Source organism: Jatropha curcas, chromosome 2 (assembly GCF_041381405.1).
Source record: "Jatropha curcas cultivar XTBG-Jc1 chromosome 2, XTBG_Jcur_1.0, whole genome shotgun sequence".
Classification (NCBI taxonomy): Eukaryota; Viridiplantae; Streptophyta; class Magnoliopsida; order Malpighiales; family Euphorbiaceae; genus Jatropha; species Jatropha curcas.
Genome location: NC_143152.1, coordinates 28,063,363 through 28,203,033, shown reverse-complemented (window position 1 = coordinate 28,203,033; position 139,671 = coordinate 28,063,363). Strand labels below are relative to the sequence as shown.

The window sequence follows — 139,671 nt, the reverse complement described above, 5'->3', positions numbered from 1 at the left end:
AGAATTCTATACTTTTCATGTTACTTTAGTTGTGCCTAGGTAAGACAAGATCATGTAATAATGCAAAGGGAGTGTAATGTAAAATTAATGAAATGGAAAAATAAAATAAAAAATGTAAATATTTTATTATGAAATTGGAAGGAACGAGGCGTAAATTAAGTAGATTGAAATGCAATCGAGTCAGAAAGTCATTTTCAGAATCAATGGGAAGTCGTACGTTTTTTCAGCCAAAAAAAAATTTGCATCTGCAAACATCTCATGCCAATTTCGAGACTGTGTTTGCTTTTTCTTCGTTAATAGTAAAGTAGCTGGAAATATAAACTAATAAACATAGTATAAACGCCGTTATGCTTTATAGTCTGTATTAATACTAAAATTAATCAACTAATTATCGCCGTTAATAATTGCTCAGGCACCTGTCAACTTTGCAACTGTGAACTTCTTTATGACCTGCCCAACTGCTACTCCTGTGCGTGGCAGGTTCCTATTTAATTTATGTTAAGGGTATTTAATATTTATTTCAAAATATGTAAATTATCTAATATCCAAGAAGCTATTTTTGTAAATTCACTGAAAATGTCACTAAATAGTAGATAGAGTTTGAAGTATTAAAAATCAACTTGCCATTATATTAGTAGAAAAAATCACATATTTCTATATTATATTATTTCATTTTTTAAGTAAATGGGTTGGTTTGATTTTATGATTTGATTAAATAAAAATTAAATCAAAACACTTAAAAATATAAACCATGAAAATTGACGATTTGGTGGGTTTTAATTCAATAATAATTTGAAATTTTAAACTCTCAATCTTTTAGGTGAAATTTACTTAGGAATTCAGTCAGTTTTATTTGATCTAATTAAACTCGATTAATCGTGATATATTTATTTTCATAACTAAAAAAAAAAAAACCATTTAGCATAAAATGATGTGAATTATATTTAAATTTTGACTTAATAGGATGTTTTCAAAAGTGAATTAAAGTATTTAGCACGTTGAAGTAAGTTTGGTGCAGTAGATTAGCATAGAGTAATTAGGAGATTAAATAAATAGTTAGATTCGAAAGAAAAATAAAAACAGAAGAAGGAGTTGAGGTTGGAAAGGAGAAGACAGAAGAGAAGAGGGCGTTGATATTGTTGGGGTCGAGGAGGAGGTTCTTTTCAATTTCATACCTCACTTCCCAAAAACCGAACCCATAGCTTTTGACATGTTGCTTTCACTCTACCCACCTTTTTAACCTTCTTTTCCCATTTCTTTTTTCGTAATTAAACCCATTCTTGTACTTCCTTTCCACTTTTCTCCCTTTTTTTTAAAATATATATATATATTTTTGGCCTTGTTTGACTCTACACCCACTCCTCCGCCTTTGCTCTGTTCTTTGTAATTTTTTTTATTATTATTATTAACCCTCTGTGCTGCTCAAAATGAGATGAGATGGACAAGGGACTGTCCATAAGGAAAGAAAGAAAAGAGAGAGAAAAGACACATTTTACAAGGATGGCGAAAGCTCATTGTTACTATATTCTATACAGTAAGACACAGAGAGATCATGTTTTTAGTTAGTTTTATGAATTATTTCTGTACATGCATTCTATATTGAATTTGTCTTTTATATGATTTTTTCCTCTTCTTTTTTCAGAATTTTTTACAAATCTATATATATATATATATAGTGGCATGCCGACGTGGGAATCGGGTTGATGGGATTTTTTTTTTTTTTTTTTTTTTTTTTTTTGGGCGATGTAAAAAGTGAATTGTCTTTTAGAGAGAGCTTTACATTTTACTTCATAGGTCACAAAAGAAAGTCTTCCCTATAAACCAAAACACGTGAGAAGGCACATAGACCGAGGCATGGTTAATGCAAGTATTATCAAAGATGGAGTCTCTCATCCGTCGCTTTCGGTTTTCCATTTTGTAGAGAGAGAAAGAGATCTCTGGTGTCTCTTCTTGCCATGGCGGTCCCCACCCCCTCTCATTTTGTGTGTCCCACTATTCCTGCCTCTCTATTCCTTTTCAATCCTTCCCATCTAATAAATAAATCAAAAGCCTATTTTCTTTTATTTTTTTATTAGAAAATATTCACAGTGAAAAAAAAAAAACTTTTCTTTATTTAATTCATATTTTATCATTAATCATGTGGTTTTGAGCTAACCTATACAATTACCAAAAAGTTTTCTGTTATGATTGTGCTCATTTTATATTTTACCGGTGTTTTAATAGTAAATAGAGATTCAAATTTTATTTTGAGATGAATTATTATAAATTTGTGAGATTTATCATAATTTATATCTAATTTTTATTATTTTAAAATTAATATTTTCGTGCATTAAATTAATTTAATAAAAATAATAAGATTCTGTCAATCAGATGTAATCGGATTGAAGAAAATGTCTCCAATTCGAATCCTCTCACCACAAGAGTTTTCACTAATTTAATGAGTCAAAAGATGGACTACCTATTTTATAGTCTACTGTCTTTTTTTCGACCTATTGAATCTCGTAATGCAGTAAAAAAAAAAAGATTCTATTAAATTAAGTCTTCTGCAATACAATAACTAAAAAAAAAATATTAGACACCAAAGTGTTAGGTCATTTAAGGAGTAAAAATATCAATTTTGAAATAACGACTAATAATTTCTCAAGTGCGATAAATATTTAGTGTAAAAATAAGTTATCCATATGTATAAAAATTATCAAATATTAATATAAAGCACGTATGATTTTCTTATACTTTTATAAAATATGGAATTCATATTTGTTCAAAAAATACTTCGCATACAGTTTCCAATTAATAAAATTCTAGTTTAATTTAAAAAAAAAATACTTTGCAAAATAGAATGACTAATATGTAATAGGATTTTTTTGAAATATAATTCCTTAATAATAATATTAAGAATTACAAAACATTTATATAAACCGGACATAGAATTCTTCCATCAGTAGTGTTTGCTGATCTTTTAGCGAAATAAAATAATTCATATTTTTTTAAAACAATGAAACTAAGATTAAAAAATATAATATTAGATCTTTTCTACTTGGAGTTGATCTTCACAAAAGATATAAATCTTTATAGCAGCATATGACGAAGATGGATGAGTTTTTTTCAAGAATTTACAACATATGATGAAGACAGATAAGTTTACGCCAATATGCATTGATAGCATCAATATAGGAACGAGCCATACTACCAAACTCAATTGTCGAAGATTCACACCTGCAAAATAAGATTTAAAGTCTTTGTCACGCCCGACTTTAACCACCAGAGGAATTGTCTTATTCGGATCAAGTCAATTCTATCTCATATTGGATTGGTAAGACTTGCACGGTTTTGTCCCGCAGGTGAAATGAAAAACTTCCCACAAGGTCACCCATCCTAGGATTTCTCTTAAGCGAGCACGTTTAATCTTGAAGTGAAACCATTCCATTTAAAGCCGTCTCTGATGATTAGTTTTTTCTATTTTCGATTTATGATTTGACTCATTCTTGTGTCCTGCATTTCACTACCCACAGCTGGCCTGCTATCTTAAAAGCTAGCTAGGAGCTTTACTCTACCCGCCCTCATAGGATTGCTTTGCTGAGTCGAGATGTCACAGTTTTCACAAAAAAGTCAAATATCATATATTTATTTAGTAATTAACCCTCACGGAGAAGGGACCACCCTCGTATGGAGACAATATAACAATAACAATACCAAAAAAGAACAAATAAAAACAAATCTAAGTTTATTAGATTGAATAAAAAACTAAAAGCAAAAGGAGATGAAGCAAAAGAAAGAGTAGAAGGTAGAAGCTACCGCTGATAAACTGCAGTAACCCCAAAAGAAAACTACGATTAGGAGGCAAGATAGAAGAAAAGAGAGAAATAAGCTACTAGTTCGTTAATCGATTTGGACAATAAAATAATAACTCTTCTATATCTTCTATAATTGAATTGTTTTTCCAAGAATTTATAATATATGACGAATACAGATGAGTTTATGCTACTATGAGTCGATAGTATCAATGAAGGAATAGACCGCATTACTAGACACCATTGATCGAAAATCCACACCTACAAAACAAGATTTAAAGTCTTCAACCAAATAAAATTAAATATTATACTTTTATTTAGTAATTAATCCTCACATAGAAGAGTCACCCTCATAAAGAATTGACAAAAAAACTTCAAATATAGAGATAAAATAACAATAATAATAAAAAAAAAAACAGATGAAAACATACCTGAGTTTATTAAATTGAATAAATGGTTAAAAGCAAAAGAAAATGAAGCTAAAGAAAGAATACAAGGTAGAAGCTACCGCTAATAAACAACGGCAACTCCAAAATAAAACTACAATAAGGAAGCATGAGAGAAAGGAGCTATAGTTGTATTGCTGCTTAACAAAAAAAAGGCTTTTAATGTTGCTATAATTAGATTTTTATGGGGTTTTCAACATGAAAAAGAAGACTTTATTTTTTAAAGAAAATCTAGTATAGTTTTGGATTATGAGAAGTTCGTAAGACTTTCTTATTCTTATTTAGTAAGCACATAAAAATTAATAAAAGTATAGCTTACTCTTCACATAACTTATTAGCAATTGAGTAAATTTCATAAATATATATATATATATATATATATAGGAAGGAGAAAATCATTCATTGCGTGTAACTCGTGAAAAACAGAGAAAGGGACCAGCGCAGGAACCGTCCTCCCAACGGTATGTAATAAAATCTTGATTTCTGAGGGCCTAAAGCTCACTAAATTTCAAATCTTCAAATTAACAATTCGCTGACACATCATAAGTGTGAAAGGGAAACATGCCTGCCTACTCTTCAAGCCTCGCTTTGTCTAACAAGCCAGCTCTTTTACTATTTTACAATTTCAGACATTTTTACAATTTTTTTTTCAGCTTTAATTTTGACATTCACGTAAACCAAATATTATAAATAATTAAATATAAAAAGGTGTTCATGAATCGCCATAAATATCCAAATCGAATCGATTCGAAATAATAAATTTAAGTTTTTTATTTTAATATTTTATACTTATTGTTAAAATATCAAGGATGATCGGTTGTAGTCATTAGACTAATGAATATATGTATCTTCCTTCTTATTGAGTGTTTTAAATTCCAGAAAATGAAAATTCTGGATAAACCAAGTCATTTAAAAAACACAATGATTTGATTCTTTCTCTTTTTTTGCACAATAAGAGCCATTAGATTGGTTTCCTTATTGACGTGGCCTTGCCCTGCTGGCCTTATTTGTTCTTTATAAAAATCAATACAACCAAATTAATGAACTTTCTTGTGATTTGATTTCGAAATTTGAACTCTTCAAAGGCATTTCGCTTAAACAATTCATATAGCACATACTTAACAATTAGATATAGATGTATGAAAAAGATTTTAATTAGCTAAAAAGGTGTTGATGTTGTGAAACTTTTTGTGGTATGTGTTTAAGTTTATAGCTTTTGTGTTCTTCCATTTGGATGTTCATATAGTTGTTTTTATTCTTATTTCAAAAAGAAACACTATGATTTAGGTCTAACCTACAAAAAAATCTCGACCTTTGCGGCTTGTTACAATATTACCCTAAACTAACCTTCGTTCCCCGGGTACCCCAACTCAGTAAATTTGGAATCCTCATTTTGGCCAACCGACTGGGAAGCTTTTACTCGAGGGGACGCCCTGGCCCACGAGTTTCTTTGGGTTTTCCATAGCTATTAGCATAACCTTCTTCAAGAAGCCTATAAAGAACCGAGAATCCTCTCCAATTCTCTGCCACCTGATGGATGAGACCGAGGTATGAGTTCAAGTATTATAAGTGTTTCTTCATAAGAACGTCCACGAACCTGATCAATTATTCTTCGTGCTTTGTGAGCGGACATATGTTGTCTATTTCAAAAAAAAAAAAAATTTTGCATAAACATAAAATAGATATTTTTTATTTATTTTTTAAATCGAGTTCATATAATATGATTGCAATGAACGGAATGTGCTTTAGAAGAAGGCCATCTGTTATTGAGCCATATTATTAGAATTAACGAGAACATCTTTGAATACTCAAAGTTTCATATCTGAGGCCAGTTTTCAAGAAACTACTCGCGTTTTAGCAAAAGCCGCTCTAGATATATTGTCAACCTGAATGCAAACTTAGCCAGAGTTTTATAATATATTGTCAAAACGCAGTGTTTTGATAAATTAAGTTTAGGTATATTGGGAAGCCAATTGGCTTGGGTTAGTTGCTTGGATAAATTAAATTTTTCGTGACATATTAATAAAATAAATTGAATTCACTGATAAAAAAAAAAATTAGACATTCGAATCAGTTATTGATTAATTAGATTCATTTTTTCACTTTTTTTGGATGAGTTGATAGATAGTTCCTATTTATATTTTATTTGAATTTCATTTACCTTGTAAAAATGATTACCAATTTATATTTTTCAAATTAATATTTTGATTATTTTTATTTATAGTTATTTGAAAATAATAAAATATTATTAAATGTTATTTTAAAATTATTCAATTAATATTGTTCATTTAAATAAGATTAAAAATAAAAATAAAATCTTCACTTTAAAAAGTGTGTGTATATATATATATAATTATATTATCGGTGATGATTTTACATTTTAATAGTAACTGCTTTCCAAATTCTATCATACACAAATATTCATCAGTTAATCGATATTAGTTATCAATACCAGCAATTAGTAACCATTATTATATCTATCAACGAGTATGAATAGCTAAATCAAATGAATCATCGATCAATAATGTAAAAATTGAATAACAAAGTGATTTATCACTTAAGTGAACATTGGATTATTTTTTAGCAATGATTTTTACAACAATAATGAGAAGCAAAAAAAGAAGGATTTGTTGATTAAAAATTTTTATATCTTCAAATATAGAAGGAAAAAAAAAAAAAAAAAAAGGAAATCAAGCGTATCAAAAAAGGGTCCACAAAAGATGAACATTCAAGTGTAGAATGACAGGCCACTTTTTTTAGAATTGGAGAAGAGACTATTTGAAAGAGAGTTGGATTCTTTTCTAATAATATAAATAGAAACATAGTGCAAAATGCAATCAAACACTCACATACTTTTAACCATAAGTATCCAATAATGAGCAAATTATTGAAAACCTTCTCTTCCAAGTTTTTGGTTGTTTCTATCCTGTTCAGAGAACAAGAATGAGAGCCTCCGGTGGACATTTGTGTCTGTAGAGGGGGCAACCCAACAACATTGCCTAGACATGACATGCCCATCTCCATAACACTCTCTGATTTGAAATGTTATGGGTCATCTCATATCTCACTATTAATTATTAGCTCATCACATGAAAATGATTTTGCATATATACAACCACCAAAATCGGATATCCTTGACTAGAGTTTCTTGTCAGAAAAAAAAAAAACAATTAAATAACTAATTCTTTCATACACAGGCCAGCTCTAGAGTGTGCTTACAAAATTAGTTGTTTTGATAGTTTATTTTAACGGTGTTTAACTTTTAGTTGTTTGAATAGTTTTTCATAAAATGCCAAAAGTTAAATATTATATGGGTTTAACTTTTTATAGAAAACTATTTTAACCTCTAAAAGTTAGTTCAAACGCTATATTATTGAACGCTATCGATGATAGCGTTTAGCATTTTGACCAACTATTTAAAAAGCTATTGCCCTTATATTGAACAAAATTTTCAAAAAATAATAATCTTGAATACACTAGATTTACATTGAAAAATACATCCTTAAAATTATTTGAGATGAAAATTGTTTACAATGCATGTAAAAATGATTCAAGACATCTCTAATGCTACAAAAATAATCAAGCCTTAGACAGTGTTCGGCAATTACTTTTGTAAGTATCTTTTAGCGTTTTAACAAATATTATTTTTTATAGTATTCGATAACATAGCGTTTGAATTAATTAATTTTTAAAAGTTAAAGTAGTGTTTTATAAAATGTTAACTCATATAACGTCTAACTTTTAGTATTTTATAAAAAATTACTCAAACAGCTAACAATTACCCAAACAACTAATTCTGCCGAACAAGCTCTTAGTCCAAAAAAGACATACATATACCTCTAACGCCAAATACCCAAAAAGAAAAAAATATATATGAAAAGGAAAAATAGCATTTTATATACGTTAAAATAAAATATATTGATGCAGAAACGATAAACAAATATTGATAGGAAGGAGACACAAACTAGTCAGTACCAAACATTCGAAGTTTGGAATCAAACAAAGGCATAACTATCAAAATTAAAACAGAAAAGTGGAAACGGCTTATAGCTATAGGTCAAAATTCTCTCCAAGTTTCTAAGTTTTTGCTGCTGCCAATTCTATTTATTTATATATATATGTGTGTGTGTGTGTCTTTCTATAGCTATCTATGATTTAATAATAATTATATATATCATGCATGCATCCATCCGTCCGTTCGTGTCAAAATTTAGAAACAATGCATAGATTAGATCTATCTTGGAGGAATGGAAAATCATTCAAGGATGAGAAAATTTTAATTACTGTATGTTCTATTCTTTTTAATTAGTTTCTTTGATATGTGTAATTAAGTTGATTTCAATAATTAATTAATTATGTATTATCCTTATTAATATTTTCCTTTTCTTAATTTTCAGTAACTTATTATACTTCTTCTAAAAAAAATTTTATTTAATATGAGATATTCAATTCCACTACGTAATCACAAATATAACGTATAGTTTCTCTTTATTATATATAGGACTGTAAACGAGCCAAATTATTATGAGTTGATTGAGATTCGAGTCAAGAAAAGCTAGTTCAAGTTTATTGTTCGAGTTCATTCTACAGGGTTAAAGAGCTGAATTCGAATCTATTTATCGTGTTTGTTTAATAAACAAACTAAAATGCAACTTGAATTTAAATTTATAAATGGATAAAATGCATATTTACATGGGGGCTAGCTGATGTCGTGGCAAGGCCACACCCACAGTACTTCTTCTACATGAGTCTATCTAATTACTAAGGGATTCCATTCCACCACACAAAAATTCCAACCGGAAAATTACACTAAAAACTTGCCAAACAAAATCCTAAACCCTATTCAGTTTTTAAATTACACGGTCCCATTGTCAATTTGCCATGCATAAAAAAAATAATATATATATATATATATATAATTAATTATTTTATTCAATCTGTATCTTGCTATTGTCTATGTTGGCTAAGAATAACTGTAATAATTTTGTTTTTTACTACTAAAAATATCTTTTCTCTCCCTCGAACGGTTAAATAAAAGATTAATATCTTTCGAGTCGAAGAACGATTATATTGAAAACTCTTCTCAAGATATTAATTCCATGACTCAATTGTAATCACCATGGTCGAGTTTAATACACGCTTCAACCATTGGATCAAACAATTTTGGATAATTAACTGTAATATTTGATGTATAAGATATAATAAATATTAATTATAATGAAAAATTATTGAATCATTTTCTTCATAAAATGCGTTGGCAGATAATCGAGGTATGTATGTGTCACCTTGTGTACTGCAGGTTGCCCTAGATTTTAACTACAGTTGAAGATTTTAATAGTGCTGAGGAGACAATGGAGAATGATGTCTCCTTATGGTACAAGAAACAATGGGATGGCTGGACAGCCAATTAATTACCTATGTTAATTTTGTTTGTATCTAATTAAATTAATAAGTTTTGTTTATTAGATTTACTTAGTACAATTAGAAAATTTAATATGATATAAATTGAGAATATAATTGATTTTCATTAAAAAAAAAAAAAAGACCAAAGAGCAATAACCATCGAAAGTCAAAATTATAGACGAATGAAAATTGAAATTGAAGTAAAAAATTCGGTTTGATTTGATTGTCGATTTCTCTTTTGAGGTTTGCTCACTCTATTACTTATCATGAAAATCTTTTTATGACTATTTAATGGACTTTACTTGAAAATTTTTATCATTTAGAAAATGATTTTTTACCTTTACTCAAAAAAAAAAAAAAGAATTTTACCCTTTTAATTCATTCATAACAAACAAGAGGTACAAAAAAAAAAAAAAAAAAAAAAGGAAAAACGATTTTTTATTAAAAAAAAAAGGGGAAAGGGGGGGGGGGAAATGTATTTTAGTAAAGTGGGCTAGACTTGATTAAGGGCCTAAAGGCCCGTCTAACCCAACTATGATTGTGCCCTAGCTCGGTCCCTGGCCATTGAACACCATCTTCTACAAGAAATCAACAAACAAACAACAATGGTTCTGCATTTGATGCGGAAATGATAATCAAAAGGTCGAGTAGAAAGGTAATTAACTAATTATTTATTACATAGAAATTTCATGTGTCTGAGATTAGGTTTTTGTTGTTTATTTTTAATGAATTTTAAAAGGAGTGGGTGAGTTACATATTAGTATAAACAAAAAGCAATGATGAACTGAAATAGAAACTGATTACTATTCTAATGCAGGAAGAAGAATATGGGGCTAATGGCGATTATGAGGAGAATAGGACGAAGCATGGTAATGACACGGCAAATGAAAGAAATTATAGGAAGAGATTTTAGTACCCAAATTTTGAAGTCTCCTCAATCCCTGGTTTCTCTTGATCTACCTGAGATTTGGACGCCCGTCGCTGATGATTTTCACGATCCTCCGCTTATGAAGTGCGGTAAGTGCTAAACCTTTTTCTAGTTTCTTTCACTTTTTTTTGCTCTAACTATTGCATGCCATTTGTTTGTTTAAATGCCCTTTTTTGTTAGAAAATTTGTAATGAGAGATTTTGTTTAAACAAGGAGCTTAATTAGATTTTTTTAATCCAATTGGTGTCAAATTTGGTTGAATTCCCTATCTTTGTGTTGAAACCTGGATATTGAATTTTGGGTGTTACTCTGCAATGAAATTTGTTTTTTAGGTGTTGGAGATTAAAACTACTTTGACAACCACCATTGTAGATGGTGGGCGTTAAGCTATTTTAAAGCTCTTATGACCAGAACATGTGAAATTCACCTTAAAATGAAGTTTGATAACCTCTAATTAACATTTTTCATATAGTGGTTTGTCAGTAACTCAATCTGCAACGCCATTGTATGTCATACTTGGTTTCTTGTATTTTTCCAGTTCTGTTGTTTAGTAAAATCAATAATCTTCAAAGTTAATAAATGCCAAAATTGGGGATTTATCTTGTTTTCTTGATTATTTCCCATTTGAAGTTTCTTAGTTATTGACATTCTATGCACGTGTGGCACGCCGCATGGTATGGTTGGTTAACTTATTTTGATCTTCACCACAGCCAATGAACAGGATGTTACTGTAATAGATGGGAAGTTGATAGCAGAGGAAATTAGGTCTACAATAGCTACTGAAGTAAGGAGGATGAAGGAATCCATTGGAAAAGTCCCTGGCTTGGCTGTTATTCTTGTGGGCCAGAGAAGGGACTCCCAAACTTATGTTCGCAACAAGATAAAAGCCTGTGAAGAAGCTCGAATCAAGTCACTTTTAGCTGAACTGCCTGTGGATTGCCCAGAGGATGCAGTTATTAATGCTGTTGCAAGTTTTAATGAGGATCCATCTATTCACGGTATTCTTGTGCAGCTTCCCCTACCGAGAGTAATTTCCATAACCAAAATATAAATCTTAGTCTTTACAATTTGCTGATCGTAAAGTAAAATATATTAATGCCTTCATGTGTCGAGCCTTTCCAATTCCAGTATTTCTGATTTCCATAACTGGAATTAAATTCAAAACACTTTTGAAGTACTATTATTGACTTGTTTACAAATTTATAGTTCTATTCCTTATTTCCTTGCAAATGCAAGAAGATTTGCCCCTTGATGTGTTCCATGTGCAAAGACTATTTGAGAAGTTGATGTTGTATGGATGACTTTAAAAAAAATGTCTGGGACAGCATCTGAATGAGGAGAAGATTTTGAATGTGCTGAGTTTGGAAAAAGATGTAGATGGCTTCCATCCATTACATATGGGGAATCTTGCCATGAGAGGAAGAGAACCATTGTTTATCCCATGCACTCCAAAGGGTTGCATTGAGTTATTGATCAGGATCGGTGTAGAAATCATGGGGAAGAAAGCTGTGGTTATTGGGAGAAGCAACATTGTTGGTTTGCCGACATCCTTGTTATTGCAGGTGGCATTGAACTAGTTTTTAAATTATTCTTTTATTTAACAATTCCATTATTTGATTAACATCAGGTTGTTTAAACGCTCTGCAGCGGCACCACGCAACAGTTAGCGTAGTACATGAATTCACAAATAATCCAGAGGAGATAACAAGTGAAGCTGATATTGTGGTTGCTGCTGCTGGAGTGCCCAATCTGGTCCGCGGCAACTGGTTAAAACCTGGTGCAGTTGTTATTGATGTGGGAACTTGCCCAGTTGAGGTAAATTCTTTAATTCAAATTGCCATTCCGTGGAATACAGGAACTATGCTAGGCCTGAACAAGTAACCTATATCAACTGATTTTGTCAATTTTGTGGAATTGTGCTAGTAAATATTTGGTAACTTTTACTGATATAAATATAATTCCAGATTTTAAATTAAATATGGATGGCAGGATCCCGGCAATGAGTTTGGCTATCGTCTCATGGGAGATGTTTGCTATGAAGAAGCAGTGAAGGTGGCATCTGCCATCACCCCTGTGCCAGGAGGCGTTGGACCCATGACAATTGCCATGTTGCTGTCTAACACACTCGATTCTGCAAAGCGGGCATATGACTTTGTTTAAACAGTAAAGCCTGTTACATTATATAATGATGTATATAACAAGTACAAGTTGATATAACAAGGTGTTATATGCAATTTTTGTTGCAATTGATTTTCTACTTAGAAGCTTCAATTGATGCATAAATAAAAAATGTATTTCATCCTAAAGTTATAATTGTTATTCTTCATAAATCGAAGCAGTTTGGAGAGAAGGGGGCAGGGAGGGGGAAATTACTTAAATAGACAAATTGCATGCATCATGTGATATGGTTACAAATGGTGCTCTGGCATCCATTACAATTGTATGAAGAATGGATTATAATTGTCAGTTAACATACAAACAAGTTACAATTACTATACTTTTGGCCAACCATCAGTGCCAATCAACTTAAAAGTCTAACTTACAAGTCTGCCTCACAAGATGAAAATTACAAAAAAAAAAATGTAATGGTACAAATGAATATTGGGAAATGATTAAGCATAATTTGAAAACCAAGGAGGCTTATGTTCATCCTTCCACTTGATTTGTGGATTGCATTGGTTCCACAACTGGTGGTATGCAGTCCACCTTGTAGCGGATGACCTATTCCAATAGAAGACATGAAATGAAAAGATGCATGAAAATGCAACATAACAAGTACAAGTTGATATAACACCAACCCGATGCTAATCATCTGAAAGGTTTGTACTTCTACCTTTTTGAAAAATGATGAATATGAATTATCCCATATGAGCTTGTAATTTCCAGCCATAACTGTGCAGAAGTTTCCCTGTAAGAACCGTCAAAAGTGACTAGGCATATTGTTTTCTATTCTGAGACGTGGTAATAACACAAAAGCTCTATGGCAGTAACTCACTTGGTCGGACTCATAGCGCTGGTAAGGTAATATCAGCTGAGGAATAACGGATCATAGCAAGATGTACATACGAGTAAAAACGAATTAATCAGTAATGAAACAACAATATCAACTGGGAAAACCAGAAAACTATACAATCTTTTGCAGCATAGAGAATAAAACTTTTGTGCAATTGAAAATAATTTAGAACATCATATAGGGTATATTCTTTCAAGTTTAACTTACAGTTTTTTTACCAGAAGGATCCACATACTCCACACTAAATCCAATATCCTGACAAGCAATGGTGTAATGATTAATGATACAGAGACCAAAGAAAAAAAAATAATGCATTAAATTATGTATCAGTATGAAGCAACAATGACATCATTGTTAGAGCTGGCTTCACCTTAATTGAGCCTTTTGATACTTGACACATCTTTCTACAGTTTGATGCCAGGCCTAGTTTTATGTTGTTCTTAGCAATTATACCGGGCACGAAAATAATGTGCACCCAAAACAAGGTGCTGAACACTAGCAAGCTTCAAACTAATCCCGAGTTAACTTTATTGACATCAGAAGAATGAAATTCCTCTCCATAAAAATGAGGTAACCAATTGTTTTCACTGGTCATACAAGAATGCAACAACATTGTCAAATTTAACAATTTAAACTTAGTTGCCTGTCATCCATCTAACCATAACCCTCCCTTTCTGGGTCTCGTTTTATTTTGCATATTTTTTATGAGGATGAATTCAACGCAATAATATTTCACACTGAAAACATCTCTTTTAACCCAAAAAAAAAAAAAAAAAAAGGCCTGAATGATTAAAAAAAGAATCAAGACACTCATTAATAATATGTCAAAAAAAAAAAAAATCCAATGCCTACAGAATGATCAAATAATGCCTGTTTGATCAAATACAGAAAATAAATTTCCAGAAATCAGCATCCAACAAATCACTTGACAATAACTATTAAAAAATTGCAACAGTAGAAATCTAGTTGTCAGGACACCCCAACCTTCACCCTCCTCTCCCCCCCCCCAACCTGCCTTAGGGAAAAAAGGTTTCCAGAACTCAGCTGCTAAAAGAAGTTTCAGAAGAGAGAGAAATTAAATAATGTTCAAGAACTCAGCTCCAGAAAATAGCTTGAGAATAATACCATATTTATCTTGCCTTGTATTAGAGAGAAATCCCAAGCTATGTATGAGTTTATCGAGTCCACTGCCAATGAAACCTATAAAGGAAGTCCAATTAAGAATGTCAAATATTTGAAAAACGCGCACAACATATCCATACATCATTAGTAGCTGCAGATATCGAACTTCAACAATGGGAAAATCAGCGGCAAAAATTTATACATGTCTATGTAAAACATATAACTGAGCTGATCCCGGTCCAATCTGGAAGAATTTTATACAGATTTGAATATTCCCATTGGACTCTCTTACATATTCATGCATGCTCAGATTCTAAAAGGACCAAAATCCAACAGGTAATATTGAAGATATATACTTCCAACAAATAACAATAAGGCTGCAGAAACTGTCAATATGACCATAGAATATCTACCAAGCAGATTATTTTTCTGCACCAATTTCAGAATTAAAGGAGAATAATACTTCAGATTGCCAAGGAGTCCAACAAAACTCTAAACAGATTTCTTCCTCCATATATTCAACTTGTTTATGCTTTTAACCCACTTAAATATCATGAAAGATTTGTGAGATTGTCTTGTGTTATCAGTTTACAAAATGCTAAGCGCTTCCAATGTGTTCACCAACAACAAAGTTCATTGGATAAGATACTTCCTGTTGAATTGAAACGCAAATACAAAATACAAAATCAGATGGCTAAGGAGGAGGACCTAATCTAATGGAGCATGACATCCCATGTCACTTTTAGTGGACTAAACATGTATTAAAAAATTTCAAGAAGCACTTTTTCACGAACTCATATTTAACAAGTGAACAAATGCAGGTAGTTGCAACAACTGCCACATCCTGTGTGCATATAGAAGGTATGAAACATCTTCAATTATTAAAACATAAATCTATGCAAATAAACTTTTACACAAACCTCATGAGTTTTTCCGGCTGGAACACTTATTTCTTTGAATTCATCATTTGTTCTGCAGAGATAAAATAAAAAATTCAAACTTGAAATACTGGCACTGATTTTGCTATAAAATTCTGAAAACTTACCTTGCATCTAGTGTGCCAGCAACTTCTGCTGAAATAAAGAATGGAGAATTTGCAAATACCTCACTGGCAAAAAGAAATACAAATCAATAGAGGAAATGAGAGATAATTTCTCCTTGAACAGCAATCATCACGATTCTTGTATACACAGCAACAGAAAATGCAACATGAATGCCATGCACTGGTCAATTTCAAATTGATAATGTTTTATTTACTCCAAATGAAGCAATGTGTCACTTATATTATGCATCCAAGGAAAATGAACCATCTTCAAATAATTACTATGGCTTTTCTTTATAATGTGCAAGGTCCACATTAGATGTGTCAACAAGGCAGAATTTGATTGTTTAATTAGTCAAATCAAGATTCATATAGGAACTTCAGTGCCTTGTTTATTACTTCTACAAGCCAGTCACTGAGAGTTAGGTTAGAAGAAACTCTGTTGCTTTACACAATGATGCTTTTTTTTTTTTAATTAGTGAATTCTCCTCCTCATGCAATATTAAATTTAATACAATGAGAAATAGAATATTATATAGCTTCCCACGTGATCTTCTTATTTCTACGACCTTTGACTATGAAGAATGCACACTTATACTTCTTCCAAGAATTTGCTGTCTTCCTCTTGTGTTCTTCATATGCTGTTATCTTTGCTTTTTCAAGCAACTCGATGCAATATTAGTTTTTAACAAACAGAAATCAGTTCACTCTCTCTCTCTCTCTCTCTCTCTCTCTCTCTCTCTCTCAGTTTATTTCCAAATCTAATCAATCTTTAGTTCATCACTTCACCTAGGACTCGTTCTCAAACATTTATTTTTCCCTCCATCAAGCAGCAATTCCAATTCTGTTACTGTTCACAATAGCTAGCAGCCAAACATCCGTAAACAACGTAAATATTCAAAATGTCAAGTTTCTAAATACATTTCTAGCCTTGTTCTCCATCAATTAATCAAACTTGATCCTAAATCCGATAATCATCTCTTGTCGCACAAAACCTGCACCCTACTCTTGGTTCGCAGCTACTAACATGGCCCTAATAGATTTAAACCCCAGTTTTATCCACAAACCATTAAGGAGTTCTTAGCATTGCTCGCAAGGCCTAGATTCCCAATTCAGGAAGGCCTAACCCACTAAGAAACAGAGATAGATTTGTACAGGCATGTCCGGTTACTTATTCTTCCAATTTTTATCCAAAGATTGATAAACATGATATGTTATGCAAGGGGATAAACTCCCCTTCAAACTCCAATAACCTTATAAAAGTGTCATTTGATGTTTAGGAAAAAAATTTGTCCTGAGAAGACATGCTTCTGTAGGTTGATGAAATTTATCAACAGAATGTCAGAATAGTAAACTAACAATGTTAATCATAATCCAGGTTGTACAAGCAAACAACAATTATGACCACAACAATAATAGTTTTAAAAGAAGTCCTATGATATCAAAAAGAAATAAATAAATTACTGGAACTGTGAATGCAGGAAGCAGAAGCAATACCTGAGGAAGGTGATAAATCTTACAAACTCATGAGTATAGACATCAACAGCTTGTTTTAAGACAGCAACTTGATCCCTGTTTCTGCTTAGTTAAATATAGCAGGTGTGAAGGCAGAAAAGCAACCATAAGAGTACAATATTAGGGGTTTGAGACAGTATACTTGGTTCATCCATACATAATTTAAGACCAAAAGTTGGTAAACTCAAGAAAGTCTGGCAAGATATCTCACAATTTACTAGCCTCAAACCTCCCCCATGATAGTGAAAGAAACAGTCGAATTGAAAGGACCATCGCTGTGAGGCTGTATAAAGTCGGTCCGTAACGTTTTCTTTGCTCTTCCATGGGCCTATGATAGAAGATTAAACCTTTTTTTTAACATTATTGATTAGACAACTGCTGCAAGATCATTTCTATCTTGAAATTTAGATTAAAGTAACCATGACTATGTATTATATTTTGAAAGCAAAGAACTCCAGAAAACATGAAGGCATACCCATCATCATCATTTATTGTCCGAATAAAATCTAGTAAAACCTGCAATGGAGTGTGTGAGATAAAAAAAATATCAGTTACTATGTAATACTGATACTTGACATTTAAATTATTTTCAAAGGCCAAACAGGTATTCTGAATGTATCTTTAGATTTATGCAGACAGAATAACTGATTCACCATTAAATATTAACCCTCAGCTTCAAAACTGAAAGACTACACTAATAATTCTACAACCAAAACATGATACATGCAGACAAATAATGAATAATACAGGAGGAGACAACAAGTACACATGAATTCTGCTTGCGAGATGGGGGCCACTCGAGTAAAAAACATTAACCTTCGCCAAAACAAGATGATAATGGAGATTGAAAATGAAAAACAACAAAAAAAAAAATGCATACAAAACTGTGAACCATTGAACTCTGATGCTTAATTGCATGAGACGTAGTTAGATCATTAAGGATGAAATGACAATCAACTTATCCAGGCATGGAAACAAAGGTCAAATCCACAGGTAAAAGGACAGATCATACCTGTGGAACTCCTACTAAGTACTTCACAAGAGTTTTGTATACACCTGTTGCAGAACCAAGCTGTGCTAACTGTCTCCTCCTGAGGGGATAATCACAAGTACACTATCAAATCACCATAGTATCTGCTACAAATGCCACCATGAAAATCAAGGTGCCTTACCTATCCATTTGTTGTTTCCACAACAAAGCATAGCGATCACGTATACTTCTACCAGAGTTAACCAAAGCATCAACCTCTGCTTGTTTATTTCTCTCCGATCGCTCCCTTTGTTGTCTGATAAGTGTTCCACGAAAATCTTGAGGCATGTAGGTCATGACTGAAACCATGTTCACAGATAGCTTAGTCAACTGAAAATACAAACCCCAGCAATAGTCTATATTATTCATCTCCTCAAATAATGCTGAAGAAATATGACAGGTAGAGAAGCACATCCAATTGATATGCTATGCCTACCACTAAAAACATACAAATTAATAAAGGGTCTAAAATCTCCATCAACAATCTTATGTAGAGATAAACATGCACAGATTCAAGAACTGTAGGTCCAAATTGCTAACTAAAAACCAGGCCAGGTAAACCTAGCATATCCCAAACCCAATTTATGGAACTCTACATATAGCTCTTGAATATTAGATAAACAGCAAAATACCACTTACTATCCTTATATGCCAAGCCTGGTGTGGCAGTGCTTACAGTCAATCATAAAAGAAAAAATTATCCAATAAAACCCCAAATATAAACAAACAATGTTCTGATACTAATTGGAAGTGACTGGTTCATTATACTCCAGTTTAAGGTCGACGCATCCAGTTGAGGCCTGTTTCTCTCTCCAAATATCATTATGACATCATTATTCGCTTTATAACCTATCATGACCGTCGTATGACTTGCTGCTGCATGTGGAGTTCTTTCATTATCTTTATAGAAATAACTTCATTACTTGAGACCAAACACATCAAACAAAATCATACTTAAAGCCCTAGTTTGAAGTGCAATTCTTCTTTCCACCATTCTTCACCAGCATTTACTCAGTCACAAACAGCTTTTTTCTCCACCAAGCCCCTATTTGTCAATCGTATTCCACTCTGATACACTCCCAAAATCAACTTCGATGCCCTTGGATCTCCCCCAGATCCTAGGCCAATTTGACAATTTCCTTTTCCCCCCATCTTTCCTCTAGGCATTACAATAAGTTAAATTCACGAAAGCATACACTACCTGAATCACCTGTAATCAATGCATTTGCAGACTTGGGAAGTAAGAAAATGAGCCCCAACCAAAACCAACCGAGAAAGGAAAAAGGTAAAAAGAGAATACATGTACACTTAGTACTGAAAAACATGACCAATAGACAATACTACATGAAATGAAGCACAAATGGGTTATGCATATGAGATTGATAAAACAGAAAAATGCACTAACGAGTTTCAAAATTTAATTGCATAAATACAAAAGAATCTAGAAAATCAACAAACTAACGCAGATAAAACGATGTCAATTCTGTTCAGAGCGATACACGTAAAGAACAAACCTGTATTAAATACACGTTCAGAATTTTTAACCTGGAAAGACTCCAGTGTCTTCAAAGTGCTATGAAACAAGTCTCTAATGTTGCTAAAAACAGTAGCAAGCTCACTATCTTCAGGTGTAGATGGTTGTCGAATCTGTCATGACAAGACAAATGCATACCAAAATGCTCAAGTAATCATAAAATGCATTTAATGAAGTAAACAACTCAATGCTTCAAGAGCAAAATACTAAGTGAAAGCTTACTTGCTGCGGCCAGCGAGAACGATCAAGCAAAAACAAAATTTCTTCCATGTGTTCTCGATTCTTCCACATATTCTCATCGATTTTATGTATAGGATCACGGTCTGCTTCTTCCACCAATAATCTCTCCTCTACCATTGCAGTAATCCCAATAGTAATGAGCAAAAAAATAATAAAACAATAAAGAAGAAATGCAGAAAGGGAAAAAAAAAAAAAAAAAAAAAAAAAAAAAAACCTTGTGAGGGAGGGGAGTGGTTAATTAAATCAGAGGCCATAGAGCGAATCTCAGATGAAAGACGAGAAACGTCGTCGGAGAGAGGCGGAAAAGGATATCTATCATAGTAAGAAGCGAGGAATTGCCTGGTTATAGGCACAAGACCGTCCATTGATGCCATATTTTCAGTGTTTAATGTGTACGATTCGACGATTTGAGATTTCTCGACGGATCAAAAGTTCAAATTTCTCAAATCAAATTCTTAATGGCTTGTAGAAGACGAATTTCAATTCCAGTGGAATTCAAGTCCACGCTATGTTACGGCTGCGCAAATTTATGATCAACATTTTACGGTACCGTCATGCGTACGCGCACAGCATATTCCTTTTCTTTCGTTTCTACTTTCTATTATCCTTTTTTTTTCTTTTTTCTTCTTTCTTTTTTCGTTCTCTCTTTAATTATTTTTCTTTTTTTTTTTCTTTTCAATTCTCATTAACTAATATAACAAAAAAAAAAAAAAAAAAAAAACTAACCGAAATCTGATCTAAAAAGTGTATCAATGGAGAATTGGCTTAGCATCTGCGATTTATGTACCGTCTTCGTCCATGAAATTGCCACATACTGTTTTGTTGTTTCCTTAAATGAAATGTCATATTGGAGTTGTTTTCTTTTATAAATAAATGTAAAATATTAAAATAATAATTTATGTATAAATGATATAAATTAACTCAAAAATAAAACTCTAATAATTATCATCAAACTCATTAAATAAATAAATATAAGTAAACATAAACTCATAAGTATAACTATATATATATATATATATATATATATATATATATATAACTTTGCACATGAAATATAAAAAGCCTGTTAAATAAATTTATTTATTTACTTTTTGCTAATAAATTTATGCACTTCAAAAGAACGATCCGATAATACTGATCGATAAATATTCAAAATTTGTTTAAGTAACAAATCATATGTTTTTTTATAATTGTTGCTAAAAATATTATTTAATTAGTTTATTTAATTAGTGTTTGATGTGAGTGTTTAATATTTTTAAAAAATTATTTTTAATAATATTTATCTAGAAAAATTTAAAAGTCTCTATCAATTATAAATGTTAAATCAAAGTGTTACTTACAAGTAAAACATCTATATGTTGTACAAAAAACAAATTGAAGACGAATAGAAATATTGATTTTGTCACACCAACATAAACCAGTTAGGCTTTACATTTTCATGTCAAACTTTTAGGTTGGCCAAAATATTCAAGAATACTTCATTGACTAGTCTTAATCCACATTAAAAAAAAAAAAAAAAAGCCTAAAATGTTTAATAACTTACTGGTCATGACATGCATATTGACTATGCTCGTTATACATTTATTTTTTGTATTTTTTTAGTTTTTTATATACATAATATTAAAACATGATTTTTTATGTAGATTAAAATAAATATAAGTGGTTAATTTGTATTACATTTTACTATACAAGCTACTTGTAGTGATATTTCTTATATACTTAGTTCTATTTTTATATAATGAATTGGTTTCAAAACTGAATCGATAATGTAATCGAATTGATAATGTAATCATTTTGGCTACAGTATTACTTATCCAGTCTATTAAAGAAAAATTATATGCACATATATATAAATTCTTAAAACCCAAAAAAGTGATCCAAAACAGAAATGTATAGTTCTAGTTTTTTTTTCCAATTTCCTAAACATTATTTTCTTTCAAGTCAAAGATATAAGATATAAGAGAAAAAATATCAAGAAAATTAAAAATGCTTAATCATCAAATAACCATTTATTTATTGCAAATGAGATATAAATTTCTTACCAAATTAAAATGTAATAGTCACAAATTATTTAGTAACGAAAAAAAATTATTATTGAAAATAAAATTCTCTTCTGAACTCACATAATAAAAATATATATATATATATATATATATATGGATATATAAATATATCAATAAAATATAATTGTCCGTCAATCTCACGCACACATATGTTCATTTTATTTAAAATAAAATTTGAAAAGTAAAACTTTAAGAGTCTTGAAAGGTTGAATAATATGTATTTTATTGTTTAAAAAAATACCCAATCAAATCATACAAACATAAAGAAAAACATATTAATAAAAATAATATATTTTTTCTTTTTTTATCTCTCTTCTAAATAAATTTTTAAAAAATATATCCAATCAAATCATACAAATATAAAGAAAAAAAATATCAAATAAAAGATTTTTTTTATTTTTATACAAAATAAAATATTTTAAATTTTATATAACCAAATATTCAAAAAATAATATATAAAAAAATTCAAATGTCTCCTTATCATATATATATTTATTAAAAATAAATTTAAATGGGATAAAACTTAAAATTATGAAATGCTTAATTATCTATATGTATTTATTTACAAAATAATTTCTATAAATATATCAAATAAACTAATAAAATATAATTTTCTAAGATATTTATTTAAAAAATAATTTCTATAAATGTATCCAATCAAATAATAAAATGTAATTTTCTAATTGTAACTAATATTATTTTAGCATATTATAAATTTCATCAAGGGTAATATCAAAAATTTCGTTATTTTCTTATTCCCACATTTATATACTGTATAGAGTTTATAAAAATGTTTCACTAATTTATATACAAATAAATTATAATCTAAATAATTAAAACGTCTAGTAACTCCTCACAAAAAAAAAAAAAAATCCAGTAACATTAAATAAATAAATAAATGGAGCTCTAAACAACACATAAATCCTAAAAACAGTGAAAACACACACAACACCAAAAGGGCCATGTAACACACAACGACTCCACACAACCAATTTATGACTCTATCAAGTAGATCTATAAAATATAAACTCCAGAAAGAAATAAATTATTATTTTTTTTTATTATTTATTTGAACTGAGGGGAGGGCTCACCTACACTCGTGTTTGAGTTAATTACATATATATTTTTTTATTAAAATGAATGTTTTTTTTTAATTTAAGAGAAAAAAAATGATAGAATAGCAATAATTTAAAAAATCTCTTTATGAATTAGTTTTGTGCATGAATCAATCATTGATTAACTGTAGGCAAGTACTATCCTTAGATTGATTGGGTATGGTTTATTTATTTATTTTTTTTTTTGTAAATATATAGATATGTATAGATAATTAAACTTTATAAAATTTCTAAATTTTATTTTTAAAATTTATTTTGAAAATAAATATATAGGATGATGACGTATTTTAATTTGAAAATTTTTAAATTTATTTTGTAGATATTTAATTTTATTATTTAATTATAATTTAAAATGTATTATTTGGAAAGATAAGGAAAAATATATTCTTTTTATTTTAATCATATATATATTTATATTTTTATGATTTGATCGGATATATTTTTTAAAAAGAAAAATATTAAATCATTGAGATAGATTTAGTTAGAAAATCATAATATTTAAATAAATCCACAACATATAATGATAGGTTTATTTGATAAGCATTATTATTTAAAAAATAAATTTAAAATTATAAATTAATAATATTAGTAATAGATCATTTAATTTATTCTGCACTATCTTCCCTTTTTTCACATGGAAACAAATTGATATTCTAATTTGATGCTATATTACTTAATATTTTATAAATAAATGTAGACAATAAACGAATAATAATAACATGATTAAAGAAAATTTTACTTAATAAAACTATCAAAGGATAAAAATTCTTTAAGATTTGAGATAGACAAACAAACTATATTAGAATTAAGAATATAAATATAAATAATTAAATATTTATACTTTATTTATACTTAAGTTCCAAAAATGAAAATCTCAATCTATAAAGTATTCATAATAAAGTAAAAATAAATTTTGTATTTACTGTCAAATATTTTAGGGGGTATTGGATTAAGATTGTGTTATATTTTAAAAGAATAGTTTGAGATCGATGGAATTGAAGGATTTTTTAAGATTTCCATAAATTTCACTAAAATTCTATATAGAGTTTTATAAAATTGATAAGATTTTTTTATAGATTTTGATTGACTTTAATAGAATTACAATTATTTTTTTGTATCTAATCAAAATTAATTTCAAGACCTAAATGAATAAATTAAAAGATTTTTTAGCCAAATTGAAAAACCGAAAAACAATGAATAACCAAAAAACGCATCATCTTCTCTAAAATTATTTTATTCTTCTAAAAATCTTATCACCGTGAATAGTAAAAGCCTATAATTGCCAGCATCACCGCTAGCCATTCCACGACTCTAGAATGGTCGCGCATGAGCAAACGGTCGGTTTGGTTCAAACTGAACCAAATCGAGATAAAAACATATGATTGGTATTTTTTTATTAACAAATTGAATCGAACCGAATTTACCTTATGAACTGAATCAAACTGAACTAGTCAATTCGATCAATTTGCCATTTCAATTTGGTTTTAAGTCCAACCGATAGAATTCTATGAAATTGACTCAAACGTACTAATAAATTTGTTTCAAATCGAACAAACCAACAACCGAACCTTTATTGATTTAGCTGACCGAACCAAATCGAAATGAATTGATTCGATTTTTTATTCAGTTCGGTTGATAAGTTTGCACCCCCTCAGTGACCGTCTCGCCAGAAAATCGCATGTTTAAATATAATTTTTTTAATTTAAAACGAGAATAAAAAAATATACCTAACATTCTAAAATCCAATGAAATTTTTGGGTTTTAGGATAGATTTATGAATGATTTTTCTATTTATACCTATAACTCTAAAATCCAACGAAATCAATAATTTTATAAGATTAATTCAAATCAGTAATTTTTTTGACTATCATTAGATTTATATAGACTTTTAAAAGATCATAATTATTTTTATAAATTTTATAAAAGTCGAAATTGAATGCCACTGAATTTTAATACACTAAACAACCCTAAATTGAGTCTAATCATTTAAAATTTAATAGATTATTAATCCAATATACACTTCTTAAATTATACTATAAAATAATTTAACAAGTTTAAAAAACAATTCCAAATTCGAAAAATCAAATCTTCAGATACTGACATATGAAAGAGAGAGGGGATACGAGTTAGAATCACAAGTATTCGTGAAGGAAGCCCTAGACCGCCTCTCGAAAAGAAAAGAAACACAAAAAGGAAGGCTATAGAGGGCGACAGGTGTGGAGGGCAAGACAAATCTGTTGGGTTGAGTGTGAATTGTCCAAAAGAAGATGCAGTAGCCATTAGACAGAATATAAAGCCGCATTTGCAAATTCCAATTTTCATAGCAATTTAAAAATCTCCTACGCAATGGCTTCCGACGCTATCGGCGGACAATCGGAAAAGGCAAAGATGGCGACGTGGCTGGTGGTGGCGGTCGGAGTTTCTCTATTAGGTTTATATTTGAGAACCGGAGAATTGAATCCGTGGAGAAGGATGAGGAAGAAGAAGAAGAAGATACGCGTTTACATGGACGGTTGTTTTGACATGATGCACTACGGTCACTGTAACGCTCTTCGGCAGGCGCGTGCTTTGGGCGATGAGTTGGTGGTCGGCGTAGTAAGCGACGCTGAAATCATAGCGAATAAAGGCCCGCCTGTGACTCCTATACATGAGAGGATGATTATGGTTAACGCCATTAAGTGGGTGCATGAGGTTATTCCAGATGCGCCGTATGCAATAACGGAAGAGTTCATGAAGAAGCTATTCGAAGAATATAATATTGATTATATAATCCATGGAGATGATCCTTGTGTTCTTCCTGATGGAACTGATGCCTATGCGCTTGCTAAGAAGGCAGGTCGCTACAAGCAGATTAAGCGCACTGAAGGAGTTTCAAGCACCGACATCGTTGGTATTGTTGTTTTTATTGGTTGGTTTGGTTTCTTTTGAGAGGTTGTATGACTAATTTGAATGGTATAATTGAGGAATTATTGTATTAATTATATGAAATTAATAGGTCGTATGCTACTTTGTACGCGAGAGAGATCAATTAGTGAGAGTCACAATCATTCATCTTTGCAAAGACAGTTTAGTCATGGCCATGGTCAGAAAGTGGAAGATGGTGGATCTGCAACTGGAACTGGAACTCGGGTTTCTCATTTTCTTCCCACTTCCCGAAGAATTGTTCAATTCTCCAACGGCAAGGTAAGCTCTATTTGCAAAATTTTTTTCATAAAATTTTATTGCTATTTAGCGTGTTTATTTGATTATTATACTGTACTGGCTGTTGCTGCACTAAATTACACAACACAAAGTGATATCTAGTTGGACCTCACTGTGGGTTTTCACTTTTATAAATGAATCTGTTTTGGCAAACATTGTTTACCTTGTCAGTTCTCAATGGAGCTTTTACACCTGTGTTTGCAGGGCCCAGGTCCGGATGCTCGCATAATTTATATTGATGGTGCTTTTGATCTTTTCCATGCTGGACACGTTGAGGTATATTGTCTGGATTGGCTCCCTTTTTTTTTTCCTCTCATTCAAATGCAGTCCCCTGTTTTTGGTGCCAGCTAGGATTGACATTTGTTTTTTTTTAGTTTTGCTGCACACTAATGACTGTCCATGTGTCTGACAAGAACGATTTGCATTTTCTTTCTTCATCTATTGGAAGACTAAGCTTCTTTATGCTGTGAAAATATTCCATGATAGAAACTGTAGGAATTGGTGGCTAGATGCTTAAGTAACATGTTATTTTTATTTTATTTTTAGTTTTTTAAAGTTTAAAAATAAATTATTTCTGGTTACTCTCAATTCCCAAGTTTTTAGGTTGGTTCAACTTTGGTTTAGTATGTTGTAACTAAATTGTCATTACTCCTTGTTGTCTTTAGTCTATTTGGTGTATTTAGCTACCTCTGATTCCTATTACTGTTATTTATCCTTTTTGCACTTACATACACCCCAGCCCCCCTTCTATCTCTTCAACATCTTCTGTTTGTTATTCTCTCTAAATTTTGTGAAGTAAATGTGTCTTTTATCTATTTGTTTTTGCTGAAGATAGAGGTAATATGTGCATCTGTGCACCGTGATGATATTACTAGTATTAGAAACATGGGAGGAGAGAGATGATTGACTACCTAGTTGCACCAGACTAGCAATAGGGCCCTCCTGTTTTCCTTACCATCATTGCGGTGGACTGTTTGTAAATTGGTGAGACTTATTTTACGTGAGGTTCCATGTATTTCTGGCACCTGATCAGTCATAGGTTCTGCAATTGAAATAATACTAGGGGAGGATTTCTACTTAGACTTATGAAGGGATACTTTGGACCGAATTTATGGATTAGATAGAAGTAGAACTAAAACAAGTGTATGGATGCAAGGTAATCGCCATAGTGAAGGATGGAGTAGCAAAAAGGACCGTAACAGATACATCCAATGATCAGCATTTATATATAAGACTAGTAATTCAAAAAGAAGGGTGATGTTGATAACAATCTTGCATGAACAGTTAAAAAAGTTAAATGCAATGGGAATGTGCACCTGAATGTGATCTAGCAGTATCCATGGATTTAGGAGAAAAGCATTTAAGATTATGACAAGGCAAGTTCTTATCAGTGGAGTACATTGTTGAGTGATGGAGGAATGATATGTTCAATGGTGTTTTTAGCAAGGCCAGGATGTCTTGATAGCTGAATGACATATGAAAGCATGGAATCAAGTATGAATGAGAAGCGACACCCACTGAAGATGAAAAGTGGGAAGGTCAACTTCTAGGCTGTGGTTGGATCAAGTAAACTCAAAACATGCAAATAACATGAGTGACAGAAAATCTGAATACATTTCTAACTTCTAACAGGCTTATTAAAAACTGTATTTAATGAAAAGGAACCCTAGAAAGCAATAACAAAAGAGGAAGACTTGAAAAGACGTGGTTATAAACAGGGAGGAAAATTTTTTATTTCTGGTACCGGATATTGCAATTGATTTATAATTAAGGCTTTGTAGAGTTGAAGCAGTTTGTGTGGACCTCTGTGTGTTATAACCGTTTGTTTGTTGTTCAGATCCTGAGGGTTGCTCGAGGGCTTGGAGATTTCCTTCTTGTTGGAATACACAATGATCAGACTGTCAGGTATTCTATTCCTATCGTCTTATCTTTTTAACTCCAGTTTCCCTACTTGAGCAAGTGTGTGCTTTCTTGAAATCTACATTGTTCACTTTCATTGTAATTCACACACTAGAAGTTGACTATAAGTTGGTTTATTCTTTCATCTACTTGGTAGGTCAAGATTGGGATGTTGCATAAATAACTATAGTGTAGGCTTTGGGGAATCTTGTCACCATTATACAAGGAATGTCAATCATTGGGGTTGAGAAGATGGTGAAAAGTGTAAACAGTGTTATTCTAGGCATGAGTTTATATGCACTTCTTGGATAATTGAGCCTCTCAATTTGATTTTGTGTGCATGTCCCTCCCGCTGCATTATGCTTCAATTTTGCAAGGGACATGGTCATTGCCCCTGCCAACTTAACAATGTAGCAGGGTGCAGATTGGTTTAGGTTGTCCCTTTGTTCCCCATTTTTCTCTCAACCTAAAGAATTTGCTTTTATATTATAATTTTGACTTCTTTTCAAAAACTTTGTAATCTTTAAAATTATATTAATTATTACACAATGATATTATTTTCATTCTTAATATACACAAGAATCATTCAAAATTTGATACATCTGCATATATATTTCATAACAATATGTAAAAATGTGGCTTTTTAATAATATAAATTCATATAAAAAAAGTAACTTGGATTCTCATCTACATTGATTCTTAATGGGGCGAGGACGAGTTGCAAAACCTATCCAGCCCTGTCCCATTGCATTCTTATTTTGTAACCACTATTGTTTTATATTTCTTTTTAACTGCAAATATTACTAGTATGTTGCAATCAGATCCAATGGCAGTAAAAGATGTGATCATCTTTTTGGCAAGCTGACTTTTGTCCTCCAACTTACAAGTTTGATTTTTCTGCACAAGTTTTCTCTATCTTCACTGGATTCTTTGCTTCCTATCTCTAGTAAAGCTTTATTTGACTTTTTTTGAGATCAAGCCTCAAGGTGAAATCTCTCTTATGAATTAAGATTCGTTACATTTTGTTTGTGTTGAAGCCTGTTCCCTACTGTTGAGTTGGGGCTTTCTTGAGAAAACTTGATTTCGATATGCTTGCTGAGTTATGTGCAGTCGAACAGTAAGCCTCAAGGTTGTTAAAATTCTTTTGAGGATATAAACTCCTATTCCCATTAATAAATTCTCTACCAAAACCATATCGTTCCTTAGATCATAGGTGTAAACAGTGAGTCTATGATAAAAAAAGCTTTGGATGACCTCATGCTCAATGGATTGCATATTTTAAGTTCTGTCTCCTATTTTTATTTATTTTCATGTGAAGCATGAATAGTATTATTAATAATTTGATAGTAGACAATGTTGACATCTTTTGTGGAAACCCTCCAAAGCTAGTACACTAAGTAGAAGTTCAAGTAATTTCTAAATTTCTGTTGCTAAACTGGTTTTGCAGTGCTAAAAGAGGAGCTCATCGCCCTATTATGAATCTTCATGAAAGAAGTTTGAGTGTTTTGGCTTGTCGATATGTGGATGAGGTGATAATTGGTGCTCCATGGGAAGTTTCTAAAGACATGGTTAGTATGCTGCTAATTTATCATTGCCTCTAGTATTCTAGTGTTTTCTTTTTGTAGTGGTGTTCCATTCCCCATTTACACTTGGAAAAAAGACGTGTGAGCAGGATTTGGTCCTAGGTCATTGTACTAATTGATAAGAGATGTCAACAGCTAAACTAACTGGCTTACCATATTAGATTATTTCTTATATGGAATTTTATGGGTCTATTTAGTGCTGCTTTTTACTATGCTCTTTGGAAGAATCTTGCACCTTGTTACATGCTTTTGCAAAAAGCAGTTTGAAACTGTTTTGAGTTTTTTGGAATTTTATGGCCAAAACATCATAAAAAATGCACCTTAAAAGCAAAAAATTGATCTTAATCACACCATTGAAGAGGCTGGTGCTTTCTAACCAACAGTTGCAAGAACAGCATCAAATTATATTGTGATATGGGTATCATTAGAGAGATAGTCACATGATTGCGCTAAGTTTTCTTTTATGTGGAACATTTTTTTGCTGAATCCAAGGAAATGGATTTGGAACAGAAGGGTGGTGTGAGGACTGGAGTCCATTTGTTTGATATATTCAACCAGCAACCCTTCCCCAACTGCTGAAAAGGGATAATGATCCATATAAAGTACTGTCGCAAACATTATAGCTTGTTCTGGCCGCTATTAAGTCTGGATCGATGTTTTTGTATTTTCCAGCCTTAGGACTTCAACAATCGACCATATGATTTTTAAAGTGGAATCACACCGACATACTTTCTCTGTAATAACCTTATGTGGATGATTGCAAAACAACTCCTAGAAGTGCTTTGATTTGTTACATCTAGGTGAATAAGACAGAAGCAAATTTTTACTATGCTGTAATTAATTGTGTGAGATGCAAAACCCTGGTAACTTATACTTTGTTGTTTCATTTGTCGTGGTTATTGTATTCGATGGTTGTATTTACTCTATTTGAGAAAAGTCAACTTTACTCATTTTGCACTAAAGATTGGGTGGATATGCAGTATGCATAAATTTTCGGATAAAACTTTTACTTGGAAATTTTTTGTGGCTGCAGATAACAACCTTTAACATCTCTTTGGTAGTACATGGAACAGTAGCTGAAAACATCGACTACGCAGAGGTAAATTACAAATACTTGGCTATTCCTACTTTGTGGTGAATATACATGATCAACCAATTGTTGACTGACATGTCATTCAATCTTACAGGAAAAATGCAATCCATATGCTGTTCCAATCAGTATGGGTATCTTCAAAGTTTTGGAAAGCCCATTGGATATTACAACTACCACGATAATTAGGAGGATTGTAGCGAATCATGAAGCTTACCAGGTTTCCTCTAGACTCTGTCCTTGTGCAACATAGTGGTTAAACTAATATCACCTATAACAAATATAAAATGATTAATAGTAAAATAATTAATAGAAATTGAAGCACCTATGTTTACAGGAGGTTTGCATTTTCTTGGTTAATTTGATCTTTTAATTAATTAGGTTCGAGCTATGAGGATAAAGATGATCTTGTATTAAAATGGAAAATATTAGATAAATTCATCCTTGAACTTTCTTAATTTAACCTTATGACAATCTGAGTTTAACTGGATCCATCAGATACTTTTAAGTTATAAAATTATATCTATCAAACACTTACTTGCAAAGTCATTTTATTGAATAGTTAACTTGCAAAATTAAATTAATTAAACACTTATTAAGTAGTTGGAAAATATAAAAGTTATTGTTTCAAAAGTTATGCTAACTACACATCAAAACTATATTTTGCATGTAAAATCCAAAAACAAACTATCATTGTTAGTGTAGAAAGGTGTACAACATTACTAAAATTTAAAAGTTCAAATGTGCAATAGGCCATTCTTAACGTTCAGGGTGCCATAAGATTGAAGTTGTAAAATTCAACAGTAAACTTACGTATTCGGCTATTAAAATGCATGCTGTTTTTCTGGTTCAATCTAATAAGAAATTGTCTTCCCTGCACAGAAACGTAATGAGAAGAAGGCGGAAAGTGAGAGAAGGTACTACGAAGGCAAGACTTACATTTCTGGTGATTGAGCTGAGTCGGGCCCATACATGAAGAATAGGTGACTGCTTTATTATTTAGGAGTTGACGGAATAACTTGTACTAATTTTCCGTGCAACAGAACGGGATTATGGTTTGTAGTTTCAATCCGATCATTATGGGCACATGTGTTTGCTGAGTTAGTCTTGTTAGGCAATTTTATTTGTATTTCTACATTTTTTTTTCCGTAAGATCACGCTAGGAATTGAATCCAAGGTATTTGAATATCAAAATTAAGGAATCATATCATGGGGTTATTAGGAACCCATGTAGGCATTATTAGAAATAGAATCATCAGTTAAACGCATTTCTACATTGTATTATCTCTACAAGTATGATGTTATTTCTGTGGAACAAATAATGGAGAATTTAATAGTGAGATTTGAACTCAAGCTACAAAGCAAGGTGCTAAGTGCAGGCTTCTCCTTGTTTGAGATTGATGTTGGAGCCATTTTCCAAATTGCATTTGTTTTTTTTTTTTTTTTTTTTTTTTTGGTATTTTTTTTATTTTTTAAATTTATTATTGTTATTGGTTGGTAAAGCATGGTTACCTTTTATCAACACACGAAGTTTCTGCTTGATGAGTGTGAACATGACATGATCCTTCTTCCCGCTTATCCAAAAAGATGATTATAAAGGTATTAGTATGCTTTGCTTAATTGCTTTTACCAGTGGATCAGCGATCCAATGTTTACGCTTCATGACAAATTGACAATCGAGTCTCCAAGTTCAACTTGCTTGACATTTCAGACAGCTTTTTTTGGTGGCTGTGATTGGATTGGTTCAAAACAACTTGAGAGTGCTTTCTTATGCTGTGTGGTTATTTTGAGACTTTAGAACATGTAAACATTAAAATTTCAAAATAAAACGCTGTTTTTCTCGATGTATATTGTATTGGCCATGTGATGCAACTGTAAACAACTAAACATGAATACAAAAACAAATTGCAAGTTAACGACAAAAATGAGAAATTTGTTTTTGTCTATGTACCTCTGGGTAATATTTGTACAATGATCAATAAGAACAGAAAATAGGTGTAAAAGGCTTATTGCTAATACGATCTAATATAATTACAAAAGCCATAACAAGCTGAGTATCAAAATCAGGTTGTACGACGAGGCTAAAAACATCATCACTGAGCAAAATTGTAGTATGAACTCTTTTTCTAGCCATTTTTGCTACAACCTCTCCTTCTGTATTCTTGATTTTGCAATCTCGAGCTCTAAATGATCCCTCGATTCTAAAATCTGGAATCTGACCTTGTCTTGTAATCCCTCCCATGAAGATCTCTGCTACATCTTTCCCAGTTTGAAAAAGCAGCGATGTGCTTCTCATTGAGAATAGTTTCGTCTTTGGATTGTTTCTGTACCCATCTTCTCCTCTGTACGCATTCCACTGATATTGCATACTCAGAATCTGCCATACATGAACGTAGATACTCATGGTTAAGATTCATATATGCATAAAGATTAAGAAAGAATTATAAGTAATGAAATAAACATGTAACTACCTGAGGTTTCAAAGTAAGCAAAGCATTGCCAACTCCATCCATAAGAACAAGACCACCTCCTACACAACGATTCTTCCTTGAATAATTATCAACCCTAAAAGCCAATTTTCCATTTGTATCAAAAACAGTAAATCCATCAGTTCCTTGAAAACTCATGCTAGATCTCTTCCATACTGTAAGAGTACATGGACTATCAGTACTTCGGTATCGTTTTTGTTTGTTATCTTCTTTAAACTCTTTCACCACCACATGATGATCTTCACCTGGATAAATCTTCGACATGGTTGATTCAAAATGATCTATTGGAAGAAGAAAACAAAGAAAGAAATGAAAATGCAAGAAAATATATGTATCAAGAAAGTATTTTTCGTGAATGGCGATAATAACATCAGAGATTCAAGAAGAGGTAATATATATAAACGTAATGCAAGGTGGAAAGAATTAAAAAAACAGGGAAATGTTTGTCTTTGGTGGATGTCTAGGTCAGTGGCTAACATAAGCACTTATACAGTAGGTCCTTGTCTTTGATTTATGTGGTGCCACTAAAGCTGACCTTATTTCCTCTTCCTCTCCTTTTCTATTACAATTGTGGAATAAATTATATCCTATTCATATATAGATAAACACTGTTTCAATTAGGTTAATGTTAACCTTACATTTGTTTGTTAAAGCATTTAAGATTAGTGGGTTTTATCCTTTATGGTTGATTATTATATATAAGCTATATTAAAATATAATTCTAGTAATGGATATTCCTATTATATGCTTTGTATAAGAATGTTTACGATAGATACTTATTAATTTTTAGTATTACAAATTAATAAATAAAAATTATTATCAACGGAAATTGATATGAATGGAAATTTAAAAAAAAAAAAAAAAGAAAAGAAAAGTCTATTAGTTTGTTAATGGGGGAGGTGATAATCTCAGCCTCTTTGTAAAGTAGTTGTTGGCTCCTTCAATTTGAAATTAATTATTTTATTTTTGGGCCACCGTAAAGTTCATTGGTCTAGGTTTTTAGAAGAAGCATCATTTTCTTTTTTCCACCCACAGTTCGACATAATAATTATATGGTATTTAATTGGGGCCTAAGCTGCAATGTGTTTGATGTATCATGATTGTAGTAATTATTTTGTATAATGATGAAAATTTTCATTATGACTTTGTTTAAAAAATTAAAAAAAAAAAAAGAAAGTCATCGAGTCTTATTTTTATCAATCATAACCCTAATTACAAAGTTTTGATTCCATGTACAAGAATGTGAAACTCTAAAAATCAATGTCATATAATTAAATATAAAAATTTTTAATTCAAAATTTTTAATTATCAACCACACATATATATATATATATAATTAAATCAATGTCATGAATCACGATTCGTGTAATTAAATTAAGTAGGCAATCTTGAAGAATTTTGAAGCACTAATAAAATTTTGTACAAAGCTTGTATGTGATCAATAATTTTTTGTCTTGATAAGGAAAATTTGGGGTTTTTTCATTTGACAAAATTGAAATAGACCAACTTGTTGCTAAGAAAAGAATTTCAAATTAAGCTAATGAGGGCAGACCCTAGCTATAGCTGTGGCCTGTGGGTTTTAGTTGGAACCAATGTCTTTCTTGTTCTTATGTTTTCTGTCTTTATCTACAAAATTCTTTAGCTACAGGAGATGACAGTAGAGACTTGGTCATAATTCTTTAATTTTCATTTAAAAAACACAAAGAAAATGACATATAGTCAATGGAAGTACAGTCTATTCCAAGGAAAAAAAAATTGAATATAGTACTAATTAAGATTAGTGAAGGTAAAATAATGGTTTAAGCTGTTAATCAATTATTAATTAGCAAGTTGGGGTTAGTGCCCATTGTTTTGAGTCACCAAAGCACTAACAAAATGAGTTTTGGATTAAAGGCATATATCACATTCCTCATGAAAAAAATAACACCAAGCACCTTCTATTTCTATATATGTGTGTGTTTAGGTCATTTTCTTTATATATATATATATATATATATATATATATATATAATAAGAAATTTAGGTCATTTTCTTTGGAATGATCAAAAGTGAAAAAAAAAATTTGCACATGAGCATCCTAAGGGAGGAAAGTGTCATACATTCAGACATGTTTTGGAAAGGAAATAATTAAATAAATAGAAGAAGATAAAAAGGAGTAGGTGATAAGCATCCATCCAATCTCAACCCAAGATCAAGAGTTTGACTGTTTTTTCTCTTGCAACTTGCAATTTTCTTAGCTAGTTCCCTTCAAGAATGAGAACTTGAGCAACATGCCATTTTTTATAAGTTTCACTTACAACGTATAATTGAACGTGATTAAATTGTGAATCAAATGTATTCTTATTGGTCTTTGTATATTCTGTAAAAAGATGTAAGGAGTGAGTGGTTTCGAATTCGAGCTGTCTCCACTATGAAGATTTTCATCAATTTTATTCAAAGATGATGACTGTCATTGTTGTGTTGTTTATAATGTACTCACTTTGTTCTGTTACTTTAGAAAAAAATTTCATTTATCATGTTTGTTTTATGTAGAGAATTCTACTATAAATAGAAATTTTGGGAAGGATGTTAAAAGAGAAAGTCCAAAATGCCCTTGCATAACCTATGTTATATGCATTTTTTTGGCTTAGTTAATGAGTATAGTGGTAGATAAAAGAGGGATTAAGCAATAAATTATCTTCTATTTCCAAAGTATGAGCCAAGGTAATATTTATAAGCAGTTTGGTAGAAATATGCTCAACTTTACGGATCTGAGACAAACAAGAGTAAGTATATGGCGAAATTTCATAAGAAGGCCACACATTTCAATTGTTGCACCCTATATATATATATATATATATATATATATATGGTATTGCTTTTACTAAAGATTTTATCTTTTGAACTATTTGAGTATGCTTATCCGTCCAAGGACTAGCATTTTTTCGTAATCGATCATGTAACTACTCAACATGTAGCCCCTGACACTACTGAAGCCTCTAGAAATATAAACATTATAGAAGAAAACACCAACTCTGATGACAGCGAATCTGACTCAGAAGACGCTAAACAATTTGAATTAAATCCTATAAATCATCATAGAGAAATAGTAAATAGGGCACCAGACTTAAGCATTATTGATAAACCTAACACTATATCTCAATTTAAATATATATATATATATACACACACACACTCATACTACACTTTTAATTTGGACACAAATTTAATATTTATCAAACAAACTGAAATGAAATTCTTTTGTATACTATGTTTGTACGCGGTTTCTTAGAAGCGTGCTCACTTTATACATGTGAATATGAATATCATTATTTTTTTGGAAAAGAAGTTTCCATAATACAATCACACTCTAGTATTGCACTGTACTTTTTAAAAATTATCTTTAAGTCGAGAATACACCTTATTAATATGCGCACGAATTTTATTTTGACGAATAAACTGTACGATTTATATTAGGCTATATTTGTATGCGGTGCTTTAGAAGTTTGCTCTAACTTATGGTATGAGCATGAACAATATTTGTATTATGAGCTCAATTTTTTGTTTTAGCAAACAAATTAGGTGCCCTCCTTTTTGGACGGGGCAATGAAGAAGGTGAGTTCATGATCTCACAGACCATGTTTCTTTCTTACTAGTGTCAATGAAAGTTTCAATTTGTATTGAAATATACGTACCTATATTATAGAAATTGAAAAGACTCTTGTAATTCTTAAAATTTTACCTTCAAAATTTTATAAAAAATTCTTGCATATTATATAAAATGTCCACCATTTTAATTAACGGAGGCAAACTCAAATTTTCAAACAAAAACTTTATTTTGGAATACTTGAATTTTCAAATTCAAACGAATAGTCTCTCACCTATCTCCATTTTTTGCCGTAATTTTGACTAATAAATATTTTATAGGAAGACTCTGTTAGTGAGCTAGTTTCCTCACCATTAATCGTGTATTTAAGGCTAATAAGAACTATTAAAGGCAAAAATTGAATAAAAATTTTGATTTAACCATCTTTTTAATCTCTGTACTTTTTCTAATTTCTCTAAATTAACAAAACAGAGGGAGTAAATAATAAAGAAAGCAAATGTTATTGCCTTTTACTTTTCACTTCTGTCCGATAATATGATATCGAGTCAAATCCAGAATCCAATAAGAAAATTGCCATGTGATTTAACAAAGTCAAGTTCCTATTATACTAACTATTGATTAATACTCTTTCAAAAAAAAAAAAAAAAAAAACTATTGATTAATTAGACCAACAATAATTTTTTTTTAACAAAAAAAAAAAAAAAAAAAAAGTTGAATTTCCTATTTGAGTTGGTACAATAATTTCATCGATGGTCTTTCAAACACGAAGACAGACAAAATATAACATTAACGTTAGGTGAATTCGTTGACTTTTATGAAACTTTAAGGTTTAGATAATCAAAATTGAAATAATTTAGTTTCATTCTATATAATTATTATAATTTAATTTCATACTATATAATTCATTAATGTTAAACCATTTTTACACTTATTAATTAAAAGTTCAAACAAAATTGTAATACCCTTTTCCCCTAAAATATATATATATATATATATATATATATATATAATACCGTTTGTGAAAAATATTGGGATTTTACTTGTGATGAAATGCATCATGGTTCAACTTTGGCTATCGGAAATCATGTTTTTGATACTCCTTCTCAGGGCATTCTCAGTCTTTGCTTCATAATATTTGTGGAGTCTCCTACCTCAGAAATATTTTGATGTAATTTGTATTCCTTTTTCTTATTGTACAAAAAAAAAATACAACTTTTATCAAAATTATTACAATTAATGACTTGGAAGGTTGCCTCTTAACATTTATATGTGTTACATATATATATATATATTTTAACTCTGAACTCTTAACTTACGATGAGTGATTCAAATTTGTAAAGTAAATTTAGTTCAGTGCGTGATCTTACAAAGTTAGATAATTTATCTATGAAAAAATATTAATAAAAAGGAATAATTACACACTCTAAAATGAGAATAGTGTCACATTCAAAAGGCATAAAAATAATAATAATAAAATTCTAACACAAGCTAACGTTTGTAGAAATGAGCATATATTGATTAGAAACAAAAACACAAACCTAAATGATCTAATTTAATTTTTTATTTTAATTATTTGAGTTAATCGATTTAATTCCCTTATGATTTTATGAAAATTTAATTTTTAATTTTCAGTTTAATTGTAAAAAATAAGCTGAATTTATCTAAAAATTAAACCGAATTTATATAAAAATTAAACCGAATTGAATAAATCTTATTTTAATTTTTTTAGTAAAATATTATTAATTTCAATTTTATCGATTCGGTTGGGAGATTGCACACCCCTACAATTTACAAACATGAGTTCTTAGAAAACAACTATTTTATCATTATTTGTTATTACTTTATTTTCATTGAAACTATTCAAACCATTCAAGCTTCTATGTAAATTAATGTGGCTATGAAAATATCCCTCATCAAAATTTTTATCGTTTAACAATATATTTTGTGAAAACGATAGAAGATGAATTTATAAATTGAGCCATTATTCTTTTTATTTTAAAATATGACACATAAAATATAGATAAAATACATTATTTATCAAAATCTTCATAAATATTGAATCTCAGTATATCGTTATGTCAACCATCATGTTTAAATTCAAACAAATCCATCAATACATGCAATAATTAATTATGAGAAAATGAAAATTTGCATTTTATATAATTAATTGTTAATTTTTTTTTGAAAAGAAAAATTAATTATGAAATGAAAAATGAAAAGTATTCATTGTGATGCTGCGGATGTGACATACCGTTATAGAGGAGCGCCTTTGGCTTTTGGTGTCGTTTTCTGTTTTGGAATCAAAGCGCTGTACAAAACGAACGCTACCTAATTAGTAATTAATCCATGATGATGGCTCATACCAACAACGTTAATTACCACGTAATCGTGCATTTCGGTGGTGGTTGATTAATGTCAACTATAATTACACTATTACTATTTTCTGAAAGTTACATTATTACTATTTTAATTAAGTGCGTTCAATTAATTACAATTTAGTGTGTCAATTGGCAATATAATAATACGTTAATCTTTACTTTTTTGTATTTACAAAAATAATTTTCATATAGTTTGACATTTAAAAAAAAATAATGAATATAATTTTGTTTTCTTTAAAAAAAAAAATTATCATTTCCTAACAAAATAAAAAATGACTACCCTCTTCCAAATGAGAAAATTATTTTTCAAATTTTTGTTAAGTGAAAAAGAAAATATATAAACAAATAGGTATTTATGGATGACAATAATCATCATTATTATATAAATAAATATAATAATTTTTGTACCCACTTTCATTCTTCAACTAAAGTTTGTATTATATTTTTTAAAAGTTATGCATTATCATTTTGAATTTGAATTCTAAGTGAAAAAGTGAAAATTTAAAGAAAATTATCTGAAATTATATAATCGAATTGCTTTTAGGAAAAGAAATTAATTAAAACAAAAAAAGAGAATGATCTAAAAATAATTAGTTAAACAAACATTAATTATCTGATTTTTAGTGCCTAATTAAGAATTAAGAGATATGTGAACAATTGTATCATCACTGTAAACAAAAGCAATAGCAACCAGAATTCCAAGGTCCCCCTTTTGGGCTTCTTTTAAAGACAGGTGAGGTTATCTCCTGTTTATCATGATACCAAAATTTGGCAAGCGTGTGAATTTAGGATTGGAATAATATTATAAATAAATATTTTAATAAATAAATGGCAGCTAGTTATAATAATGGTGGTGGAAATCCTAGTGGACAGAAACCAGCTACTACTTAATTAATCTACTTCATAAACCTTACCTAATTTTATGCATGAGCATTTAAAAGCTTAATTAACGATAAGAAATGACAGTTAATGACTTTCTTTCTGTGGGGTAGATGACGAAGTTGATATACTACATCCGTTCTATAATACTTGTCACATTTGTGGTTTCAATAAGAGATAAATATTTAATTATTGTTTCGATTTAATTATTTTCTTAGAAAATTAATATTAAATTAAAGGTAATATAGTCAATTTACGCAATAAAATTATTTGAAGTTTAGACAATTTCTTCTTCTCCTTGGGGAAATGCAAGTTTTTATTTCTTACATGAATCGAAAAATTAAGAATTTGAGGAACCAAACTTGGCAAAATTCAGTGCTTGAGGAAATTTTTAGTGTTCATTTTATTAATCTTCTGTTTTTTGGAGACCACTTTTAAATGTAAATTATTTTTATTTTTCACATGTTAAAATTAGTTTATTTTTGGGCATATTAAAAATTTTCACTTATTCATTTATGGAATTTCTCATAAATTTATCAAGTAATTTTTTAAACTATATTAGATTAATTTAATTAAAAAAAGTGTGTACTGTATTTAATGCAAACATTTATTTTAAATAATAAAAAAAATTGTTGGGCCGGATACAAACTGAGTTCCCCAAACCTTGGATCCAATCTTAACCACCATTGAATAGGTATTCAGAACACCGTATAGGAAACTTCTACGTAACCTTTTTTTTTTTTTTTTTAAATTCTACTTAACCTAAACTTAAATTAGTTATTATTAGCTATTTGCTAAAATAATATAAACACTTATTATTTGCTCATTACTTTTTATGTGTGAAAGGGTTTTATCAATTTACAAATTCTTCTCGAATTAATTCTAAAAAAAAAAATGAAATTAACAAATCGTGCTAATAAAAAATAGTGAGAACAAGAAAACTTTTTTGGTCTAAACTCAATCTTAATGAATCATATGAAGGTTCTACTATATGTTCCTCAATGTTGAGGACATTTTTCTCGAGTTTGAAGTTTTAATTTTTTGATAGTGCCACTTTTCTTGACGTCCGCTTTACTGATGCTTAGTTAGATTTGTTAAAACTTACATTTAAATCTGATTTAAGCCATGAATTTACATATATTCATTTAAATAATATAAATATAATTATTAGTATTCTTTTTATTCCACTTTAATAGCAACAAATTAGTATTTTTAAGTGTTCGTCTAGAATTTTAAAAGTGTATTAATAATTTCTTTTACATTTTATCCATATTTATTTGTGTAATTTATTTTTAAATTTATATATATTTTTCGCTTTTTATCATTAATTTAATTGCAGTGAAATTAAAATTTTGACTACACATATAAGTACAAATTTTTCAATAAATCAAGACATGAAAAAATGAAATGGAAGTACTACTCTACGATGCTTTAATATGAGATAAAATTAGTATTGATTTTATAATAAAATTAAATATGAAGATTTTATTATTTATTTTTAAAAAATTGATGTTTTCTAATATTTTTTTAATTATCTTGAAATGACAAGATATTATTGATAAAGTAAAAGCGAGATGACATTCAAGATAATAACGATACCTTTCATTAGTGTGAGCTAAAGCCAAGAAATCTTCTTTAGTTGAAGTCCAATGGAAATGAAAAGAACAAGAAGAGTGGGACCATGAAATAGAGAAATCAAAATTTGATATGATTAAGTGCACGTGTGGCAAATTGAGGACCAACCAATTGTTGCATTGCACGTCTAAAAAAAAGTTTTTATATTATAATTTATTTGTGGAGTACATCACCTACAAAACTAACCCACTAACAGAGAATGGCAATCAATCCTTTATGAAGTAAGCAAATGAAAACTTTTGTTTTCATAAATCATGAATTGAACTAATTGTTTTATATTCTACACTCTCATTTGTCTTTAGAAAATAATCTATTTATAAATATTTTTTAAATTTTTTTGAAAAATCATTTGCAAAGATAAATTATTTTTTGAAACAAATATAGCTTATTGCATGTTTAATTACCAAAAATCGGGTTTATAAAATTCTCTCTAAATATGTTATTTCTTGCAAACATGCATAATTAGTGTGAGATACGATAAATTCTTTTGATTTTAAGCAAATTTAACCACCGGAGCTTTACCGAGTTTGAATTCTATTAATTAATCACACTCACAAGCTATGAGCTACTTAAACTCATTTAAAGCTCTAAGATATTCAACAACATGACATTCAAATTCATCAAATCAATTGAATCGAAACACAAAAGTTAATAACCACAAACCCTAAAAGATGGCATCAACTCACCCAAAACAGCAAAGAAAGATCCTCTAATTCACAAAATTTTGTAATATCTTCCTTAATTCTTAAAATAAAAGCACCACTTACAATCTTTTGTACATATATATATATATATATATATATATATATATATCGTGTAAAATGGGCAGAGGATCAAAGTAATTGAGTTACAAGCAGTTTTGAAATGAAAAATTAAGCACTAAGCAGCACAAGAGGTACAATTACAAGTTTTAGGTACAAAAGCACAAACCCCATATGGCTTATTAGGAAGCTGACAGTCGATACCAAAGCAGCAAGACATGGTGGCACAGGTGGTGGCGCCGGCACAGCACTTGCACACTAAACAAAGCTGGTAAGGTTCTGCTAACCTTCTTCTTAGCTCCGTCGTATTAATTAACCGGTACTCCGTCGGCTCCGCCGGCCGGAAATGGAATTCCCCTGCTCAAGATCATGCATATATCAAAAGAAGTAAAATAATGAATAGAAAAGTTTGGTGTTTCTGCTTAGAAATTTAAATTACCTGAAGCGGTATCGATTAGCTGAAGAATTAGTAGAAGTAGAAGTAATAGTACTTTCATGGTATGATTGATACTGAAACTGTACAGACACAATAGACACGGACAGGAAGACAAGACACAGAGAAAGAAAGAGTCGAGGAGGGAATAAAAAGTTGTGGTGCAGAGCAGAGGAGTGAATGTATAAATATGGATATTTTTTGCTGTTTCGGAATCATGCGAAGCCAGGCTAGCGATGGAGACAGAACGCTTAGGATGCTCCAATGATATGCAACCAAATGAATTTTGATAATAACCGGTATATTAGTTCTGAAAACCTATCTTTGATCGGTCGGAAATTTTATTTATATTGATCTTGAGCTAGTCGTGTGTATAGTGAATCTTGATGAGAAGTTCAAATAAAAAATAAAAAATAAAAAAAAAGAGAGAGAATAAAGGATTTGAGATTGCAAATTCAAGCCAGTAGAAATCAGGTTAAGAGACTGTAAATCGAACCTAATCGAAGCCTAATTAAGTAGATGAAAATTATGAGAATGCAAATTCGAATTGGTTAAGCTTAATTAAATAGAAGATAAAAAGTTAAGCAAAAAACAAAGAATCATTCAAAAGCTTGCTTCAAGAATGCAGAATTAGGCATAATCAGTAAAAAAATTACGTCCACCAATGTATAATATTCTTTAATGAGCACCAAGAAAGAATATTGCCACCTACATGCCTTTGTTTGTTTGTATTCACTATTGAGAATGAGAAGTAATAAGCAGATAGAATGTGTGACACCTCCTGGGAAAGGGAAAAAAATGTTTCTATTTCTCCTTTCTTTCAGTAACTTTCGTCCTTTTAACTTTTTGGACAAGAAAAGCTAGTTTCATATGGCAATTTTCATTGCTGGAAAAAACTTCACTAGAAAAGTAATACAAGCACAAAGTCAGACAGCAACAATTAACAACTGGTTGAGGGATCAAGATGACAGAATGTACAGGAAGTACCAAGAAGCAAAAGCACTCGAGGTTTAACAATCAGGATTTGTCATTCCATAGACATTTTGGAGGGTGAAAAAGCACACCAAATTACATAGTGGTGACATTGCTCATCTAACCCTGCATGCAGCAGGAGCACCTGGGGAGCAATTTGGATTAGGTGACCGGCAACTTGAACCAGGGCCGACATTGTTGGAAAATCTACGGCGCATGCGATAATCAGGAACCCCACCCATTGCAAATGCACCAGCACCTCCCATTAGGGTTGGTGCCAATGGTGATACTTCAGAAGAACCATCATTACTGCATTGTAGAGGTTCCAGAGTTTCAACTACATCACTCATCAAGGGCCTGGCCTTGGGGTTCTGGCTTAAACAATAGTATGCCAAGCTGCAGGCTTTCTGTGCAGCCCTTACAGAGTACTGGCTCTCCAATCTAGGGTCAAGAATTTGCAGCATCTTTCTCTTATCATTCAACTTTGGACGGGCCCAATCTACCAAGCTCTGCTCCTTGCTGGGCCTCGTCTTGTCAACAGATTTCCTTCCGGTTAGTAGCTCTAGAAGCACAACTCCAAAGCTGTACACATCACTTCTTGCAGTAAGGTGACCTGCAAATAATGCAAGATGCCGTTACAGTGAACTAACATGCACATATGCGTGCAGACACCATTGTTCACTCATGCAGTATCATAAACATGAAAACTAGGCCCTTAGCTAACAATGACATCATTATATCCTCATAAAATGAAGCCATAAACAAGATAAGAAGCAGATGGTTGGCTTTTTACTTCTAAACATTATTTAGTGCAGACATTCTAGTTCTCCCCTTCTCCCTCATGTAGATCCTCCCCCCCCCCCCCCCCCCCTCTCTTTTTTCATATTATCATTTTATACTCTATTATATGCATAAAATTTGCTATTATTTGCATCATTATCAGGGATTGTCAGTAAGCACCAAATGTTTTGCAGGGCCAAGCACCAAGATTTGTCAATAAACTAAGCCACAGTACATTGTTGCATGGTTGATAATGGATTATGTTCTTGGTTACTTTCTATTCAACCACAGGTTTCAGACAATGAAGGAAGAAACCACTAACTTTTCAACTGGACTGATATTAATGACACACAACACATGCACCCAATTCCTTATCACATTGTTATCCAGTAGCTCTCAGAACAAACGTCATTTCTCCATCTAAATGTAAAATATCCAATTAGTTAAGCCTTTGATGGAAATTTTACCTACCTACAAAGATAGTATGGATCAGACTGATAAACTAAGAATATCAGGAAGGCTGGGGTGCTTACCAGTCATCACATACTCAGGGGCCGCATAACCATAGGTGCCCATTACTCGAGTTGACACGTGAGTCTCATCACCTTGTGGTCCAGCTTTTGCAAGCCCAAAATCAGATAGCTTGGCTGTATAATCCTATGGATACAAGGGGAACTATGTCAATATCAGTAAAGGAAAGGACTATTGATTTACCAAGAAAACACAAGAGCAAATTCTCATTTAACAAAATCAAAAGAAATACCACTTACAGAATCCAATAATATATTAGAGGTTTTGAAGTCCCGATATATAACTGGTCTTTCAGCATTATGAAGGAAAGCAAGCCCTTTGGCAGCTCCAAGAGCAATCATCATTCTTGTGCCCCAAGATAATGGAACAGTTGCTTCTGAAAACCTCAGGAAAAACCATATCAGTTCAAGATAAAAAAAGACATTAAACATTAGAGATACTACATATGACATTACAAACATGGATAACTTTTTCCATTAGAAATAAAGAATAAACTTTGGTGGGCATCACTATTCCTGACAGATCATCAAAATTGGATAGACCATGTAAATTTGTCATTGGTAGCATCATTTCATCAGCAAGCACAATCCTTTAATCATTTTGTTGATGGTTTTCAAAGAATCATTCATCTTCCTATGCAATAGGCATGGGTACATGTATTATTGTTGCCACTAATGCTTCTCCTGCTAAATCCAAGTCAGAATATTTTGAGACAAGAATTAGGCCACATGCAACCCTTGATAACGTAATCATTAGGAGAGCATAGTAAACAAATAATCCACTTCAAGCATATAGAGCATAGTAAGAGTTCTTAAATTTTGTGAATAAATATGAAACAAAGATGCCCATAGAGTGCTCCTTATCCACATAAAGAACAAAAGGTTCAACCTATAATCATGCGTTAAATGTCCAAGTGAGCCTTTTGGCTCTGGTGATCTACCATGGCTTCCTTTTTATTAGTATAATTTGTTCATTACCCATTTTCAGATATTGATCTTATAATTTCTGGTTTTAAGAAAAATAATTGATATTAGCAGGCAGAAAATGACTACATTATCATGGGAAGGTCACCTCTCATATTAATTGCTATGACAAGTAGGACTCTTTTTTTATTCAACTTCATCGTAGAAGAGGCGAGATATTTTTGTAGGAATAGGAATAGAGTGTGATCAAGAAGATAAGAGTAAGATGACTTTGGCAAATCTAAATCTCTGATAGGTTGCTAAAAGAGAAGCTACAAAAAGAAGAAAGAAACATAATGCATGCAAGATGCCAAAAGAACTTGTACAAGGAAGAGAGATGGTCCAAGGTAAGAGCAAACACTAGCCAGTAGCCTATCTAGTGGCATAAAATGATTTATATTCTATTCTCCAAATAAATTTAAATCAATAAGAGTTCATAAACTACAAGGCTTTAGACAACCTTAACACATAGAGGCCAATTAGAATTGATCATAACATTTTACTCTAAGACAACATACAATTAATAAGCACTTGTGTGGCTATTTAGGTGACAGCTGCAATACATAGTAGTGCACAAAAGGTAACCAAGAACATCATTAGTGTGGCAGATATATAATATCATGAAAAAGAAAGTAATCATCTTTATGAGATTCAGAGATTGAAAGGCATCAATGGTGAGAGAATGAAGATAGCTTGTTCATTACAAAAGCAGATCAGAGACCTTAGTAAAGTTATTAATCATTGCCACAACAGATCAAAGAAATGAAACTAATGTAGAGACCAAATTTAAGCGGTAAGAAAAAATTCAATATTAACATTTTGTCATATTATATACCACCGATAAATGCACATATCGACAGAGAAGGAAGTAGCATCAAAGAATTAGAACAGCAATTGACATGAAACAAAAGGCAAAAATGAACGGCCAAAAAATTGCATACTTCGAAAGAGGTGATTTTCAAGGCTTCCTCGAAACATGAACTCGTAAACAAGTAATCTATGATCATCCTCGCAACAATATCCAATCAACTTGACCAGATTAGGATGTCTAAGCTGCCCCAAAAAGTTGACTTCTGTCTGTGAACATTATCCCAATTCACAAATTCAATACAAAAAATTATCATTGAAGCAATTTCAGAGAAAGAGAAAAAGAAGAACAAGAACAAGAAGAAATAGGTGCATACAAGCCATTCACGGTGGCCTTGAAGACCCTCCTTGTTGAGAACCTTAACAGCAACAGGTAGAGATTTAAGGCCAACCCTGACATTCTCATCAATGTAGCCTTTATAAACAGTGCCAAATCCACCTTCGCCCAAAATGTAATCAGACCGAAAGCTTTTAGTTATGGTCTCCAGTTCATATAAAGTGAAGGCAATAACATGAGTATAAAGAAGTGCATTTTTCCTTGAATCCTCAAAGTTCCGAGGAGTGGATGAGGGATCACTCAGATCTGATATAGACCGGCTGTGCTTTTTCTCCGAGACACCATTTTTAACTCCAACAGAAGAAGTAGATAGCATATGATGAAGCTGTTGTTGAACTGCCCATAAAAAAAATCACACTTACAAATTAAAATCTTTCCAATCTAAATCAAACCAGCAATTCAATTTGAGCCCTTTCCAAAAACCCATATCACAAAATTCAAAGAAGGTATGAAATTTATGACTTTTGAGTCAGTTTTAGGTATAGAAATTAGGGGAAAGCATCCAGATCTGAACAGAGAGAAAAAAAACTAAAAAAGAAAAAAACCTTGAGCATTGGAGACAACAGCAGATTCTTCTCTAGTGCCACAGTTGCCCATATTGTTGGTTGGTATGAAAGTGACTGAATGTGGAACCTAATGGAACCAGCAGCAGAAATAGTGACTGTGATACTGGTAGTAATGGTACTGGTATGGCTATCCTGAACCTGATAGCCCAGACTCTCATTCTTTTAGGTGGTTTTTTTTTTTTTTTTTTCCTCGTCTCTCTACCACTCCAAAACCCCTTCTTTCTTCTTATTTTTATTTTTCTTCTTAATACTCTCTCTCTCTCTCTCTCTCTCTTCACACACTCTGTAGTGACTAGTGAGTCTTTTAATAGTAAAACAATTATTTTTCTTTCTATTAAACAAGTTCTACAAACTGAGACAGTTCAGAAGCCAAATATATATAAATAGAGAGTGTCCAATATTACAGTAAACAAATTCAGATCCAAAAAAGTTCCTATCTTTCAATCTCAAAAAAAAAAAAAAAAAGTTTCTATCTTTTTTCTTGGGTTTTTCCTTTTTCTCTCTACATATCACTGGCTGTCGCAGTCTTTCTTACAAGGAGAGTGGACAGTGGTGGGAAAGATAGGTCTGTGCAAATCTCCTTTAATCCCATTCGCCGTTCGAAAGGTTAGTAGGACCAGTTTGGTCAGGACAATATACTCTCTGCAATGGATACTGGTTTTACATTTTTATATCAAAGCTGAACAATTTACAGTCGGTGGTAAGTGGTAACTACTCGTTGGTCATTTTCAATGGCTTATCTTCTTGCAACGGCTCAGTATAATGCTTGATTGTATCCTATTAGCATTTGTGTGTCTGTAACTTTTGCGTGAAAGGATATGATATTTCTCTTCTTTTTTTTTTTTTTTTTTTTGGTAGACAGTGGTTTTTTTTATTTTATATAGATATATATATATATATATAAGTGGAAGTCCACACCTTTTCATAAAATAAAATAAATTAAAAAGTGAAAATGCACATATTTTTTATTTTTTTCATGAATTAAAAAATATTTAAGGTATTTCTACTTTTACAAAATAAATGAGTTTGATATAGTTGCGTGAAATTCATTTATAAATTTACTTTTTATATTTGATATGAAAAGAAATAAAAAATTAAATTCGTAAAATTTGATTTTATAAATTTAAAATGTAACTGAATTAAATTTTATCAAACAATATGAAATTTTTAAATGAATTTCATAAATTTAAATAATCAGAAGATAAAAATATTCATTTTCCTAGCCATGCAAGCTTATTACTGCCTTAGGAAATAAAAATAAATTTAATTTTATGTTAATTTCATTCAAAATATGAAAAATTCTTTTACAAATGAATTGTAGGGTCTAAAAAATAAAAGCAAATGGATATTTTTAAATCTATTATAAATATGAAAAATTCATTTATTATAGGAAATATTATAAATTTCTCTTTTTTTTCCGGTATTAAGGAGGAGATTTGAATCTGATTCTTTATCAGGTGACTCTTGTTGTACATATATTTACTACTAGACTATGCTTTTATGTATTTAGGGGGACAAGTCAAAAGCGTTATTGGTTCAAAACAAAGTTTTAAACTTTTTTTCTAATTAAATTTTCATTTGAAATTTGAATTTGTAACCACAAAATCTTAAAGATTAATACTTATCTAAAATTTATTGGTAGTTATAAAATATTGAGTTTGAACATGCAATTATATCATAAATATTTACGTATAATAATTATGTGTTTTTATATTTCGAACAATTATTTTTCTGATATTGAGAAAAAAACATACGAACTTAGTAATTATGAAAACATAGTTTTAAGAAGCAACTCAAATCCTAACACAAAGTTGCTTCCATGCAATATATAGTATTAACCAATAAAACATATAAGAAAATTCACTTATCAATTTAATTAAACACTGTGCTCACAAATAAAATGATATTTAATAAGACAATCTGGAATTTTTTTTTTTAATTTTATTAAACGATTTGCTTTGAAGCAGTTTATGATTTTCTGAAACAGGAAATAATTTGATTCGTGAAATTGAGGGTTAACTAATTTGACTCGATGTAAATTAATAAATAATTTAAGATTTTATTTTTTGAATTTCAAATTAATTTTTTTAAAGGTAAAAAGGCTAATATTAGGAACCATCCGACCTTAAACTTATAATTTTTATTTTGAGATTCATTTTAGTTTATTAATCACTCGGTTCATCTGTTGAGCCTCAATTGAACCGATTCAAATCCAGTGAAAAAGTGAAGCTCGAAATGAAATGAATTCCTTGAAAATGGCTTCAACTACTAAGGACATCACTTAGTGAGTGGTTCTCATGCATTGTGAATTTTAGCCCTACCCCTACACATTTTTAAAGTATAAGCATTATACAAATAATGAAACAAATAAATACAAAATAGAACCATACAAAAATTTTAATATACAAATTAGTTTAAGGGATTTTTGAACAATTTTAGTTGTTTATTTTTGGTATTTCAGATATTTTGATTGATGAAATTATAAAATGATATCAATTGAAAGTGCAAATGATGCTTTATTTGAGTTGTGAGACGTATGTCTTGAATTTAATGGTTTTAATTTTGATTTTTTTTTTCTAATAAATTTATTAAGATGTTTATTGACTAAAATAATAATATGACTGCACACCAAGTTAATGAATACTCTTGCAATCGAGAGGAATTGAATTCAAAGTATCTAATTTTTCACAGAAGCAATGAGATCAACAGAACGCAATGTCATTGGTGAATTTAATACTATATTTAAAAAACCCGAAAAAACAAGTGACATGAACAATATTCAATTTTGAGTTGTGAGACGTGTGTCTTGAATTTAATGGTTTTAATTTTGATTTTTTTTCCTAATAGATTTATTAAGATGTTTATTGACTGAAATAATACTATGACTGCACAGCGGAAGGAAACTCTTTCCTTAGCTCACCAAGTTAATGAATACTCTTGCAATCGAGAGGAATCGAACTCAAGGTATCTAATTTTTCACAGAAGCAATGAGATCAACAGAACACAATGTCATTAGTGAATTTAATACTATATTTAAAAAACCCGAAAAAACAAGTGACATGAACAATATTCAAAGTAAAATTATAATCTACTGGGCCAGAAATTGAAAAGTTATAAAGGTATAAATCCATTACAAGGCCCAAATTGCAATATAGCAATCCAGTCGAGGCCCAAACTAACATTAGCAGGCAGCGCAATTTGCTCAATTTGCTCTGGTTGTCTTCTCAATCTTATCCAACCTTACTTGTCTAATCCTCCACAGCTCAAAGCAGCAGCAGTAGCAATGCCAATGGCAATGGCAGTGGGTTGTGTCACCGATAGTAGATGGAGTATGTCATCTCTAATGTCAGCACTTCCTTCTTCTTCTTCTACTTCTTATTCACTTTCTCCTACCACCACATTGAGATTCCCATCATCTAGTTCTCGTGCTCTCAGCCTCTCCCGCCGCCAACCAACACTCCGCCTCCGCTCCTTCTCTGGCCTTTCTCCTTTCAATCCTCTCCTCTCCCTTGGTTTTTCCGGTAATTTTTCATTTTCCTTCTTTTACCGTATTAATTTAATTTTCTTTGATTTTAGGTTTTTAATTTGTAGCTTTATTTCGAATTGGCTTTGCAGATGATTTTGTACGTTTTCCATCAATTGATAATGGGTCTCGATTTTTTGCCATGAGACATGGCAGAAGAGTTCCTAAGCTTAATAGGCCTCCTGATCAGCGCAAGGCACTGCTCAGAGGCCTGACTACACAGCTACTTAAACATGGAAGAATCAAAACCACTAGAGCACGAGCAAGTGCTATGAGGAAATACGTGGACAAGATGATTACTTTGGCCAAGGATGGTTCTTTACACAAGAGGAGACAAGCTTTAGGCTTCATCTATGAGAAGCAGATAGTGCATGCCTTGTTTGCAGAGGTACCAGACAGATATGGGGAGAGAAATGGTGGGTATACCAGAATTATTAGGACTCTGCCTAGGCGAGGGGACAATGCACCCATGGCTTATATTGAACTTGTGTAGGTATTCTCTTTTTATTTAGTCTAATTCGTGAAACGGAAAATGTTTCAAATTATCTGTCTGTATTTTCTGTGAATGTTTACTATTTAGATAGAGCCATGCAAGTTTTGTGTTTTGGTTTTCTTATTTTGTGATAATCCTACATGGTTTGTAGGTGTGCATTGACACTGCTGAATTATTTTAGTTCAAACCTACATTTTCACACGAAGCTTGGTTAGTTGCGGTAGTTGATATCTTGTTTGTTCAGTTCTAATGCAATATCTCATACTCTAATTTCCAACATTCTCCCATAGATACAAGTTCTTATGTGCCTGGCCATCCGAGAACAAATTATTTTGTCTTCTATCAATGATTTGCCTGGTTTACCTTTCTCTGCATTTCCTAAATTTTTTATATGTGAATATATCTGTATGTAAATATGAATTCTGTGAATTGGCGAGTGGGGATGGGCTTGTTTAGTTTTTTTGAGAGGAAGTCTTGCACTAGAGTACAGACAGTAAAATTGTTCTGTCGTGACGCGGAGGATCCTTCATGGTCATGGAACTTGCCACTTTGCAACAGAAACACTGTATGGATTTAATTTCCCTATGATGGGCTTTATACTAAGAGAAAGTTTTGCTGGTTAACTAGTACACAAAAATCTCCAACCTACTATTGAAAATCCAACTTATGAGACAGATTATGAAATTCCCTCCCACTAAACTTTAGTCTCCTATCCTTTTTTTTTTTTTTTTTTTTTTTTCATTTTATAAATAGTTTTTTCTCTTAGTTGTTTTGCTAGGGTATTTCAACCTCCTTCAAGCTTTAGTATATTTGAACTTCCCTGCAATCCTACTCAATCTCTTGACTTTCAATTTTGAATACTTGCTTCTGCTTTAGAAAGTTGATTCTCAATATTGTTAGTGCTCCTCAACTTCTCAAGAGAATTGAGAACCGTCAATTATTTTGAACTTCTGTATGCTGATCTTTTAAATTTCATCATCACAGCAAGTTTCTTTCTTAATTCCTAAATCCTGTGTATACTGCTACTGCCTTCTCCATCCAGCCTTCCGATTTCCTTAGGTCATTCTCTAAGTAGCCTTTTTGTTTAACTAATCCACAAAATGCTTTACCAATTACCACAAAGACTAATCTTCACAACACTACTTTCATAAGATATTTTTAAACTGGGCAGCTCTTTGATTTGTTACCATGAAAGTGCTGCCTATCAACTCTAGCAAATGTTATTTGGCATCTTTAATCTTTAAATGTGGTAAGCATTTACATGCATGTAAATGATATGTCTTGATTCACTGTGTATAAACCAATGCAAAACACTTGCAACAACGTACACCACCCTACTCCACAGCCAAAAATAAAAGGAAGAGCAAGAAGATGAGACTTGCTATCCTATGTAATCATTTGTATTGTATACCTTCTCAATGATATTGAATTCTAGTGCAGAAGCAAATTCCGTGGTGCATTATTTTGATTACTAGTGATTTTGTAAACAAGCTTTAAGGAGTTTGCTAAGTATTTGGTTTTGAGGCAGTCTAGTAGTTAGCGTCGTTTCTCAAGGATTATGTCCAGTACAAGCAAACAGGAATTCAGAATTAGCTGGAAAACTTCAGAGAAATGGGAGGAAGGATAAGAAGAGGAGGAGCAAGCAGCAGCAGATTTTGCTTGCTTAATGAGATGTTATTTTTAGAATGTTATTGGTTTTTTGATCCTTCAAAGGATGTTTTATATTTTGTGGTGTCATTTTTTAAGTGTTTTGGACTATGAAAGATGAAGTTTTTCTGATTCAAATTACAGCAAATTTGTTAGCTATTCTTATGAGAATGGGTCTTCTGCATTACAGGCAAATAAGAATTGTTATTACTAACCTTTATCCTGCATCATAATTCATATCCATGTTTGATCTTTGAACATTCTTCGTTTGTATTCCTTTCCTTCTATTTTGTTTGTTCATAACAGCATTCCTGCTATTTTAGGGAGGGGAAAAAAAGGAAAGAAACTACTTCCTGTTTTCTCTTCTTGATAAAAATGTGTTATTACGATGTTTTCCTCTATGATGCACATTTTGTTTTATTCTCTCACATTTTTAGGGGCTGAGATATCAGCAGAATCTTATAAAGTTTGGTGGGTGTCTGTCTTCAATCTAAAACCATCTTGTTGGTTTTACATTTTCTCATGGTCTTTTTCAGTGTGCCACTAGTGCTGGGATGGGATGGGGGCCCAGAGAGACTGGCAGCAATAGTTAAGTGAAAATCTATTAGTAATTCGTACATAAATTATAATTGGGTTATGCAGATATTTAGTCTCCTTTTAATATCTACTCCTAGAAAACACCAATAGAACTTTTCAATTCACATTTTTCCTACTAAAAAAGATATTTTGCTCGTCTTTTGGTACTCTTTCTATTCTTTCTAATGTATGGTTGAATTGTCAATTACTTCAATCTTCATAGTTGTCATTTGTTAGATTGTCAAATAGTTCTACTTTGCTTGTTGACATAATTCTTGGTTTCAAGATCAATCTTTTTCTAATCTAATATTTCAAGAAAGTATTTTTCAAATATGTCTTTCTTGAAATTGACTAGAGTGTGATAGGTGGTTATTGTATCCATATTGAATACGCAAAACCCATATATAGCATTAGCAGCATGATCAATTTAGATCTGAAAATTTGGATGCCTGAACTGAAATTAAGCTGGCATAATTGGTTTTTTTGGTATAACAAGGAGGTTTAATCCTCTCGAGATAAAGAGTTTAATTATTTTATTTGAATGATATTTACTAAATGGGTGATAATTTTTATACTTTGAATTCCAGACTACAACTGATTGGTATTAGGTTGACATTATTGCTCTGTGCCATGTATTATGTAGGCTTGTTTTGATCTGTAGCTGTGTGTCAGACAGCAAGAACTTTCGGCAAATGGGAAATCAAATGAGTCGGCCTTCTAAATCAATGCTAGGCTGAATAATTGTTTCCCTAATACATTTCAAGTCAAAAGTAAAAACAGTGTTACAAAACGAACAGAAGTTTCCCGTCATGTGATTTACGTGTATGGATGTTATGTTTCCACCTCCACACCTTCCAATTTTTCTTTCTGCATCTAATTTTCCATGTGCCCAATAGAGAAAGCGATTTTCCGCCTAGACACACGTTTCTTGTCGGGAACTCGACAGGGTAAACCAAACCATCTCGTAAGTGATAGTAATAGAGAAATGTGAAATTTGAGGCTCTAAAAAAAGGATGTAACCTAAATAAGAGATTATACCTAATACAAAATAAAATGTGGAGGCAAAGTTTAAAGTTAGGAAATCAAAAACGAATTTTCAAAACTTATAAGCTCAAACTAAAAATAATTTAAAAGTTGAAAAACACAGTTTTATAAAGATTTGGACTTACAAGTGCTACAGTCCCATCTATCCCGTCTCCATCATTCTGATTCCAAACAAGGGATGAGGCCGATATGAATTTTAGGTTAGCTATTCTAATTACTACGTTTATGATTCTTATTTATGGCCATCCAAATTTTTTTTTTTTTTTTTTTTTTTTTAGGGGGGTCCTTACAAATTCGAAACCATAGCCACAGGACAGGGATGTGGAAGTACAAAGAATTTAAAAACGTGGGAGACCATTGGATTTAAGGGAGAGAGATGCCTTCTCAACATCAACGAGGAATCTAATTTTATTCATTGTGCTGTCTAATCTAATATTGGGAACTGAGTGACCGAATTTGTAAACGGGAGGAAAATGTGGAAGGAAAGAAAATGTTTGTAATTTTCTTTTTTTTCGTAAATGACCATATGATTTTGTATGAAGTCCACTACAGCTTTAGATATTTATTTACTTTTTGGGTTGCCGTCCATGTGTCAAGCCAGCGAGCAATTGAGCATCTTTTAAGTTTTAAAAAACAGAGTTTGCATCATCACCGTTGAAGGGATACAGTATATAATCACTAGAAGTGCATGCTTTAATTTAAATAACAATTATTAATAGAATAATCCTATTTGTAACACATAATATTCTATTCATTTAATTTATTAAAAAATAAAAATTATTTTAATTTTGTTATTTTTTAAGGGAATTTTTTATAAATTTGTCGTTGAATTACATTTGGGAGTGCAGCTCAATCAACATGTTTTAATTTATTTATAAATCAAGAAAAATCATAAATCATTAAAATGAAAGGTTAGATAATGGTTGATTAAGACAAGTAGATAGTAGAAAAAGAGAGAAAAGGAAACAAATTAGCGGTGTATGAGAAGAGGAGAAAGACATTGGTTGTTTGATTATGAGTTGGAGGATTATGGAAAAATTAGGAAAGGAATCCTCTTTTTTTAAAATTTGCATAAAAGAAGAAGAGGACGTGATAATAATATATTGTTATGGAGGGTGGGATATTATTGCTAAGGAATATGAATATATCTCTTTCTTTCTTTGTTTTTCCACTTCCAATCCCACTATTGAAAAGGAGTTTTAGGTGGGTGTCTCCATCACCATGACTGAGAGCATGTCTCCACCTCCTTCCTCCATTTCAACGCCTCCGTCTCCTCCGTTAATTAGATACTCTCCTTCCTCCCTCCCTCCTTTCATTTTTTATTATTTTAAGTAAACTTTCTAAATCAATCTAAACTCAGTCCTCTTCTTATGATGCCTATGATTTAGGAATTTACTATAAATCATCTAGATGGGTTTGGTGAGCATTTCTTAATAATTTTTAGCAATTTACTATAGTCTTCATTGATGGTTTTTTTATTATATAATATTTTTAATATTAAGTGTATATTTAAGCAGTTCGGATATTAAATTAGTAATTATAATTTCTATTGGGATAAAATTAAATAATTAAAATAAAATTTTAAACGAATTAAAAATAGATAAAAATTGAGTAGCGTATTTTAAGCGTTTAATACATAAATTTACAAGGCCTATCATAATCTTATACTTTCACATTTCAATAATAACTATATCTCTCTAAAATAATTTTATAACAATTCAATCATTAATCTGTATTTTTCTTTTATTAATGTAAAAAATTATTATAATTAAAATATAAAAATATAGACTCATCATAAATATTCGGTAAACTTAAATCGCATAAACACGAAGACAAATATATCATTCGGCCATACTTTAAGTGTATCCTGCGTCCATTATCAACCCTATTGAGCAGTGCTTGGGACAGTCGGTAGAGGTGATGGGTCCACTAGGGTTGAGGCTACCGCCCTAAAGAACCGATATTGATAATTGAATAATTTTATTATGTTTGTACCATTAAACGTCCGCTGCTGGAATTATTTGTCGCGCTCTGTTTGCATTCTTTCTACTACCTTCCAATGACGTGGAAATTGGAATCAAAAATTTAATCACCAACTCTTTTTTATTTATTTTTATTAGTACATTCAATTGCTATCTCTATATAAATACAATATCACTAGTCCTCTGATTGATTATTAAAAACATCAATGATAATGAGTTTTCATTTTATTATAACAACTTAGTATCTACCATGATATATTGCCACGTGGCTTGTGATTTTCTTATTCATTCATCAAGATATCATACATTTTGTTCAATTTATTATTAATTTTATAGGAGATATTATACTAAATTATATATTAATACACAGTTACTGGATGGAAAATTTAAAGTAAATTAAATCTAATAAGACAATTATAAATGTAATTCAAATTCAATAGAGATAACAATTAAAATTGGGACTTTCCATTTTTAAAATTTCAATTTTAATTATTAGACAAAAACTGACAAAAGTTTAGACTAAATAATTTAACGTGTCTTATCATGAGAGATTTAATTTAAAGTTTATTTATTTATTTAAATCCATAAAATTAAAAACTACTAATATTTAGGAACTATGTATTGCTAATTAGAAAATGGACCAACGCATAATTAAATAGTATAATAAATTTTTAGAATTATAATATATATATATATATATATATATAATTAACTAACATATATCATTATCACTAAAACCTAAAATTGCAACTTTTATTTTTCCACAGGCCAAAAATAATGTGATTGGCCATATTTGCATAATCAAATCATTGGGTTCATATTGCAATTTTGGCTGCCATGTCGGCTGTCATTTGCTTCTATCATCACTTCAAGTTTGACTTTAGATTATGAAAGGTTAACAATAAAAACATATACTATATATAATCAAAATCTCAACAATGCCACAAATGTAAGGTAACCCTTTAATTAAATAATTAAAGATAGCTATCAATATTTAATTTATTAAATATTTGTATTAATCAACCAATGAGTGCTAATCTATAAATATAATAACAACAAGAAAACAAAGTCAAAGTTCTTCCACATAAAAGCTGGCTCAAGGGCATTGGAGGAGTCACATACATATATATAATATATATATAAACCGCCCCACCAATGATATTAATTAATAATTAACTATAATAATATAATTGTTTTTTAATAATTAATTGTTAGTAAAAGACTTGGATTAAGTCGAACCAAGAAAATATCTAAGCCAAGAATGGACAGGCATTGGCTTTTCCACCACGAATTCGTCCACAGCCGCACGGATATGAGTTTGATTTTCATTTTTTTTATAGAAAATTTTAGCGTCACATAAATATTTATATTGCCTTAGAAGTAAAGATAGGATTTGTCGATCTCTTTCTTTTGAAATGTTTCGTTTCTCATCATTGTTTATGTCAAAAAAAAAAAAAAGAAAATTTTTATTAGAATGTGCTAATTTATATAACCATTATTACTGGTATTTTCTATAATCAATATTTTTTATGAATTTTTTATCCATATTTTTATTTAATTATCCATATAAACATGTTTCATATAATTAAATAATATCATTAAAAATTTAATTAAATTTACTATTATGGCTCGGAATTTTCTTCACAATGCTAAGGTATTTCTCTAGTTTGATTAACAAAAACCATTTATATCAAAATTATTTAAATTATCCAAATTATAAAACTGGAATTAATTTTAAAGTGTTTAATAAATATAATGACTTGAAATATTTAATTTGATTATGCTAATCATATTATAGTAAGCCTTCAGGTTGTAAATTAAATGTTTGAGATGAACTTGTTAGTCTCAACTAATTAATTGCTCAATACTAAGTTTATCCTAATTTATTAATAAAATTTTAAATATTTACTCTTTAATTTTAAATAATTTTAGCCGATACAATATAACTCTTACTCTTTAATTTAAAATCTTTATATGAATTGAAAAAATAATAAAGAATAAAAAAAATAATTTTCCGTCCTGACGTCATGTTCCAGAGGCGCATTTGCCTTTGGAATTTCTCTTATCGTGCCCCTTAATTGTGCCTCTTGCTCTCGTCCAAGGTATAATTTTTATTTTATTTACCAATCCTACCCTTCTCCGCCTCCATTTATATACTTGCGGCCTCTTTAACATTTTACACCAAACTATTAAAAGCCAAAAGGAAATTAAATAAGCTCCTCTCTCCTCGCTCTCAAATTGTGAGGCTGGAAACGGTGCCGTTTTTGATCCCAGGAATGACAAAAGTACATCCTAACGTCGCCGCCGCACCCGCTACCGGCCCGACGGAGGAGAAGCTGAAGTCCTCTGCTCACTTGGAGGCAGATGCGGTTGTTCTAACTGTGTGGAAGAAGTCTTTGCTTTTCAATTGTAATGGCTTTACGGTATTTGATAGCAAAGGAAACCTCGTATATAGAGTTGATAATTACATGGGCGGATCAGGTGCTAACGGGGAGATCATTCTTATGGACGCCGGCGGCAAGCCTCTTCTCACCATCCGCCGAAAGGTAGTCGTCTATAAATTTATAAATCCGCCGTCTTGAGTTTGAATTTATTTTCAATTACTTATTTAGATATGCATTTGTTTATCAGAGGCTGAGCTTGGCGGATAACTGGCTGGTCTACGACGGAGAAACGGCGGTTAATCCGCGGTTCTCTGTGAGGAAGAACGTGAACATCCTTAACACGAAATGTTTGGCTCACATGAGTAGTACTAGTAATAGCAAGAACAAACTCATGTACGAAATAGAAGGATCGTATGCGCAACGAAGCTGCGCCGTGTACGACGAGAAGAGGAGGAGAGTGGCGGAACTCAAGCAGAAGGAAGCAGTCGGCGGAGTTGCCTTTGGAGTCGACGTATTCCGGCTAATTGTAGGGCCGAAAATCGACACTTCCGATGCGATGGCTATCATCATCCTCCTTGACCAGATGTTTGGTTCTTCTAGACGCTTCTAAACTTAATCAAATGAAATTCTGCCGTATTTTAGTCATATATATATATATATATATATAGAAATTCCGCCGCCACCTTCAACCCCTACTCTCTGTCGACACCTTCGTTACACCTTTTTTACATTGAATCCCCACTTATTTTGCGTTCCCTTATCTTCTTTTTTATCCTTTTATTTATTTTGAATTTTGGTTTGGGGTCACTAGAGCTTGGTTTTTTCCTTTTAAATAAAAAACCAAGCTGCAAATGGGGATGTATATATATTCAAAAAAATTAGCTTTTTTCTTTTTGTAATTCTCTTTCTGGGGTTTTTTTTGGATGGGTCTGGTGTAAGATGGTGATCCATTTCCAGTGTAATGGTATTTTTCTCATGTAGAGAAGTTTAAATAAATAAAAAAATATATTAATTAGCTTAATTTGTTGATCTTGATTATGTATCAAATATATTTTCCTCCTGGTTGTTTCACAGTCATCGAGATTATAGTAAGGACCTTGAATCCACTTTTTATTAAGAAAAATAAGCAAACGAAAAATATATTTTTTTATTAAATGATTTTTCTTTTTTATGATAAAAAAATATTTTTTGAATATTAATAAATTTATTATAATTTAATAAATATAAATCACCGCTCACCACCAATTATTCTAGCAATTAAGTTATTATTTTCATGGTATTATGAATTAGATATTTTAATACTTTTTAATTAATTTTAATATTGCAATCAAATAATGAAAAAAAAATTATTTGAAGGAAAATATTTTTAGTAAAAAATATTACTATTTTATAGGAACAAATGGAAAATAAATTGTCAAAGATTAGATTTTCATTATCAGTATAAATGGAGGCTAACAAAAAATCACATGTAGAAGAGACGCGGCCTTCAAATTTTTAGTCTGAGCTATCCCCACTAGATAAACACTAGTTGGAGGATAAAAATACTTTTACCTTCAATGCCTCGAATTTTAAAGAATATTACTTGCAAATTTTTAAAGTGCATCACTCATTTGATTAAATTATTTTTATCTTAGAATTCTTCCCTCTAAATTTAGTTCAATGGTTTAATAATAATAATAATAATAATAATAATATGTGTAAAAAATATTGCAGTAAAGTTTTAGGCATAATTTTGAACATAAAAAAATTAAATACTTCAAATTGCAATCAACACATAAGTTTGTGGAGATGGAAGCAATAATATAAATTTTACAAAATTTGCAATGAGCGTATATTGAATACACGGCCTTCAAATCTAGAGATTGAGCTAATCTCGATAGATATCTTCGAATTTCCCAAGATATCTTCTTCAATCAAACATAACATGTGATGAGTGTGGATCGATCACTTGGATTCAGATCTTCAATTTGATGCTCTCCCAAATAAGCTATCTTGGCTGGATATCTTTGAATGAAGCTCGCTGCACTATTTCATAATGTGCAAACAATTACATTAGTTGGATGATAGAAATACTTTTTATCAAAATTTTAGGTATAAGTTTGAACATAAAAAATTAAATATTTCAAATCGCAATCACACATAAATTGGCAAAGGTGGAAGACAGTAGTATGAAATTTTCATAAATAATAAACTTATTTATGCGGTGAGCGTGAATCGAACACGCGGCCTTCAGATCTTCAGTCTGACGCTCTCCCAACTGAGCTATCCCCACTAACTTTCTTCAAATGAAGCCCAACGTGTTATTTCATAACATGCAAAAAATTACATTTTTGGAGGATAAAAAAGTTTTTTATTAAAATTTTAGGCATTTTGAGCATAAAAATTAAATATTTCATATTGCAATCACAAATAAATTTTGCAAAGGTGGAAGACAGTAGTATGAAATTTTCAAAATAATAAACTTATTTATGCGGTGAGCGTGGATCGAACACGCGGCCTTCAGATCTTCAGTCTGACGCTCTCCCAACTGAGCTATCCCCACTAAGTTTGTTTAAATGAAGCCCAACGTGTTATTTCATAACAAGCAAAAAATTACATTTTTGGAGGATAAAAACATTTTTTATTAAAATTTTAGGCACTTTGAGCATAAAAATTAAATATTTCATATTGCAATCACACATAAATTGGCAAAGGTGGAAGACAGTAGTATGAAATTTTCATAAATAATAAACTTACTTATGCGGTGAGCGTGACGCTCTCCCAACTGAGCTATCCCCGCTAAGTTTCTTCAAATGAAGCCCAATGTATTATTTCATAACATGCAAAAAATTACGTTTTTGGAGGATAAAAGCACTTTTTATTAAAATTTTAGGCATTTTGAGCATAAAAATTAAATATATAATATTGCAATCACACATAAATTGGCAAAGGTGGAAGACAGTAGTATGAAATTTTCAAAATAATAAACTTATTTATGCGGTGAGCGTGGATCGAATACTCGGCCTTCAGATCTTCAGTCTGACGCTCTCCCAACTGAGCTATCCCCGCTAAATTTCTTCGAATGAAGCCCAATGTATTATTTCATAACATGCAAAAAATTACGTTTTTGGAGGATAAAAGCACTTTTTATTAAAATTTTAGGCATTTTGAGCATAAAAATTAAATATATAATATTGCAATCACACATAAATTGGCGGTGGAAGACAGTAGTATGAAATTTTCAAAATAATAAACTTATTTATGCGGTGAGCGTGGATCGAACACGCGGCCTTTAGATCTTCAATCTGACGCTCTCCCAACTGAGCTATCCCCGCTAAATTTCTTCAAATGAAGCCCAACGTGTTATTTCATAACATGCAAAAAATTACGTTTTTAGAGGATAAAAACACTTTTATTAAAATTTTAGGCATTTTGAGCATAAAAATTAAATATTTCATATTGCAATCACACATAAATTGGCAAAAGTGGAAGACAGTAGTATGAAATTTTCATAAATAATAAACGTACTTATGCGGTGAGCGTGGATCGAACACGCGATCTTCAGTCTGACGCTCTCCCAACTGAGCTATCCCCACTAAATTTCTTCAAATGAAGCCCAACGTGTTATTTCATAACATGCAAAAAATTACATTTTTGGTGGATAAAAACGTTTTTTATTAAAATTTTAGGCATTTTGAGCATAAAATTTAAATATTTCATATTGCAATCACAAATAAATTTTGCAAAGGTGGAAGACAGTAGTATGAAATTTTCATAAATAATAAACTTATTTATGCGGTGAGCGTGGATCGGACACGCGGCATTCAGATCTTCAATCTGACGCTCTCCTAACTGAGCTATCCCCGCTAAATTTCTTCAAATGAAGCCCAACGTGTTATTTCATAACATGCAAAAAATTACATTTTTGGAGGATGAAAACGTTTTTAATTAAAATTTTAGGCATTTTGAGCATAAAAATTAAATATTTCATATTGCAATCACAAATAAATTGGCAAAGGTTTTCAAAATAATAAACTTATTTATGCGGTGAGCGTGGATCGAACACGCGGCCTTCAGATCTTCAGTCTGACGCTCTCCCAACTGAGCTATCCCCGCTAAGTTTCTTCAAATGAAGACCAACGTGTTATTTCATAACATGCAAAAAATTACGTTTTTTGAGGATAAAAACACTTTTTATTAAAATTGGCAAAGGTGGAAGACAATAGTATAAAATTTTCATAAATAATAAAACTATTTATGCAGTAGGGGTGAATCGAACACGCAGCCTTCAGATCTTCAGTCTGACGCTCTCCCAACTGAACTATCCACACTAAATATTTATATATGACCTCCATTGTGATATTTCATAACATGCAAACAATTATGTAAGCTGGAGGATATAATTATTTTTTTATCAAAGTTTCATGTATAAGTTCAAACATACAAAAAATTAAAAATTTCAAATTGCAGTTAATCATAAGTTCGTGGAGGTGGAAGACAGTAACATAAAATTTTCAAAAACAAAAAGCTTTTCTTGCAATGATTACGAATCAAACACACAGCCTTCAAATCTTCATCTATTGCTCTCTCAACTGAGCTATCCCCGCTAGATATTTTAAAATGAATTCTAATGCGATGTTTCATAACATGCGAAAATTATGTCAGTTGGAGGATAGAAATACTTTTTATAAAAGTTTAGGCATAAGTTTGAGCATAAAAAATTAAATATTTCAAATTGCAGCCACATATAAGTTCCTGAATGTGGAAGACAGAAATTTTCAAAATAATAGACTTTTTTCTTTTTGCAGTGAGTGTGGATTGAAGATGCGATCTTCATATTTTTAATATGTCGTTCTCCCAAATGAGCTATACCCGCTAAGTTTCTTCGAACGAAGCCTAATGTGTTATTTCATAACATGCAAAAAATTACGTTTTTGGAGGATAAAAACACTTTTTATTAAAATTTTAGGCATTTTGAACATAAAAATTAAATATTTCATATTGCAATCACACATAAATTGGAAAAAGGTGGAAGACAATAGTATGAAATTTTCATAAATAATAAATTTATTTAAGCGATGAGCGTGGATCGAACACACGGCCTTCAAATTTTCAATCTGACGCTCTCCCAATTGAGCTATCCCCGCTAAATATTTTTATATGACCTTCATTATTGTATTTCATAACATGCAAACAATTATGTAAGCCGGAGGATATATGTGACATCCTACAGAGTCGAGTCGAGTTGAACCAAACCCGGTTGGGGTAGAACGGGATTATAAGTGGACTTACTTGAGTGAGAGAAAAAGATCAAAGCATATGGGTGAGGATTTATTTGTATTAGAAGATCAAGCTTGGGTATTAAGTTGTAGCCTGTTTACTATTGAGGTACCATTTAGAACTTTTACACACAAGTCATGGATATTCTAGAGCCTACCCGCGCATATCACTTCACTTTCCCATTTTCATGTTTATCTTCATCTTCTTCATTTTCTTCCTTTCCTCTTCCACCTTCCTTTCAATTTTAATGGTAGTTAAGTCTTAACTTCAACTTTTCTTCTATCCAAGTAAGTAAACCTTCTTTAAGTTCATGATTGAATCATTTGGTGTTATTATTCTAGCATTCATAAGAATTCTTATTTATAGGTGAAGGGAGTTCTAAGAGTATAGAGAAGAGAAGCTAAAGAAGAACTCAAGCTTTTTGGAGTAAAGGTTTGATATCTCTTGTTATTTTCCATTTTTCTTTGCATGAGAATTGTGTGTGTTGCTAGTGAGATAATATATTGCTTCATGTTGAGTGGGAGGACTGGTAATGGTGAGAAACAAGGGAGAACAGGGGAGGTATTGAATAAATGAAGTGAATATTGAGTTTATGTTGAAACAGGGCTTGCTGGAAATTTTACCAGTAACTTCATCTTGATTTTGACCCCATTTATTGATGGAATTAGGAAGTTTCATAGAAGAGTTATTTGTTCCTCTATGTGTTAGCTTTACATGGGTTTTTGAATCAACCAAATCGGAGTTGTGTATTGAGAGATATGACCAAAACAGTACAGACAGTGCAGGCTGGAAGCGCGCGCGCGAATTGCATGATGAGTTCGCGTTGCCTTCTCGCGCTGGCGAATTTGAGTTATGCGCTCGCGACTTTCACCTGAAACTCTCTGACTCTTATTTGACACATCTCGCGCTCGCGACTTTCAAGTGCGCGCTCCCGTACTTAGCCCTTGGCCTGCAAGCGCTCGCGACCTTCATCGCGCGCTCGCGCAGTTTGCCTGCGAACTCACTGTCTCTCATGTTGCACACTACGCGCTCGCGACTTGTGCCCGATAACTCACTGTCTCTCATTTTGCATTCTACGCGCTCGCGACTTTGAAGTACGCGCTCGCGACTTTGAAGTACGCGCTCGCGACTTATGTTTTCATGCACTTTTGGATTTCTTTTTCAATGCAATTGTATTCCTTTGCTTCACTTATATGCCTCCAATCATTTTAACATCAAAATACAACATTAAATCATGTATCAAAACAACATTCAAGCATGCAAATGATGTGAAATCAAATATACATTATGATTTATGGAGTTATGAACTATGAATATGATGTTGTGTTATATTATTGACATACCAACATTATGCTCCATTGAGGTTAGGTAGAAACCATGTAGATAAGGCTATGTCGCGACATAGGATAGCAGATCTGCACCTCATACAGTTTGATACTCCGGCTACAGGCCGTTGAGTGGATATGATTATATATGGGCCATAGCAGCCAAGCATACAGTATTCATCCAGTTTCAGACAGTTTTTCTTATCACTTCGGTTTCACTATAACCTTATGGAGCCATACAGATATCTTGACATAACATTGCATGAATCATACAGGTAAATGAAAGATATCATGATATGTGTGCTTATATGTGCCTTATGTGCCTACATGGTTCTTTATATACATGTATGTGCTTTATTGTTTCTTTATATGTTGAGATATCCACTGAGCTTTATTTGCTCAGCGAGTTACCTGTTTAACTCGCAGGTTTTGAGATTGGTCCGTAGAGAGTCGGCTTACAACTGCTGCAGTTCATCTGTAGAAGACCCAGTCTTCAGGGTAGCTACTCATTTGGATGTGTATTTTTGTCTACCCATTTTATGGCATGTACAGGGCACACAGTTGGGCCCATTTCATTTTGTAAACTAGTATCATGTTTTGTAAATATTAATTACATTATTTTTGTAAACAGCATCAGCATGATATTCTATTCAATATATATACATTATGTTTTCAGCATGTCAGACCATACAGTCAACCAGTTTGTAGCGTCTCGGTTCGGTTCATTCGGGTTTACGGGTGGACCGGAAAGGGGTGTTACAATATAAATATTTTTTTTTATCAAAGTTTCATGTATAAGTTTGAACATAAAAAGAATTAAAAATTTCAAATTGCAGTTAATCATACGTTCGTGGAGGTGGAAGACAGTAACATAAAGTTTTCAAAAACAAAAAACTTTTCTTGCAATGATTACGAATCGAACACACAGCCTTCAAATCTTTATCTATTACTCTCTCAACTAAGTTATCCCCGCTAGATATTTTAAAATGAATTCTAATATGATGTTTCATAACATGCGAAAATTATGTCAGTTGGAGGATAGAAATATTTTTTATCAAAGTTTAGGCATAAGTTTAAGCATAAAAAAATTAAATATTCCAAATTGCAGCCACATATAAGTTCTTGAAGGTGGAAGACAGAAATTTTCAAAATAATAGACTTTTTCTTTTTGCAGTGAGTGTGGATTGAAGACGCGATCTTCATATTTTTAATATGTCGTTCTCCCGAATGAGCTATATCCGCTAAGTTTCTTCGAATGAAGCCTAATGTGTTATTTCATAACATGCAAAAAATTACGTTTTTAGAGAATAAAAACACTTTTTATTAAATTTTTAGGCATTTTGAACATAAAAATTAAATATTTCTTATTGCAATCACACATTAATTGGAAAAAGGTGGATCACAATAGTATGAAATTTTCAAAATAATAAACTTATTATGCGGTGAGCGTGGATCGAACACGCGGCCTTCAGATCTTCAGTCTGACGCTCCCCCAACTGAGCTATCCCCGCTAAATATTTTCATATGATTTCCATTTTGATATTTTATAACATGCAAACAATTACATAAGTTGGAGGATATAAATACTTTTTATCAAAGTTTCAGATGTAAGTTTGAACATAATAAAAATTAAAAATTTCAAATTGCAGTAACACGTAAGATCTTGGAGGTGTAAGACAGTAAAAAAAAAAAAAATTGTTTTTGCATTGAGTGCCAATCGAACACACATCCTTCAAATCTTCAATCTAACGCTAGATATTTTTAAATGAATTATATTGTGATATTTTATAACATGCAAACAATTATGTTGGTTGGAGGATAGAAATACTTATTATCAAAGTTTCAGGCATAAGTTTGAGCATAAAAAATGTCACACATAAGTTCGTGGAGGTGGAAGATAGTAACATAAAATTTTCAAAAAAATTAAACTTTTCTTGCAATGTGCATGAATTGAACATACAACCTATAAATTTTCAATTTGACGCCCTTCTAACTAAGCTATCCCTAATTAATATTTTTAAATGAAGCTCAGTGCACTAAGTTATAACATGCAAATAATACCCTACTAGATATTTTCGAATGAAGCCCAATGCACTATTTCATAACATGCGAACAATGAGGATAGAAATACATTTTATAAAACTTTTAGGCATTTGGAAAATAAAGAAAAAAAATTAAGTGTTTCAAATTGCAATCATACACAAGTTCATGATTGCGGTGAGCGTGGATCAAATACACAACCTTCAAATCTTCAATCCGATACTCTCCCAACATGCGAACAATTATGTTGGAGGATAGAAATACTTTGTATCAAAGTTTTAGGCATAAGTTTGAACGTTAAAAATTAAGCGTAAATTGAACACATGGTCTTCAGATCTTCAGTCTAACGCCTCCCAACTGAGCTATCCCTGCTAAATATCTTCGAATGAAGCTCATTGCGATTTTTCATAACATGCGAACAATTATGTTAGTTGGAGGATAGAAATAATTTTTATCAAAGTTTTAGGCATAAGTGAAACATAAAAAATTAACTATTTCAAATTGCAATCATACATAAGTTCGTGAATGTATAAGACAATAACATGAATTTTCAAAAAAACATTCAGATCTTCAGTTTGACACTCTCCCAACTGATCTATTCCCTCTAAGTATCTTCAAATGAAGCCATATTTCATAACATCAAACAATTATGTTGGTAGGAGAATATAAATACTTTTACATTTAATGTGTCGAATTTTGAAAATTATTACATAAGTTTGAACTTAAAATTAAATATTTAAAATTGCATTTATACATAATTTTTTTTTTATCTTAGGTAAAAGTTGTTATGAGAGTGTACAACTAAAGTTTGAATCTCTTGAAGTCATCAAAAGCTATACACTCAAATCTCAATGCCTCGAATTTTGAAGATTATTGGTTGCATGATTTTTAAGGTGCAACACTCATTTGGTTAAATTTATCTTTTATCTTAAAATTCTTCCCACTAAATAAGTTTAATAATTTGTTCATAATAATTATAATAACATCAATAAAATATTGTATATAAATTGTGTAGCGAAGTTTTAAACATAAATTTAAACTTAAGATTAAATATTTCAAATTGCAATCGAACCTAAATTATTGCATAAACATTTTTTATTTGGTAAATTTTTTTCTCACCCACTAATTTTAAGTTTTCATAAAAAATAATGATAACTCGAGAAAAAAAAAGTTGTTGGTGATATTTTCAATGATAATTATTAATAACAAAATTGCAATTAAAAGAATGAGATGAAAATTTGACATTCCTAGTGTGATTTCAACCTAGTCATTATAAATTTTTTAAATCCTGCGTAAACTCAGTCAATAATTGGAAGTATTTAGGAGCATCGACTTAGCTAGGCTAATGTAAAAAATTTTCCTCCATAACAATCATTAGCCAAAATAAATAAATTATACTCGACCGTTCAAATGGCTTGGAGGCCTAAAACTTAAAAGCCTCTGGCCCGATTGAATCCTCCCTTCCTGGGCCGGCCCATTACTTAAATAGGCTTACAATAAACCTGTACAATGCATTCTACATCTACTACGCAGCATTATCCCTTTGGTAGCATTAATGAGAATTCCAATTCCTTTCCTTTTCTCCCTTAAAATTAAAAAAAAAAAAAAAAAAAAAAAAAAAAAAAAAAAAAAAAAAACCCATTTTCTTAAGTTATTTCCATCAACATGGCTTCATGGATTTTTCTTCTTTTGGTTTCTCAGGAGCCAAACAACTTACGAGTTTCAAAGGAATTCATTTTAGATCCTCTATCATTTTTCGATTTTAGATATATAGATATTAAGTGGAGTCGTGGATGACATATATAATTGATGTTTATGAGTCATGATGAGTATTGTTTATAATAAGTTTTTTAATATCAAAAACTATTTTTATTTTTAAAAAAGAAAATTCTAGAAAAATATTTTAGGACATATCGATATTCTTGGAAATGATTGGAGAAAGATTCCAATATCTGAATAATTTTTTTTATGGACAAAATTATTTGAATTGCAATCAACATATAGATGAAGAATTAGAAATGATGCAATTGAAAACAGTTTTGGGCTGGTCTGGTTTAAATACAAAATTATTTTCAGTCATGATCGGTGCTTAATTGTATATGCATTCGTCATGTCACGTGTCGAGTCAACTAACTCTCAGCCAACCCTCACTCACTAACTACTTTTCAAGTATTATTCCACAGCATGCGCGCGCATGCCTCGCTTGCTGCGCATGCTTTCTTTGCAAATATGAAGTCACTGGTTTAGTTCTAAAACTAAACCAAAACTAATCTGGAAAAATCTTAAATCATAACCGATATGAGTAATTTGGTTCTAAATTGGACTCGAACCAGGAGGACACCGGTTGATTTAAACATCTGTATTTGAAATTGGAACTGGCAAGAGACAAGTCGAGATTGCAAATTATTAGAATCAGGCGGATTTCCAATTTCACCCTCTTAGGACCACCGGTTCAATAAACCACTCACCCTAAACCCATGACTGAATATCATGTTTTGCCAAGAATTTTTGCTTTCTCGAAAATAATTTTTTTCTACATAAAAAAAGTGCGTTAGGAATTCAATCATCACTATTCTATATTAATTTATAATTTGGGTGGTGAAATTATATGTTTTTATTTTCTGTGATTAATAAAAATAAAAAAATTCTACCACAAGGATGTGTTTGGTGTGGAATTATAAAGACACTCTGTTACACCTAACCAGTAAACAAATGATTTGGTAACGAAAAATTTATCTATCTATAAGAAATAGATGTTATACATAGATAATTTTGCCTTCGATGCCATATATAATTTATTTAAAAATTAACTTTTTTTATATAAGTATCACCCTAATTTTATATCAAATGACAAAAAAATTAATTTATAGTTAAAAAAATCATTATTATTTATAATAGTATTTTGCCTTTAATAATAATTTTATAAATTATAACTATTAAAAATTATTATTTCAGTTATTAAAATTGACTTTTTTTTTATTTGGTGTGGATTATAAATTTATAATTATGAAAAAAAATTAATTTCAGAGTAAATTATCGTACCCAAGGTCAAATTGAAGCTCGCTTTTGCACTCTTATAAAAACCGTGACGCCCTACCTAAAAACTAACGGCGTTAAATAAAATAAAGGCTCAGGTGGTTGCGTGATAAGTAGTTTGTAGAGAAGCCCAGGAGCTTATGCGAGAATCTGAGGAATATTCCTTTACTTGATGGCCAAACTAATCACGAAAATACTAGAAATGTCACGTGCGATAGACGACGCAGTCAGTTATATATTTTCAAATGTCCACGCACAAACAACCACGTGTACCTTAACCCTAGCACCGTTAAAAGCATACTATTATTAATACTGTAAATCCAACGGCGACAGTTCCTGATTTAATACTTTTAACCCACAGATCCATAAACGCACTGGTCTTGGTTTTCACTTTTCTCCGTCTTTTTGCTTGATTTTTATTAATCCAAAGCCTTCATTCTGTGTCTTGTTTGATTTTGCTGGTCAATTCCTTGGTAAGCTTTGGAATGCGATTGGGTTTGGACCTTTAGCTTGTGATTTTTTTGTGGTTTAGTTTGATTCATCGTTGTTTATATAGATATGTTGTTGCTTGATTTTTATTGATGAGTTTTGATTTTTGAAATAGAAAGAAAGAGAGATGGGAAGCTCTGGAGAATTCACATGGAAATTGGCGGATCACCCAAAGCTTCCCAAGGGGAAGACAATAGCAATGGTGGTTTTGGATGGTTGGGGTGAGGCTAAACCCGATCAGTATAACTGTATCCATGTTGCTGAAACTCCTACTATGGATTCTTTCAAAAAGGTTTGTTTCATTGTTATTAGTTTGTTATTATCATCTGATTAGTAATTCCGTTTTGGGGATCTATATTGGGTGGTTGAATTTGTTTTTTCAGATCTTAAAGTGATTTGTTGATGTGTTAATTTGGGACTGATTTACCTGTATTTTGATGATTTAACTGATATTTGTTTCCCCTACTTCCTTCATTGATAGACTGCTCCAGAGAGATGGAGATTGATTAGGGCTCATGGCAAAGCTGTGGGTCTTCCAACTGAAGATGACATGGGCAACAGTGAAGTTGGTCACAACGCTCTTGGTGCTGGACGTATTTATGCTCAAGGGTCAGCTTCTCTTTCACTGTTTCTTAATTCATTATTTAGATGCTCTCTTGCAACCAAAGCTAACTTTATTGTTTTTGCACTATAGTGATGAGAAGGGTTACTTGGTATGTAAACTTGATGCATCCTAAATAATGTGGACTGAATTTATAGTGCTATATTTGAGTTTTAATAGGCTGTGCTACCAGAGTGCATAACTTATGGTGTTGCATTATCTTCATGAACTATATGGTGGGATTTAAGAAGTCTAAATGTCAGTTCAAAATTCATTATAGGTTAAACTTTTCTTAATTTGTAAAAGGATCTCAAGAGAACCAGCTGTTCACTTTTTTTTTTTTTCGGAGAGGTTATTGAATCCTTTCATTTGATGGATTCTTGATATTTAGATGTTCAAAATCATGAACTAGCCTTTATTTAGTGATATGCGTTTTAATTGCTCCAAGTTTGAAAAGTTTTGTTGTTTTGAATACAGTGCTAAGCTCGTGGACCTTGCTCTTGCCTCTGGAAAAATATATGATGATGTGGGATTTAAGTACATAAAGGAAAGTTTTGAAACTGGCACTCTGCACCTCATTGGCTTACTCAGTGATGGTGGAGTTCATTCTAGGCTTGATCAGTTGCAGGTGAGTTTTTGAGAAAAAAAATTTCATTCTTGCCAAAGCTTCTTGTTCCCAAATGATGATGTTTATTCATGTGTTTTCCTGTCTTCCATGCAGTTGCTGCTAAAAGGCGCTGCTGAACGTGGTGCTAAACGAATCCGTGTTCATATTCTTACTGATGGACGTGATGTTATTGATGGCACAAGTGTTGGCTTTGTAGAAACTCTTGAGAAAGACCTTGAAAATTTACGTCAAAAAGGTGTTGATGCACAGATTGCATCTGGAGGAGGGCGCATGTATGTTACAATGGATCGTTATGAGGTATTTAGTATAGTTTTGAGGAATTTGTTTCCACAATGGTTTTTCTTTATGTGAATTTATTTGTTTTTAAGTTTCACTTTTACTAGTTGACCTTGCAATCACATCCCTGCAAGAGGAAATGCTGTGGGTAAAGAAATAGGAAGAAAGGCCACCTAGGATCTAACAGAATTTTGTTCTTTAGGCAATGGCCAAGTGCTAATGTCATCCTCAGTTATTCTGGTTACTTGGGATCTAACTGAAACTGTTGCGTCCAGTCAAGCTTATCTTAATGGCATTGGGAACATGCTTATTACACCTGTAAAAGTTCGAGAGGGGTTAGGAAATAACAAAAGCTCACGTCAACCTGTTTTCTTTTCCCAACTTACAGTTGCTATAGGTGTCAGTTCTTGTCTTCCTGTAGTGTTATGGATTTAGCAAGTTTACTTGCACAACTTCATTAGTTTACTAGTTAGAACCATGTGAACAATTTAAACATATACACTTTGCAATGTTGAAATTGCATTTTGAACCAAGTGAAGTAATTTTGTAATTGCATTTTGTAATAGTAAAATCAACAAAATTTTACAATTCTAAAAATTTTACGTGTTTGAGTTTTGCAATTCATTTTGTGTCGGTAGTCTATTATATTTATATTTCTTCTTGCTTTTAAACTTTACTTTTAAAATGTTAAATTATTTATCAAAGATGTTTTATCTTTAGTTAATGATACAGTAAGAGAATGATAAACGTTTATTTGATGATGAATGTGCACGGATGCTTATTTATCATTCCCAAAAAATGTGTCTTGTACTCACTTTTAATGAATTATTGTTACTCTGGTATTTGTAACTTTTGAAATTTACATTTTTAAAAATAAAGTTCAACGAATATTAAATTGCTGCTTTGCTTTGTGGTTCAAGTTATTTTCTGATTAACATTTTGGGTAATTGAAACATTACTTTGCCATGTATGTCCAAATTCTTTGTGGTCTTTTGCAGAATGACTGGAATGTTGTGAAACGAGGATGGGATGCTCAGGTTCTTGGTGAAGCCCCACACAAGTTTCGAAATGCTGTTGAGGCTGTCAAGAAACTAAGGGAAGCTCCTAAAGCTAATGACCAGTACTTGCCTCCATTTGTCATTGTTGATGAGAATGGAAAGCCTGTTGGCCCAATTGTGGATGGTGATGCTGTTGTCACATTCAACTTCCGTGCAGATCGTATGGTTATGCTTGCTAAGGCACTTGAATATGAGAATTTTGACAAATTTGATCGGGTTAGATTCCCTAAAATCCGTTATGCTGGAATGCTTCAGTACGATGGTGAGCTGAAGCTTCCTAGCCATTACCTCGTATCTCCTCCAGAGATAGAAAGAACATCTGGTGAATATTTAGTGCATAATGGTGTTCGCACCTTTGCTTGCAGGTAACCCAGCATTACCAGTGTCTCTTATTTTTATTTACCATTGTACTTCTTTTCTTATACAAGGAACAAAAGAACTGTTTTTCTCCTTTTCTATATTGAGGTGACTTGTGAGTGTCCTATTTGAACCATTGTTGGGATTATGACTGCATACTATATCTGCACTTTATTGGGCTGGTACGGTGCTTTACATTTTTTGGAACTAATTAATATTGCTTATTCCACTTGGTTTTTAACTAGTATAGTTGGTTAAAAAAATTTGTTCTCCTCATTTGACTCTATTGTTGTGAGTGTTTTTGGGCTTCATAGTAATTAGTTAACCTATGAGTATTTGTTCAACAGTGAGACTGTCAAATTTGGCCATGTCACTTTCTTCTGGAATGGAAATCGCTCTGGTTATTTCAATCCAGAGATGGAGGAATATGTTGAAATTCCCAGCGATGTTGGAATTACATTCAATGTGCAGCCAAAGATGAAGGCTGTTGAGATTGCAGAGAAGGCAAGGGATGCTATCCTCAGTGGCAAATTCCACCAGGTAATTAGTGTCCTTAATGTGCCAAATGAGTAACTTGTACTGTATTCAAGCAGAATAACTATTTAACAACCTGTTCTTTTGCATTTTTATATAGGTTCGTGTTAACCTGCCAAATGGCGACATGGTTGGACACACAGGAGATATTGAAGCCACAGTTGTTGCATGCAAGGCAGCTGATGATGCTGTCAAGGTTTAATTGATCTTTATCGATTTTATTTTTCCATTATTTCTGAGATTATGTTTTCAATATTGGGATATTTGGGTTTTCAGTTGATAGGTGAATAGTGCTGTTGCTAATTTGTGCCAGTGGTTGTGTCTTTCATTTTTTGTTTCTTTGTTAATTTTTTCAGTGGGAAAAAAGAATTGGTAATTTTAGTACTAATTAAAAAAATGTAACTTGGAATAAAGCCGAAGCTGTATAATGGGATTTTTGAAAAATTTTGGAAGAGTGTTCTAGATGGTTGCCATTGACATTCTAGGAAAACAGACAGGTGTGGCTGCGTTTCTGCTGACCAGGAACTTTATTTTTGCAGATGATCATTGATGCTATAGAGAAAGTTGGTGGAATATATGTTATTACTGCAGATCATGGCAATGCTGAGGACATGGTAAAGAGGGACAAGTCAGGGAAACCTCTTCTTGACAAGAATGGCAATATTCAGATATTGACATCTCATACGCTTGAGCCAGTAAGTTTACTAAATTGATTTGTTCAAAATCATAAAAACCAAATTTACTGAAATTTTCTATATTCTCACTTGTTTGGTTAGTCTGATTATGGCTTTTGACTTCTCCAACTCTGATAATTTTTGTGCAGGTGCCTATTGCAATTGGAGGTCCTGGATTGGCACCTGGTGTCAGATTCCGCAATGATGTTCCCACCGGTGGACTTGCAAATGTGGCTGCAACTGTTATGAATCTCCATGGATTCGAGGCTCCTAGCGATTATGAGCCTACTCTAATTGAAGTAGTCAACAACTAGGATTAATGTAAACCCAAGAATTCAATTTTAGTTTTTTGCTTAAATTTTGATTGGCAAGCGGAAGTCTTACCATGTACGGCAAGTTATCGGATTAAATAAGCGATTTTGAGTAAGCTTGCTGCTGGGGTTGGCTCCCTATTTTGGATTTCGGATACACACTTACCGTATATCCCGTTCGAGATTTGAATGGACGGTGTATTTATAAATTTTCTATGTTATTGTCATCGGTATTTGCATTTTCTTATTTCTTTTTGTTTATGTTGGTCTGAATTTAGAACAAAAAAAAATTTATGGTTTGATCTTTGTCGAAGTGTAATAGGGTGTAAAATGATATTGTTCGCTTTCTTCCAAAATAGAGTGAAAATTAGACTAAAAGTGATATAAACTAAATTTATTTTACACTTTTTACATTTTCATTCAAATTAAATAAGAGATTTTAAAAATTCTAAAATATTTTGGCGTTCGCAATTAATATTGCTTTTAAATATAAATTTACATATGAAAATTTCTACATTTTCCAAAATATAAGATATAAGATGTCTACTCAAAAAAAAAAATAAAAACAAAGATAGTCTAAAATTTTTTATAAATGAAGAAAAATATAAACTAAGAATAACATTTTAAAAATATTAGATTTAGGTAAGTTTAATACCAAAATAAAAAGGTAGAAAAAAAAAAAGAAATTAAAAAAAAAAGAGAAAGAAATTAAAGAAAAAAAAAAAAAAAAGGAAAAACTGGAAAGAAGACGCTCCCAAGTCCCAATCCGAGCCGTCCGATGTAATGAGGTGTCTCTGGTATCCCACTAACAAATTTGAATTTCAAATTGGGAGGATTCACTCACTTCCCTCTCCACGAAGAGACAACCGTTCTAATAAAATATAAATAGATATATAGGTTTCTATTCTAATGCAGAATCCAGAAGAAACCGCTCAGACACAACAGTAAGAGAAAGCAGCAGCAACAACAATGGAGAAGTACGAGAAGCTAGAGAAGGTAGGAGAAGGCACATATGGGAAAGTATACAAGGCCAAGGATAAAACCACTGGCCAAATTGTCGCTTTGAAGAAGACCAGACTAGAAATGGACGAAGAAGGCATTCCTCCGACGGCGCTCCGTGAGGTCTCTTTGCTTCAAATGCTCTCTCAATCTCTCTATGTCGTTCGCCTCCTCTCCGTTGAACACGTCGATGCTAATGCTTCTTCTAACGCCGCAAATGTCACCGCCGCCACCGACGATAATAAGGAAAATTCCATATCTAAATCTAATCTCTACCTAGTTTTTGAGTACCTGGACACTGATCTCAAGAAATTTATTGATTCTCATCGCAAAGGACCTAACCCTAGGCCTCTCTCTCCTGGTCTTATCCAGAGCTTCCTGTTTCAGCTCTGTAAAGGCGTTGCTCATTGCCATAGCCATGGCGTTCTTCATCGCGATCTCAAGCCGCAGAATCTTTTGCTAGATCAGGATAAAGGAATTCTTAAGATCGCCGATCTTGGCCTCGGCCGTGCTTTCACCGTTCCTCTTAAGAGCTATACACACGAGATTGTTACTCTTTGGTATAGAGCTCCTGAGGTCTTGCTTGGCTCCACTCATTATTCAACCGCCGTTGATATGTGGTCCGTCGGTTGCATCTTTGGTAATCTTAATTTATTTTTTCTTTTGTACATATTTCATTTAATTACTTATTTAACGCAATTATTTTATTTTATATATTTTTCCCATATCTTTTGTCGTGATGTTGTTGGATGAAATTCTCCATCCAGAATTTGTGATTTTGATCAATTTAATTTCGTTTTGTGGCTTCAGCTGAAATGGTCAGACGGCAAGCTCTGTTTCCTGGTGACTCCGAGTTTCAACAGTTGCTTCATGTCTTTAGGTATCGATTTACAAAAATTGTATTTTTGTTATCAGCTTTAGTAAGTTTTTCAAATCATTTCTCTTCTGTACTACTTTAAAGTACTTCATGGAACAGTTTTACAAGAATGAAGATACTCTCTTTGTAATTATTTTGTTTAGGGTCTTTAGGCTTAAACTAAAAGGGCTAGTTATTTCAGATGCTCAAAACTGACAATTTATCATATACCTATTTTCTATTTGCTTTTTTTTTTTTTTTTTTTTTCTAGTTCCCTTCCTATATCATTCATAGTTATAATTTCGCTGTTTCTTTTTGTCCTGCTTTCCCATTGGAAGGTTGTTGGGAACACCGACTGAAAAGCAGTGGCCAGGAGTTACTGCTCTCCGTGATTGGCATGTCTATCCGCAATGGGAGCCTCAAAACCTGGCACGCGCTGTTCCATCACTTGGACCTGACGGTGTAGACCTTCTATCGGTAACTACTGGTTCTTTGACTGCATTTCATATTGGTGAACTTGTAGAAATATTGGTGTAAAGGCAACTCAAAGGCCTAGTTTTCGAAATATTATCTAGAAGTTGTGAGCTTTCTATAGGTTTGATCTGAGGAATTATCTGGCACGAAACAAGTATAAGAAGTATTAGTCCACAGTTAGAATTATTATTATTTTCTCCCAACTTGGATAATTCTTGTGAGTTGTGACAACTTTGGCATATGAGAATCATTGAGGTTACTACTTCTAGCGGCAATGATGCTCCATTTGGCATGGCTGAAATGATATTTCTAAATTACGATTAGAATATGCTAGTTTGTAGATTTTATAACTATTAAAATGTCGATGGCTTTGAAGGTAGAAAAATTTGATTCATTATAGGCTGATAGGTAACAGTGGTTTAAATTTTGTCATAATTCATTACTCATTTCCTCAATCTAACAAAATTGGAATTGGAACTGGAATGTGAGGAAAGAAATAACCCAGAGAACCTCTTTCTTAAGATGTTCAGAAATTACATATTTGTGCTTATTGGGCTTGATTGTGCTAGCTCTCTGTGTTTGCCTTGGCTGGTCTATTAACAGCTTTATTTTGGTGTCTTAATACTTTTCTTGTCTTTTGATAATGCAGAAGTTTCTTAAATACGACCCATCTGAAAGAATATCAGCCAAAGCAGCCATGGATCATCCCTATTTTGACAGCCTTGACAAGTCTCAATTTTGAAGTTGAACTGCTTGGCTAGAATTGTCATGTGACATATGACAGCTTTTGAAAGTTGTATCTTGTCATTTTTTAGTGTGCTTCTAGGAAATTGGTTATGTAGTGAAGCATTAATCAATGATGCTTGCTTCATCATCTTGGTGATTTAACTATACTTCTACATTGGAACCTTTCTTCTTATTGTCACTCAAGTTCTGTAGTGTTCTGTAATGGTCATGAATAAAATTACAGGTGTTTGTAATGCTTCAGTGAATGACTCGGCGATTTGTTCGATCTTTTATAGGAAAAAGAGTTTATGCATTGCGTAGTTGTTTCTCAGCTTGCCGACTGAGAAGTGAAATTGCAGTATTAGGGTACGAAAGGCTTGTCAGTTGTCTGCTTTGAGTTTATCCTCATTGTCGATGCCACCAACATTAAAGTGGCGTTTTATGCGGTTGGTGCGGCAAAATCCTTTGCGATTTGAGTTGTATGTTGTCAAAGAAACAAGATTAATTGATTGATGTTTAAGTTTCATCCTTTGAATGTGTGTCTGGTTAGTGGGGTACCATATTGTCTCTGTAGGAGTAATTATCTAAACATATACAGATAAGCATACGAGGCTGCGTGGAAGGCTTGTGTATCAAATGGTATGAATTGGGGAAGGGCACTTCTGTGAACATGATGGTTAAATTGGTATTTATTCATGTTAATAATTTAAAATTAATAAAAATTAAAATTTTCAGATATTATCATTTTAAATTTTAAATCATTAGTTTTCAGATGCAATATTTAACGGCTATTATTTATTACCAATAATTGAACCAAAGTGGTATTTGATCAATTAGCAATTGCTTGTTTTATTTAGTATCACCAACAAAACAAAACAATTAAATTTGAATTCCTAAAATTAAAAATATTTCCAATTAGAAAAGTGAAGAATGACAAAAAATGGGTGGAAAAAGTAAAACCTCAAATATTACAACGGTAAAAAGAAAACAGTCAAATTTAACTGCTGCTAAAAACCATCAATGCCCTCTCCATCCCCAACCTCCAAATATATCTCAACTCCCGCACTTCTCTCTCTCAGAGTCTTAGAGGATGATATTCAATTTTATTTGTCAAGAAAAATAAACAAATAAATTATTTTTTTTCCGCTTTTCGTGAGTTTTATTTCTTTCTGATGTCCTCAATTCTTGGAAGATTTGATATATGTTTCAAGAAAGAAGAGAAAATTAGGTAAAAGGAAATCAAGATTAGAGGAAGAAAAAAAGAACAAGAGGAGGCAAGTGGACTCCTCTTTGGTGGAATGGAAGGATTGGAAGCCATAATACAAAGGCTTTTGGAAGGAAGGAACAACAGAGGGAAACGCATTCAACTTACAGAACCTGAAATTCGAAACCTTTGTCTCACAGCCAAACAAGTCTTCCTTCTCCAGCCTGTTCTTCTTGAACTTCAAGCTCCCATCAACATTTGTGGTATCTCTTTCTTTTTCTGTTATTTTTATATCTCTTTTATTGCTTCTTGTTTCAATTCAAAATTTTATTCTGTTTCCAAGAAAATTTGTCCATTTTCTTGACCTTAGAGTTGTATTCCTTGTGTTTCTTTTGAGGTAAGGATTTATGAGGATGATTATGGATATGAAATGCAGGTGACATACATGGCCAATATCCAGACCTCTTGAGACTTTTCGAGTATGGTGGGTTTCCACCAGACTCAAACTATCTCTTTCTTGGAGATTATGTAGATAGAGGAAAACAAAGTATAGAGACTATATGCCTTCTGCTTGCTTACAAGATAAAGTTCCCAGACAAATTTTTTCTCCTGAGAGGGAATCATGAATGTGCTTCTATCAACAGAATATATGGATTTTATGATGAGTGCAAACGCCGTTTCAGTGTCCGTCTTTGGAAAACTTTCACTGAATGTTTCAATTGTTTACCGGTGGCTGCAATAGTTGATGACAAAATTCTATGTATGCATGGTGGACTGTCACCAGAAATGGAGAGCATGGATCAAATTAGAGCCATAGAAAGGCCAATTGACGTGCCTGACCAAGGCCTTCTATGTGACCTCCTTTGGGCTGATCCTGATAGAGATATAAAAGGTTGGGGTGAGAATGATAGAGGTGTTTCTTATACCTTCGGAGCTGATAAAGTTGCTGAATTCTTGAATAAACATGATCTTGATCTCGTTTGCCGAGCCCATCAGGTATCTTCCTTCTCTATTCTTAATCTTCTGTTTCTGTATGCTTCTTGCTTCTTGACATTCATTTTAAAGCAAATTGTTGAAAATGATTAACAGGTAGTCGAGGATGGATATGAATTCTTTGCAGACAGGCAATTGGTTACTATATTTTCAGCACCAAACTACTGTGGAGAGTTTAACAATGCAGGTGCACTCATGTGTGTCAATGAAAGTTTGCTATGCTCATTTCAGATTCTCAAGCCCTGGAAAGGAAAAGCAGGAACTCCGGAATAGTATCCAATCGAACAGAGAGGCAACTCTTGTTCTTAGTGAACAAATATTGAGCTTCCACTTGAAAACAAGAGTCTATAATATAGGTTGATTCATGTAATTGAGAGATTATCAGAAAGAAAGCTGTGTATGTAAAATACCTTACGGGTCCAAGTTACAACTGCCTTGTACCTTTGAATCAAATAAGTGCAAATTCCCTCCATTTTGTACCTTCAAGTTCATATCCTGCTTGCAGCAATTTTCTGTGAATAGGTTACAGACATTTCTTACAGAATGCAACAGTTACAGACATGTCTTGCAGAATATGTTGCATTACCTTTTTTTGTGGCCGAATATATGAATTAATCCCTTAACTTTGAGAAATTTTATGACACTTTGAAATTCAAAATCGAACTTCTATCACGCTGAAATTTTTGTACTTTTATATGCAAATTATTAATTTAATATGTGGTTAGTACCACTCCAGTAACAATAATTTTCATGTATGTAACTATTTAATAAGAGTTTAGTTAATTTAAGTTTATAAATCTAGGCATTTAATAAGTCAATTAAAGTATTTAATTGGTTCAATTTTATAAAATGGGTCAATAAAAAATTGAGGATGTCGCTATTTTTTTTTGTGAAAAATACAATGGCAAATTTACGTATCAGAGTCCTTTCTTTTTTCAATGCATGTTAATCTTACATATAAGGGGGCATTAGGTTGCCGAAATCTCGTGGAAAAATGGATCATGAAAATTAAATTCTCATGTCTAGTTGGTATTTTCTAAGTAATTTTTGGAGGAAAGTTGAATTCCGGTGTCCAAACACCACCATAATACAATATGTAGATGGTTCTTTTTGCATATAGACCTGGAATGCCTAACTAACATACATACAGGCTAGGCAAAGTCCCAAAAGACCAATCAATAGCACTAAAAAATGGATTGATGATTTCAATTTCACTTTGCAGGAATTTCACTTCCATTACCTTCTTTACACAACCTCAAACTGCAGTAGAGACAGATGGTAGTTAACAAGCAAACATAATGCTTGCTTCACAAACAGAAAATAGAATACAAATTGATGTTACATGTGGGCATAATCTAAAACAATTTTAATGCTTCAACAAACTTTAACCTCTTCCCTTGCATCTTAATCAGACAGCCTAAGAACTACCAAATGTAGATCTACAAGAAGCTTAAAAAAAAAAAACTAATGGTACAATCCATTATGAAGGTGAGACAGGCATGAAAGAATATCCTGAAGCCATTCTATCTGCAGGCAGAAGCAAAGGCAAGCATGACAGAACACCTCTGGCTGTGGAATATTGTGCCAAGATCAAATTTGATGATAACCTGCACTTGAAGTTGCCATATATGAACCAGACCATGTCTATTAACAATGCAGGTGCCATTGCTGGTATAACAGGATCATCCTTCGCACACATTTATAGCATCTAGATACAAAGTAATGTGCTCTACGCTTTCAATTAGACCACACATGAACCAGCCCAAACCTATTACCAGTGTAGATCTCATTCCGCTCCTCATCGTAGAAAAGTGCAGTTATGTCTTCCAATGCCTCAGCAACTGTACTTCTCATAGAAGACTGACTCTGCTTTGAGCTACTGCTGCTGCACCCACCATCACGTTTGGGGCTGCCATTGCTGGCATTTATTTTGGCCAAGCATTTTCCTGTCAAGATGTTGCTGATATTGATCGAACCAGCTGCATCAAAAAAGCAAACTATGACATGGAGCAACTCCACTTGTGCATAATGTTCTCTTCACCACATCACAATGAAGACAACTGCCAAATAGAATTTGAAATAAAAAAAAGGGCCCAATTTGACGCTTGAGAAGTTGGACAAGAACAATATTTAATAAGTAAAAAATTGAAGGAACGCATAAGCATGAGGAACCTTTAATGTCAAATTATAACCCTGACCCAAAAATTAATAAATTTATACCAACTTCGTGCCATTTATACAGCTTTAGAATCAAATATTTATTCTCTAAACCAGCTTAGATAAATATCCATTGGCTAAAGACACTTAAATTGGGCTAGAAAAGAGAGAATAGTAGACAGTGGCTGCAAGTTGGCAAAGTTAATTCACAATAAACCAAAATCCCGACCCACCAGTAGGTTGTCAGTAACAATAAGGTAATAAACCCATCAGACCTACTGATGCCCCAGCCCCAGGCCAGTTCTAAGAGGCTTACTTGAGCAACAAACATATAACTTAAACCATTGGGATTTTAAATAGTATAAACAAAAATTTTACCAAAGTATCTATTAAGATTCAAAACTTTAGCAATGACCAGGTTATCCAGGTGGATTTTCCCTACATTGATGCATTCTGCTCTATGTCTAATGATGCATCCTTCAGAAATAACAGAAAATTATCATTAAAAAGAGAGCAATAATTCTGAAAGTCTGATCAACTATAATGATTTTCAAGTCAGCAAGAATCAAGCAATCTACCAGCTCAAACCATAAAATGTTAATCATTGATACTAGTTGTCAGCCAGAAGGGAGGAGGAAAAGTTACCGCTTCCTTCCATCCACTGGTCTTCAGATTCAGCTTTGCAATAAGAAATAATAAGATCCTGATCACTTGTTATATATATGTTATTCGTATTACAATCAGGATGCCATAACAGGTGATCTTCAAATGAAGTTACAAGCTCCCCTCGAAAATTCCAGACAGCAACAGTTCTATTTCTGAAAGTTAAGAACAACTGATTCTCATAGAGGAAGATAAATGCAGAGGGAGTCATAAACTCAGTTCTGCTAACTTCCATTAGCTCTGCATTTCGAACCTGCATAACAGGAAATACAGTTAAAGGCATACAAAATTATCAAGATGGCGAGAGGTTCCCTTGAATAGACACATAACTTACATCTAGAATCTGGAGATTCTCATTTTCCTGCTTGACAAGAAGCTTTTCATTAAATTGTTCAATGAAGTCCACCTTCTTATTTCGATGAAGTAGATGGTTGAAGGCTTTGAGAACTGTGCCATCTTCTATTGATAAAATCTTAAGAGGAACATGGCTAGTTGCTCTATTGAAAATCAACAGCATAATGCCCGGACTGATGCAGAAAATGAAACAGATTAGTGAGGAAGAAGATTGAAAGTAAAGCAGACTGAACAAACCAAGGGCCAAAAGATGGTACAGGTACACATTTCAAAACTCAATCGATTTTGGTAACTAAAATGTAGAAATATATGGCATTATTATGTGAAAGTCTAGAAGGATCGCGGATGTTAGGAATAACCACATATGAAGACAACCATGATGAACATGATTAGTTGCAATGCATCTGTTCTTGCCAAAGATTAAGAGAGTAAGGATTACTTTTTAGCTATATGTTCCTAGTACTAAAGCTCCATTAAAAATGAAAAACTGATCAGGAGACTGAGCATGTGTCAGTACATCATGCACTTTGGTGAAAATAGAGATGTGGAGAGAAAGATTACCTGATTTTGATTTCTTGTACATGTTTATCCGATATAGAGTACAGCATTGTATAGTTTTTAAGGTCAAAAACCTTGTACACGCTGAAACATAATTGTTAATTAACAAAGCATTAGAATTGGTAAAAATTTAGCAATCACACTCTAAATGCACAGGAAAGTTACCTGTCTTGTGCAGAGTAGGTCAGAACCTTTCCATTAACATCATCAAACTCTACAAATCCGGGCCATTTCAAGGATTCAGACTCAAAAAGAGCAAAACCAGCATCTGGCTTGCCCCTCCTTATGTACCTAACCATCCAAATACAAACACATGTATAATACAATTTAGTACATACAATACTGACTTTGGCAGTCAAACTGGAAAGAGATATATGGAACAAAAAAAGACATTGACATACTCAATTCTTGTTGATCTGCACTTCAAGGAGCTGAAATTGTCTGAAGCATAAACTGAAACTGTGATAAGTGAATCATTGTTCTTATTATAGAACAAGCTTCGAATCACTTCATCAGGACTCACATTTAAGAAACATATCCTCTGATTTGTCTCTGCATTTAAAATTGTCAGCAAAAGCATGAGATACAGCCATCTTCCTAGGAAATTTACGTGCAAAAAAAGATACTTAATGAATAATGATACTCAATATTTCTGTTATTACCTCTGCTAAAAGCTGCACACACACCAGAATGTGCAAGGGCAAAGACAATATCTCGTGCAGCCACAATCTCAATGACTTTAGTTCTCTTCATCAAAAAGGGAAGCACCACTGAGCAATGGCCCTTAGGGTCATGGGTATCATACTCTTCCTAATCAAAGTAAACCAAAAGAAAGTCTTACTTGAAATTAAAAGCAACAATAAAAACTCAGGACATTCCACGTCATGTCAAAGAGATGCAGGAGTTCATAACTCATAACTTTCTCTTCTGATGCACACCATTTTTATGAGCAAGCAAAATAAACAGACACTAACAAAAAATAGTTCCACATTCAGCCTGTCTATCCAGTAAGTAATTTGAGAAAAAACACACTTGGGCTAGTCTAACGTTTCCAAGCTTAATTTGGTCAATAACTAATAATTGTTTATCAGTAACACAAACAAACACATTCAGACTCCCAGTACAGAAATTCAGGGTGATAACTCAATAATGAACAAGAATTAGTAAAAATTCAGCTCATAAACAGGAATCAGCTTTTAAGAACAATTAAGAAATAGCAAGGATATATTATAAGTTGTACAGAAATTTCAAGGGCTTAAACATTAAGCAAAAAATTCAGTTTTTTTCTCTCTCTTTCAACATAAAAAACGATGCTTACCCAAATAAATACATTAGTGCAAGTCAAAGAAAAAGAGAGAAGATACCATCAAACGCATATTGCGAAACCTCTCCTGGGCATTGCTCATACTAAAAGCGCGATCTCGCTTAGAAGAAATCTCGCGTCTCTGTAACTTCTTAACGGTGTTAACAAATCCATTGGAGCGAGGTCTTTTCCTCGCCAATATCCTCCTTCCCGAGCACGGCCTTGGATTCGCCGATATCCTCCGTCCTTCCATCCTCGGATGAAACTTTTATTCCACAGCCGACGGAACAGAGAGACGGAGGAGACCTTTATTTTTCCCTCTCTCCCTCAATCTCTCAAACTCTCTCCACCTTTGATATTGATTCGATCCTACTAATAAAAGCCCTAAAACATAAGAAACAAAGAAACAGCAACTCACTACTCAAACTCCCTCAAACCCTAAATTACAGAAATTGAAACTAGCAAAAAGAATGAATTTCGATTAATTTAGCAGACAAAGCACTCTCTTTCAATCTCTATCGATCGCTGGCTGTTTGAATCAGCCACTACTGTTTGCCTATGAGAGATTAGGAGATTGTGGAGAGGAGGAAGATGTATCCCTACAACTTGTTACCAGGTTTTCTTTTTTCTTTTTGGTCTGTGAGAGATGTACTAACTACAGTTTGCCTGTGAGAGATTATATTTCTTGTTTGCCTATCAAATTTAAATTTTGCTGAAAAGGACAAAAAAAAAAACACAGCTGTGGGTAAGGATTTCATTTACTTTTACTTTATATTACTACTTATTATTAAATTATTAAAGATTACTGTATCTACTAATTGTTATTTTATAATTTTTTTTAATCTATTATTTTATAATCTTTCAGATAATGAGAATATTGAATTTGCTCTATAAAAAAAAAAAAAAAAAAAAACAACAAGAAATGACCTTTTCTTTTCCAAAAGTGAACCTGCAATCTGTTTTTTCTTTATTGAGTACTATTTTCAATTAGACCACAAATAAGTTTATTCTGGAAATAATTGTAGTATTTGGTAACCGAAATCTTAACTTTTAAATTACATTTATTTATTGAAATCAAATTGAATCTATCTTATTTCGATTTAATAATATTCACCATGTATAACTGCACATAGTTTTAATTCATTCTTCTATCACTAAAATTAAGTATTCTATTGCATTTTGATAATAATAATAATAATAATAATAATAATAATACAAATATTGAAATATATTGTTTATTTTAGAACTTTGTAGCGTGTAGTGTATATATAAAATAATTCCCTATTGTTCCATTTCATCAGTACTTCCACCTAAGAATTTCAGATTAAATTCAACTTACGGATCAAAATGATTAGAAAAAATTCTAGAAAATGCCTTCCACGATTGCCTATTAAATTTCAGTGTCATTTGTAATAGCATAAAAGAACATGCTCGCCATCAAATGTGAGGAGATTCATTTTCTCGCAAGGCTCACATTTTCTTTTTACTTGCAGATTGGAAAGAAAAATAGAAGTTGGCAGAAAAGATTGCAAAAGGAACAAATAATCAACTGTCAGAACATGATTAATTATTTACTGGAACAAGGCTCTTCGCCCATTTCGCATAATCTAACTAACTCCTTTTGATGCTTTTACGTTTTTTTTTTTTTCTCTCTCTTTTTCTATTCTGCATCTTTTCATTGTTCTTGGCACATGCTCCTGCACCCCAACAAATGGTCAACAAATTAATTTTCCTTTCGAGAGAAGACAGCTATGGCCAGGATAAAGATATGTGTTCCTACTCCCTACCCTCTGTCTAAGATCGGACCATATGTCTGTAATGTTTCTTAATTCTCCTTTCTGAATAACAAAAGAGGATTATGTGATCAGGATGGACATGGTGAAAGATTCAAAAATTGCTTACCTGCACCAAGAACCTCTTGTCCCCTTTCTAGCAGCAAAATCTGCAAAGCTAACTCTACAAGAGCGAGAACTAAGTCGTCATTATGATCAAAATTCAATTTCGCCAATTTCATTCAAAAGAACTTGAGGATGGAAAGATGGTGAACACTCTGCTTTTAGCTCAAACCTCAACTGAGTACATTGACCAGTTCAGCAACAGAGCCAATGGCTGCAACACCACCTCTTTCGAGCAAAGAGAGAGCCAATTCACATTCATGCCATCCTCTTAATCCACTGGCCAATTTCTTCAGAGTTTCCAGCCTTACTTCTTGAATCCAGGCTGGAGTAAAGCTCACCATTAAACACAATAAGCAAGAGACATAAGCTTTCCAAGTGGCTGGATGACAGCCAAGTGATATGTTCCCCTCCAGAGCTCCTGCCAAAAAGTCCATGTGGGCACTGATAGTAGAGGCCCTTCTAGACATCGCCCATGGTGGAGATCTTGCCCCAGCGCTCCATACAAATGATCCTGACAGGATCAACATGTATGCCATTGCATATCCTTCCACTATACGGGAAACAACACTCAACTTGCCATGTTTCACTTCTCTTGATGAGAGCAACCAGGTTGGAATAGTCTCCAGGTAAAGCTCTTGGACCAGATTCACCCCACCTGTAACGCAAATGAGGCTTGCTCCCAGCATGGCTGCCTCCCTTGCCGTTGTAGCAGCAAGGGATAAAGATGCTTGGCTAGACTTCAGGCGAGAGGAGTTTTTGCTTGCCCATCTGGCAGCTGAACCCATAGCATGCTCACCAACAAGACTTATGATCACGCCATTTACATATTGAACATCTTGAATTGTCCGACAACAGCGAAGGTAAAGGAACCCTGGTGCTAGGGATCCAGAACCACTAGGAACCCCAATAGTGCTCCCCAGCAGACCACTTACACTACTCCGATTTGTTAACAAAGATGTTGAAATGTCAACTGATCCCAGGAATGATGAGAAGGAACTTCGCAGGAGCTGTGCAACTGCTTCTTTATTTTGCCTGAATACAGAGCGAGCACATGATACAACTATGTAATCATGCCAGCGACGGACCTTTTGGGCCCACAGACACCCAATTGTAGGAGCACTGGGCCAAGGGCAACCTGATGCACAGTTCTCCAAGGCTGGACCAACCACAGCATGAATGTGATCAAGGCCCTTGTGGAGTTTGAAAGTAATAGTTAAGCTAACAAGAGCTGCCATTGGCAATGGAAGCATGACAGGCAAAGGCCCTGCAATGCAAGAAATTACACACGCTTTAGCTAGGAAATATGTATACTTTGTCTTGTAGTACATTTATATATACTCATCATTAAATTTGTAGTTTTCATCCAAATATTAGAAGGCAGTTCTATTGCTGAATGGTAAAATATTAGACAACAGGAGAAACCAAAAGAGCAAAGGAAATATGAACTTCAAACAAGTATGGACCACAAAAGGCTTCATGAAAACAAGGCCAACTCAGAAAGCAGAGAAATTCCAAGCAAGATCCCTCCACCAAATGATACTTAAACTATAAAGGGAAACAATCTACCAGCTCTCTATGAGTCGTGTACAGACAACATGTTGTTTAGCAAAAAGTCTAAGCTTGAAATTGGTAGGTGATACATATTCAGAGCATAACCACTCCAAGCAAAAACATCAAAGGTAGGATTCTTCTTTCCAAGTAACCCACTTCAGCAAGTGCATAACTGAGCAATTGCCTTCCCAAGTTATAACACATATATGCACCCCCAAAGGTGCAAAATTCCTTGCACAAGGCTTGTTGTTGCTCGAGTGAAATTCAAACATATGCATTTATAAAACACCAATCGAAAGTGAAATTAGAATATAACTAAAAGCAAAAGGATCTGTTGAAACCTACCAGAGAAAGAGCTTGGATAATTAACTCCTGCAGCAGAAAGTATTTCTTTCATTTCAGACTCAATATACGGAAGGAGGGCTGCTGGACTAGGCCAATCTGTTCCATTCATCGGTACTGGTTTCCACGTACCCCGAGTAACTTCTGCAGCGAAGTAACTGATAATAACTCCAAGAGATGCCGGAAGAAAGTCAATGAGGTCCCTCAGGCCTGCAAGCATTCAAAAGCTTTAAAGCGCTATGCTGAATAATTAAAAACAAACATCACAGAAGAGATCAGTTTTAGCTCCAATAAGATGATCCATTCTTCTACTAATCAAAATGTAATAATTTCAAGCCAAAAGGATTGGTTAATCAACAAAAAGAAGAATAAGAAGAAAATCTAAAAAATTACTAAGCAAAAAAGATAAGCTAGCTTTTAACAAACCAGTTGTCAAATCACGAGATGAAAGCCTTCCATGAGCACAGGCTGTTAAAATGGCCTCAAGCACAAAAGGTATAGCCTCCAACACTTCCCATGCAGGATGCATGGGTTTCTGGTAAGGATCTCCTCCAGTGCTTGAAGAGGTTGATACTGATGAGGAATTCCCAGAAGAGGCCTCATTTCTAGTCATTTTTGAGTAAATCATGCTTAAAATTTTGTTAGCAACCTGATGAACAGGATTTCCAGTAGAAAGCCCAGCAACTGTTGAAGCTATGCATGACTTGTTTTGACAATACCAAGCTCGTAATTTGGGATAAAAGTCAATATATACAGGTTTAACAGCTGTGGGTTCAAACTGGACTGCATCACCATTGATTTCACGTGTAGCAGCAGAATTATGTGGTTCAATGCGGCCATTACGCAACAACAAAAGATACTCTAAAGTAAGCTCAGTTCCCAAAGCTCCTCCTCCCATACATTGATCAAGAGGAGGTCTGTAGAATTTCCACAGACGAAGAAGAAAGAGAAAAGCTGCAGAAAAAACCATGTAAATCGAGGGCTCATCACCTGAGCTTGATACATTATTTGATATAGGCATAAGTGACCCAAATGTCTCACAGAGAGGCATTAAAGCAGCCGCAACTTCAGGAATCTGTATGAATAGAAACACACAATCCATTAGAATGCAAGGATATGCTACTTTCAATTGTTTATTGAGATACACATTAGGAAGCAGGAATCCTATGTGTTTATTAAGATGCAAACACGAAGAGATCATTAAGACATAAAAGAAAAGCAGTGTTCAAACAACAGAAAAATCCATGGAGAATAAGTGAAACTCCAACCACCCAAAGGGTCAGCATCTGTGCTTTAGCCCCCTTTGATCCTCAAGTAACACAAGATAAAGAGTACGTCTACCAGAGGTTTACATCACCCACCAAACAGCTATATTTTCAAGATAGCCATCTAATGGCAGTTCCCTTGCCGTTGCATGTTAAAAAAAAACTATAATTGCAATTCGCAAGACAGTCAACTAAAGAATACCATATGGAATCAAGTCAAACCAGCAGACAGTGTTAGTACAATTTTATCTCATATCTTCCATTTCCTTATCAGCAAGAGTCTAAAGGCAGATCCAGTTTGTAGTAATGACAAAAAAGACTCTATTGAAGTATTTCACTTACAACACCATGCAAAGAAAGTATATGGACATTATCAACTGATGAAGCCCCAAATAGAATTGCGCTTAGCATGGGCACATAATCAACCAAGTGACTCCCTTGTCCACTGGGGGCTGAAGGCAGAGGAGGAGAAAGAAGCTTCACCACATGGTGCACCACATGTTCCTATGAAGAAGCAAAAAGTATCAACAACAGATACAATTATCTCAAATACATATAAGTGGTAAAATCAAGTGTTCGAAGGTCCTAAAAGATTAAAAGGATAAGTTCAATCAAGAAATTCTACATCAATAAACAGATAACACTGCTCTTCTCATAATCTCTAAGTCATCAAGAAAGCACCAACCACATTTAGCAATGTTATTTACCCAGTTTCGGGGATGAGACTAGAATGAAGAACAGGTCCTTGCTGACCCCAGCTACATCTAGGTAGGTCCACTCACGAGAAACTACACAAGCAACATCTAGAATGCTTCTCAAATATAAAACTCAACCATCTTTCTTCCCTCTCTATCTTTCTGGTGGCTTTCATTTATTTTCTAACTTATTGTGCCTTTCTTACTTAGTTTCTTAGTTATAAATAGAGTAAAATAAAAACAAATGATTCATATAGCCACCTCAACTAGTTTCGGATTAAAGCTTAGTTGTTCTTGTTGTCGTCATTGTTTATTCTGTTTAATGCTGTGTTTGGGTCACAATTTGGGAAGGAAAGCAAAAAAATTGAAGGAAACTAAAGAGGGAAAATATAAAAGAATTTCCTCTTGATGTTTGGATGTGCAAGAGGAAAATGTGGGGGGAAGTGATTTTATAAATAGTGAAATTATGAAATTAACCTTTAGTTTTTTTTTTTTTTATGAAACTACAACAATAGGGGGCGGGATTGTAATTTTAATTATTTCCTCTAGCTTTCCTCCCAAAATGAATAGAAAATAACATGTGGGCCCCAAAATTTATTTTCCCTTCATATTTTCTTCATTCCCAAACAAGTGAAAGAAAGAAAATTTATTTATTTTCCTTCTCAATTTTCATTCCTGTAATATTTTTCACCAATCGAAACATGAACTAAGCTTCAATTCTGGAACTTTCAAAAACATACACCACTATTTCCCAAAATTAACTAACTTCTCTTAACATAAGTTCAGTTTCTATATAACATCGTTGGAATGTAGTCTTACAAATTTTAATTATTTGTTTAACCATATAACACTTGTCACAGGTCATTGGCTTAGGCAGTGAAGAGGTAGTCAAACCTTAATGGGAAAGAAAATTAAAAGCAGAAAGCTACAAACGCCTAAGGTGTGCTTATGCATTCCTGAAAACTCTTGAGATGAAATCATCTAGATGTAAAGATAAATACTACCTTAAGTATCTCTTGACCATTCATTTTTATGATAGCACTTTTACAGTTCATGTTGCTACCAGGTTCATTTCATTTTATTTAAGGGTTCTGTTGTTTTAAAGTCTCTCTTGACTATTTGTTTTCATCACAACATATATACAGTTCATATTAAGTTCATTTCATTCTATTGATTTTTATTCTCATTCACCAGTACATTAATAGATAAGTAGCTTAGTAGACTATGATTTCAGATTATACTAAATGGAAGGCATGAGCAGTACTTTACTCATTCAAAGTGAAACACTAGATCATTATTAAATTTTCTTGGATTTTATGAGATTCAAAATGATTACTTTCAGTTGTTAAAGAAAATGTCAAAGCTTAAAGATTTTCATGCGAAGCTCCAAAAATAATCATATTGAAATGCTTATCATTGAAGTGTATATTCTACCTGAATATTCCATCCACGGGTTAGGGATGCACCACAGAGAATTTTTGCAGCTGCTGACTTCTCCTCTCCTGACCCATTTAATGCAATATGATATAACTTCTCTATCTCTGCTAAACTTTAGCAGAAACAATGAAGAAGATCAAATTAATTAACATCTTTCCTAATCTGAAAGTTAAATTGGAAATTATTTATTTACCTTGGAGCAGGAGTAATGAGAAGCAGATTTATAAGAGTATTAGTCAATGGCGCTCCTTCCATAAAGGTTAACCAAGGAGATTTTTGAATTGGTGGTAAATCTGACATTGAGAGAACTGAAGCAGACACATAGCCAGGCCAATAATACACTGATACATCAATTAAATTTCTTGCAATGCAAGCTTCTACAATGAGGTGCCTCATGTTTCCACCTGAAAAGGATAAACAAATTGCTAAAACAACATTTACAGAATCAGAAAGGAAAAAAGACAGTCAAGTTCTTGTATTGGTCATAGTTGTCAAAGGTGCATATGTACTGGGCACTAAAGACAGTGCCTCTACTAGGGTTAGATGACTAGGCAACATCAGAGACATGCCCTTTATTCCCAAGGCAGTTGCCTTATGCGGGTAGCTACGCATATAAGAAATGGATGCTGCCAAAACCTTCCCCACTGATCTAGCTCTCTCCCCAGTCGAAGTTACCACCATTAGACTCGTAACTTCCAATCTGCCAAAATCTGGTGTCAATATTTGAGAAAATCACCTGAAAACCCATCACTGACCCAGGAAAATCAATTCAATCCTACTTAAGCACCACCTCTGGAATTGCCTACCACCAGCACTACCATTTCCAACATCCGCATACCTCGAATCTCGCCAAAAAGCAGCTTTTTTTGACAGGTCCTCTCTCTTCCTCTGTTTTTCTCTGCACACATTGCTTCCTTTGTTTTTTCCACTAATTTTTTTTTTTTTCTTCTAAATTCAAACAGATCCCTTTTATCTCTTCCTTGACCACTGATGCATTCCATATTAATTTCTTCCCATCTTTTTATTTGTGCAAGCAAATGACAGTAGTACAACCAGAAGAAGAATTAGAAAATGTCCTGACAGTTGATAATAACATTAGGTCGTTGCAGAATTATTTAGGAATCAATGGTCGCATGACAGTATCACCAATTACAAAGGAAACAAGAAAAGTTCTAAAACTTACATAAATTAGAGTTTAAGGTGGCCTACTTGTAAATTGTCCATATGGACCAATAAATAAAAGTCTGGAAGTTGTACTGTTATGCATATATATGATATGTGCATATCAAACAAATCGACAAGTTCTTCAGACTTTCAGTTGCCTGATGCTAATATTCTGAATTTGTGATCTAGTACAAATTCACGCACATGTATATGTATGTATGCGTGTACTTGGATAAGAGAATCTTGCTCCTAAGTTCTAAGACCCACCAAGCGATAATGAATTGCAATAGTGAAAGTGAAGCACATAATTTCCCAGTTACCTGCATTGATAGGAGGATCAGCATGACTACCATCACCTAAACCATTCTTTGCATTGTTGGAATTCGAAATAAAAGTTGCTGCCTTTGCAGCAGCAAGGTTAGCTGCACCAATAACAGATGCAGGAGGGCATAAAAGACCAGAGAAGTCTCCAAGGACCTGGAGAGATGAAACAAGTTCTTGTTTCCTCAAATTTTGACTATTCACCTCTGTCCGATTTTTGAACCTTGTCTCCATATGTCTAGATGTTCCAGCTCCCTGAAGAGAAGAGAAAGAGAGCCCAGCCTCATCCTCCAAAATATTAGCAATTGCCAAGGGAACGATAGTTAAAAGGACACAAAGACGAGACTCAAGATGTGGAATAGGGCCTTCCACAGGGTCACGTTCCTGGGGAAAAAAAGACACGAAGCAGAGTATAAGTATTGTCCATAATTTCATGCATATATATTCTCCAAGAAATGTTGACGTGGGATCTCAACTCGTTGGACAAGCCGAAGGGCTGAAAGCCAAAGTGCAAGGAATGTTTCTTGCCACCTTGCACAGTTACACACTTGGAGTGTCTTAATTATTTCTGCAGTCATGACATACAAAATAAGAGATGAGAAAAGAGCTTGCAGTTCCCAAATATAATATTTTATTTTTCTCAAAATATAAATAAGCAAATAAAACCATCAAGTATCTGTGTTTGCATGTGTGACCAAATCAAAATAACCCTTCAAAAGAATTTACCTGTAAGTATAGCAATAGATGATCTAATATGAAGCTGTTTCCCATCCATTACATTCTCCATGTAAATGTCAAAGGGAACCCAACAACCAGATTTCCCAGATTCCGAATTGCAAAAAGACACAGGCTTGCACGCTTTAATATCAATGAGCATTCGAAAGATCTGGTGCCTGCTTAACTGGTATTCAAAATCATAAACTCTCTGAATATTGGCAGACAATCTTTCCAAAAGCTGGTTGGCAGGTTCCATATTAGAGGATACTAATTTGTGGGCTTTATAAAACAATAGCCTCTGCAGGAGGCCATTGAATATTTCAGGCCTATAAAAAAAAAAATTAAAGCCATAAAAGAAACAGGAGTGGCATTTAAAAAATTCCTGAACAAAGATAATTTCTGGATGATGACTTTTTTATCATGTGCAAACAACTCAAGTATATGATAGTTTACCCAACTTCAGTTAACATTTGCTTCTGTCAAATTCCTAACAGGAGGAAAGAACAAAACATAGAAACATAACAGCCACTAGATTCTCACTCTACATATTATTGCCCAGCTGTTGATGCATCTATTAAACATAAAGGAAATGTGAAATTGAACTTTTTAATTTCAAGGAGGCATAGGCAGTTCTTCGATATGCATATTGGGCACATCTCAGTTGTAAGAGAGCAACCATGAGCATCACAGAATGTAATAAAATCTGGAAAATAATTGGCAAAGCAAACATTAAAACCTTGTTGGCTATGGGCATTCTCCATAATGATATGCAGATAAATGATGCTTACTGTTCAAGTTCGTGCAAGTTAGAACAGTAAACCATTTATAAATTTAACAAATTATAGAGAGTTGACTCACACACATTTATGCTTACAAAGATATATTCCCTGCTCTGCCATACCTTACCCTAAGAAACCAAGCTCAAAGGTAGAGGAGCCATCATGAGGTACAAGTTGAGAGGCAAAGAAAGAAATGCCGCTTAAAAAATGCATATCAAAATTAGTAAAAAAGTAATAACTATGCGCTATCAGCTGTCAAAACAATCTATAGAGCAAGTATTATAATATTTGTCAATTTGAGCATCATAAAAAAGTACAGAATGCAGTTTGGATACAGAAAAAATGTCCATGCAGAGTTAAAATTATAAGGCAAATTAAATGAAGAATGATGAACACATACATGTTCAAGTGAACAATGCGGAGTATAACCAAGGCTTTTCTACTTTCAATTAGTTTGGCCACCACCTCTAAGGCAAAAAAAGAATTTTTTTTCCTTAAAAGTTCACGATGCTCATATCTTCCAACGCTGCAATTCCCTCTAGAATCAATGTCCATATCCTGGTTATCAGCATTTCCAAATAGCCCACTTGATAAATCTGGAGACTTCACTAATAAACCCCAGTCACTGAATGTGCAGTCAATCAACCCAACAACAATGCTAAAAAAGAACAACACCAGAACATGTCCTAGCTCGATAAACTGAACTCTATAGGTATGAGATAGCTGAAGAGCAACATCAATCGATTTTATCATCCTACAAAACAGAAGAAATTCACAGGAAGCAGACACCCTTAATTTAAGGAAACAGAAGAATATTATCAACCATTTATTCCTAATAGTAAAGCCCGAAGTCGAACTACCTCTACCTACTATCTCCTCACCAAATTTAAATAGGCACGAGCACAGATGAACAGAGGGGTAATAAAATAGGATTACACATACTTCTCTTTGCAAGCTTCTTCGCCAATTGAATCAAGTGAAAATGCATAACGGCTGACCAATTCAAGGTAGAGTCTATAAGCCTCCGGTTGAGACCGTCGATTAGGTATAACTCTGCAAAATATACACTATTAAATGAAAAGAAAGAGAAACCAAATGTAACGGCATGTAAAGAGAAAGAGACAGAGTAGAACCGAGCAGAAAGGAGAGAGAGGACGTGGATAGGACAGAGAAGGTGAGAAGAGAGAGCTTGTTGGAGAAACTTCCATACAGAAGGATGATTATTGTTGAAGCAGAGATAGGAAACCATAACTTCCCCTAAATCAGGACTAGGCATTGTAATCCCCAAAGAGATGAGGCATTTAGCAACTTCCATTGCACACACCAGAGGAGGCTCTTGTCGTTGTTGGCAACTCTTGATCGTCTCTATAATCCTTTCCTTCATTTCGCGCTCTTTCTTCGTCTCCACCTCCATTACCGTAAAGTTCAATTTAATGTTGTGTGTGTGGAAACGGAAGCATAAGAGCAACCAGTCTTCTTCTACATAGAAAACCACAACTTGTGTTTTTGATTTGGTGTCACGTGATCGGCACCCACCCCTAGTCCTCTCCGCCCCTCCTCCGAACTTCAAGGTCAGTCCTCCCTCTAATTGTAAATTTTTTTTTATTTTTTTTGAGAATAGTTGTAATTAAATTATTATTATTATTATTATTATTATTTATTATTGACTAGATTGAAAATATATTTAATTAACTAGTGCCCGTTTGTACGACGCAATACGCAGCGTCACCTACTACAGCGTGCCAGTTTTACCGATCAAATCATGCCATTGAATTACAAATTTCCGTGAGATGAATTAACAAAAATATAAATGCACCGGAGTAAAATACTCACCGAAAATGCTCTATTTTTTAATGGACAAATCGATATATTTTAATTCAGTTTAATATCAAAATAGATATATTATATATGTATTTAGTTTCTTTATAAAATTGTATTTTCTGAATCATATATATATATATATATATATGTTTAGTTTGATTTTGATGTACATTAAGAAAATTTGAACAATCTGTTAATTTTTTATTTTTAGGCTTTTTTTTGAAAAAAAACACCCCTCTGTTAATGATTGTAATTAGTACATAATATAATTGAGAATATAAATATTTATTGAATAATGATATTAAAAATTAACAAAAAAAAAATATCTTTTAAAGGAGAAAATATAACTATACTTACAAATTAAAAAAGAAAGTGTGGCTATATATATATGGAATGAAAAAAATAATTCTTAAAAAAATTACTCATGAAAAGGCAATAATTAGCCACTTCAAAATTATAATAGTGTCGTAGTTAAAAAAAAAAATGAGATATTTGTAGTAATATTCAAAAAAGTAAAAAGTATTTAAAAAAAAAGAAAAGACTGTTGAATTTTATAAGTTGTTACAGGTTACACTTCTAGAAGTCAATTAATGTTTAGGATAATAAATGCACACATGATGCTAATCTATTTTTTATAAGACTATAAATTATAGAAATTTTCATTAATTTTTTTATAAGAATATAAGCCAATAAAAAAAGTCGAGTATACTGAGAAAAGCAGGTATGGAAAAACATTAGCAAATCAAACTTATATTAACTTTAATTCAGAATTTGATTGATAACGATAGAGCAAATAATAAAAAGGAGATTTTTTAATTAGAAAGATAATAATCCACAAAAAAAAAAAAATGCGCGGCATAAAGTTTTGAATTCCAAACTCTAAACTAACTGGCACATCAAGATATAGTCTATTAATAAGTGTATATATGATCTGATAATTAATTTAAATTCGAATTTTCTTCACACGACACAAAAAAAAAAAAATAGACGTTGAATAAATTAGATGTTAAAAATTTAAGTGCGTAAAATGTTAAATATGGAATAATATGATTGGTAAAGATTTTATTAGGCCTATTTTGGTAAACTTCATGATGGCCCTGGTAAGATACCAAAGCCCATTGAAATTTACACTTCATATGCCCAACAATTTGAGAGTGATTTAAGCCCAATTAAATAAATCAACTACAAGAAAATACATGTTTTAGGGATAGAATGAAAATTGAATTCTGAGTTGAAAATGGTAAATAGGTAAAGTTCTAAGTTATAAGAAATCTTCACATAACCAAGCAAAAACATGAAATTAAGAGGTTTGTCCTAAGAGCAAGACAAGCATGAAAACAGGAAATCTATGCGAGAGAATGAGCTATTTTATTTGTTTGTCTTGCCTTAATTCTCAATACAAAGATAAATAGAAAGGTTTTGACCATTTCAATATTGCAGAAAATCAAAACGTGATCTATACACAAGATTTTTTATTATTATTATTTTTTTGACTGGAGAAAAATTTTTACTTTAAAAAAATAGAAGTTAAAATAAAGCATTTTATAATTGATTGATGCAACTTCTAGATAAACTGAAATTTAATATTATTACTTTATTAGGTTACATTATCAAAAGTACTATAAATGTGTTGTTGTTTAAACATGACGCGTCAAGCTCTAATAATTCTATTATTTATAAATATCAAATTCATATATTTCACACATGAAATCTTTTGTCCGCTATTTTAAAGTAGAGTTAGGACTTATTCTAATTTTTTTAACATGGAAATTTAAAAATTTAAAAATTCCAATTGATTTAATATGAGAAGTCCAACTTTAAATGTGTTAGTATTGATCAATTTGGCTCAATTTGAAAAAATAATTAAAATCAAATAATTAATTTTCATAAAAAATTAAATTGAACTGAATCAATTTTATTTTCTAATTTTTTAATTTAATTTAAGAATTATTTTTATTTCGAATCAATTTGAAATGATCGAAATCAACAAATTAAAATAACTAAAAAAAAAATTCAAATTTTAATTCAATCTGATTTAATCCAAAAATATTCTGATATTTTGACTTTATTCAACACGATTATACTCGAATTTATAGTTTTCTGTTCTGTTTGTTTCTTGGCTTTTGTTTTATTTATTTATTTATTTTGTTTTCTTCATCTGTGAATTAAAAAACACTAAATTATAAAATTAAAATAATAAAACGGAAAACGAGTGCTTCTGGAAGCACGGCAACTCTCACCAACACACGGAAAGAGGTGCACCACGTTTGCTTTAACAGGCCTCAACTACCGCGAGGGTTCTGAAAGCCAGCCATGCCAACAGGTAGTTAGTTACCAGTTACTGTTAGCTTTGTTTGAAGTATTTCTGCGATTAAAAAAAAAAGAATTACCTAATTTTAATCTCATTTATCGATGTTAAACAAAATTAGTTTTTTTTAGAAATAAAATTTAATTAATAAATTAAGTGTTGCAAATATTCAATTAGATTATACATACAATTTATTATTATAAAATTTGCTGATATTTTCTTAACAAATTAAAAAAATTATCTATAGTATTTTAAATAATAAATTAAATTTAAAAGAGATTATATTAGATTTTTTTTCATTTGTTAAAAGATATAAATTCTTATAATAGTAACCGAGTCTTTAATTTATTTGAATGACAAGATAATTCCTCAATTTTTTATATTTGTATTGTTCTTTGTATCTGATGTATATAGATAATTTTCTATCACAATACATCAATAATATCAATGGAACAAAAAGCCGTTCTACCATGCTCTAATGGTCAAGATCCACGTCTATAAATAAAAAATTAAATTGTCTAACCAAATAAAATTAAATATCACATCTTTATTTAATAACAAATTCTCACAAGATAACAATAATAAAAAATAAAGAAAAAACATATGGAAAAATATACTTAAGTTTATGAAAAGTGAATATAAGATTGGGAGGGAAAGAAAAAGTTGAAATAAAGCACCACCGTTGATTAACAACGGTGCCCAAACTAAAATTACGGTTAGATTCAAAAAATTAATTATTTTCTAAAAAACATTTAATATTTTTTATTAGTATATAAGTTCATCTCGTTATTCTAATACTGAATATTAAAATGATTAAATGTATTTAAATTTAAATAGAGGGGCAATTGGAATTTTAATATAGCCCCGTTCTGGAATTTGAGGTTTGATACAAAAAATGATATGATATATAGTAAAATACACATTTAATTTCTATTTTCGACTTCAAATAAATTAAGTAATCAATTTTCCTTGGTCTATGAGTTTCTAAAACGAAAAATTTATCAATTCTCAAGTGTTTACAAATAAGTAATAACCACCTCTTATAATATATTCTGGTTTATAGACAATGCATCTTAAATTGGATTAAAGTGTATAACACTAAAATTGTGTTCAGTAACAGTTTTTTTTAAAAATTATTTTAGCGTTTTGATTCAAAATGCTAAACGCTATTTTTTTCATAGTGTTTAATAACAATAAATTTGAATTAGCTTTTAGAGATTAAGATAATATTTTATAAAAAACCGTTTAGCTTTTAGTTTTTAGCGTTTTATGAAAAGCCACTAAAAAACAACTAATAGCTAAACATTATTAAAACAGTTAATTTTGTCGAACATACTCTAATATGTAAAACCTCAATACCTGCTTAAAATGCATTCCCAAATATATAAGCTATTAAAATAGAATTATTTTTTTCAAAAAAGTAAAAGAGGAGGGAAATTATGAGTGGTTCAACGTTATTTTCCTTTAAATGAAATTAAGATCATAATTTATCTTAATCCAATGAATTAAAAATACCCATAATTAATATCAAAAAGAAAAAAAATATAATTGAATGATCAAATTAATATTATTTTGTACTTGTCATCAAAATTGAATTTCTTCCCTTCCATTTGATAATTGAAAGTTTTCTACCGTTGCACTTTGAAATGTAGGAATTTAGGTCCATTCTGCTTACCATAGTAAAGTTTTCACAGCTAGAAGAGTATATTCAAACCCATAACCTAACTTTTACTACTCAGAATGACAATACTTACCCTAAACTTAGTCTAAACTAAGTCATAATCCCAATAAGTTGGATTCATTCATCTACTCCTTTGAATTCTCTGCAAAGATAATTTTCTTGTCTTTTAACTTATATATTCCAATTCCAAGATCACTAAACAAGACTAGCAACTGCACCAATAATTAATTTCACTTATTATTAAGTTAAATTCTTCATGATAACTGGGGATTTAGACCTCCTACCTAAAACATTTTCTTTAGCTATTTTAAATTCTAATTACTGTAAGGAAGTCACAATAATTCTTGATTTTTAAATTTCTTTATTCCATATGTACAAACATATATATATAATACTAAAATTCTTGCACGCAATCTTGAAGCATGTTACTTTCCAATAGGTTTCAGTTTGGGGCAAGTATCAGTATCTTATTTTCGATGATAGAGCTGACAAGGATGTGTCATTTACTGCTGCAATTAAGACCAGTAAATTAGGTATTAGCAGCCTATTTTAGAAACAATTTACATTAGTCTGCTTATATGACTTCACAACCGCGTAGCTGGCGTGGTCTTAGTTCCTCGAAGTCCTAGTCCCTTTGGAAAATGAACCGAACAAATACTAATACATTCAATAAGACTGTACTAAAATTAAATATTTTAATAGCTGTTATTTAATTTTAATATTTTAATATTTTTTTTTCATTGAATAATTATAAATAATTTCATTTTAATAAAAAAATTAATTTTAATTAGTTTAATACTTTAATGTAATGGATGGATCCATTGGAGGTAAAATCTTAAAAAATCTAAATACTTTAATACTTTTACAAACCCCATGACTCCCATGAGAAAAATTTTCAAATCTAGCAATTAAAGTTGCTCCCACCTATCTGTTGGGAACTTGTGCAGGCAGCATGTATTTATAGGCAGCTGAGATCTGGAGCAATCCCATCCTTTGCTAACCGAATACTTTCCTCCTAAAGCTTCCTAAAAACAAAACCAACAACTCTTCAGTCTAACAAACAGAAAACAAAAAATGGAGAAAACAGAAGAAACCGCTTTAAATCCATCAAAGGTAGCAGCAGCAGCAGCAGAAACAACAAAAAAAGAATCGAAAGACGCAGAAGCTCAGGCCGCACATCCCAAACGCAAACACAGACGCAGAAACATCTGTCTTGCGGTCACGGCGGCAATTATCCTCGCAATTGTTCTTGTTGTTGTGATTTTAGCTTTCACGGTTTTCAAAGCCAAAGAACCGTCAACCACCGTCGACTCAATCAGTCTACAAAATCTCCGTATCTCTCCAGACATCGCTAGGATGAACGTTGATCTGAATATAACTCTCGATGTCGATCTCACCGTCACGAACCCTAACAAAGTCGGTTTTAAGTACAAAAACGGTTCCGCTTTCTTAAATTACAGAGGAGAACTTGTCGGCGAAGTTCCAATTCCCGCCGGTAAAATGTCCTCCGATTCTACAAGACCGATGAATTTGACCGTTACCGTCATGGCGGATCGGTTATTATCCAATCCCCAGCTCATCCCCGATGTGGCCTCCGGCGTGTTGACTTTCAGTTCGTTGATCAAACTGTCCGGTAAGGTTGCGATTTTTAAAATATTTAAAGTGAGCGTGGACACGACCACAACCTGCGATATTACTATCTTTGTTTCAAATAGTACTCTGGGAGATCAAAACTGCAAGTACAAGGCAAAACTATAGAACATGTTCTGTTCTTTTTATTGTTCTAGAATTAGATTATAATACGCTGTTTTAGTGTGTGTAGTGGAGATTTTCTTTATTGATACTAGATAATAATACATAACGTTTGTATTTGTATACTTGAGTTGATTACTCTGCCATTTTTAATAACTTGGTTCTTTTCTTTCTTTCTTAATATGTCCACCGTTTATAGTGTTCAATTGCCCAGATACGACACAGTCCTTGATTTTCTTGTTGGTATTGTTAAGTTCAAATGCACTCCTTTCGTTGTCGAACGGCCCGTTCTTGGATTGCCGGTGCTTTTGGACATAAGTGTCTCTTTGAGGTAACCAAATGCAAACTGAAAAATTGAATGTTGATTTACTCACAAAATTCCAGTTCTATTGAATTTTAGTTAGTTTAACGCTGACTTTTCTTCTTTCTGGTTACTATTTATGGTAGCAAAATTTATTTCCTGTGGTAACCCATTAGTTGACAAACGAAGTGATGCGTGTCACGTCGTCAGCGGAGTACATATTGAGCTAACGTACGAAGCTGGTTCGGTCCTTTTTCTGTAAATTAATTTTTGGGGTGAAATCAGGGTCCTGTCCTTTATCATGAAGCTTAATTAATATAGATAATAATGCATAGAAATACTTAACTATAATAGAGATATTTCTAAAAATTATTTTCACTCTACTTTTTTTTTCAATTAAATATCCTTTGTCGTCTGAATGTGCTTAAAATGATAATTCATGAAGGGATGGAAAATCGAGAATTTTAAAATAAGATTAGTTTTATATCTAAAATATTGAAAAAATTAAAAATAAAATTAATAAAACATAAATATAAAAGTATATCCATATTATATATAGACTTTAATATTTAATTTTGAAAATAAAATCATAAATCAAATGGATCTCTTATTAATTTTTAAAACCATTCAAATCATTTAATTAAAATAATGATTTATTTGTTTGATTTAAAATAATGTCCGTGTTCTGTGAGCAACGCTTCTTCCCTTTACATTGAAAAGTTGATCTACAAAAAATTAAAAAAATTTAGATAAAGTCCAATTATTAGAATTCCCAGAGTATGGTATGTGTACAAGATTCTCTTCAAAGCTTAAACTTTAATAGTTATTTGATGCATTTTATAGTTCTGCAACTATACTGTAAAATATTATTCACTTTTAACGATATAACTATTAAAACAGTTAAATTTATCCAATAAATGTTGCAAATATAGTAATGAAGTTTAAGTATTTTTTTAATTTTTATTTATTTTTATTTTATATATTTAAGAGTGAGCATTCGGTTAATTTGATTAATATTTTTAACAAAAATAAATCGACCGTATTTTTTTGTTGTCTTAACTGAACTAATTTTTTATGTGAATCATTTTGGCCGAATTAATTTTGTTTGTTAACCGAACCGAAGTTAAACAAAATAAAAACTTAATTAACCGTATTGAAAATTAACTGAAGTTATTATTATTACTTAATCAAAATAAATACTGAAAATATTTTTAATGTTTAATTTTTTTATCTACTTAATTAAAATGAGTTAATTTTCAAAATCAATTAATTTGAGTAATCAGTTTAATTAATTTTTAACTGAAATTTTAACCAACCACTAAAAATTAAATTTTCTTTAATCGAAATTTTAACGAAATATTTATTCATCAGAAGTGAATTTCCCGAATGCTCACACTCTTGTAACTTGCTATAGTTCGCTACAAATTGTTTTTCCAAAATAGAATCGACTATCTAAATGAAAACAAGGGAGAAACAAGATTGGTAGCACATGCCCATAGCACAACAATATCATTTTTGATGGCATAGAATTAGGAACCAACCGAAATTTCACGTGTAGCAGTTGAGCTCCGGTCAACAAAATTCACGGGGCAACCGCAACATATATAAGCTTAAATAGTGTCGAGTCTTAGATTTCTTTTATTTTGCATAAAACAAATTTTATTTCTAAAAATTATTTGTCATAAAAACCACTTTTTAGAAACTCTCTTTAATTATAATATTTGATAAATTTCTATTTTTTTCCTATTTAGATAACACTTCTAGAAAATCAAAATAGCATTAATCGTTTGAGTTGGATCCGTTACTACTCAAATCATAATCTTCAGATTACAAATAGAGTTAATATTAATGAATAAAATTTAAGAGTTTGAATAATTAAAATACTTAAAGTTTAAAGATAGAAAATGTTGAATATAAACACCAAAAAAATAAAAAAATAAAATTTTTTCTGATGGATCGATTGACGGGGGGAGAGGTAGTAAAGTAGTATAAGTAACGTTGTGACAATTTCAATTTTGTATTTTCTGCATGAACATCGGATACGTAGTTGAGTGCAAGTTTCCCTTAAATTGCAAAAATCATCTGTATTTTCCTGAATATGGAAAGTAGAGCTTCATAATAAAATTTCTCATAAATTGCATTAGCAGCTGTAAGAAAAAATTGTCATCTCATTTGTCTTACTAACTTGCTATGTTGAAATTTAATTTTAAGCATCTAAATTATTTTCTCAAAAATATACTTTTCCATTTCAGTAAATTTACATTTTTTGCTTTTTCATAAGAATTAAAAATATATTAAATAGTTTTAAGATAATCGACTAAATTATCCTTTACTTAAAGCTTATTTAATTGAAATAAAATTTGATAATTTTTCATTTTTCATTTAAAAAAAAAAGAGAGAGTTAGATGAGAATAAAATTGAAATAAAAAAAATTAATATATTTTTATTTTATTAGAGTATGATCGAAATGGAAAATGACAGTCAAATTTAACGTAAGGGAAAAATTAATATCTAGGTTGAAAAAGTATGCTATCTTATCAGAATCTTCAACTTTTAAGGATGTATATTATCTCAAAAAAAATTTAGAGTGCCACAAAATTTTTCATGGAAAGTATAAAAGTAAATTTATGAATTTAATTATTTTTATAACTTGAAATAATTAATCAATTTATATATTTTTTAATCTTTTATTGAAAATTAATATACGTTACAATAACTATATTTATCGGTTAGATTATAAATTTTACAGAAATTAAATTACATTTTATTGTATTTTTAGTTTACAATTAATTAGTTAGAGACGTCAATAATGCTAGTATTTTACTTGATAAAGATTTTATTTATTTAACTTCTATATATACAGTAAATTCCGATTATTATATCTAGATTATACAATAAATTAATTACATCAAAAGTATCGATCACAAAATTTAATTTGCAAGAATAAACTAAAATTTCAGTTACTATATATTATTTGATTGATTTTTACAATAAATTAATTTCATCGCAAGTACTTTAATATTTTTAGATGCAATTAATCCATAAATTTTATTATGGTCTATAAGCTTATTTACAATTTTTGATATTATTATTAATGAATTATATATTTGAAAAAAATCTATAAATTTCATTTTAGGATATACTTTATGGTATACAGTGCAAAGCCCTAAACTTTAGGGTATTTTTGCTTATTAAAAAAAAATCTAATGGGTTGTTATTATGTATATTGAAGTATGCTTTTAATTATTATTAAAAAAAAAAAAAAAAACTATTTGCTTTTGGAAGAATTAAAAATAATGAATTAAGAGGTTATCAATGCGTTGATTTCTTCCAATATTGAGCCAATTAAAGAGCTTGATTTGTGGTGATATAGCAATTAGAAAAGAGCTACGAGGTATTGTGAAGAATAAGCTGACGAGAGATTAAATGCTCTCCAACCTCCAACAACGTCTCCTCATTACTCTTTAAACCTCACTTCAGATCAGTCAGTTTCAGATACCCATATTTCTCTTCTCCGCATTTATGGCTTCTTCTTCTCCTGCCTAACCTATCTTCCTCCTACCCATCTGCTATAAGCCTATAACTATTCCATTCCTTTCTATTTCCATCCCAAAATACAACTTTTCCGATGCCAATGACGGAAACCGGCAACCAATCCCTAAAGGCAAAGAAACGGCGGCGTTGCATCATCGTAGGCGGCGCTATTTTGTTTCTATTATTTTTACTATTTGTTATTATTCTTATTTTAGCATTAACGATTTTTAAAATTAAACATCCCAAGATCCAGCTTGTTTCAGCTACTCTTGATGGTATTTCTCCTCGTTTATCATTCCCAGTTGTTAATCTCCAACTTAATATCACGCTTAATCTGAACCTTCTCCTTTATAACCCTAATTACGCTAGTTTTAAGCATGGTCGAGGCAAGAGTATTCTTTATTATAATGATAGTCAGGTAGGAGAAGCGGATATTGAGCCAGGGTATATACCTTCTAGAGGTTCGGTGACGTTTCCTTGCCGGCTTACGGTACAGGTTGATGAAATAGCGTCTAATCTGGCGTCGGTTATCAGAGATCTATTGGACGGCGAGATTGTTATGGAATCAAGAACAAGAATTCCAGGTAGAGCTACATTATTGGGGTTTAAAAGGCATGTCGTTGCTATTTCGAGATGTAAATTTACTATTAATGTTTCTGATATGAAGATTGAAAACCAGGAGTGTAAGACTGAGACTAAGTTATGAGGCTCAATCAGGATTCTGTTAAGATTGGATTTTTTTTTTTTTTCAATGTTTTTGGGTTTATTAGAAAATACAGATCTATTTGTCTCATAGTTTCTGTTTAAATTTGGATTACTGTTCCTTACCTGTTATAGTGAGTATAAACGACACAAGTTCTTGTACATATATATATATATGCTGACAAATTTTTATCACATTTTTTTGTTCTTTTTTTTTTTCCGTATCTTTTGTTATTTATAAATTATACCCAATTGGCAAATCCTGTTAAGGTCAGTTCTACGGAATCCAATGTGGAATGAAGTATCAGGCCCTGACATCCAATTTGCCAATCTCTGCTATAATTAGAAATAGGTGCAGAATTGCAAATTCAGCAAAAAACCTTTGTGCAGAATGCCTGGGATCTTTCTATTACCTTGATTGCTAACCAGGTCAAGCATATGTAGTGATTCTGCAGCATAACCCAAGCCAGAAGTAAACTGATAAAGAACAAAATACCTGTTATTTGGTTTCATTGTGTTGCAAGTTTTTGCCTTTACCACCACCGTAAATATTGAAATTGATATGACATCAAATACTGTCCAGAAAATAACTAACGTGATGTATTTTCGAACGAAAAATGCGAGTACAGGCAGTTCAGGTATAAATTGAGAACCTTGATCTCTATTTCGCATTACAGGGTATAAAGAATTTGCTGTCCCCAGCTATGGAGGATACAGAAAATGTCCAAGTCTTTGAACTTACGTTGCTCAAGACCAAATGCCCAGATACAATGGTCCAACCAAAAAGCAGACAGTGATTCCACAAAAGAAAGAATAAAAGATATGTTAATAAGAGCATATTTCAAGTTGGCCAAGGAGTTTCCTTGTTCACAAGTTAGGTACTGGAAAGCATGAAGTTCATATTGCTGCATAATGCATTTCACATTCAATTTTATTGATTTCCAATTTTATTAGGTCAGTGTTTATTTGAATCAAACCACCATGCCACCAGTGAAATTGAAGTGGAGAAATTCATATTCATGGATATACAAGATAACATAAAGTGAGACACAACATACACATAAACAAAGAAAAATGCTCTGTTGCAGTCTGCGAAAAGGAAAACTTGCTAATTCAAAAGAAGATAAAGCGTCTTTAATGACTATACAATTTTGGTACTACTCAGTGATCTTGGTTAAATCTCTAAGGACCACAAGTTAAATTATGACGCACAAAAGTTAGAGCTTTAAACTAATACTAATACAAAATGCTCGCCTGCAAAATGAACGGGCGGCGCAGTGTCAATCTCGACAGAGCAGATAGCAAACTAAAATCCATTATTGTTAGAATTCAAGCTTTTTGCATAATCCCAAATCAATAATCCTTGATTTACCTGTTGATTTCAAAGGAGCGCCAGGGCAAGTTTCAGCGACTCCGCTTATTCGAGGAGCTGAGGGTGGTGTTGTGCAAGCCTCAGAATCCCATTCCATGTCCATGTTTGATAATTCAGCAAGAGCAGTCTCTGTTTGGTTATAAACAATAACCTCTAAAAGATTTTCATACACTGATTTGAACATCTCCTCATCTGAAATCGATTTTGCTTCATCCCCAGGGCTTATAAAGCTCAAATCTTTGATGGAAGAACCAAAATTAAGCCGTCTTGCAACACTTATCCTTGCTTCATCAGAGTATTTCTTACACAAGGGAGCCATGGCTTTGTCATCAGGGCCAGGAGCAAATGGGTCAAAAACACCATCTTTTGGTGTTCTGGGGCTACTAGAATCATCAATAGAGGCAAGGGGGTCCTGATTTAAATCGGTTTTGGAATCAAAGGTTAGTACTTTAGATAGTTTTTTCAAAACAGTTAGTGGAGAACTAAGATCTAAGGGGAAATCCCCATTCTCTTTGTTTACATCAGGAGTAATAGGCCCAAGAGATAGCTCAACTTTTCCATTATTAGCTTCTTCACCACTAATTTCATCCGAAATTTCTGTAGATTTTTGGGATAAATCTTGGCATTTCCTCATTTGATTCACACAAGATTCAGAATCCATAATACCCATATTGGGACAACAATTGATTGACAACTGTAACAAAAATAAGCAATCAATCACAGCCTGTTAGTAAACTAAAAAACCATAGAACCTCATTAAGCCCAAATTCATCCCCAAATTTGAAAGTCGAAACACTGTAGACAAGAAATCTAGAAATGAAGGTAAAACACGAATGCATTAGCAGTGTTCAATTTAATCGAACAAAAGTGTTTAAAAAGCGGCGAAGAAAAGAGAGAGAACCAGAAACCCTAAAAATGCAGAAAGTAGAAAACTTTAGAAATAGTAGCTAAACAATTGCAATGGCATACCAAAAGAACAGAAAACAAATTAGAAAAAGAATCAACAAGAGCGTACATGAATCGGAGCGAATCGTGGCGGTAAGAAAATCCAGAACTTGGTGCGGCGGCGGCAGCAGCAGCAGCGGCGGAAGCGGGGGAAGAGAGTCTGGAGCTTGTGAGAGAAAACTATGAACTAAAACGGCAGCGTGTATGGTCAAATATTGAGCATTAGGGTCATTTTATCAGAAGTTAGGGCTTTTCAGGTTCCGAAGTGGTTAAGTGAATGGGATGGAAGTGAGATGACGTGGATGCGAACGTGATCCAATATATCTGAGTTCGTGTCTTAGTTTTGTCTGGTTAGGCGCCCTGTCGCCCACCACCCTCAGTAAGCACTAAGTTTGTTCTGTTGTGTGTTGGGGTCAGTTGGTATCAACTATTAAAATTAAAATGATAAAATTTTGTGTTTTAAATTGAAACAAAAAAAAGATTGTGTTTAAATATTTTTTTTAAATGTTAGGATGTTTTTTTTAAAAATCGAAGATGATGTGAAAATAATAATAATAGGGATGCAATATTTCCATTTTTTGTATTTTTAGATTATTTTTATTTATAAATTATAAGATAATAGTCACATAAATAAAATTTTGCCATAAAAAAAAAAAAGAAGAAAGGTTGTTATTTATGTGAAGAATATTATTTAAAGAAATCAAAGAAATTAAGATTTTAAGTTGGAGTTATTTTCACCACAGAGAAGTTGTTATTTACGTGACGAATATTATTTAAAGGGGAGGAACACATTTTATTATGTAACCTATTATATATTTTTCAATAATTTTCTTTCAGCCAGTTTGATTGCTTTTGAAAAATAAAGAATTTCATGGTTAATTTAAAAATTAGAATGCTAGTTGATTAAATTTAAAGATCACCTTTTTCTTTTTTTTTTTCTTTTTTTTTTTTGATATAAACCATTTGTATCCAGACCCTGTTATCAAGAACTATCTAATCCGGCTTAAAGTTTAGTTACAGTTAAGACTCTTCATCAATTCCTGTAGATGTTTTTAGTGGAGATCGATCCCAATATCTCTTCTCATATGCTCCGTCTGCATTTGTCAACTGAACCATAATTCGTAGATGCTTTTTTCCTTTCTTTTAACAACAAAGATAACAAATTGGACTACATAACATGTGTAGTATTTCTCTTATTTCATCAAATTGATAAAAACTTTAGTGGTTGAAAAAATTCGAATTCAAGATCTTTTACTTCTTACACTAATTAAAAGATCAATCAGACTACACTTTGACAAGACTGTTAATCATCGATTATTCATAAAACCAAATGTTTTCATTATCAGCTCTTGATTATTAGTTCATGCTCTTCCTCGGTGGCTGCTTCCAAGCATTCAAAGGAATTTTTGAGATCCATCCTTTGGTCAAAAGATAAACGTATAATTAACCTTCATATTCTAGACTTTGAAACAATCAAATTATGTCCACCATACTCTTAAGCATTTTTTTTTTTTTTTTATAGCAAACAAACCAAGTTTGCATTACTCATATAAATATAATAAAAAATATAGGATAGTATGCCGCGCCCAAGAACGAGCGTAAAAATAAGAAATTTTAATAAGAGAATAAGCCCCTTGATAATCGTCTCTTAATCCATCTAATAGTCACGTAGAAATAACACTATATTCTTATAATTTTGAGTTATTATTTCATTATTAGTGTTTAAATGTTGAATTAGTAGATTATAAAACGTTTTTTCACCACATACTATTAAAGTAGATGACAATTATTACAATAATAGCTAACAACTATTGAGACCTTCTATTGCGAAACAACAATATAACTAAAATGCAGCTCTCACATAACCATGATTTGGATTCTAATAGAAGCCCATATGCCTAAGGGTAAGCATTTAGTTGGTTTTACGCTCCATTTGTTTTCGTAAAATAAATTGTAGAAAAATATTTTTCATAATTTTCTATTGTTTGGGGCTTTCAGAAAAATAAATCAAGGGAAAATATTTTTCTAATAAAAAAAAAGTCATGTTCTAAAGAAATTAACTTCTCATGTTCGAAAGAGTAAAACAGTTTTCAGAGATTGACAAACTTTATAAATCTATATTTTTTTTAATTTATTAATAATTGTAGTTACTACGACCAGTCACCATATACCACCGGCCACCGCCATTGGCTACCGGCAGCCACCACCACGAGCCACCGGCGGCTTTCATAAATTTTTTTTTAGCATTTTTCTTATATTAACAATAAAATTTTTAAATTATAAACATTATATTATTACTAGTATTTTTCATGGGGTTATGCGATAAAGACTTTAATATTTTTAACTAATTTTCAATATTACAACCAAACAACAGAAAATACGTTATTTGGAAAATGTCTTCCATATAAATATTTTTCAGCAAGTTATTTTATGAAAACAAACGCATCATTCTGTTTCAAAATACAACATTTTCCCTTTTAGGTTTATTAGGATTGTTTGAAGTGAAATTGAAACCGAAAAGATGTTGATTATTAACCGAACCGAACCAATCATATTGAAAAACCGAATAAATTAACCAAAGTAAGAAAAAAAAAACCTAATTTAACTGAAAAAACCAAATCAGATTCTCATCCCTACCAGCACATTTGACACTATTAATTATTTTAATAATTGTTAACTTTTTTATCAGTGGTTAGTTGTTAGCTATTAGCTTTTCGTTAATAATTGTCTAAATTAGAAGTGTTCGGTAAAAATAATTTTTTAACTTAAAATGACAAAACGAATCAAGTAGTGATTTAGTTATTCTTCTCACCTATTTGGTGGCCAATTTGGTGAGTAGAAAGCTATCCTTTGTTGTATTCCCCGCAATGTTAATTTAAAATGACAAAAAAAAAAAAAAAAAAAAGCATTAGCTGTTTAGTTAGCTGAATTAATTAATTTCTATTAACTTGGTTAAAACGCTAAATTATTTTTTTAGATAAAATCAAAGAAATTTCATTAATTGGAAACTGTATATAGATATGAGAAATAGATCAATGTGTTTCTATATCTTTGTATAAGAAGTCTGATAATAAATTTACTTATATAAAGAATAAAAAAAACACAATCTTGATTTGAAGTATCTGATCGAGTTGACAGAGTAAAATATTTATGCCATAGATGATCGTTTACTCAACTTGGTGACTATTCATGACCACTGTTTGACTCTATGGTTTTTGTACAAGTTTGATCTGATTCTTTTCAAATTTATTCGTTCTATTGGGATCAGATCTGCACTTATTTCTGTATAATTATCCAAATAATAAAATATGTTAGATAAAATTACTATAACGGTGATAGCAATATGAGAATAAAATCTCAAAATATGGATAACAATAAATCTCAATATTTAGACTACAATAACTCAAATCTATAAATAAATTTGAGGATTATTTGTAAAAGAAAAAATAAACAAAAAAGGAAAAGGTTCTTTGACCTGCATAAAAATAAGCTAAAAGTTAACTGAAAAATTAATCGCAGAACAAAGAATATGCCAACTAATTCATAGGCCGAATATTTTATTTCAAAAAGAAAAAGAGAGAAATTACCATTTTGATTTTTGACGTTGATGGGACTTGGGAGTGGTTTTGGTCCAGGAAGGTGGCAAGAAAAGTCCTGCATGGCTGCGTGAAGCGCTTCAACCCTTTTGAACGCGTAAACTTAATTACAACTACCAAACAACATTACACAAACCGAAACGGTTAATTATATGAATTATGTCTCAACTTTTCAATTTTTCTTATATATATATGTGTAAATTAATATTTAAATGATTAAATATATTTTAGTAAAATGTTTATCAATGAAAATAATAGAAAATAATGGACTTGAAAAGTAGAGAAATCTATTTCACATTAAATAATTCTTAATTCATTTATCATTGTTTTTCCTTTAATCTAAGTATCCTAATTTTGTGTACTCAGAAGAAAATAATACATATATATATATATATATATTTTATATTTTTCAAATAAGGGAAGATGTTTTCTTTACATATTTTATTTCCTTAAAAAAATGCTCTTTTTCAAACAAAGTGTAAAAATTGAAATTTTGATGTCTTCAGTTCTTTTAAGACTTTCCTGTTAATGAATTTGATGTCATAATTTTCTGTTAAGAATTTAACGGTTCTAATTTAAGGGTTTTAATGGGTGTTCGACCCTCCGTTCCGTTGATTGTTGTTGACTCATAAACGAGAACCAGAGGTACCTGATTTGCAATTAATAATTATAGTTTCTTTTTTTTTTTTTTTTTTTTTTTTTTTTTTTTTTTTTAAATAATGCAAAAGGGTTTGAAGGCAGCTAAAAAAAGAAATATACAGCCTTTCACACCAGTGTATAAATTATTAAGAACACGTTACACGTGGGTCTTCTCTTTACTTGTCATTTTGTTGATCATTTCATTGCATGTTCCTTCTGCTTTTCCAGTACTTCCTCTCTTTAATGCATGTTGCTTGATTTACAAAATATTGAATTTTTTTATAAAAAAATTTTAGTCATTTTTAACAAAAATAATGAGTTTTTTTATGAAATATTTAAAAATGTTACAAAATTTTGGTAATCGGATCTTTATTTTCTAAAATCTCAATTTTTATGAAAAATGAATATTTTTACAAAATATTCAAATATTTTTAAAGCATTACAATAATACATGCAACTACACATATTATTTTACAAATTGGCAGCTTTATAAAAATAGCCACTTTTTACAAAACATGTGAAAATATTATCGGATTATATTCTATTATTATAATTTTTTATTAGATATATATATGAGTTATCGAGTTTGGATGCGTGAATTTCATTGATCACATTTATTATGCAATTGAGAAAAAAATAATTATTAGAAAATAAATTATTTAAATTCAATTCTATATTAACAATTATTAGAAAATACAAATAAATAGTTAAAGATGAGCAATCATTGATCATGTGCAACAAATTTTTTTTCTTTCGAAAATATAGTGTTGATCACACGTTAGGTTGGTTGCAGTCGAGTGGGTTCGTAGTGGATTTCTAGAAATTGCTTGGCATAATAAAAGCGTATACGAGTATGCAAGGAAAGGTCAAGGTCAATCACACTCGCTCCGCACCCGCTCAACGCGCTATATCGCACATAATATAGCAATCCACCAATCCATGCTTCACCGTTCAAACCAACCAAATCAACAAAGTTATTTCTTTCTTTTTGCAATCCACTGTTATACCTGTTCTTCTCTCGGACATTTTATCAAACACTTCGGTTGCTAACAAAAACCAGAAAGAAAGTGGCAATGGAAGTTCAAGCGGGAGGCAAACCTTGCCTTACGAGAAAAGGCTCAACCTCCTCTTCCTTTCGCCTTCGCAGCCCAAGTCTCAATTCCCTCCGTCTCCGCCGTATTTTCGACCTCTTTGACAAAAATGGCGATGGCATGATCACAGTCGAGGATCTTAGCCAAGCACTAACCCTTCTAGGTCTGGACGCTGATTTCTCCGAGCTTGAATCTACAATCAGATCTCATATAAAGCCAGGAAATGACGGTCTAGCTTTCGAAGACTTTGTTGCTCTTCATCAATCTCTGGACGACGCCTTCTCTAGCAACGAGCAGAATGTCGAGGATGCAGGGGACGCGATATCGCAGGAAGAGTCTGACCTGACGGAGGCTTTCAAGGTTTTCGATGAAGACGGTGATGGGTATATATCTGCGCATGAACTGCAAGTCGTTTTGAGGAAACTGGGGATGCCTGAAGCTAAAGAGCTGGATAGAATTCAGCAAATGATCATCTCCGTGGATAGCAATCAGGATGGGCGTGTTGATTTCTTTGAATTCAAGGATATGATGCGCAGCGTTCTTGTTCGCAGCTCTTAATTAAATTTTGATTTTGATTTTGATTTTCCCTTTTCATTTTCGTTATTTACTTTTCGTTTTTCTGCAGTTATGGCGGGATTTCTCCATGCGTGCATATGTTAATATGCCTATCATATTCTTAACATCCGTTGTTAAGGTTTTGTAAACAGACAAATTTATATACTGGAAAGCCCATCTCTAATGTGAATTTCCATGTTTCATAAACATTTTAAAACAAACAATAAGGCTTTGGACGAAAAAGACTTGATAGTTAATTTGATGTAAACGTTCTAGTAATTTCTTGAAAACAGAAAAATGAAAATATTAATTTAAGGAATCAAATGCATTTTATCCTAAATGATAATAATAATAATAATAAGTTTTTCAGGTTTAAAATACGTATAATAATTTATTTCTTTTATGTAGCTTTTACATTTTTTTTTGAATGTATTATTGGTGGTTATATTGTATACGCTTGGAGGTGTAGGTCAGAAAATTTGATATCTTGGGACACCAACAATTCTTACAAGAACATAGTTAACATTAACCACAGGCGAATGTTTTAAATTTTATATTCCAATATATGTATGTATATTCCACTGTTTTATTGGTCCAATCACTAAATACTTTTCAACTTCTGGAATCATGATATTAAAATAGAAGCACAAATGGGAAGTTGAAGTAAAAAAAAAAAAAAAAAGAAAAATCTGTTGACTGGATCATTCTTTGACTATTTTATTCTTAACAATTTGGCATGCTACCAAAAAATTATTTTATCCTTTTATTTATTTATTTATTTATCTATTTATTTTCATAGAAAAATTTGTCAATTTTTTTTAATTTAATTATGCGACCAATCATCCGAAGATGATAAGGTAATTAATTAAAGGAAGTAGATATATCTTCAAATGGCCTCAATAGCTATCGACCTTCACGGTTTTAGCATGAATGGTTTCTAAAAAATTTATGAAATTTATTTAAAATTTTATGTAATAAAATATTTAATATATTATTATAGACTATTATGCATTTTAAATTCAATTACACCAAAAATTGAAATAGTAATTATGTTTAGGTGGTTGTTGGAATTGATAGAATATAAAATGTAAGGATTTCGTAAAATTTATGAAAATTAAAATTCATGGATTATGAATTCCACACGATTTTTTACATTCTAATATTTGGTAGGAAAATAAAATCTGCAAATCTTAAAGATATTATTTTTGGAATAAAATTAATTTATTTAAATTTTCATCATTAATAAAAAATGATGGAATTGGGAAATCACATTTCCTTTCTAAAATAGTGAAAGGGATATCATTTTCATGGACTATAACTTATTTTTTGTCAATTGAACAAACTATCTCTAAAAAATATTGACATTTATGATTTATTTATAACGACGGAAGAAAATTTTTTTAAAAATAAGGGACTGTCTGTGAGCTTTGGAACACAAAATATTAGTATTATAATAAGAAAATGCTCTAATCATATGGTACAAAACACATCATCAAATTACCTGAAAACAAGGGTTGATAGGATTTTTTAATTCAGCTCAATTTAAGTCTAAACAATGAATATAATATAAGATAGTAATTAAAATAAAAATGAATGTAGTTTTAATGTTTTATAGTATTCAATTTCCCTTTCTTATGGCAGAAACTATGGATCCCTCCTACATTTCCTGATTTCCTTAGGACATAATATGGATATGTCTGTAATCCTCCTCGAACGCTTTTTGGTATATTCAAACTTGTATTTTTAGCTTTACAGAAATTACAGTTGCTTACCGTCCCACCCAACACTTTATTAGTCTGTCAAATTAATTCATTAATTATCATTTACAAGCTTAATTTTACCTGATAGGATGAGAGGTTTATAGATATTATATGCACTCTCAACGAGTTATACTTATCCGATTTAGTGATAGGTACATATCATCGACAATGCAGCTACTAAACCAAAATGATAATCAAGTTGGCTCAAATTGAAATTGATTTTTTAACTTTCTTTTTGATAATAAGTAGCTAGAAAATTTTAAAATGGAAATAAATAGCTACAGCGAGTCATGGTTCTGGTTAACCTGTCATTGTCCATCACAAGAGGGAACAAATCTGCAAGCGTAAGATGGGTTTGGCAGTTTGGGCTTTCTGGCTAATCAAGAAGCAGAATATTGAATCACGGAGGAGGTTTGGGGATTTTAAGCTTCCACAAAGCAATCCTAGTCCAAGAGATTAAAATAAATTAATTTTATATCTCAATTTGGTTCATAAAAATAGCGATATACGGAATCTAAATAAATTATTGTGGACCATGCTCAACAATTTTCAAAGGTCAAAAACTTTTAGCCGTCTTTTTTGGGTGGAATGGGAGGGATAAGAGCATACTTAATATTTGACTATAGGCAAGAATTCTCCATTCTTAAAAGTTAGGCAAGCACATATACCAAACCCTCTCTCTATTTCTAATGGGAATAATACATTTAACCCCTTTGCTTATTAATATTACCATACCATGCACATGCTTCCCTATCTACACACTGCTACCAACTCTGATTTTATGATCTGTACTCATTTGTTTTGTCTATCTCGTATTACCCTGAATCCAATAATTACGATTTTATCACAACTTTAATTATTTCATTCTCTCTCTGTATATATATATTGGCCTTGATTTCTCAGTATTAGAGATACGTATGGAAAGCAAAAGCATCGAATGCCGAGATCCAGAGTTAGAAGAGAGTTTCTCATTTTCCACCTGCTACGACTTCAATTCCTCTTCTTCTTCTCTTGCTATTTTCTCCGATAACGATGACGATTATATTGAAATAGCACTTCAACCACCGGATCTCCACCTAAATAATGGTGCCGACGACGAGGAAATGGAGCTGCGCATTTCGTTTTCGACATCCTGCGTTCCTCTTTCCGACGAAACGAAAACGACGATGGAATTGTATGAGTCGACTGTGACTTCTTGTAAATCGTCTTTGTCGTCGTCGTCGTCGTCTTCCTCATCGTCGACGTTCACTTTCAGCTCATCATCGGCGGAGAGTCAACGGAAGTCGCCGGAAAAGTATTCCAAGCCTATTGAAAGTAAGGATGTTAACCGCTTCGTCAATAAATTCATTTCCAGTCTCAAGGTATCGGCGTCGGAATTTGATGTTGGAAATGGCCGTTCAACGGACACTAGTCACTCGGAGCTCGTACCAAGCAGGTATTTCCACGCTCCACGCTCATATATTTGATTTCTTATTTCTTTTTTTTTTCTAATATAAATATAAATTATTAATTTAAGTGTGAACTAAGAAATGAGAATGTTGACCAAAAAGAGTAAAAATTACTAAAAAAAATTGTCCTATTTGGCTTTGTGTCTTGCGTTTCAAAATTTTAGTTGGGAAGTAAAAGGTCTATCTTGTCCACAGGCCAACTCTAACTTGTTGGCTATGAATTGGTCTTTTGATTTTTTCTTAGTTCTTTTAAATTTTCTTTTTGGGATTAACTATATTCTTTTTTACATTAAAAAGTCACAAATTCTTTTTTTATTGATTATACAAGAAACATTCAAGTCAGGCACATAAATTAGGAATAAAATAATTCTTTACATTATAAAAATAATATATTATTATATAAATTTCGTCGATCACTGAGGTTGATCACTAAATAGCAGTGACAGGAGAAAAGCATCAAAGCTAACAACAACGAAAACAAGCAACAGCTTCGTGATGAAATTTTTTATAAAATTTCGAACCTTAAAGCTCAAGACATTACTAGCATCATTTCTGACAGCCTCGCAAGACAAGGGAAAATTATGTGAAGAAAATTTCTTGACATATAATACCAGAACCCTAACCAAGTCATCGGAGAAAGAATCGTCAACGGAAAATATCAAGCAAGGAGATAAAAAATCCAAACTCTTAGAATTGAACTTCGATGCAATTAGAGGAGTATTATTAGAAGCCATGAGTATTACAACAAGCCTTGGTCGTAGAGATAGAAGAAGCACAAAGAGTTGCCCTGTTTCTAGCAAGTCCTCTCCAATTCACCAAACATTTCTCCATGATAATTTTAAAGTCTCTACTGCTGATAACTCTGTTCAAGCTGCTATTGCTCATTGTAAAAGATCATTTGGTCCAAATATTTGATATTATTTATTTTTTTACCTCACATTCATCCTTTTCGAGCAGAATTCATAATGATTAATATATTAGTAATAGATGAGATATGAAAGTAATAAGATTGAAAGAGGTAGTGAATGAAAATGCTATTTTGTAAAGATTTATTTTTGTTATTTGATCTTTAACGTGGTGAGGTTAGTTTTCTTATTTTTATAAATGGATACTAGTAGCTTGTACCATTCAATATATTAAACTCATATAATATTTTTAAATGTGTACATATTTCAAATTCATTAGTAAATATCCAAATAGATAACTTATAGGTCAAATACTTATATAAATTCAAATACATACCTTTTATGAAAAATTTTATGGTAGTGAACTACCGTCTTGCAAAACCCATTATAATTTAAAATTACGAATTTTATTAACATTACACATTTCTCCATATTAGGGACAATCATTTTTAAGAAATTTTTAGTTTTTATATAAAAAATATTGATTCTCATGTGTAGTTAGTATAATTTTTGAAAAAATAATTTTTATAATTTTTCATTATTAAATAAATATTTAATTAATCTAATATTAAAAATTAGAGTATTGGAACCTGGAAATATCCCTATCCTATTCATTGCTGTTCCTATTCTATACTAGAAATCAATTTCCAAACTAATTGCAAAACATCCTATCCCGCCAAGTTTGATTGCTCAGGGAAAACCATCAAATGAAAAGGATTATAAATTAAAAATTACGCATTGTTTATTTCTCTTTTATTATTATTATTATTATTATTATTATTATTATTATTATTGATAAGAAAAGGATTTGAGCCGAACAAGTCAAAGTCCAATAATGTAAGAAACCGACTGGTATCTGAATCTTATTTAAATAAGTGTAACGTTCAATGTAACGATTACTCAATAACAGAGTTATTAAAAATCATTAAATGACTGAGATTTTTGTTCGGTATTCATGACTAAAATTCTTATCATAAATATTATTTGGTCAGTTATGGTCTAAATTGTACTATAAATAAATGTATGAAAACATAAAAAGGATAATCTGATTCCCAAATTAATAGCAACAAATACATTTCTTGTGCACAATCTCAATTTACTCTAATCAATTATTTTTATTAGATGTATCCTCATCTATTATTTTAATTCCATCGAGGCCTAAAAATTTTACATGTCATTTGTATTTATAGATAATTATTACTCTTTGTTCACAAACATAATTTAGAAAAAATTAATTATTTTTTAATTAATGTATATAAATTTTAAAATAATTTTCATTTATAAACAACTGAAATATTTTTTCTTAAAAAAAAAAATTGATTATTTTCATGGTAAGGATTAAAATTTTTGATAGAGAAAAGTCCAACTCAAAATATCATAACCCTCGCACTAGTGAAAGAGCCGACCAGCAAACACTATATTTTCTTTGGTAAACGAAAAAATATATATCATAAATTATTATTTTTATACAGGACCAGTATACATGTACTCGACAATAAATAATCAGCATCTGCATGTGGACCATCCGAAGGTGATGAAAGCAGCGAACCTGCACAAATCCTTGGATTAAACCCACCTATCTCTCCAAGGCCGTGGAACCCCTCATTGGCAACCGCATCATTAGGGCTAATGGACCTTTTCTGGGCCCATAAGATGAAGCTCAATGCTCCTGAGCTCTTCCTCAATAAGGCTAAGTAAGGTACGGACTTCTTCTTCTTCTTTATTTATTTATTTATTTTGGTTGTAGTGGAAAGCCAAATGGGCTTGCTCAGGCCGAAATCTCTCACTCTAAAAATCTATAAAATCTTCTCTTCTTCGGGCAGCCACTGGTAATCGCCCCTTTTCTTTTTTTTTTTATTTGATTTTTTTTAAATAATTTTCAGATTTGATTACAGATTTGAGTTATTATCGCTTATATATTGAAATTTATTATTACCCATATATTGAAATTTTATCCTTAGATCTAGTACTGAGTTATTGTTATCACTATTATGATGATTTTGTTTAGCGTCTTTTATTATTTGGATAGTTATATAGAAAGAAGTGTAGATCTCCTCTTCAATAGAAGGAAAAAATTTAAAGATAATCAGATTAGACTTATAGAAAGATCATGGAGTCGAACAATGGTCATGAATAGCCATCAAGTGGAGCAAGAATTGCCTATGGTATAAATATTATGCTCTGTCAACTCGATCAGATACTTCAAGTCAAAATTGTGTTGTTTTATTATTTGTATAAGTAATTTATTATTAGGGTTCTTATATAAAAATATAAAAATATATTGATCTGTATCTCAAATTTGTATACAATTTTCAATTAATGAAATTCTAGTTTGATTTTTCTAAAAAAAAAAAAAAAAGGGCTTGCTCACCAACATTTGAGTTTCAGGATTTAATTTTCAGTGTACCAAACAGACATTTTCTTTGATATTGTATGAGAATAGTGACACATTAATTAGTTTTTTTTTATATATTTCTCATCCTTCAATTGAAAAATGCAGCACATGTTAGGGGTAATGGAGGAATCAACCATAGCGATGATTAAATTTCAAAATTTAAATGTCAACTTCTTAAGCAAATGTTAGTTGCATTATATAATTGAGGTTTAATAGGAATTAATTTTTAAAGAAATCAATGTTGAAAATTTGAATATTACTTTTTTTTAAATAGAGATTGGAATTCAAAATGAAATTAAATGCTTCATTTTAGAGATTTAAAAACCTTCTGATGAACGTTAATTGCTTTTTATAATTCTACCTTAATAATATTAATAATACTAATTGTGTAAAAAAAAATGTTATATACATTAATAATAATTATAATATTAGATTTTGATATTCTTCCGTTTATTTTTTTAGTATAAATCACCAGTATACAGACCCTATTATTAGTTAAGGCTCTTCGACCCTCTCTGCAGTTGAGTTTAATGGGGATCGAACCCCCTCTCTACAAGTGATTTCAATGGGGATGGAAACCGAAAGCTGTTTCTATATGCATAGTCTGCATTTTGATATTCTTCCTTTTATTACAAATGTCATAAGCATTAGTCTTTTATTGCCTTTTCTAATATCAAAAGGAAATAACTTTCTAAATTATACATTTTCAAACTGAAAATAATAATGGAGAAAGAATATTTGGCAACAATTAAATTATAGGCATCATTTTAATATTTTAGAAAAATTAAAATTAAAACTTGTTTTTTTTAAGGAGTAAAAATTGAGTTAGTATACATAAATGATTTGTAAAAAAAATCAAATTTTAAAATTTGAACGTTAACTTATTTAAATGGAAGTATACGTGGGTTGCCATATATAATTATTAATGATTTGAATGTTATCTTCTTTTAAATGGAAGCAAACATCATTTGCCTTGTATAATTCAGCTTTAATAGGAATTTAAAACTGCGTCAACAAATATTAATGATTTTTAAAGAAAATCAATCATCAATTATCAAAATTTGAATATTACTTTAAATGGAAGGTGGAATTGTTTCTTATACCTGAAGAAGAACAAAGAGAAGAAGAAGAGCAGAGTTTGAATTGTTTCCCAATCTCAAAGTGTTTGTTTTCTTCTCCAAGTGTCTTGAGGTATTCTATTAGTTTAATTTATTATAAGGATTGTTTAACGTTGGTGTATTTATATACACCTTCATAGAGATAGGAGACAGAAGCTGAGGTAGAGATCAAGGAAGCTATAGAGAGAGATGGCAGCTGGTTTTGCAGTAGCAGCAGATGTTTTTTGGTCTGCGATTATAGTTGGGATATGTATTTTATTGACAAGAATCTGGCATGTGATGTGGTTGAAGCCAAGAAGGATTCGGTCTATGCTCTTAAAACAAGGAATTAGAGGGCCAAAACCTCGTTTCTTTTATGGCAACACTCAAGAAATGAAGAACATCCAATCAAATATCAGCAACACTCATCTTCAACCTCGACCAATTGATGCTATTTCTCACAGTGCTTGGGTTCGCTCCATGCTGCCTTACTTCCAACAATGGGCGCAACAGTACGGTATGTGTTCATCTTAAGAATTTAAATCCCACCATTATCAATTACTTTTTTATGCTCTATTGAGTTTATGGAATCGTTTTAGGTTAGAGACGAAATCCATAAATTTCATTACTCAAATTTTATTAATTCAATAGGATGTTATACTTCCTTTTTCCAAAATAACATGATAAGATTAGTTCTCCTTTTACTCGCTAAATCGATAAAAATTATTGTGATCAAGATAAATCAAACTCGAAACCTCCTAAGTCTCACTAAACACTAGTGAGAAGAGTAATCAAATTACACCCGGTTGGAGATACTATTACTTTCTTTTGTAAAGGAAAAAAATATATATATATATATCTCATAAATTATTATTATTATTATTATTATACAGGACCAGTATACATGTACTCGACAATGAATAAGCAGCATCTGTATGTGGACCATCCAGAGTTGATCAAGGCAATGAACCTGCACAACTCCTTGGATTTGGGTAGACCTAGATATCTCTCCAAGCCCATGGCGCCCCTCTTTGGCAACGGCATTATTAGGGCTAATGGACCTCACTGGGCCCATCAAAGGAAGCTCATTGCTCCTGAGTTCTTCCTCAATAAGGCTAAGGTATGGACTTCTACTTCTTCTTCTTCTTCTTCTTCTTCTTCTTCATTTATTGGAAAGCCCAATGGGCTTGTTTACCAACAACGTTAAATGGATGTTAGACTCAGGGCCCATTTTCCGCTACTAAAACTGATTAATTTTCAATTTTACAATTCAGATTTTGAGTTTCAGTACTTAATTTTCAATTTTACCAAACAGCATTAAGCTGACATTTTATTTGATGTATTAAAAGAATAGTGAGATATTAATATTATTATTGAATTTACTAGGCTGATTTAGAAAATGCATGATATTCATCAACGAAATAGCTATAATGTTAAACAACAACAACAACAGCAACTTCTTATATAATTAATTTTAAATTTTACAAAATAAAAAAAATTAGAAATATATATGGCATTTTATTATTAGCTCGTGGCACTAAAACAATATGCTGGCATCTGTGAGGCACAGAAACTCCTAGCGAGAGCATTTCCGCATTTTGACAAAATTTCCTGTGTAAGAATACGGTTTTTACATCTAAAATTATATGTTTACTGTATCATTTCCGCGTTTCTACACTTCTTCGTTGATATTCCATGCAACATAGGCTGACATGCTTATGGGTTTTACACTTGCAAAATGTAGCACATGTTAGAGGTAATGGAGGAATCTACAATAGCCATGATTAAAAAATGGCAGACCAAAATTGAAAATAATGGAAGAGTTGCAGATGTAAGTGTTGAGAAGGAGTTGAAGGGTGTAGCAGCAGACATTATCTCCAAAGTTTGTTTTGGCAGCTCTTACTTCCAAGGCAAACAAATTTTTGCAAAGTCGGCAGCTCTTCAGGAAGCCTTGTCAAAACCAAGTTCACTTTTTGGGCTCTCAAACTTTAGGTAAAAATAAAATGTCAAATAAGTTCTTAATCTCAATTCCAGATGTACTTAAAAACTATCCACTCAATCTTTGTAGATTTCTTCCTACAAAGAGCAATAGGGAAATTTGGAGACTTCAAAAAGAGGTAGAGACAATGATACTGCAAATTGTAAACGAACGCCGAGAAAAAAGCAAGGGGTCTAATAAACCTGAAGAGGACTTGTTACAAGCGATACTTGAAAATGCTACAAATAGGGATACACATCTCCAAGCTACTGCTAATATTAATAGTATTATAGTAGACAATTGCAAAAACATATACTTTGCAGGCCATGAGACAACCGCTCTTACAGCTTCTTGGTGCTTGTTGTTGCTCGCATTACATCCTGAATGGCAAGAACGTGTTCGAGCTGAGATTGCGGAGATTTGTGGCGACAACCTCAATGATTGCTTATTAGACTTGGACAAACTTCGTCAGTTAAAAACGGTATTAGAATTTTCATTTACTGAGCTACGCCCCAAGATTGCTAAATCCTGCACTAAAATTTGTATATTGTGCTTTTCACTTGCAGCTAAATATGGTGATTCAGGAAACACTGCGACTCTACGGTCCAGCAGTAATAGCAGCAAGGGAAGCTTTTGCAGACATAAAGCTAGGCGATATGACAATTCCAAAAGGCACAAACATTTGGATATTGATCACAGCATTGCACCGTGATCCTGAAAATTGGGGTCCTGACGCTAATGAGTTCAAGCCGGAGAGATTTGCCGGCGGCATAGCTGAAGCTTGCAAGTACCCACAGTCATACATTCCATTTGGTTTCGGCAATCGATTGTGCATTGGGCAGACATTTGCATATCTACAACTTAAAATTCTGCTTTCTTTAATTCTATCAAATTTCTGCTTTGCTTTGTCTCCAGAGTATTGCCATTCACCTAAATATAACATGTTGTTAGTACCTGAACATGGCATCAGACTGCTTGTAAGCAAAGTGAATGGCTATTAAGGGGATGCATTTTCAAAATTATGAAATAAATTTATTATTTTCATGTTTAGGATATTAGAAATTTGTTTGTTTTTACAGGAAATTAAGATGTTCAGAATCAAACCCAGGATCTTTGTATTAAATAAACGTGTGAGCAATTAATTTATTGTTTTAATAGTTATAATAGCTTATAATTAGAAGAATTAGACAATTTTTTTACATATAATAACAATTTTTAAAAGAACTTAACTACTAAATTTTTAACTTTTGTTTACAAATAATTAAATTAATTGATGATAACAACAAATTGTTACTAGATTATATTAAATATTTTTAATAAATTATTATAACACCTATTTTAATTCTTGTTAAAAAAAATCTAAACCTAAAGACCAAATCAATGAAAATAATAATTTTATAAAACTTGTTACTTTATCTTTTTTTTTTTTTCATGCATAGTCGGAAATACCCAATTTCGACATATATATATATATATATATATATATATATATATATATATATATGCTTATTTTCCATATGGCTTGATCTACCGAAACAAAACAAGTACCAAATATTTACAATTGATGTCTATTCATGAAACATGTGCCCTTTTGAGTCCTTAGAGAAGCTTTACTTCTATATTTTGAGATTGCTTCATTCATTCATATACTTCAACTTAAAATGTTTTGATAATGAATGTAATCAGCAGTTAATAATTTATAGAAATCCCAAGTAATAGTTGATCTGGTCGACTATATTTTATATTTTGACTATATTAACTTTATAATATAGTTACTATTACAATTATTTTTATATGATTATTTTATTTCTAATTATTTAAAAATAATATATAACTATTAAATAAAAATTTTAATTAATATTTTATATTTATGTAACATACAAAATAGTATATTAGCCGCAACCGGTATTATAATTTTACAAACAGACATGAATTAAAAGTTATTAGTAACTAGCTAACATACGAAAAACAAAACCAAACAAGCTATTAATCATGTTGACATAATTACACGAACCACAAAAAACAAGTGTACCTTAATTTCACACATGAGAGATATGTTGCAATGCTTTTATTTCTGAAAAGATATATATTACATCAAACATATTACACACAGACACACTATATATTGATTTCTTTCTTTTTTATAAACCTTTTCTTGTTTTTTGGTCAAAGACCTATTTATTGCAGATCGCACACAGGACAAGAAGATGTTGTAGTAATCTTTATTTATAAGGATATATATATAGAGCATGTGCTTATGGATTCATGCTAGTAATTAATTTCCAGGACCAGTAATCTTCATATGCTCCACGAATGATTTTCCGCTGAGCTTGCGAGAAAAGAAATCTTTGAAACATTGTTCCATCCCAACCCTTTTGAACATTGGTTGATTATTTGGGTTAATTAGACTGGTTGCAGGTCCAACCTCTGCCTCAAATTTAGGGTCGACAAAAAATGCAACAGAAACCCTTTCTTTTTCTGAATTTACTAATACCTTATGCTCAATGCTATTGTAGATCCCGTTGCTTAAAATCTGAAAAAGAAAATGAGAGGGAAAGAGAAGAGACAAAAAGTAAAATCAATATATCAAATAATTAAGATATCAGGGTGGGTTGGTCTTTTCTGATTTCAGGTTGATTGTGGAGAGAATATATATATAAATTATATGGGTTAGCACAATTTTATAAAATTTCATAATTTTCTCTAATTCATATGTGCGTCATACATTTTCTATTTAACTAATCAAAATTGACATATTTTATTTAAAAAAAATAAAATAAAATTAGTTCAATTATCAATAATTCTACAATATTACCTGGCTTGAAAAGAAAAGAAAAGAACATTAATGTGTCTGTCTTGGATTATAGTTACACCATGATTTTTAGTTCCTTTAATATATTTGAAAGTTGACGTTTAACCAACAAAATAAACTTTAAAAACGACGTAAGAGCTAGGGTTTCTATCAGAAAAATCAACACATGCTTAGATTCAATAAATCACGTGTGTTTTGGTTATTTAAATAGATTAGTTTTATTATTATGTATCTATCAGAGAAGTGGCAAAGAAACTAAAATGACAGACTGAAATGCAAACCAACCTCAAGAATGTCTCCTATGTTCACAACAAGTGAATCTGGAAAGAAGGTCACAGGACTCCATCTCCCATCTTTCTTAATCTGAAGACCATCAACTCCATTAACTTGGTTGAGGATTGTAATCCCAGTTGCATCTGAATGAGGAGTTAGCCCTACAACTAGCTCTGGTTGTGGACATGGAGGATAATATGTCATCCTTATTGATTGCATTCCATCATCAAACAGTTCCTCCATTTCCTTTTCGTCTATCTTTAAAGCTTCTGCTATATGCCCAAGAAGCTTTTTGGCAAGCTTTTGCAGTTCCAATATATAACTTTCCAAGTTCTTCCTGCAATAGCAATAAAATAAATAATACCATCTGGGTTTAGTTTAATTAGGGAAGGTAATAGTTAGTTTGCCATATTGTATTAGGGTAAATAGTCAGGTCGGTATCAGAGAGCTTGATTTAAAGTTATGAGAATAATCTCATACCCAAAAAAGGTGCAGAGATACTCATTGAAAAGCTAAAAAAAAAAAAAAATGGAAACAGTTAAAATGATATTTTCAGATAACTTTTTGCACCAGGTCATTAAAGGTAAAATTAAAAAACGAAAAAATGAACCCAAAAAAAAAAAAAAAAACACTAAAACTGCACCTGAGGGATGAAGGGAGCTCTGGAAGAAGGTGAGGCTTTCTCCTATGAATAGGATTTGTTACAACATAGAATCTATCTCCCCAATCAAGTTTTCCTCTTAATCTGGTGGCAGTTCCATAGCCTTCAACATCACTGTCTGGTCTTATTTTGTATTTCATTTTCTCTTCCAATGGAAGGTTATAAAATTCTTCTATATCATTTTTCAGATTTTCCATCAGCAAAGGGCTAACTCCATGGTTCACCAACTGTTCATTAAACCAATACATCTCAAAACAATCAGATATTGGCATATCATATATATATACACACACACTAAAGAAAATTTAAAAAACTTAATAACCTGGAAGATTCCCCATTCTTTGCATGTAGAGTGGAGTTTTCCAAGTTCTGAATCAGTGGAAAGCAACAGTTTGAAGTCAATAATGGGTAGTGTTATTGGAGAGGAAGCAGAATGGAGGGATTGTTGATCAGACTGAACATAGCTTTGTGGGACAGAGATGGTAGGCTCTTTAATGAGCTCCTGAACACTAAACACAGCTTGGAAGTTCTCATTAAGTCTATTATTAGCTACAGGCGATGAGGATGCCATTTTTGCTTATACAAATTAAGTTTGAAGCTATGTGTAATTAGGGTTGCATATTGCATGCTTATATAGCCACAAAAATGAATAACTTGAACCGATTAACAGCTAATTTAATAACAATTGTGGGTTATAGACTTTTGAAATCACGTATGAGCATATGTCATATTGGAAATCAAATAAGAAATTTCTTTAGAAGTCTCTCTTCTACGTAAACATGCAAACTTTTTTCCAAACGGTAGGATTTTGAGCTAAATCCTAATAATTTTCTTCATTGAAAATACGTATTAAAGAGAGTGCAATTCTTAGTTGAAACAGCCGCAAACGAGGGAAAAAAAAAACTCTAATTTTTGGCTATGAAAATAACGCACCAAGTTAACACATGTTGAGCAATTAATAACAACATGCAATTCATACGTGGAGTCATGATTTAATTATAAAATAGAGATAAAAATCTATCATATAGTTTCTAATTTTTAATTTAAATAACAAAATAAAAAAGAAAAATAATTAGTAGCACGACACATTTTAAAAAATAAATATACAAATTTGCTAATTGGTGTAAAAAATTCAGTTGCGGTAATAATTATATATAGATATTCCAGTAAATTTAATGATTAAGAAGACTTTTAGTTCAGCTACAGCATCTATTCACCATGCCTGATTCCAGATATAAGACTCTCACTCTGTTCCCAGTTTTTTGTTTATTCCTTGTTCTTCAAGGTAATACATATAGTATTTTCTTTTTCAAAAAAAAAAAAGACTTTTAGCTCAGCTAATCGTTCAATTGGTAGCTAATTCATATTAAATCATTAGATTAAAATTTTAATCAGTAGTTAATAGCTTATAAAAGTTTCAATCAACTATTGATTCCATCAATTATGTTTTCGAGTTTTTTTTTTTTTATAATTTGATAATTAATTTATGTTTATATGATATTTCAACTTTATAATATCATGAAAGTAATTATTAAATCCCCTGTTCAGATATAGTCACTTAATCTATGTAATTTAATTATAATTATTTATTATTCCCTTATTAATTAAAGCATTGAAATGGTTGCAAGCCAATTAGCCAACTCCTTTTCTCTTCCTTATTCCCCTGTCTTGCAAATTCTGATATGTGTACTTCATATGATCAATATTCGCAAATATATGAATAATAAATTTTTTTAAAATTTATATGAAAAAATTATTTCATTTATAATTGTTTTAAATATTAAATATTATTGAATAGAAAATAATATATATGTTTACCTTAACAAATAAATAATGTATATGATATGAGTCATGATAAATGTCATAACGTATGCCTAACACAATTTATGCCTCAAATAAAAATAATATATATATCTTAACGGTCAGTTTTATTATACCAGCTACCGCTATCGGCTATTAGCTGTTATGAACAATTAACCAAACAAACCTTTAATCAATAGTCGATAGCTAATACAAACCTCAATCAACTGCTTTTTCGGGGCTTTTTATCATTAGTTATGAGCTGATTCATATTTATATTATATTTTGATTCAACTAATTCACCTTATAAAAATAATGACTAATAATTTTTTTTAAATTAATATTTTTATATAATTATTTTATTTATAGTTATGTACATATTAAAATGAAAAATAATATAGTTCTTAATATAATATAATATATAAAAAATTAATTATTATACTTTTCTACAAACATTTTATATATATTAACAGGAATCACTGTCAAAATTTTATCAAACAATTAGTTTTTATAAGTAAATAGCTATGAATCATCAATTCAACCGTTATCAATTATAAATTAAGATGAGCAATTAAATCACACAATTTTAAAAAACTAATGGCTTTAGCTTGTGAATTATCGGGACCAAATTTTTTTTTTTCTTACAAAAAATTATTGTAACTAACTTTATGCCAGATTATTATACCTAATAATATGTATTGGCACACGTCATGTCGTCATTGCAAAATAGTTGCTTGTTTAACCTAAGATTACTTGTTAATTAAGGCATTTACCTAAGCCCACTGTTAGCAAACACGTGATTAATTTCTGATTTCTAATTTCTTAATTATAGTTTTTCTAATTATTAATTAACAGGCAAATCACGTTTTCTAATTGAGATTCTGCAGTTAAAAAAACTTCATTGTCAACTCGTCACCAGTGACGACTAATTTCATTAAATTATATTATTTCTAAAACAAAACATTCAATTATGATATAATTAAATTGAACCAAAAGTATTGTAAATATATTATCAATATAAATAATAAATATATAAAAGCTCAAACATATAAGCTTATGTTGCACAATGTTAGAGTATCAATATGTTTACATGGCACAATGTTAAAATATTATTTTATTGAGGTAAAAATAATTTTTATATTTTTAATATAATTGCTTGAGTTAATATAATTGATAATACTTTTCAGTTTTTTTAAATAATAAATAAAAAATTAATAATGTCATTAATATCTTAGAAACCTTGTACTTTTTTTTAAATAATTAACAATATGATTAATACTTATTTTTATATAAATATATTACTAATATTTATTATCTTTATTTTTTCTGTTGTTATGGAATTTATATAGATATCCTTTTAATATAAATAAAATTATAAATAAAAATTAAAATCATACTTTTAATAAAAAAAAAAATGGGTCCTTTGCAAATAATATCAAGATGATTTTCATGACTAGTGATAGCAGTTGGATTGTGGAGTGTATTGAATTTTTTATGATCAATTGAAGTATAATTTTGTGATTCATAAATTATTCTTATATAAGCGTGTTTGATTCGTACAGAAGCATTTTATTTATTATTATTATAATTAAGTATTAATTTTTGTTATTCAACATAATACCACCTAAATCATATATGGAATTCACTTTTCACGTTGCTATTTTTTTAATGAAATTAAAATTAAAATTAAAATTCATTTCTAATGTGATATGTGTGAAATAGGAAAATTTTTATGATAAATTTGATATTTGTTTTTTATTTTATGGAACGAGACGACGGTGTTTTTCAACTTATTTCAAATCAAAGTAAATTTTAACGAATTATTTTTTTTTTAATTTTTAATATTTATTTCATTTATCTTTGGATTTTAAATTATTTTATTCAAAATGAATATTTTAGTAACTGATATTTGTATAGATTAATTTTAAAATCTATTAAAATATTTCTATAAATTGAAAACTTTAAGCTCATATTTGTAAAGTGATCATGTAACAGGAGTCATTAGAATTATAAACTTGATCCATGAAATTATATGTACATTGATATATTAATCCTTTTGCGAGTATCTAGAAAAAAAGAATTATTTTTATTTTAGTTTTTTTATGAACATTAGCAAGTATAATATATCGAATATTTGGAACCTTGAAAATCATTATTTATTATAATAAAAACAGTATTTTTCATTTTAAATATCATATAATATTTGCATGTAAAGAACGGAAAGAGAACTAATTTAAGTAAAAAATTGAGATCAAATAAACTTTTTTAGAACTACCGACCAGAACAATCTATCTATCAAAGTATAATTTTCTTATAGATCTAAAAAAGTATAATTATTTATTTATTTATTAGGAGAACTCGAACTTAAAACTTCTCACCACTTATATAAATAAAAAGACAGAACAGACCACAGTTGATTAGCCTAAAAAGGTATGACTTTATCGGACAATCTGCATTAAAAATATATATATAATAAAAATATTATTTTTAGTTCCAAGTATTTAGAATGAAATATATATGATATGATGTAGTTTCACTAAAAACGAAAATTATATAAAATTCAATTGAAGCAAGGTAAATATAAAAATTTCATTTAGTAATTGAAGTTAAAAATCATCATGAATAGCAAAACATTCAAGTTCGAGATGAATGATAGAATTTAAATGAAATTTTTGCTTAAATTGAGGGAGAATATTCGTTTTTCTTAAAAAAAATTCAGGAAAATCAATTAATTGATGAGATTATTATAAAATAGTAATTGTTGACGTGGGCCCGTTTGCAGGCAAAGATTAAAATCAAGCCCAGCAAGTATTTTGAGGGTTGAGCTTTGAATTGATGGTGTGTTAAGGTTGGGCTTTGGTTCGTTAAAGCCCATTAGGTGTTCAAGTGGGCCTGGCTTTTGGATAGTTTGTTGTTATTAGACAGATAATTATAATCAATTCAAATAATTTTACATCTAAATTCTTGTGTACAGGGATGATCAATACTGCGGTTTCTAATAAACCAAATTAAACCGACTCACTTTAATTGGGCAAACCTTCAATTTCACTTCTAGTTATAATTTGGTATTCTGAATTTATCAATTTAATTGTAATTACACCCTAATTGTAATTACACAGTCTCTCTCCAGATATAAAATGGAGAAGAGATCACACTACGATGGAAAGAGAGATTGGAAAGCAAAAACAGAACAGAAACAGATGACAAGTTTCGAGGTAGCAGCAGCAGAGGACGTGTTTTGGTCTGTGATTATAGTAGGAGTAAGCGTTTTGTTGGTAAGGGTATGGGTTGTGATGTGGGTAAGACCCAGAAGAATTAGGTTCATGCTTTTGAAACAGGGAATTAGAGGACCAGAACCTTCTTTCTTCTATGGAAACATTCAACAAATCAAACACATCCAATCAAATATTAACAAGTTCCATATTCAATCATCTGATGATGCTGTCTGTTTCTCATAATTCTTGGGCTTACTCTACCTTCCCTTGCCTCCAACTACGGGCGCAACAGTACGGTTTGCTTTTCAGAACTTTTGAATCTTAAATATGAAATTATTATTTCATCTTTACTAGGAATTTTAAGCATAGAACAACTTCTATTTTGTATTCAAGTATTTTTATTCATATATATTTATAATAAATAATGTTGTTATTCTCCTTACCTCATTTCTCTAATTGAGTAAATTCCTGAAAGTTACATAATATTATGTCTCGTAATATATAAGATTAGAAATTCAAATCATGCCCTTTTCAAAAAAGAAGAATAAATTCAAACCATGGTTCTTGATTTTTTTTTTCTTTTAAATAAAAATTTTAAATCAACCGATGTTATCAATATTTTTTTTTTTAATTTATTAGGATCCGGTGAATCCATTAGTCCTATTTTTGACTCATCAAATTAGTGAATATTCACGTTAAGTGAGAGTATTTAAAATTAAGATTTCTCACTATTAAAAAAAAAAAAAATCAAACAGATTACACAATACTGTTAATAAGTTTTAGTTTATTTTTTCTATTAACTTATAAGAATCCGTCTGAGACTAATTAAAATCAAAAAGTCCAACTAAATCTTTTTTTTATTTAGTTCGATTTGCAATTTTTAGTTCGTTTGCAATAAAATAAACCAAACTTTTCTAAAAGTCAAATTAAGCCGATGAAACTGACTGAATGAAACCAATTTTGTACATAGTTCGTTTTTAATTTGATTGAAAAGAAAAATATAGTTGGATTTTAAAATTTATTAGTTTAGAACTGAAGTGACGGATTGCATACCTCTATTTATAATGGGCTAATCAAGCAATTTATACTGGCCCAATATACATGTTCTCCACAATGAATAAGCAGCATCTTTATGTGGGCCATCCAGAGTTGATGAAGGCAATGAACCTCCACAAATCCTTGGATTTGGGTAAACCTACCTATCTCTCTAAGCCCATGGAGCCCGTCATTGGCAATGGCATCATAAGGGCTAATGACCTTACTGGGCCCATCAGAGGAAGCTCATTGCTCCTGAGTAAGGCCGAGGTGATTTGTTTGCAAACAAAGCTTTAATCATGTAAATTTTCATTAATTTCCTGGTTCAATACAATTCAAGAATTTTAATATTTGATGGATGGTACAATCAAACTCATACTTCTCACTTTTTACAAAAATGATTAATTAGAACCCTTGACCTTGAAGTGTAGAACATGATGGGGCTAATGGAGGAATCTACCATTGCAATGATAAGAAGATGGCAGAGACAAGTAGAAAGTAATGGAGGGGTTGTAGACATTGGTGTTGATAAGGATTTGAAGAGTGTAGCTGCTGTTATTAACTCCAAAGCTTGTTTTAGTAGCTCTTACTCACAAGGCAAACAAATCTTTTCAAAGTTGAGAGCTCTCCAAGCTGCCATATCCCAACCAAATTTACTTTTTGGACTCACAAATTTCAGGTATTTTATATGTTGGCATTACTGATTTGTTTCTTGTTATAAAATGTTAATGAAAGATGCCAACGGATTGATATGAGCAGAAAGGACTTATGTCCCTTGAACAAGAGATCGAGTATTTGATCTTTGTGAATGAAGAAAATTTTCTCTGGGAGCGCTTTCCATTATAGATCTGGCTCTGATTCTGAGCGAGCAGAATTAGAATAATGAAATATTATTAAAATTGATGTTGTCTTGCAGAATTCTTTCCACACAGAACAATAGGCAAATATGGAAGTTACAGAAGGATGTAGAAACCTAATACTTGACATTGTCAACGTGCGAAGACAAGAAAGAGGAAGATCAAATAAATATGAGGAGGACTTGTTACAAGTTATACCGGAAATTGCTGAGAATAGTGAGGATCTCCAACATATTTCTAGTAAAGATCGTTTTATAATAGACAATTGCAAGAACATATACTTTGCAGGCCATGAGACAACCGCTCTTACAGCTTCATGGTGCTTGTTGTTGCTCGCATTACATCCTGAATGGCAAGAACGTGTTCGAGCTGAGATTGCGGAGATTTGTGGCGACAACCTCAATGATTGCTTATTAGACTTGGACAAACTCCGTCAGTCAAAAACGGTATTCGAATTTTCATTTACTGAGCTAAGCCCCAAGATTGCTAAGTTCTGAACTAAAATTTGTATATTCTGATTTCCACTTGCAGCTAAATATGGTGATACAAGAAACACTGCTACTCTACGGTCCAGCAGTAATAGCAGCAAGAGAAGCTTTTGCTGACATAAAGCTTGGCGATATGACAATTCCGAAAGGCACAAACATTTGGATATTAATCACAGCATTGCACCGTGATCCTGAAAATTGGGGTCCTGACGCTAATGAGTTCAAGCCTGACAGGTTTGCTCAAGGAATAATTGAAGCTTGCAAGTTTCCACAATTATATATTCCTTTTGGTTTTGGGAGTCGATTGTGTTTTGGCCAGACCTTCGCAATGCTGTAAATTCAGTTGCTTGTGTCTTTGATGATCTCAAGCTTCTCCTTTTCTATATCTCCTAAGTATCGTCATTCCCCTCTGTATAAGATGTTGTTAGTGCCCGAACATGGCATAAGGCTCCTTGTAAGGAAATCATAAATATAGATCAACTATAGATTTTATTTATTTCAAATAAGCTCTTAATTAAGGCTCAGCACAATTTGGAAAAAAAAAAATTTTGTTGTTTTAGTTGGATTTGGTTTGTATTTTATATAATCGAATTTTTTTTTTAATTTTTTTCTATCCATAGCAATACACTTCTGATTATGTTTTTTTTTGAAAATAATCATTCTTTTTTAAATTGTGACATCAAATAAATCTTTTTTTTTTTTTTTTTTGAGAAGAATCAAATAGGTCATTATCTTTAAATAGTTTAACAAAATTAAACCAGTGACTAATAAATGGGTTTAGCAAATAAGATGATTACGACCAAAATCTGATAAATTAAATAATTATTTATCATATATAAACCGGATATATAATTTAATATCTGAATTTAGATAAAAAATTTTTTGTAATATCATGAATTTTAAAATTGACTTTATAGTACTTGAGTTTCACCTTTTATAATAATTTTATACTTATTTATACTGATGACAATAATTTTTATGTAAATTATTGATTTGATATGTGATAAATCAATTTTTGTAATAATAATTTTTAAATTTTTTCAATAATTTAATACGAGTGTTTATAAGTTAAAATATTTAATAATTAAAATGTTTGATGGATTTAATTTTAAAAATTAAAATATTTAATAAATTAAAATAAAAAATAAAAAAACTATAATTTTTTATAAAAAATAAAAAGGTGTATTCAGCGAAATCACCTTATTAAAATTGATGTGACCGTGATGTTGTTATAATGACGGTCGAGGGTCCTCAACACGTCAATTTAGGGGGTACAATTAATAATCTAATAACGTCACACAAAAGAAAGATGGTACATTTCAAAATTAGACCTTAGAGCTACCCTAATCATAATATTATTTAATTAAGAAGGAAAAACAAATTACAAGCAGGCCCATCTCTATAATTGTACAATTAATTAAACGGCCCAACAATTTTTCAATTAAAAACAAAATAATGTTCAAGAGTTGCGGTGCTTTTCATAATTGAAGAAGAGAAATTTAATTGCAATTATTGTTAAAAATATATATTTTTTTAAATTAAGAAATAAAATAAATTCTGAGCCATACTAGTGTTACTGTCTTTATTATTTTAAACAAATTAAGCATAATATGTAAAACTGCTTAATATCAAGTAACATTATAATAGGAACTGCACTGTAATGCTATAATATTTTAATATCTCTCTTTTGACCTCTGTGTTTTTTTATTGATTTAACAAAAAAATGCAAAAATTAGACAGAATGACTTAATAGTATAACAGAAGCA

At 31.5% G+C, this 139,671-nt stretch overlaps 20 protein-coding genes, 8 non-coding genes and 1 pseudogene across 35 annotated transcripts; 13 read left to right on the top strand and 16 right to left on the bottom strand.

Annotated features, from left to right (window-relative positions):
* Positions 1-10,143: 10,143 nt before the first annotated feature.
* On the top strand, positions 10,144-12,814 carry LOC105649043 (Amino acid dehydrogenase family protein). 2 transcript variants are annotated; one of them, XM_012235568.4, is made up of 6 exons: positions 10,144-10,295; positions 10,458-10,657; positions 11,279-11,595; positions 11,894-12,130; positions 12,216-12,383; positions 12,558-12,814. In XM_012235568.4, the coding sequence occupies exons 2-6, from the start codon at positions 10,468-10,470 to the stop codon at positions 12,726-12,728; spliced, it is 1,083 nt and encodes a 360-aa protein (XP_012090958.1). In that variant the 5' UTR covers positions 10,144-10,295; positions 10,458-10,467; the 3' UTR covers positions 12,729-12,814. The 2 variants fall into 2 exon arrangements, with proteins under 2 accessions (XP_012090958.1, XP_020540896.1); XM_020685237.3 differs by lacking the exon at positions 11,894-12,130 and having other exon boundaries at positions 11,279-11,566; positions 12,196-12,383.
* Positions 12,815-12,973: 159 nt separating this feature from the next.
* On the bottom strand, positions 12,974-20,723 carry LOC105649044 (retinal-binding protein). Its single transcript, XM_012235569.3, has 15 exons — positions 20,279-20,723; positions 20,047-20,174; positions 19,805-19,937; positions 18,433-18,589; positions 18,273-18,351; positions 17,736-17,776; positions 17,472-17,588; positions 17,243-17,323; positions 15,749-15,811; positions 15,624-15,675; positions 14,707-14,781; positions 13,789-13,836; positions 13,564-13,599; positions 13,402-13,476; positions 12,974-13,289 (listed from the first exon to the last, which is right to left on the bottom strand). Exons 1-15 carry the CDS (start codon positions 20,436-20,438, stop codon positions 13,215-13,217), a joined length of 1,320 nt encoding a protein of 439 aa, XP_012090959.1. The 5' UTR covers positions 20,439-20,723; the 3' UTR covers positions 12,974-13,214.
* Positions 20,724-25,339: 4,616 nt separating this feature from the next.
* On the top strand, positions 25,340-32,368 carry PECT1 (phosphorylethanolamine cytidylyltransferase 1). Of its 2 annotated transcripts, none has more exons than XM_020685253.3 (8): positions 25,340-26,150; positions 26,238-26,425; positions 26,648-26,719; positions 28,281-28,348; positions 29,790-29,910; positions 30,959-31,024; positions 31,113-31,235; positions 31,898-32,368. In XM_020685253.3, the coding sequence occupies exons 1-8, from the start codon at positions 25,589-25,591 to the stop codon at positions 31,967-31,969; spliced, it is 1,272 nt and encodes a 423-aa protein (XP_020540912.1). In that variant the 5' UTR covers positions 25,340-25,588; the 3' UTR covers positions 31,970-32,368. The 2 variants fall into 2 exon arrangements, with proteins under 2 accessions (XP_020540912.1, XP_012090960.1); XM_012235570.4 differs by having other exon boundaries at positions 25,341-26,132.
* On the bottom strand, positions 31,955-34,060 carry LOC105649047 (protein LURP-one-related 5). Its single transcript, XM_012235571.4, has 2 exons — positions 33,487-34,060; positions 31,955-33,392 (listed from the first exon to the last, which is right to left on the bottom strand). Exons 1-2 carry the CDS (start codon positions 33,766-33,768, stop codon positions 32,991-32,993), a joined length of 684 nt encoding a protein of 227 aa, XP_012090961.1. The 5' UTR covers positions 33,769-34,060; the 3' UTR covers positions 31,955-32,990.
* An 8,515-nt stretch (positions 34,061-42,575) lies between these two features.
* LOC105649048 (uncharacterized) lies at positions 42,576-43,603 on the bottom strand. The gene is made up of 2 exons (XM_012235572.4): positions 43,183-43,603; positions 42,576-43,100 (listed from the first exon to the last, which is right to left on the bottom strand). The coding sequence occupies exons 1-2, from the start codon at positions 43,238-43,240 to the stop codon at positions 42,862-42,864; spliced, it is 297 nt and encodes a 98-aa protein (XP_012090962.1). The 5' UTR covers positions 43,241-43,603; the 3' UTR covers positions 42,576-42,861.
* Positions 43,604-44,037: 434 nt separating this feature from the next.
* Positions 44,038-48,789, bottom strand: LOC105649049 (Protein kinase superfamily protein). The gene is made up of 6 exons (XM_012235574.4): positions 48,171-48,789; positions 47,606-47,961; positions 47,363-47,498; positions 45,699-45,835; positions 45,462-45,585; positions 44,038-44,761 (listed from the first exon to the last, which is right to left on the bottom strand). The coding sequence occupies exons 1-6, from the start codon at positions 48,220-48,222 to the stop codon at positions 44,265-44,267; spliced, it is 1,302 nt and encodes a 433-aa protein (XP_012090964.1). The 5' UTR covers positions 48,223-48,789; the 3' UTR covers positions 44,038-44,264.
* A 2,601-nt stretch (positions 48,790-51,390) lies between these two features.
* On the top strand, positions 51,391-52,412 carry LOC105649050 (Ribosomal protein L17 family protein). The gene is made up of 2 exons (XM_012235577.3): positions 51,391-51,712; positions 51,807-52,412. Exons 1-2 carry the CDS (start codon positions 51,475-51,477, stop codon positions 52,205-52,207), a joined length of 639 nt encoding a protein of 212 aa, XP_012090967.1. The 5' UTR covers positions 51,391-51,474; the 3' UTR covers positions 52,208-52,412.
* A 7,213-nt stretch (positions 52,413-59,625) lies between these two features.
* LOC105649051 (LURP-one-like protein (DUF567)) lies at positions 59,626-60,522 on the top strand. The gene is made up of 2 exons (XM_012235578.4): positions 59,626-60,002; positions 60,088-60,522. The coding sequence occupies exons 1-2, from the start codon at positions 59,733-59,735 to the stop codon at positions 60,448-60,450; spliced, it is 633 nt and encodes a 210-aa protein (XP_012090968.1). The 5' UTR covers positions 59,626-59,732; the 3' UTR covers positions 60,451-60,522.
* Positions 60,523-62,039: 1,517 nt separating this feature from the next.
* Positions 62,040-62,112, bottom strand: TRNAF-GAA (transfer RNA phenylalanine (anticodon GAA)). Its single transcript has one exon. It is a non-coding gene; the product is annotated as a tRNA-Phe (tRNA).
* Positions 62,113-62,309: 197 nt separating this feature from the next.
* TRNAF-GAA (transfer RNA phenylalanine (anticodon GAA)) lies at positions 62,310-62,382 on the bottom strand. Its single transcript has one exon. It is a non-coding gene; the product is annotated as a tRNA-Phe (tRNA).
* A 433-nt stretch (positions 62,383-62,815) lies between these two features.
* On the bottom strand, positions 62,816-62,888 carry TRNAF-GAA (transfer RNA phenylalanine (anticodon GAA)). Its single transcript has one exon. It is a non-coding gene; the product is annotated as a tRNA-Phe (tRNA).
* A 193-nt stretch (positions 62,889-63,081) lies between these two features.
* On the bottom strand, positions 63,082-63,154 carry TRNAF-GAA (transfer RNA phenylalanine (anticodon GAA)). The gene has a single exon. It is a non-coding gene; the product is annotated as a tRNA-Phe (tRNA).
* A 459-nt stretch (positions 63,155-63,613) lies between these two features.
* On the bottom strand, positions 63,614-63,686 carry TRNAF-GAA (transfer RNA phenylalanine (anticodon GAA)). The gene has a single exon. It is a non-coding gene; the product is annotated as a tRNA-Phe (tRNA).
* A 176-nt stretch (positions 63,687-63,862) lies between these two features.
* On the bottom strand, positions 63,863-63,935 carry TRNAF-GAA (transfer RNA phenylalanine (anticodon GAA)). Its single transcript has one exon. It is a non-coding gene; the product is annotated as a tRNA-Phe (tRNA).
* A 958-nt stretch (positions 63,936-64,893) lies between these two features.
* On the bottom strand, positions 64,894-64,966 carry TRNAF-GAA (transfer RNA phenylalanine (anticodon GAA)). Its single transcript has one exon. It is a non-coding gene; the product is annotated as a tRNA-Phe (tRNA).
* Positions 64,967-67,862: 2,896 nt separating this feature from the next.
* TRNAF-GAA (transfer RNA phenylalanine (anticodon GAA)) lies at positions 67,863-67,935 on the bottom strand. Its single transcript has one exon. It is a non-coding gene; the product is annotated as a tRNA-Phe (tRNA).
* A 3,880-nt stretch (positions 67,936-71,815) lies between these two features.
* LOC105649052 (2,3-bisphosphoglycerate-independent phosphoglycerate mutase) lies at positions 71,816-76,675 on the top strand. 2 transcript variants are annotated; one of them, XM_012235579.2, is made up of 10 exons: positions 71,816-71,973; positions 72,105-72,281; positions 72,471-72,598; positions 73,068-73,218; positions 73,312-73,515; positions 74,493-74,917; positions 75,257-75,449; positions 75,544-75,639; positions 75,983-76,138; positions 76,267-76,675. In XM_012235579.2, exons 2-10 carry the CDS (start codon positions 72,117-72,119, stop codon positions 76,429-76,431), a joined length of 1,683 nt encoding a protein of 560 aa, XP_012090969.1. In that variant the 5' UTR covers positions 71,816-71,973; positions 72,105-72,116; the 3' UTR covers positions 76,432-76,675. The 2 variants fall into 2 exon arrangements, with proteins under 2 accessions (XP_012090969.1, XP_012090970.1); XM_012235580.4 differs by having other exon boundaries at positions 71,820-71,973; positions 72,109-72,281.
* A 591-nt stretch (positions 76,676-77,266) lies between these two features.
* Positions 77,267-80,009, top strand: LOC105649053 (cell division control protein 2 homolog C). Its single transcript, XM_012235581.3, has 4 exons — positions 77,267-78,067; positions 78,238-78,307; positions 78,622-78,760; positions 79,407-80,009. Exons 1-4 carry the CDS (start codon positions 77,398-77,400, stop codon positions 79,497-79,499), a joined length of 972 nt encoding a protein of 323 aa, XP_012090971.1. The 5' UTR covers positions 77,267-77,397; the 3' UTR covers positions 79,500-80,009.
* Positions 80,010-80,519: 510 nt separating this feature from the next.
* Positions 80,520-82,166, top strand: LOC105649055 (serine/threonine-protein phosphatase PP1 isozyme 1). Its single transcript, XM_012235582.3, has 3 exons — positions 80,520-80,950; positions 81,124-81,683; positions 81,777-82,166. The coding sequence occupies exons 1-3, from the start codon at positions 80,782-80,784 to the stop codon at positions 81,951-81,953; spliced, it is 906 nt and encodes a 301-aa protein (XP_012090972.1). The 5' UTR covers positions 80,520-80,781; the 3' UTR covers positions 81,954-82,166.
* A 693-nt stretch (positions 82,167-82,859) lies between these two features.
* On the bottom strand, positions 82,860-87,391 carry LOC105649056 (Transducin/WD40 repeat-like superfamily protein). Its single transcript, XM_012235583.4, has 8 exons — positions 86,777-87,391; positions 86,075-86,222; positions 85,814-85,964; positions 85,578-85,703; positions 85,416-85,496; positions 84,835-85,027; positions 84,483-84,753; positions 82,860-83,659 (listed from the first exon to the last, which is right to left on the bottom strand). Exons 1-8 carry the CDS (start codon positions 86,966-86,968, stop codon positions 83,418-83,420), a joined length of 1,404 nt encoding a protein of 467 aa, XP_012090973.1. The 5' UTR covers positions 86,969-87,391; the 3' UTR covers positions 82,860-83,417.
* An 818-nt stretch (positions 87,392-88,209) lies between these two features.
* Positions 88,210-98,445, bottom strand: LOC105649057 (mediator of RNA polymerase II transcription subunit 33A). Of its 3 annotated transcripts, XR_001047601.4 has the most exons (13): positions 98,018-98,445; positions 97,827-97,937; positions 97,285-97,638; positions 96,115-96,431; positions 95,865-95,956; positions 95,388-95,772; positions 94,097-94,307; positions 93,901-94,015; positions 92,114-92,275; positions 90,933-91,581; positions 90,510-90,716; positions 88,618-89,877; positions 88,210-88,412 (listed from the first exon to the last, which is right to left on the bottom strand). XR_001047601.4 is itself a non-coding variant. In XM_012235584.4 (12 exons), exons 1-12 carry the CDS (start codon positions 98,296-98,298, stop codon positions 88,784-88,786), a joined length of 3,978 nt encoding a protein of 1,325 aa, XP_012090974.1. In that variant the 5' UTR covers positions 98,299-98,445; the 3' UTR covers positions 88,210-88,783. The 3 variants fall into 3 exon arrangements, 2 of the variants coding, with proteins under 2 accessions (XP_012090974.1, XP_020540898.1); XM_012235584.4 differs by having other exon boundaries at positions 88,210-89,877; XM_020685239.3 differs by having other exon boundaries at positions 88,210-89,877; positions 97,766-97,937; positions 98,018-98,055.
* Positions 98,446-103,606: 5,161 nt separating this feature from the next.
* On the top strand, positions 103,607-104,627 carry LOC105649058 (Late embryogenesis abundant (LEA) hydroxyproline-rich glycoprotein family). Its single transcript, XM_012235586.4, has one exon. It carries the CDS (start codon positions 103,769-103,771, stop codon positions 104,450-104,452), a length of 684 nt encoding a protein of 227 aa, XP_012090976.1. The 5' UTR covers positions 103,607-103,768; the 3' UTR covers positions 104,453-104,627.
* A 3,632-nt stretch (positions 104,628-108,259) lies between these two features.
* LOC105649059 (Late embryogenesis abundant (LEA) hydroxyproline-rich glycoprotein family) lies at positions 108,260-109,178 on the top strand. The gene has a single exon (XM_012235587.4). It carries the CDS (start codon positions 108,376-108,378, stop codon positions 108,985-108,987), a length of 612 nt encoding a protein of 203 aa, XP_012090977.1. The 5' UTR covers positions 108,260-108,375; the 3' UTR covers positions 108,988-109,178.
* An 895-nt stretch (positions 109,179-110,073) lies between these two features.
* On the bottom strand, positions 110,074-111,513 carry LOC105649060 (uncharacterized). The gene is made up of 2 exons (XM_012235588.4): positions 111,371-111,513; positions 110,074-111,049 (listed from the first exon to the last, which is right to left on the bottom strand). The coding sequence occupies exon 2, from the start codon at positions 111,023-111,025 to the stop codon at positions 110,306-110,308; it is 720 nt and encodes a 239-aa protein (XP_012090978.1). The 5' UTR covers positions 111,026-111,049; positions 111,371-111,513; the 3' UTR covers positions 110,074-110,305.
* A 4,952-nt stretch (positions 111,514-116,465) lies between these two features.
* LOC105649061 (calcium-binding allergen Bet v 3) lies at positions 116,466-117,371 on the top strand. The gene has a single exon (XM_012235589.4). The coding sequence runs from the start codon at positions 116,609-116,611 to the stop codon at positions 117,182-117,184; it is 576 nt and encodes a 191-aa protein (XP_012090979.1). The 5' UTR covers positions 116,466-116,608; the 3' UTR covers positions 117,185-117,371.
* A 2,206-nt stretch (positions 117,372-119,577) lies between these two features.
* Positions 119,578-121,326, top strand: LOC105649062 (uncharacterized). Of its 2 annotated transcripts, none has more exons than XM_012235591.4 (2): positions 119,578-120,376; positions 120,830-121,326. In XM_012235591.4, exons 1-2 carry the CDS (start codon positions 119,859-119,861, stop codon positions 121,302-121,304), a joined length of 993 nt encoding a protein of 330 aa, XP_012090981.1. In that variant the 5' UTR covers positions 119,578-119,858; the 3' UTR covers positions 121,305-121,326. The 2 variants fall into 2 exon arrangements, with proteins under 2 accessions (XP_012090981.1, XP_012090980.1); XM_012235590.4 differs by having other exon boundaries at positions 120,827-121,326.
* Positions 121,327-124,716: 3,390 nt separating this feature from the next.
* Positions 124,717-127,808, top strand: LOC105649063 (cytochrome P450 714C2). Its single transcript, XM_012235592.4, has 5 exons — positions 124,717-125,303; positions 125,680-125,906; positions 126,531-126,778; positions 126,855-127,245; positions 127,331-127,808. Exons 1-5 carry the CDS (start codon positions 124,997-124,999, stop codon positions 127,763-127,765), a joined length of 1,608 nt encoding a protein of 535 aa, XP_012090982.1. The 5' UTR covers positions 124,717-124,996; the 3' UTR covers positions 127,766-127,808.
* Positions 127,809-129,039: 1,231 nt separating this feature from the next.
* Positions 129,040-131,081, bottom strand: LOC105649121 (oxoglutarate-dependent flavonoid 7-O-demethylase 1). The gene is made up of 4 exons (XM_012235676.1): positions 130,833-131,081; positions 130,493-130,737; positions 129,862-130,186; positions 129,040-129,297 (listed from the first exon to the last, which is right to left on the bottom strand). The coding sequence occupies exons 1-4, from the start codon at positions 131,079-131,081 to the stop codon at positions 129,040-129,042; spliced, it is 1,077 nt and encodes a 358-aa protein (XP_012091066.1).
* A 5,876-nt stretch (positions 131,082-136,957) lies between these two features.
* On the top strand, positions 136,958-138,511 carry LOC105649123 (cytochrome P450 714A1-like; annotated as a pseudogene). Its single transcript, XR_016319688.1, has 3 exons — positions 136,958-137,239; positions 137,477-137,863; positions 137,949-138,511. The product of XR_016319688.1 is annotated as a cytochrome P450 714A1-like (transcript).
* The last annotated feature ends 1,160 nt before the right edge of the window (positions 138,512-139,671 follow it).

Coding starts and splice junctions, on each gene's coding strand:
- LOC105649057 (XM_012235584.4), bottom strand. CDS start 98,298: ATGGAGGTGGAGACGAAGAAAGAGCGCGAAATGAAGGAAAGGATTATA. Junction 97,639..97,826: donor GAAGAAGCTTGCAAAGAGAA/GTATGTGTAATC, acceptor TCTGTTTTGTAG/GATGATAAAATCGATTGATG. Junction 90,717..90,932: donor ATCTCGTGATTTGACAACTG/GTTTGTTAAAAG, acceptor GAATGCTTGCAG/GCCTGAGGGACCTCATTGAC.
- LOC105649044 (XM_012235569.3), bottom strand. CDS start 20,438: ATGGCATCAATGGACGGTCTTGTGCCTATAACCAGGCAATTCCTCGCT. Junction 18,352..18,432: donor TGGAAACAACAAATGGATAG/GTAAGGCACCTT, acceptor TTATCCCCTCAG/GAGGAGACAGTTAGCACAGC. Junction 13,837..14,706: donor TACAAGGCAAGATAAATATG/GTATTATTCTCA, acceptor ATTGCTTGTCAG/GATATTGGATTTAGTGTGGA.
- LOC105649121 (XM_012235676.1), bottom strand. CDS start 131,081: ATGGCATCCTCATCGCCTGTAGCTAATAATAGACTTAATGAGAACTTC. Junction 130,738..130,832: donor AAGAATGGGGAATCTTCCAG/GTTATTAAGTTT, acceptor TTTAATGAACAG/TTGGTGAACCATGGAGTTAG. Junction 130,187..130,492: donor GAGCTCCCTTCATCCCTCAG/GTGCAGTTTTAG, acceptor TTGCTATTGCAG/GAAGAACTTGGAAAGTTATA.
- LOC105649047 (XM_012235571.4), bottom strand. CDS start 33,768: ATGTCGAAGATTTATCCAGGTGAAGATCATCATGTGGTGGTGAAAGAG. Junction 33,393..33,486: donor TGCTTACTTTGAAACCTCAG/GTAGTTACATGT, acceptor CATGTATGGCAG/ATTCTGAGTATGCAATATCA.
- LOC105649058 (XM_012235586.4), top strand. CDS start 103,769: ATGGAGAAAACAGAAGAAACCGCTTTAAATCCATCAAAGGTAGCAGCA.
- LOC105649052 (XM_012235579.2), top strand. CDS start 72,117: ATGGGAAGCTCTGGAGAATTCACATGGAAATTGGCGGATCACCCAAAG. Junction 73,219..73,311: donor CTAGGCTTGATCAGTTGCAG/GTGAGTTTTTGA, acceptor TCTTCCATGCAG/TTGCTGCTAAAAGGCGCTGC. Junction 76,139..76,266: donor CATCTCATACGCTTGAGCCA/GTAAGTTTACTA, acceptor ATTTTTGTGCAG/GTGCCTATTGCAATTGGAGG.
- LOC105649059 (XM_012235587.4), top strand. CDS start 108,376: ATGCCAATGACGGAAACCGGCAACCAATCCCTAAAGGCAAAGAAACGG.
- LOC105649060 (XM_012235588.4), bottom strand. CDS start 111,025: ATGGGTATTATGGATTCTGAATCTTGTGTGAATCAAATGAGGAAATGC.
- LOC105649043 (XM_012235568.4), top strand. CDS start 10,468: ATGGGGCTAATGGCGATTATGAGGAGAATAGGACGAAGCATGGTAATG. Junction 11,596..11,893: donor TGCAGCTTCCCCTACCGAGA/GTAATTTCCATA, acceptor TGTCTGGGACAG/CATCTGAATGAGGAGAAGAT. Junction 12,131..12,215: donor CGACATCCTTGTTATTGCAG/GTGGCATTGAAC, acceptor AACGCTCTGCAG/CGGCACCACGCAACAGTTAG.
- LOC105649048 (XM_012235572.4), bottom strand. CDS start 43,240: ATGAAAGTACTATTACTTCTACTTCTACTAATTCTTCAGCTAATCGAT. Junction 43,101..43,182: donor GCTAATCGATACCGCTTCAG/GTAATTTAAATT, acceptor GATCTTGAGCAG/GGGAATTCCATTTCCGGCCG.
- LOC105649061 (XM_012235589.4), top strand. CDS start 116,609: ATGGAAGTTCAAGCGGGAGGCAAACCTTGCCTTACGAGAAAAGGCTCA.
- LOC105649051 (XM_012235578.4), top strand. CDS start 59,733: ATGACAAAAGTACATCCTAACGTCGCCGCCGCACCCGCTACCGGCCCG. Junction 60,003..60,087: donor TTCTCACCATCCGCCGAAAG/GTAGTCGTCTAT, acceptor TTTGTTTATCAG/AGGCTGAGCTTGGCGGATAA.
- LOC105649063 (XM_012235592.4), top strand. CDS start 124,997: ATGGCAGCTGGTTTTGCAGTAGCAGCAGATGTTTTTTGGTCTGCGATT. Junction 125,304..125,679: donor ACAATGGGCGCAACAGTACG/GTATGTGTTCAT, acceptor ATTATTATACAG/GACCAGTATACATGTACTCG. Junction 126,779..126,854: donor TTTGGGCTCTCAAACTTTAG/GTAAAAATAAAA, acceptor CAATCTTTGTAG/ATTTCTTCCTACAAAGAGCA.
- LOC105649050 (XM_012235577.3), top strand. CDS start 51,475: ATGCCAATGGCAATGGCAGTGGGTTGTGTCACCGATAGTAGATGGAGT. Junction 51,713..51,806: donor CCTCTCCCTTGGTTTTTCCG/GTAATTTTTCAT, acceptor TTGGCTTTGCAG/ATGATTTTGTACGTTTTCCA.
- LOC105649049 (XM_012235574.4), bottom strand. CDS start 48,222: ATGGGCAACTGTGGCACTAGAGAAGAATCTGCTGTTGTCTCCAATGCT. Junction 47,962..48,170: donor TGTTGTCTCCAATGCTCAAG/GTTTTTTTCTTT, acceptor TTTTATGGGCAG/TTCAACAACAGCTTCATCAT. Junction 45,586..45,698: donor CTAATATATTATTGGATTCT/GTAAGTGGTATT, acceptor TTGTATCCATAG/GATTATACAGCCAAGCTATC.
- LOC105649062 (XM_012235590.4), top strand. CDS start 119,859: ATGGAAAGCAAAAGCATCGAATGCCGAGATCCAGAGTTAGAAGAGAGT. Junction 120,377..120,826: donor TCGGAGCTCGTACCAAGCAG/GTATTTCCACGC, acceptor ATCACTAAATAG/CAGTGACAGGAGAAAAGCAT.
- LOC105649056 (XM_012235583.4), bottom strand. CDS start 86,968: ATGGAAGGACGGAGGATATCGGCGAATCCAAGGCCGTGCTCGGGAAGG. Junction 85,965..86,074: donor GTGTGCAGCTTTTAGCAGAG/GTAATAACAGAA, acceptor TTTTAAATGCAG/AGACAAATCAGAGGATATGT. Junction 85,704..85,813: donor TGCAGATCAACAAGAATTGA/GTATGTCAATGT, acceptor TTGGATGGTTAG/GTACATAAGGAGGGGCAAGC.
- LOC105649053 (XM_012235581.3), top strand. CDS start 77,398: ATGGAGAAGTACGAGAAGCTAGAGAAGGTAGGAGAAGGCACATATGGG. Junction 78,308..78,621: donor CAGTTGCTTCATGTCTTTAG/GTATCGATTTAC, acceptor TCCCATTGGAAG/GTTGTTGGGAACACCGACTG. Junction 78,761..79,406: donor ACGGTGTAGACCTTCTATCG/GTAACTACTGGT, acceptor TTGATAATGCAG/AAGTTTCTTAAATACGACCC.
- PECT1 (XM_020685253.3), top strand. CDS start 25,589: ATGGCTTCCGACGCTATCGGCGGACAATCGGAAAAGGCAAAGATGGCG. Junction 26,151..26,237: donor TGGTATTGTTGTTTTTATTG/GTTGGTTTGGTT, acceptor TGAAATTAATAG/GTCGTATGCTACTTTGTACG. Junction 26,720..28,280: donor TCCATGCTGGACACGTTGAG/GTATATTGTCTG, acceptor TTTGTTGTTCAG/ATCCTGAGGGTTGCTCGAGG.
- LOC105649055 (XM_012235582.3), top strand. CDS start 80,782: ATGGAAGGATTGGAAGCCATAATACAAAGGCTTTTGGAAGGAAGGAAC. Junction 80,951..81,123: donor AGCTCCCATCAACATTTGTG/GTATCTCTTTCT, acceptor TATGAAATGCAG/GTGACATACATGGCCAATAT. Junction 81,684..81,776: donor TCGTTTGCCGAGCCCATCAG/GTATCTTCCTTC, acceptor AATGATTAACAG/GTAGTCGAGGATGGATATGA.